A 144179-nucleotide genomic window follows, 5' to 3' on the forward strand; every position below is an offset into this window, starting at 1 on the left:
TAAAGTAATTTACTTTTTGGCATATTTGGAACTGAAAAAATATGTATGGGAACGGGTGATGGCATTGATACAACTGGTGGCCTACAATAAATTAATAGTTAAGGATCTATAAAGGACCTAACATTATAGATCGTATTGTGACAACAAATAGTAGGCTAAGTGAATTATGAGAGATTCTAGTTTCTAGTATCCTCCCCATCAGAACAAAACTGTGAAATTCAAATGAAATTTCATCATTCGTCTCTCACCATAGAAATTATTGGTTTGAGATACGTTTTACACAGTCTATTTAGCGCCTTTAAGAAACCGTTAAAAGGAACAGCGGAGTTCTCCTTTGATGGGATTTGGTGCGAGTGAAAGCGAGGTATTTTGAACGTAACTGTCAATCACCGCGGTTAAGAACCGCCCATTACTGGATAGGGGTATATTTAGAGCTGGTGAGGGTGCACATTACTGTCATTCAAGCTCTGATAGTCAGGGGGTAAGGATGCCTGCGTCACAAACAGGCAACTTCTTTGAGAGAAATATCAACATGCCCCCTGGATATCAGATACCGTATTTGGGAGGTCCAGCTGGGGTACAACAGCAACAAGCCCCTTATCTTGCTGCGATGGCTGGGGTACCTTTGACATATTCCGGACTACAGGGATACAACTTCATCCCCTATTCACACCACAGATACATTGCGAACATGGTAAGTTATTTGTTATATGTTTTCTCTATTGTATACCTAATCAATAACATTTCCAGTTAATAGTCTAAATGTATTCATAATTTATCAATGTCGGAAAAAGAAAGCATTCTACTGACCTTTTTAATACCAATTAAATATAATGCGTAATTACACACTTAACAAATCAATGTGGTCAGTTATGCACGAATTTAAACATATAATCTAATCACGTTCTCTTATGTTTTCAGAACAACTCTTTCGACCTGAAAGCTGTCTCTCCATATCATCAAGCGCTTCTCGGCCGAGGAGGTCCATTCTACCCGCAATACCGACCAGGCGCAACCGATGACCTGATCAGGGTCGCCAAGGTGGCTACCCGGGAAAGCACCAGCGCGCTCAAGGCCTGGTTGAACGAGCATCTTAAGAACCCGTATCCCACGAAGGGTGAGAAGATCATGCTTGCTATTGTAACCAAGATGAGCCTCACGCAGGTTTCCACTTGGTTTGCCAACGCCAGGCGACGACTGAAGAAGGATAATAGGGTAAACTGGGCGTCCAAGGGGAAATCTGACGAGGAGGGCGAGAGCGACGAAGAGGAGGGCGAGGGCTCTCTGCAGAAACCCCGTTTGGACGAAGAAGATGAGATAGATCCTCCAACCGAAGATGACAATGAGGATATTGGACATAGAGTATCCAACTCAACGACAGAGCCGGTGGATGAGCGCCTTGTGAAACAGTCAAACGACGACAATAGAGCTGGTAGGCTCGCGGCGCACGCGGAAAATGTGGTAAAGAATGACACAGAACCCAAATCATTTCCAGCTAATCTGGAAAGTAAAGATAACGTTGAGTGTCAAAAACCCAAAATATGGTCTTTGGCAGAAACCGCGACATCGGAAACGGGGAAAAAGCCCCAGTACAGTGCTTGTCATCCTGGCACACAAGTTGGCAAATTCTGGGCAGAATGGGCATCAAGGAACGGACTGTACATTCCCGTATACCCTGCTCACGATATTCTATAACAGAGCATTTATTATTTAAAACAGTCGAGGACAAATTTTTACATCTTATGCACTTTAAACTACCAAATTCCATGGCGTGGGTCTACTTTTTGACGTTTAAACGTGGACTAATTTGCTATGAAAATGCTGGGTATATGTTTGTTAGGCTACTTGTAAGACCAACAACTCTTACAGAACATGTTATGTGTACATATGTGTATATATATTTTCGATGAACAATCTGTAAATTCTTATTTCATTTGTCTTATCACAAAAAAATATTTTGGTAAAATAAAATCGCTCAAAATATAAAATACAATTTTCGTGTGTGTTCCACTATTTTCAAGGATCAGTTCTTACAGCAGGCTATTTGGGTTGGGAAAGGTCTGGTAAAGCCACAGTCTGATTTTGAATGAAATGTTACATTATTTTACATTCTCGTGTAGCTTATTATAGTTTCAGACGCATGTATCCATGCAGATTGCCAATATATCTAATGTTAGGAAGTTTAAGCAAGCTGACTGTTGTTGAATAACAACCATCTACAAAAAAATGGGTTATAATTTCATTGATAAAACATTATAGAATTTACATATCAAACCTAGATCTGTTAAAATTCATGTATTAGGTTAACTCATTGTTGGTCCATGCAGGATGATAATGGCCTCCACAAATGGCCTACCTTAGGCAACTGACCACATCTGGCCAAAAAAGAAACTGCATGCCTGTTCAATATAATATAGCAGAACTTTAAATGAGTATAAAATATTCACAATGTAATACAAATCTATATTATCTTTATGGGAAGTATAAATGGAAATGGGTTAAGTGTTCTGCATCTCCAAACCTCCACAGGTAGAGAGAGATTTTGTGTGTGGTGTGTTTATTTGTAGGAGAGGAACTAACATACACATACAACAGGAGAGCATACAGTATCTACAGAGTTGGAGGTGAAAGACTGGATAATCCTGTCCCTTGCTAATCACATAGAATCTCCCAGTTTTCCATGTCAAGTCAAAGGGTTGTATCTCCACTAATCCAGTGATAATGAGAAAACCCCTGAGAGGAAAGAAGCCCCTTCACACCACCCCGAGACACACACATCCAGACACACACAGAGGGTTGCGTCGTGCCCTTTTCACAGGTGGCCACAGGTGGCAAATGAGGTGTAATCCCAGACAGAACAGGACCCAATCTGCCACAAACTAGTGAACATATTTAATTTGATCTCATTACATTAATCCAAGCATACTCTATCCAAGCACACTCTTTAAAATCATTGGACATTTTCATTTCTAGTTTTAATTGTGACATGAATATACTTTTTACAGCATCTACAAGGTCAAGCTAATGTCTATGAGTAGCCTAGCCTTATGACCTCCCAAGATCATGACATTCTCACAAAAGTATGACAGAGGCTGAAGTCCACCGCCTGACTGATGCTGAAACCTCAAGGTTCTAGTCAGAGCCATTTATAGGGCTCTGTTCTAGTGAAGTACTACCTCCTCCTTGTGGAAAATCGGAGTATATGCCTCTGACACCAAAACAAAACAGGCAGTTTGCATTTGGGTCCCGAGTGGCGCAAGCGGTCTAAGGCACTGCATCTCAGTGCTAGAGGTACCTACAGACCCTGGTTCAATCCCGTGCAGTATCACAACCGGCTGTGATCGGGAGTCCCATAGGGCAGTGCACAATTGGCCCAGCATGGTCCGGGTTAGCGGAGGGTTTGGCTGGGGGAGGCCGTCATTGTAAATAAGAGTTTGTTCTTAACTGACTTGCCTAGTTAAATAAATAAAATAAATGTCAATTTCCATTGTCTTTAAAGGGTGACTACACTTTCTGATTTGGCCTCACTTTAGATTTGGTTCATTAAGAAATGCTAGCAGCCATGACTGAATTCAAACCTGAGTTGGTTTTGTGGTGTGGTTTGATGTGAGTGTCTCTTGTGTGTGTGTTTGCAGATGGGAAGAGTTAGCCAAATTATTTAGCCAATTACCTTCAGCTGACTGGTGTTCCGCCTTGACAAAATTGGTTTGACTTTGGATAGCCTATCTCTGGGGCTTGTGAGGGACTGTCAATAAATTACACAATGGAACTGAGACAATATTTTCATGTTGCACACTTTTTAGATCTCAATAAATGCTTTCAATATTTGTACATGAACTTCAAAATATATAGTTGGACTGAGGTTTTTAATTCATTGAAATTTGGAGCTATTAGAATTTGTACATATTGTCCCAATGTACAGTGCCTTGTAAAAGTATTCACCCCCCTTGGCGTTTTTCCTATTTCATTGCCTCACAACCTGCAATTTAAACAGATTTTTATTTGGATTTCATGTAATGGACATACACAAAATAGTCCAAATTGGTGAAGTGAAATTAAAAAAATAACTTGCTTAAAAAAATTATTCAAAATAAAAAACTGAAAAGTTGTATGCACATGAATATGTATTCACCCCCTTTGCTATGAAGTCCCTAAATAAGATCTAGTGCAACCAATTACCTGCATAAGTCACAATTAGTTAAATAAAGTCTACCTGTGTGCAATTTAAGTGTCACATGATCTGTCACATGATCTCAGTATATATACACCTGTTCTGAAAGGCCCCAGAGTCTGCAACACCACTAGGCAAGGGGCACCACCAAGCAAGCGGCACCATGAAAACGAAGGAGCTCTCGAAACAGGTCAGGGACAAAGTTGTGGAGAAGTACAGATCAAGGTTGGGTTATAAAAAAATATCAGAAATGTTGAACATCCCACTGAGCACCATTCAATCCATTATTAAAACATTGAAAGAATATGGGAGCCATAGGAGACCTGCCAAGAGAGGGCTGCCCACCAAAACTCATGGACCAGGCAAGGGGGGCATTCAACAGAAAGGCAACAAAGAGACCAAAGATAACCCTGAAGGAGTTGCAAAGCTCCACAGTGGAGATTGGATTATCTGACCATAGGACCACTTTAAAACCTCTCTAGGGGGTGTGGGACGGTAGTGTCCAACCTGGCCAACATCCAGTGAAATTGTAGAGCACCAAATTCAAAAACAGAAATACTCAATATAAAAATTAATAAAACATACAAGTGTTATACATCGGTTTAAAGATGAACTTCTTGTTAATTCAAGCAAGACTGTAGATTTCAAAAAGGCTTTACGGCGAAGGCATACCATGCGATTATCTGAGAACAGCAGACAAATCATTACAAACAGTTACCAGCGATAAAATTAATTACTTACCTTTGATGATCTTCATATGGTTGCACTCACAAGACTCCTATTTACTCAATAAATGTTTGTTTTGTTCGATAAAGTCCATCTTTATATCCAAAAACCTCAGTTTCCCCCCCGCGTTTTGTTCAGTAATCCACAGGCTCAAGGGCAGTCACAAAAGGCAAACGAAAAATCCGAAAAGTATCATTAAAGTTCGTAGAAACATGTCAAATTATGTTTATAATCAATCCTCAGGTTGTTTTTAGTCATAATAATCAATAATATTTCAACCGGACAAACGCTTCATCAATATAAAACGAAAACAAGAAAGGTGCACTCTCGGTCGCGCACATGAAAAACCTCTGGGACACTGCAGTGTACACTCATTCAGAGTGGTCTTACTCCCTCATTTTTCAGAATGCAAGCCTGAAACAGTTTCTAAAGACTTTTGACATCTAGTGGAAGCCATAGGAAGTGCAATTTGAGTCCTAAGTCAATGGACTCTGTATAGGCAGTCAATGGAAAACTACAAACATTTAAAAAATCTACCTTCCTGGATGGATTTTTCTCAGATTTTCGCCTGCCATTTCAGTTCTGTTATACTCACAGACATTATTGTTAACAGGTTCAGAAACGTTGGAGTGTTTTCTATCCAAATCTACTAATTATATGCATATCCTAGCTTCTGGGCCTGAGTAGCAGGCAGTTTACTTTGGGCACGCTTTTCATCCGGAGGTGAAAATAGTGCCCCCTACCCTAGTGAGGTTTAAGCCGTACACTCCACAGAGCTGGGATTTACGGAAGAGAAAAAAGGCATTGCTTAAGAAAAAATTAAGCAAACACATTTGGTGTTTGCCAAAAGGCATGTTGGAGACTCCCCAAACATATGGAAGAAGGTACCCTGGTCAGATGAGACAAAAATTGAGCTTTTTGGCCATCAAGGAAACGCTATGTCTGGCACAAACCCAACACCTCTCATCACCCCGAGAACACCATCCATCCACGTTTTTCATTGGCAGGGACTGGGAAACTGGTCAGAATTGAAGGAATGATGGATGGCGCAAAATACATGGAAATTATTGAGGGAAACCTGTTTCAGTCTTCCAGAGATCTGAGACTGGGAGAGGTTCACCTTCCAGCAGGACAGTGACCCGAAGCATACTGCTAAAGCATCACTCGAGTGGTATAAGGGGAAACATTTAAATGTCTTGGCGAAGTCAAAGCCCAAACCCCAATCCAATTGAGAATCTGTGGTACAAGAAAGATTTCTGTATTAAAGATTGCTGTACACCTGCGAAACCCATCCAACTGTAATTGCTGTAAAAGTTGTCTCTGCAAAGTATTGACTCTTTTTTTAGGGGGGGGGGGGGGGGGGGTGGAATAGTTATGCACACTCAAGTTTTCTATTTTTTTGTCTTATTTCTTGTTTGTTCACAAGAAAAACTATTTTGCATCTTCAAAGTGGTAGGCATATTGTGTAAATCAAATGATACAAACCACACAAAAATATTCCTGGTTGTAAAGGCAACAAAATAGGAAAAATGCCAAGGGGGGTGAATACTTTCGCAAGCCACTGTACATACCAAATGTAAACAGCGCATTTCCCCAAACCATAGCCCTATCCTTAACCACTCATAATTAATACCTAAGCTTAACCCTTTGAGTTGTTTCTGTTTAAATCCTGTAACCATGTGGAATTAATGGGTCAAAATTAGACATTCATCCACATTACGTTAAATCCAGACTTGAAAGCATGAGATCAGGTTGGATATAGAGTTGAAATGTATTCAATTTTGAGTTGCATCCCAATATTACACTTTATATACATCACAGAAGACTGAAATATAACAAAACCATTTAACATAGAAACACCAGATTTTCGTCAGCATTTTTTACATTTTATTAATTATGAAACATATTAATAACATTCCACCCATGAGGCCACTAGAGGGCGATTTGGTCATTTCACCAACACACCCACTGGGCACAGACATCAATTCCACGTCTATTGTTGGTTCAATGTAACTTCATTGAAATGATGTGGAAACAACGTTGATTTAACCAGTGTGCGCCCAGTGGGCAGTGAAATGTATTTTCGATAGTTTAGTGCAAAGGAGAGTAATTACAACAGAAAACACAATACAGGTATACTCTAGTATGCTTATGAAAATGTTCTATAACATAATACAGTAACAACCAATACTTTTTAAAACAGTTTACAATGTACAGAATATTCAGCAATATTTAATGAATATTTCATGGTAATGCACAATCTGACCATTGTATATTGTGTTCGGCACTGGGTAAAGCCGAGTGGTTATGTGATACCATTTGTGGATCAGACAAATAAGTATTGTGTTGTTTACCCTGCTCCTGCGCCACCACATGTCCATTTTCTGTCATCTCTTCAGTTTTGGCAGAAGACTCGGCTTGAGAGTCGTTGACATCATTCTCCACTGGTGTTTGAGTACCTGGTGATGGTGGTGATAGTGGCTTTCCATTTTGGATCATAGGTTTGAGTTGTTCCCTTTCCTCATCAGGTCCTTCTGAGTTTCTCCCTTCATTGTTTCTGTCTTCTGTAGGTCTCCTCTCCCACCCTAGACACTCCACACAGGGTTCCTATGGCGAAAGACATATGTCAGCCATATGTGCATTAGTTTGTCAAAATACTAAATTATAGCTGTATTACTGTCATGGCTGATCGAAATGTCAGAAAAATAACATACCTTTCCTTTCTTGTAGGCCTCTCCATGTTTACCTAGTACACAATAAAATATGATTATTTAAAAAATCCTATGTAAAGTTTTCACTCAAATAACATCATAAAAGGAGTGTTATATACCTTTATATTTCCACAGGATAATGCCCACAACACTCGTGACCAATGCAACAACCACAAGGGAACATCCTGCTATTCTTCCAGAGAATGTGGGTACTAACACTGTAAAATAAATCAAAAGAACATCACAAACAATAAAACCAACTATTGTCAATCAACAATATGCCTACGGCCTATGTGTTACTGACACTAGTTTTGACAGATGTATATAGGACAGGCTACTACAGTAAACTGCCCTACTATAGAATACTGTAATACTGAGAAGATTCCTCCACACAGCCCCACCACATGTTTTGGTTTCAGTGATGTGAATTAAACAGTCCCGTACAACCATGTTGCACAGTTCAGGAGAATGAGTTACTGTGAAGAAGTGATGGTCAACTGACAATAATGGAATACATTCTATTGTTCAACAATTTATTATGGTTAAAGGAAAATGTTGTAATGTTTGGGTAAATTGTGTTGCGTTCATCGTGTGGACCCTGTACTTACCACAGACAATGTCAGAGGTGGATGTCCCATTGGCTTCAGTTTTGGATCCTTTGTCACAACTAAACATTTTTAGGGGAATGTTTTTGAGTATACAGTGCAGTTTATGAACAACATTGGTCAAATATGTGGAAAAATAATCAAGCAATAAATCAAGCAATTCCTAAGTTGTTCAACCAACTAATCAAATATAATTACATTGACTGTGACTAACAGTTACAACTGCAGTATGATAAAATACGTTACATAAACTCAGCAAAGAAAGAAACGTCCTCTCACTGCCAACTATGTTTATTTTCAGCAAAATTAACATGTTTAAATATTTGTATGAACATAAGATTCAACAACTGAGAAATAAACTGAACAAGTTTCACAGACATGTGATTAACATAAATGGAATAATGTGTCCCTGAACAAAGGGGGGGTCAAAATCAAAAGTAACAGTCAGTATCTGGTGTGGCCACCAGGTGCATTATGTACTGCAGTGCATCTTCTCCTCATGGATTGCACCAGATTTGCCAGTTCTTGCTTTGAGATGTTACCCCACTCTTCCACCAAGGCACCTGAAAGTTCCTGGACATTTTTGGGGGGAATGGCCCTAGCCCTCACCCTCCGATCCAACAGGTCCCAGACGTGCTCAATGGGATTGAGATCCGGGCTCTTCGCTGGCCATGGCAGAACACTGACATTCCTGTCTTGCAGGAAATCACGCACAGAACAAGCAGTATGGCTGGTGGCATTGTCATGCTGGAGGGTCTTAGTCAGGATGAGCCTGCAGGAAGGGTACCACATAAGGGAGGAGGATCTTCCCTGTAACGCACAGTGCTGAGATTGTCTGAAATGACATCTAGCTCAGTCCGATGATGCTGTGACACACCGCCCCAGACCATGACGGACCCTCCACCTCAAAATCAATCCCGCTCATTACAGGCCTCGGTGTAGAGCTCATTCCTTCGACGATAAACGGAAATCCAACCATCACCCTTGGTGAGACAAAACAGCAACTCGTCAGTGAAGAGCACTTTTTGCCAGTTCTGTCTGGTCCAGCGATGGTGGGTTTGTGCCCATAGGCGACGTAGTTGCTGGTAATGTCTGGTGAGGACCTGCCTTACCACAGGCCTACAAGCCCTCAGTTCAGCCTCTCTCAGCCTATTACAAACAGTCTGAGCACTGATGGAAGGATTGTGCGTTCCTGGTGTAACTTGAGCAGTTGTTGTTGCCATTCTGTACCTGTCCCGCAGGTGTGATGTTCGGATGTACCAAACCTGTTTAGGTGTTGTTACATGTGGTCTGCCACTGCGAGGACAAACAGCTGTCCATCCTGTCTCCCTGTAGCGCTGTCTTAGGTGTCTCACAGTACGGACATTGCAATTTATTTCCCTGGTCACATCTGCAGTCCTCATGCCTCCTTGCAGCATGCCTAAGGCATGTTCATGCAGATGAGCAGGGACCCTGGGCATCTTTCTTTTGGTGCTTTTCATAGTCAGTAGAAAGGCCTCTTTAATGTCCTAAGTTTTTATAACTGTGACCTTAATTGCCTGTGAACTGTTATTGTCTTAACGACCGTCCCACATGTGCATGTTCATTCATTGTTTATGGTTCATTGAACAAGCATGGGAAACAGTGTTTAAACCCTTTCACAATGAAGATCTGTGAAGTTATTTAGATTTTTACGAATTATCTTTGAAAAGACAGGGTCCTGAAAAAGGGATGTTTCTTTTTTTTTTGCTGAGTTTACATGTTATATACAGTACCAGTCAAAAGTTTGGACATAAACCCTTGAATGAGTAGGTTTCTTTATTTGTACTATTTTCTACATTGTAGAATAATAGTGAAGACATCAAAACTTTGAAATAACACATATGGAATCACGTAGCAACCAAAAAAAGTGTTAAACAAATCAAAATATTTTTTATACGGGTGATTCTTCAAAGTTGCCACCCTTTGCCTTGATGACAGCTTTGCACATTAGGCATTCTCTCAACCAGTTTCATGAAGAATGCTTTTCCAACAGTCTTAAAGGAGTTTCCACATATTCTGAGCACTTATTGGCTGCTTTTCCTTCACTCTGCGGTCCAAACATCTCATTTGGGTTGAAGTCGGGTGATTGTGGAGGCCAGGTCATCTGATGGAGCACTCCATCCACTCTACTTCTTGGTCAAATAGCCCTTCCACAGCCTGAAGGTGTGTTTTGGGTCATTGTCCTGTTGAAAAACAAATGATAGTCCCACTAAGCACAAACCAGATGGGATGGCGTATCGCTGCAGAATGCTGTGGTAGCCATGCTGGTTAAGTGTGCCTTGAATTCTAAATATATCACACCAGAAAAGCACCCCCACAGCATCACACCTCCTCCTCCATGCTTCACGGTGGGAACCACACATGAGGAGATCATCCGTTCACCTACTCTGTGTCTCACAATGACACAGCGGTTGGAACCAAAAGTCTCAAATTTGGATTCATCAGACCAAAGGACAGATTTCCACCGGTCTAATGTCCATTGCTCGTGTTTCTTGGCCCAAGCAAGTCTCTTCTTCTTATTGGTGTCCTTTAGTAGTGGTTTCTTTGCAGCAATTCGACCATTCTGTAATATCCTCATGAGAGCCAGTTTCATCATAGCGCTTGATGGTTTTTGTGACTGCACTTGAAGACAACTTTCAAAGTTCTTGAAATGTTCCGGATTGACTGACTTTCATGTCTTAAAGTAATGATGGACTGTTGTTTCTCTTTGCTTATTTGAGCAGTTTTTGCCATAATTTGGACTTGGTCTTTTACCAAATAGGGCTTTCTTCGGTATACCAACCCTACCTTGTCACAACACAACTGATTGGCTCAAATGCATTAAAATGGAAAGAAATTCCACAAATGAACTTCAACAAGGCACACCTGTTAATTGAAATGCATTCCAGGTGACTACCTCATGAAGAATGCCAAGAGTGTGCAAAGCTGTCATCAAGGCAAAAGGTGGCTACTTTGAAGAATCTCCATAATAAAATATTTGGATTTGTTTATCACTTTTTTGGTTATTACATGATTCCATATGTGTTATTCCATAGTTTTGATGTCTTTGCTATTATTCTACAATGTAGAAAATAGTAGAAATCAAGAAAAACCCTTGAATGAGTAGGTGTGTTAAAACTTTTGACTGGTACTGTATTACTAACAGATCTATTGTTATTATTTAACACATCACAGTTATTAGTAAAAAGATTGAACTCAGTACTTACACTGTCCATTGCTTGCACTTGCTCTCTGCTGAGCTGTCGCTGGAGAAGGTGTTTGCAGGACAGGCCTGACACACCGTGTCCCGGATGTGGTCACCTGAGAAAATATACAGCATACGGCTATAGTGACCACATACTCACAAATGACATCATTCAGGTAGCCTAACTCTAGCAGCTCAAACCACGTAATAAAATAGAATAGAAACAGAAAAGGAACGATAAAGTCCATGTGTGAATACATAGCAGGCTCACTAGTCTAGAATTCAATCGTTGCTGATAGTGTTATAAAGGCGTGTTTTCTACCGGTGTAAAGTGTCTCTTGTCCTGGTCCACATTTAGTGTGTGGTACACATGTCAGGCACTCTTTACTGGAACAGTGGTGTCCTGCCTTACATATGCATTGGCTGAGGCTTGTTTTGCTCCTATTGGTACTGCCCTCAAAGTTTTTATCTGTGGCAGGAAGGAGATACAAGTGTAGTGTTATTACAAGCAGATGAGGCAGATCAACAGTAATGTCCTTGAATATGTAAACATTATAACAATTCTCACTTTGGTCACAGTATGGTTGCACTTCGCAGATGATCTTCTCTGTGAATGCTTCCTGGTATTCATTCTCTTGGCAGGGCATACAATGTGGATCAAAACAACCACTATGGTCGGATGACATCCTTGTGCCTATTAAAATAATGTATTTTTATCATAATAAATACTGTACTCTTATAGCCTAATTAAGTGTACATCCTACAAGGGTTCAGACTCTGTTTGACTCAACAACAAAAAAATGTAAGGTAGTGAATGGGAGTATATATAAGCTATAATGAATGTTCTCTTCCTTACCTGGCCCACACTTATTACAACACTCCCCATTATTATCATACTGTGTTGCTGGATCACAGGAGTAAACTGCGGGGAAAACCTGTAAACAAAATGTATATTAAAAAAATCCCTATTATGATGTCTTAGAAACCTCAGGTCAACTGTCGCAAGTCACAACCGAACAACTGCCTCAACCACAGTAGCGGTGGAAAGTACCTAGATTCACGCTCTAGAGTCTGGACTAGACTAGACCACCATTCACTTTACTTTTCTAGTACTGAGCATAGCAGCATGAACGTTTCAAATGAGATGCGAGCTAGTAAAATAACATGAAAGGTATTACAGCTTTAACTACGACAATGGTGTTCTTAATCGAAAGTAAAAGTGTGTTGAATGAGCTTTCTGTGCATTTAGCAATCTTGTTTCGAAACGCATCAAAATGTACACATTTAGTCAATCACTGTGTTACAAAAGAAACCTAACACTCATCCTCAATATAGGGTCATTGAATACATTTAAAGTGTAGCCTATTGTATGCGTACAGAAAATGGGTGGGAGCTATTGCTCCCGGGAATGCAGAAGGCATGTCTTCATTTACACATAATAGACTAAAACCTACTTACCGCCAGCATAAATAAAAGCGTAACAATTTCGATCCTTTTCGTCTTGAAACAACCCAACATATTTGCAACTTCTCAGATTCTAGGTATTCACTCCGCAGCTACTGTACAAGCAAGTCAGTCGATAACAGCTGAGCGGTGGGCTGGGCTCTGAGCATAAATAACTGAGAGAGGGAAATTCCCAAAACACGCGTGACCATTTCCTAAAAATGACAAAAAATGTTGGAACTCAAGATTATGTGGAATGCACGATTATTCCCAAACCATCAAGTAGGCCTACGAAGATTTTTGTGAACAATGCCATCATTATCTTGGATTACTTATCATAGCGGTCTACAGACAATTTATATGTAGGTTTAGTAAGCAGCGGCCTCTTTATTTGAGTGTCGTTTGTGCTTGCATTTAGAACACACATTTGGAAGTGTCATTCGCTCCCCACATTTGCTACACTTGTGTCAGCAGTGGGATGCAGGTGACGGTGAGGCCAGGCCATCGTAGGTGCTGTTAGGACACCACCGCCCAGTTGAGTTGATTTAACATTTCGTGGAATCTGGATTATTGGTGATTTCCAACATTGAACTCTTCTATAATGGTCAGGAGGTAGCCTACCATTGCTGACTGCCAGAGGTGCGAGTTCGTGCGTGTCCCCCCTTGTGCAGGAAATCCCCCGCCAGTGAGTCGGAGTGAGGGAGCCGCTTTCCATGGAGGTTTCAGTGAGTAGCAGACAATATTGTAGCTGTACAATCCCCAGGAATCCGGATGAGAAGTTTACTTGAGAGTAGTTGACAAACTGTAAAGCAAAACAACAAACAGGATGATAACTAAGAACGCAAACACAGCTCTCAAAATAATCAGGCTTCAATCAAATTGAGTTAAACTCAACTCCATCTCAATGGTGATGAGAGTTGTGATGAGTGTGGGCATACTGCGCCTCCCTATGAGTCAATAGTTGTGAACATTTCAGTTCTTAAACTCTTCACTTGTACCTATGTAATTGCTTGCCTTTATTTGTTTGCTTAAAACCTCTTAAGTATTGGCCCCCTTTTTTCTTCAATTTTCACCAAAAATGACATGCCTGCCTGTAGCTCAGGCCCTGAAACAAGTATATGCCTTTTCTTGGTACCATTTGAAAGGAAACACTTTGAAGTTTGTGGAAATGTGAAAGGTATTTATGAGAATATAACACATTAGATCTGGTAAAGGATAATACAACGTTTTTTTTTTTTTTTTTTTTTGTACCATCTTTGAAATACAAGAGAAAGGCTATAATTTATTATTCCAGCCCAGGTGCAATTTGGATATTGGTCACTAGATGATCCAATGAACCATTGCATTTCTGTTCAAAATGTTGTATCAAGACTGCCCAAATGTGCCAAATTCGTTCATTAATAACTTTTCATATTCAAACTGTGCACTCTCCTCAAACAATAGCATGGTATTCTTTCACTGTAATAGTTACTGTAAATTGGACAGTGCAGTTAGATTAACAAGAATTTAAGCTTTCAGCCAATATTTGATATGTCTATGTCCTGGGAAATGTTCTTGTTTCTTACAACCTCATGTTAATCACTTTAGCTCAACTGTCCCACAGGGGACCCACCAATCCTGAAGAAGTTTTAAATCTGTAGGTTTTGCTAAGGGATGGTTCAACATTTACAGAATGGGGATCTGGAGGAAAGTGGGGGAAGCTCATGCTTTTTCAATTTCAGTTAGGGGGAGGTTATTTTTTTTAAACTAGTCCAGGGGAATGCTATGTAATTTGTAGTTGACATTTCAATATTAGTTTGGGGATAGGGTGGGGCTGCCAAGAGTATGTTTGGGATAGGTTGGTGGGGAGGGTGTGTTTGTTAAAAAAAGGGGGGAAAGTATGTTTTTTGATGATTGTATTGCTATTGTAACCCTATAAAAACAACTGTTCACTCTCCCCCCAAAAAGTTGCTTATTAGGCTATATATTGATGTGTGCCAGATGCCGCCACTCATCTCTGATTCTCCGTTGGGCGTGCACTATCAACTGCACCTGTAGGCTATTTAGTGTCGTCTCAATCAAATCAATAGCCTATAGGCTATATATAGGCTATACAAAGTGCATGCTCGGAGAAGCACAGAGCAATGTTATAATTCTAAGAAAATGTACTTCCTTCCCGAGTCTTTTGTTCAAAAATATAAACGCAACATACAACAACTTCAAAGATTTTACTTATAGTTTATATACAGTTACAGTTCATATAAGGAAATCAGTCAATTGAAATTGTCACACCCTGATCTGTTTCACCTGTCTTGTGCTTGTCTCCACCCCCCACCAGGTGTCTCCCATTTGTTCCATTAACCCCTGTGTATATATACAAGTCGTTTCTATTTGTCTGTTGCCAGTTCGTCTTGTCTCATCAAGCCTACCAGCGTGTTTTTCTAGTCCCTGTTTTCTAGTCCTAAACAAATCTAAATACATTTTAGATTCTTCAAAGCAGCCAACCTTTTCCTTGATGACAGCTTTGCACACTCTTGGCTTTATCTCAACCAGCTTCATGAAGTAGTCACCTGGAATGCATTTCAATTAACAGGTGTGCCTTGTTAAAAGTACATTTTTGGAATTTCTTTCCTTCTTAATGCATACGAGCCAATCAGTTGTGTTGTGACAATTTAGGTTGTCATGCCCTGATCTGTTTCACCTGTCCTAGTGCTTGTCTCCACCCTCTCCAGGTGTCGCCCATCTTCCCCACTTATCCTCTGGGTATTTATACCTGTGTTTAATGTCTGTCTTTGCTAGTTTGTCAGGATTACCAGTGTTTGTCCTGTCAGCTACTGTCTTTTCCCAGCCTCGCTTATTCTCTTCCTCCTGGTTTTTGACCCCTATCTGTCCTGACCCCGTACCCGCCCGCCTGACCACGTCTGAGCCTGCCTGCCGTCCTGTACTTTTGCTCCTACTCTGGATTATCAACCCCTGCTCGTGACCTGTTGTTTGCCTGCCTCTGTTAGAATAAACCTTGTTACTTCACACAGTCTGCACTTGGGTCTTACCTTGATACCTGACATAGGGCTGGTATACAGAAGATAGTGCTATCTAATATAAACGCAGCATGTAAAGTGTTGGTCCCATATTTCATGAAATTAAAGATCCCAGAAATGTTCCGTATACACAAAAAGCTTATTTTTCTCAAATTTTGTGCACAAATGTTCAACATCCCTGTTAGCGAGCATTTCTTCTTTGTCGAAAATCAATCCACCCGACAGGTGTGGCATATCAAGAAGATGATTAAACAGCATGATCATTACACAGGTGCACCTTGTGCTGGGGACAATAAAATGTGCTGTTTTGTCCCACAACACAATGCCACACATGTCTCAAGTTTTGAGGGAGTGTGCAATTGGCATGCTGACTGCAGGAATGTCCACCAGAGCTGTTGCCAGAGAATTTTATCTTAATTTCTCTACCGTAAGCCACCTCCAATGTCGTTTTGGAGAACATGGCAGTACATCCAACCAGCCTCACAACCGCAAACCACGTGTAACCATGCCAGTCCAGGACCTCCACATCCAGCTTCTTCACCTACAGGATCGTCTGAGACCAGCCACCCGGACATCGGATGAAACTGAGGAGTATTTCTGTCTGTAATAATTCCCTTTTGTGAAAAAAAACTCATTCTGATTGGCTGCGCTCCTGCCCAGTCATGTGAAATCCATAGATTTGGGCCTAATGAATTTATTTAAATTGCCTGATTTCCTTATATAAACTGCAAGTCAGTAAAATCATTATAAATTGTTGCATGTTGCATTTATATTTTTGTTCAGTATATATACTGTATATATATATACTGAACAAAAATATAAACACAATATGCAACAATTTATACATATTTATCTCCTTAATAGGCCTAGTCTTTTAGACAAAACCACAACATCATGAAATAAAGACTACTGGGCAAAAACTAATTGCAGGAGCAAGTCACAACATGAACTGACTCAAGAACTGACACACCATTTGTTGAGCGTTGTAGAAACTATAGAGACCAGAGAGGTGCGAAATCTGATAGGTGGGTGGGGTAATAGAGACCGGTAAATCCCTTTTCTTCTCCTTTCCTCTTAGATGGATTTTAAAGGAAGTGTTACTGTAAATTAGGTGAAAAACTCCATGCATTCTAGACAGGAAAGTTTTGCTGAGATTTTCTTTTGAAACCCCGTACATTATGTTGCCACAGGCAGGGCCCAGGAACCAAAACCCCACTTTGATGGACAGAAAAGGTTCAGTAGCCGTGCCACAGGTAAGATTATGACATTTCAGCCTCCGTAACTGAACAACATCCTCATTCCAAGCAATGACATTATGATTAATGCTGTTCGTTTCAATGAAAAGGCAAATTTTCTGGTATTCCATTCTCTCTCTTGAACTGTTAATGACATGTTGACTGTCATGATTTGTAGAACTGTATATCTGTTTAATGCCATTTAGCACACCCTTTTATCCCAAGCGACTTAGTCTTGCGTGCATACATTTTATATGTTGGGGTGGTTGGGTCAATCAAACCCACTATCCTGGTGTTACAAGTGCCATGCTCTAACAACTGAGCTACAGAGGACCATAGACATGGACCGTAGAAATAGTTGTTATTCAATAGGCATCTGTATGACTGTAATAGCATAGTCAGTAAGCTTCTATACTAACACTGAAACAAGCTGTGAGGAAGTTGTGTGGGTACTTTCCTTTGGGGATTCTACTTCCTTAATTCCAGACATGCAGATCTTCTATTCTGTCACTAAAGAGGAACTAAGATTCTCACAAATCTAAATATAAAATGTTTGATACAAAGACAAATCAAGATGTTTTTTTCCTGTTGTGACACATTTGTTTGACAGGTGCTTGTGTTAGTTGTTAGTTGTTCTCAGTTGCGTAGCTCAGTTTTGCGGTTAACATGTCTTAGGGGTATGATATTTGTGCGTCTGTAACTTTCTCACTAATCATTATTCACATTGAAAGAAATGAGGGCCCCCAAAGCTTGTGGCCCTCCTACCTTGTGGGGGCTGTGAGGTGTGTTCTACGCCAGTGGTTGTTCTATGCAAAGTGAAGCGTTCTGTGCATTCAGAACACTAGATATCATTTATGTGCCTTCGGAACACTAGCTATCATTTATGTGCCTTCGGAACACAAGCTATAATTTATGTGCCTTCGGATCACTAGCTATCATTTATGTGCCTTCGGAACACTAGCTATCATTTATGTGCCTTCGGAACACAAGCTATAATTTATGTGCCTTCGGATCACTAGCTATCATTTATGTGCCTTCGGAACACTAGCTATCATTTATGTGCCTTCGGAACACTAGCTATCATTTATGTGCCTTCGGAACACTAGCTATAATTTATGTGCCTTCAGAACACTAGCTATCATTTATGTGCCTTCGGAACACTAGCTATCATTTATGTGCCTTTGGAACACAAGCTATAATTTATGTGCCTTCAGATCACTAGCTATCATTTATGTGCCTTTGGAACACAAGCTATCATTTATGTGCCTTCGGAACACTAGCTATCATTTATGTGCCTTCAGAACACTAGCTATCATTTATGTGCCTTTGGAACACAAGCTATAATTTATGTGCCTTCAGATCATTAGCTATCATTTCGGTGCATTCGGAACACTAGCTATAATTTATATGCATTGCTTATCTGTGATCATTGTCCTCCTGGTCCAGCTGAGCAACGAGATGCAGCTGAGCATCATGATGAAAGTGAAGAGTGGGGAGCTGACCATCGATGACGCCCTGAACCAGGCCAGGAGGAGCAATCAGGAGCAGCTAAAGCAAAGCCTGGCCACAGAGGTACTGTTATGTAGCCTGGCCCCAGATCGATTTGTGTTATTTTGCCAAGGCCCAGTATTACAATACCTCCACAACAATGTGTTTTTGTCGTCTTGCCAACTCCTATGGTCATTGTCACGCATTGGCCTCAAGAGTTGGCAAGACAGCACAAAGAGATCCGGGACCAGGCTATAGGTATTTTACTACTGGGCCTTAAATTCAGCACGGGAAACCATGGCAACAACAAGGCCTGACAGTTACCTTGGACGGTCTGTGCACACGCATAATGGACTTTATCTACGCATGACACAGTACTTGTCATGCATGTTATTCTGTCATTCACTATACATTTTTAAGTTATGCGGTTCCACTGTCCTGTCCACCAACGTAGAACTGGATGTTTCTGATCACTCTTTGATGTGTTCATAACGTTTTGTCCTGCATCATTCTCATTGGTGTATTGATCTTCATTGCAGGAACAGCAAGCCTCCCAGTACAACTTCAGTGTTTACAAGTACAACCGCTACAGGTGGCAGAAGCGCATTCTTCAGGCGAGTCAGATATGGGTACCCTTTTGACATTGGGTTAGTTGTTATCACAACTCGCATTTACAGTTTTTCCCAAATGATAACACATGTTTGCTGAAACTACATCTCAGGTACTCAAAACTCTAAACACAAAACACAAAACAGTTAGCCAATTTCCCCGAACCCCACTGACATCTTGCAAAATGAAACACAGAAATCAAAATCATGTTCTCCCTGCTCAAAATGAAACTGCATACAAATGAGACAAACACACATCAAATGAATCTAACTTAGTGACAAATGAGATCATTCTAATGTGACATATTCAAAACACTACTTTCAGAACCTATTTCAGTCTAAAGACTAAGATTTTGTTAAATTGTTTGTGTGTACTCAAACAAGAAAGGAACACAAATGCAAGATGCGGGCTATGGTTGATAAGCTCACTCTGATGTTGTAGAAGATGACAGGGTTTTCAATAATCTGTTGGATTTCCCGCAGTCTTCACCCTCCACCTCCCTCTGCTATAGCTTGTTGAACAGTATTGCTTTTCATTTGCACACAAGGGATTTTAGCTGTGAAGGTTGTGCCAAAGGTAGAGAATTGCCAAATGTTTGTTATAGAATTGCAATCTGAGTGTAAAGCAAAACATGTGCTAGTTGTATTGCAGATTTGGTGTTGCTTCTGGTAAATTAGTTACAGGTTTGGGTCATTGTGCCTAATAGACCAGTTTTAGTGTGTAAACAATTGGGAAAAACTGTAAACAGGTATTACAACTTCCATTACTGTAAGTAAACAGCAACTCCTGAGTTGTGATAACAATACTGTACAATGCAAGCCTGTAGTGTGCTGGTACATACTGTCCATGTCATGCATCATTGAGTAAAAGCAGTGATCATCTCAGAATAATGTGTATCTCTATACTCTATGTTTAGATTGACTTCAACACTAAAATGGTGTGCAGCATAGAGAAAGGCATCGTAAAGCGGCAGCTGCCGTTCCTGTGTGTTAAGAGCTGTGATGACGGAGTTGGGACCAAGTTCTCTATATCTTTCAGAGGAAGACATGACTATGAGCTGGAGGCCACCTCACTGGAGGACAAACACCAGGTAAGAGAGTCGTCCCTGCCCCTGCCCCTGCCCCTAACCCTATGAGCTGGAGGACACCTCACTGGAGGACAAACGTAAGGTAAGAGAGTCGTCCCTAACCCTAACCCTATGAGCTGGAGGCCACCTCACTGGAGGACAAACGCAAGGTAATAGAGTTATCCCTAACCTGTAATAGAGGTGGACAGCAGCCTGGTTTGTGTATAGGCATAAGAGATGTGAGAGGTTTCAATCACTTCCCCTAATTGGTTAACAGCGGGACATTAATTCTTTAAATAAAGTTTGAAGACATTTTGAGGACTTTATATTTTCAATTGACACGATTTTGATTGAGACTTTTTCACACTGATGTTGTGTTTTGTTGTGTAGATAATGCAACTTGTAAACAAGATAATCTACAGAAACATCTACAGACATCCAGTGGAGGGCAGTGAAGACACGTGTGTGCATCCCCTGCTTCTAGCACCAAAGAGCCTCAGGGAGGGCCTGCTGTTCCTGCAGAGAGGTGGATTGGCATCGTTTAAATGGGTGAAGTATGTTTGTGTTCTATACTAGACTACTACTACTTCTACAACTACTACTACTACTACTACTACTACTACTACTACTACTATTACTACAACAACAAGAACATTAATTACTACTACCACTACTACTATTACTACTACTACAACAACAACTACAACTACTACTACTACTATTACAATTACTATTACAATTACTACTACTATTACAATTACTACTACTATTACAACAACTACTACTACTACTACTGCACAGTGTTTTTACAAAGTTTGGAAGAGTCCTGCATTGACTATAAGTTGTTTACTATCTACATCATGATGTGATCTACGCTTTTGTTGTTAGGTACGAGGCTCACCTTCACCCTGGCAAGCTGACCCTGCTCCCCATCAGCCGGCGGGGGGTAGGTGCAGATGGGGACATGGTCACCTCGTCATCCTTGCCAGTTGTCATTCATTTCTCAGACGGGGAAGCGAGTGTAGAGAAACCACGCAGCTGTGACACCTTCACTCTTTTGACCCACAAGAATGAGTACCAGTGAGTGACCATGTAAAACCCATTCTGAGACTAGGCCGGTAGGTGTTTAGGATGAGAGAAGCGAGCATAAGGAATTTAGGTTATGTGTTCTTGTAGTAATTTGTTTTGTCAATGAAACATTTTAAAATGTTAGTTAAAAATACATATCTAAATACAGCAACAATGTTGTAACTTTTTAACAGAATCATGCTTCAGAATAATGTATATCTGAACAGTTGAGGATTGCTGCTACCAACACACCATTCTCATCACTGTATGTATTATATAAACACACCATAAGCACTTCTATTTGACAGCATCTAATACCATACATTTAGATTTCAATTGTTTGCCCAGTGATTGCCATTGTTTGTTTAATGCCAATAGAGGATGTTAAGGTGAGTTATGTTGTTGTATTGCAGGTTTCAGGTACCTGTGACAGAACTTTCCAAAAGCACAGAAGCCATCCAGAAGGAGAGGGATGCTTGGGTCCAGGCCATAGATGAGCTATGCCTGAACTGGAAACGCACGTCTCAGACTGAGCACTTCTATGAGGAAACCAAGGCTTTAAGAATCTATGACAATGTCAAACACATTCTGGAGGAGAACAAGTCCACTGACGGACAAGGCCTCCGAGGAACAGATCTTGTCTCCAGTGCAGATAATCTATCGGCTGGAGAAAAGATTGAGAGTAAACCTCCAACCTCGCCTCTCCCAAAACCCTGCAGCCCTGTGAAGTTACTAGTGAATGTCCCCTTCCCTGGTCCTGTCCTTTCCCCTGCACCTGCCCCTGATTCTGTGCCTGGTCTTGCACTTGTTCCTGGTTTTGTCCTTGATCCTGTCCCTGTCCCCGCCACTGTCCCTGTACCCATTCCCTCAATGGTGCCAGCTCCCCCCTTCATTCCTATGCCTCCTCCATTGCCCTTTAAGCCCAGTAGAAAACCCTTAACAGTGCGGACCAGGGCCTTCCACTGGGATGAGGTTGGTTCTGATAAGGTACTACAATGGTTTTATTTATCCCTCTTTATTACATTTGTAACCATGTAATATAGTTGCGCACATTGTCAATTATGTTATATTATGGTATATCGCCTTATATGACGCTACACTTGAGTCCAATTCGTGAGAAGGTTTTGTCTGATAGTTTGCAATGATAAGGAATTACCTAAATTCCACTTCCTAATTTCCTTGAGGACTGTAGGGAATTATTCTCTACAGTGTCTCTGTAGCTTCCTGGATCATTGCATTTCATAGAGAATCCAGTTTGTCTTTGTGGTGATTGTGATTGGTCTCTCGGCAGATAGAGAAATCATGCTGGACACGGGGAAACGCTGGGAACATTGAAATTGACACTTCACGCTTGTATGAGCAATTTGCAGTTCAAGATTTGGGAACATTTGGCGGGATCACCGAGCCCAGCATTAACCTTCACATCATGCTCAATACGAAGGTTGCTCACAACTTTAGTAAGTAGCTTTACAATGACTTGTATGGAAGTTTGAGGTGATAGGCCTATATGCTTTCACAACTATATGCTCTATTTTCTGGCCATTTTTCCCCTGGTTGTGCACAACTTATTTATCAAGTTTCAAGTTTTATTGTCATGTGCAGTGAAATGCCTTTCTTGCGAGCTCTTTCCCAAAAATGCAGCAATCAATATCAGTAATACTATAAAATAAAGTAAAGTAGAACAAAAACACATGAGAAATGGAAATGAGAAAAACACGAGAACGTAAGTAAGCTATATCAGTCAGTCAGTCAGTTCCAGGGTCAGTTCCAATACCATATTTACAATGTGCAGGGATATTGGAGTGGAGTGGCGGGGGTAAATATGTATAGGGGTAAGGTGACTAGGCATCAGGATATACTGTACGATAAACAGAGTAGCTGCAGCGTATATGATGATTGATTGTGAGTGTGTGTGCGTGTATGTAGAGTCAGTATGAATGTGTGTTTGTGTATTATGTGTGTGTGAACAAATTAAGGGTGTGTGTGTTGGAGTGTCAGTGTGAATGTGTAGAATCCTGTGAGTGTGCATAGAGACAGTGCAAAAATACAAATAAAATATAAGGGTCAATGCTGATAGGCATTTTGTTAGCTATTTAGCAGTCTTATTTATGGCTTGGGGATTGAAGCTGTTTAGGAGCCAGTTGGTGTCAGACTTGTTGCTCCGGTACCGCTTTCCAAACAGAAGCAGAGAAAACAGTGTGGCTCGGTTGGGCGGGGTCTTTTCACACCGCCTGATATAGAGGTCTTGGATGGCAGGGAGCTCGGCCCCAGCATTGTACTGGGCTGTCCCTCTGTAGGGTTATGCGTTCGAGGGTGGTGCAGTTTCCATACCAAGCAGTGATGCAGCCAGTCAAGATGCTCTCAATGGTGCAGCTGTCAAACTTTTAGAGATCTTTTCAATCTCATGAGGCAGAAGAGGTGCTGTCATGCCTTATTCACGACTGTGTGTGTGGGTGTGGAACATTTGAATTATTTTGTGATTTGGACACCAAGTAACTTGAAGGTTGCGACCCGCTCCCCTACAGCCCTGTCGATGTGGATGGTGCGTACTTGACCCACCGTTTCCTGTAGTTCATGATCAGCTCCTTGGTCTTAATGACGTTGAGGGAGAGGTTGTTTTCCTGGCACCACACTGCCAGGTCACTGACCTCTCATCGTGCCTGTGATCAAGCCTACCACCGTCATGTCATCAGCACACTGGATGATGGTGTTGGAGTCATGCGTGGTCACGCAGCCGTGGGTGAATAGTGAGTACAGGACAGGACTATGCACACACTCCTGTGGGGCCCCCCGTGTTGCGTGTCTGCATGGTTGAGGTGATGTTACCTATCCTCACCACCTGGGGTCGGCCCGTCAGGAAGTCCAGAATCCACTTGCAGAGGCAGGTGTTCAGTCCCAGGGTCCCAAGCTTGATGCTGAGCTTGGAGGGGACTACGGGTTTGAACGCTGAGCTGTAGTCTATGAACAGAATTCTCACATGGGTATTCCTCTTATCAGACCCATCAACATTATTTTCTCGCTGATAACAGATTTGTTTGAAACTACACTCAGTGCTTGATTACTGTAGTTGAGTTGTAATATATCACCTTTTTGCAACCACCAGATGGTAGTACTTAATAAGGAAACTCTATGAGCTTTACATCGGTGTATTGACTCATTCTCCATCTAATCTCCATACCACATGTATTTGCTTGAGAAAAGATGCAAAAAATGTTGTACAGTAGCTACATAACAAGACGCAAGAAATAACCAGCATTGAAGGATTAGGTTGAACATTGAAGCATTGGAATAGAATTAATGCTTTGAGACATTTTGAGACATGCTTTGAGACATTATTTTTTTTTGCATTTTATTAATTTAGCAGAAGCTCTTATCTAGAGCGATTTACAGTAGTGAGTGCATACATTTGCTAGTTTCAGTGTAGATACCTGATATGGGTTGTTCTCCCCTGTGAACTGCACAGTATGTCTACAGGGGGCAGTCTGAGTCTATCAGAACCTTGGTAAAGCCATAGAAATAGAATGAATAGAATGAGCTTGGACCCGCTAATCCTGGCAATTAAATGGGGACATACATTCTATTTCTATGGGTAAAGCTTCCATCTTTTTTCTTCTTCACTTAATGGCTTTGACTGCTGTTCTGTGGAGCATCATTTAAAAAATGATAATATAACCTTTATTTAACTAGGCAAGTCAATTAAGAACAAATTCTTATTTACGATGACGGCCTACCCCGGCCAAACCCTAACCCGGAAAACTCTGGGCTAATTGTGCGCCGCCCTATGGGACTCCCAATCACTGCCAGTTGTGATACAGCCTGGAATCGATCCAGGTTCTGTAATGACACCTCTAGCACTGAGATGCAGTGTCTCGCTGTACCACTCGGGACCAAGTCTATGACTTGGCGTAGCTCAAGGCAACCTAAGACCAATAGATAAAGTGTGTGCATGTGGCGTGTGAGAATGAGGAAAAAATATTTTAGAGAGTTCTCTTCTCGCAGGTCTTCAAAGTGGCACAGAAAGAGTGAAGTGATACACGTGTGGGGCAGCAGAGAGGGTTGTTAAATGGCATCAGTACAAGTGTGCAGGCTGGCAACACAATTAGAGTATGCATGGCCATGAATTATGGATGGAGTCCTGTGCGACAGTTTCTATGAGCGTCTGTCATAGGATAGAACAGGATAGGATACACTCCAAGTGTGCTCCTCTCCTTTCTGTGCCCTGGAAAGTTGTGCTCTGACTAGGCAGCCCCATGTGTTTCAGTTGGTAGAGCATGGTGCGTGCCATGCCAGGGCTGTGGGTTTGATGTCCATTGGAGAGCAGTACGAGAATGTATGCATTAAGTACTGTAAGTCGTTCTCTGGATAAGAATGTCTGCTAAAATGGTGTAAATGTAAGGCACTGTGCTTGGTGACTACCGCCTGTGGGCAACTCCAGGTGATGCATCTCTCTGCCCCCAGCATGAGAGAGGGAAAAGGGTGCTACGCACGCACACACACACACACACACACACACACACACACACACACACACACACACACACACACACACACACACACACACACACACACACACACACAAAGATTATGCTTGCTTTAGATGAGCTCTGCATGCTCATCAGCAGGATCTCTGCTAACTAGCTGTTATCTATTATTTTCCTGTTGTGCATGGACAGTGACAGTATTTTCTCTATTTATCCAAGGAGCTATAGCTAATATTGTTGCTAGATACATACAGTATGACTTCTATTAGTGTATTGTAAATTACAATACATAATTTAGATAAATAATGAATGGTTATTATACGTAGTTATTACAGTATAACGGTTATGTTCTGCGTTTGCAATCATAACACTCTTATCCTTAATGACAAAGTGCTATGCATATAGCTTACAGTTTTACATTCAAACAGATGGATATGAACTATCTATATCCAGGTGGCTGTATTATGATGAGATTAAGAGCATTTTCCCTTCTAGCAGTGAGCTTATATGTGGTCTCTGTGGGCTATAGCCTGTCTCTATGCCGCAGGCAGGCTGCATGACAACACGTAGATAAGTGCAGGGGAGCAGGGGAGGCATGCAGGATGGTCATGGACAGGTGGTTATATGGCGTTGTGTTTGTCTTCATTCCTTCAAGAAAATATCTGAACCCTGAAAGGAGATAAACAGAACAGAATGACTTATCGTGGGTCTTATACTATGTAGTCAATAACCACTGTTCAGGTCATGACTCACTCTTTTTCCAGGTATTACCGACGAAACAGATTGTGATGGACTAAATGGATTAGAAAAATATTGAATATCAAAGAGTGAAGCACATTCCATATAGCTAGTTACAAATGTAGGATCTTAATTTGATCACCCTGTTGCAGGAGAACTTTCCTGAAATGCAGGACATTTTAAACTTTAGTGTATTTCCGTTTTAAAAAGGCTTCTGGAGTTTGTAATTTCCACTTTGAAATTTCAGACTTGATTTTTCCTTATGAAAATGTTCAATTTATTATAATATACATAATAAATCACATGTCATGTTGCTGCAGGATTATGTTCCTGCTGTAGCAAACTGGCTCAAATTAAGATCCTACATCTGCAGCAGAAGAAGATTACGCCAGTTGGATTTTCTCAATCCTTTTATCTGTTTGATAGCTTAGAAGACTGCAATGATCAGTTTTCTAAGACAAGCAAAAAAGACTAGTTAACCTCATAGTATTAATACATTAGATGTTTCACACAGAGAGGAAAACATCACCAAGGTCACACATTCAAATACCCCACTCAGTTTTAAGAGGAAATATTTTATTGTGCACTGTGTAGTACCATCCCAGAGCTTGCCCTTCTTGTACTTTTAAACATGTGCTTAATTAATATGGTGATTGATTCGACACGAGAGCTCCCTAGTATGCTCTTATATTAGCATGTCTAATCAAGGTTGTGTTGAGAGCATTATCCAGTGTCTCATTGAGGACTGAGGGTGTTCCCCAAATGGCATCTTATTCCCAACAGCCCTATGAACCCTGGTCAAAAGCAATGCACTATGTAGGGAATAGGGTGCCATTTGGGATGCACAGTCAGAAATGACTGGATTAGCAATTAAAAGTACACCTGTGGTTCACTCTGTTTCTATAACTTTCTGCCAAAGCTAAGGCAGCAGCATAGCAACATCAGGTAATTACTTGAACACTTAATCTTTAGTAGAACATCACAGCTCTTAAAGGCTTAGTGCAGTCAAAAATGTGATTTTATTGTTAAAAATAAATATATATATTTCTACACTATGAAGTTGCAATAATACTGTGAAATTGTGAAAATTATGATAATGCCCTTAGTTTAAGAACCGTTTGAAAAGACTGTTTTGGCCTGCTTGGTGACATCAAAAATGGCTATTTTCTAAGGAACTATATATTATTTATAATGAGTGATACCTGGAGAACATTGGACCTCTCTGAAATGAAAATAAATGGCCCTCCAGTAAAATATATATTTTTACCTGACCCTCCCTGAACGTAAACAAGTGACCCTCTCCTGAACCCAAAATAATCATGAAAACATCAAGTGCATAGCAGAGATCATGCCTACCGTTTACCCTCACTCCTAGAACAGACCAGTGCCTTAGATATGCAGTTTTAGAAACTGTTCTTGGTTTTGTAAGCATTACATGGCAAAGTAGCCAGAATGGTTGTAGAGCCGCAGAACACTGCAGACAAGGGTAGGGGTGAAAATATCTCTATTTTAACAAAAGCGCTGCATTAATCTATAATCTTATTTGCGGTTCAAGAAGAAAAATGCCTTTTATAAACGCATTTTATGCAATTCTACATAATTTTACCTGACTGGAGACAACTACAATATTTTGTAATACCACAGTAGGGCATGACAACAAATGAGTGCATGCAGCAGCACCGAAGTGGTTTTGATTTCTATACAGGGTATAGGTAAAAAAAGAGGATAGTCTAAGTTTAGAACAGTGCCAAAGTTGTTTATCAATTGTAAAAATAAAGTGCAACAGAACCAGTTCCAACCGAAGTATCTGATCATCAATGATCAACTTCTTTTCATTTGGGAAACATTCATTTATCTTTTGTCTCTTCTGTGTTCCATAATTTTCCTTCAATTCACAGGAGGCTGAATGTATCTCACTGGAGAAAGCATCTGAGCAAGTTAAACAGCACCCTTCTGTCTGTATGTGTAGGCCATCTATCTCATGCTGTCTGGTCCGAAAGAGTATGACATTGTTGCCGCCCATAGTATTGAATGCAAGGAAGCCAGTGAGCATTTGGCCTCTCTTGATAAAAAAGTACAAAATAATAGCCAATCAGCATTGAGCTAAACTGAGTGAGCTCAACTGTGACTGGTCCTGGTCGCACCAAGAAAAAGTGTCAAGGGAAGCCAGTTTGGATTTGGCGTCACTTCTATGAAAATCGTATTGAGAGCATACGTCATTGACAGAAACAACTTGAATTGCTGCATCTTATTGTGTTGTTGTCTTCTGGTGGCTAGCTAGCTAAAATTGGCCTTTTCCTAACTTAGCCATGGATGGAGATAGTTTTTGGTCTTGTGGTTTTACTTAATTATTCGTACTGGCCAATGATTGTATCTGCGATACTGATCCAACCATTAATTCATACATTGTGCCCCTGGCCTGAGACGATGGAAGTTCAATATGTGTCTAGATGTAGAAGGCTAACGTTAACTAGCTAAAGTTGCCCATGAAAGGAAGTTGAGCTAGCGAACAACTATTTAGCCAGCGAGGACAACAAAAAATAAAAGTGTGTACTGTCAGACAAAGTGATAGACCGTTTTGTCAACATGAAAGAGAGGAGGATGGCATTGGTGTTTCTCTACAAGTAGGGTAAGTCAACATGTTTTTTTCTACTTGCACAAACACGCACGCAAACACACCATCATATTTAGCTTATGTTGATTGGACTAAATCGTTTTTGGCATCTTTTAGTTGTCACTGTATTAGACTAAGCATCGGTGATTTGATTATGTTTAAATGTTGAAGTTTAAATGGTGCTGGAATAGTGGAGGTAGCTCTTGTTTTCTTTGCGACTTGCGGGAACTCTCCGTGGTTCTATATCAGTAGTTGTTTAGTGGTCCGAAAATGTCGGAAACATTACCTTACTTGACCATTATGTAGGTTAACTGTTTGTTACATGCAATATACTTTGTGGACATCACCTGACAGAGGTTGCTCTCTGGTTTAATTTATTCTGCTACTGTGTCTTCTTATTGTCTCGGCCTTTAGGCCTTTATATCCTGGTCGCAAGGCATATGGACTAACAGGTTATAGAGCAAACAACGCAATTATCATAACACATAGGTTGTAATATGGCTTTTTTTAAACCCATGCAACACTACTGTTTGATTCCATGATATTGTTGTTAAAAAATAGATTTTTGTTGACTGTAATTGTTATGCATTTCATTTTTTATTTAACCTTTATTTAACTAGGCAAGTCAGTTAAGAACAAATTCTTATTTACAATGACGTCCTATCCCGGCCAAATTGTGCGCCGCCCTATGGGACTCCCAATCACGGCCGGATGTGATACAGCCTGGATTAGGGCATGGGAGAACAAGAGCATCTGCTAGGCTAAATTGACAAACTAGGCACTAACTGAAAGTCGCTCTGGATAAGACCGTCTGCTAAATGACTCAAATGTCAAATGTAAAAATGTAGGCATGCATAGCTCACCGCATGATCCTCAAACCAAAGACTGGCCAAACTCGGGTTTCTAAAAGTGAATTCAAAGGCAGTGTAGAATGACTGTATAGCCTAATATGGCATTTTTCATTTAATTATTACATAATTCTAAGTGATTATTTTTGAAAATGTCATTATATACAGCCTAAATGCGAAATTTATGGGCATATTGTTGAAGTGATGTTGTTGATGTGTGTTGAAATCCTGAGCACTCCAGCCAGCCAGTAATGTGTCACAAATGCTTCACAATTTATTTCTTAAATGGCAAGCTATAGCCTTGAAATAATAATAATATAGCCTAAATAATACATTTGTGTTCCTTAGCTAGCTTGCTCCTGACTGATTTAGTGTTAGTATGTTTTTTAATAGTCTGTTGAAATGAACATCAATTGATAGTGACAGAATCACACATTACTTCCCAAGCAAAGTACATTTTTGTCTCCTTGGCTATAGAGGGTTGTAGCGCAGCCTCTGAATGTCATGTAGAGAAACCAAAGATATCCCATATGCATCAGAGTCACGTCTTTCCCCTGCATTTAACAGCTTGTTTCTAGTATAAAGCATTGCGGACTAAAGCTTCGTTATAGATCACTTTATATAATCAGTTCCATAATTTTTATGGTAACAAGAGGTAGGCCTATGCTTTTAGCCATTTTCTTTAACAAAAGTCACAATTCCCTCACATATGCTCTCAATTTGAGCCCTGGTTTTAACACACAAAGCCCTTCACTGACAGAGATATTTAAGTAGTGTATGGTGACTGACATAGTATATGGATAGTACACCTTCATTTCATCTGCCAAACAGGTAGGCTTACCTCTTATTTTATGAATAGGAAAAAATAGGCTCCAACGCAAAGCCCTCTTGTTGTTAGTAGCCTAAAGTCAAATTAAAATGAAGACTGTTTACATGAATTAGCCTACTTTCAGCACCCATGCCCTGTCTATCTCCGTGTCTGCCGCTTCATAGTAATGTAAGTTATGTAAATTACTTGAATATGGAGTATTGTGAGTTTACATACACCTTAGCCAAATACAGTTGAAGTCGGAAGTTTACATACACTTAGGTTGGAGACATTAAAACTCGTTTTTCAACCACTCCACAAATTTCTTGTTAACAAACTATAGTTTTGGCAAGTCGATTAGGACATCTACTTTGTGCATGACACAAGTAATTTATCCAAAAATTGTTTACAGACAAATTACTTCACTTATAATTCACTGCATCACAATTCCAGTGGTTCAAAAGTTTACATACACTAGGTTTGACTGTACCTTTAAACAGCTTGTAAAATTCCAGAAAATTATGTCATGGCTTTAGAAGCTTCTGATAGGCTAATTGACATAATTTGAGTCAATTGGAGGTGTACCTGTGGATGTATTTCAAGGCCTACCTTCAAACTCAGTGCCTCTTGGGAAAATCATAATAAATCAGCCAAGACCTCAGAAAAAAATTGTAGACCTCCACAAGTCTGGTTCATCCTTGGAAGCAATTTCCAAACAACTAAAGGTACCACGTTCATCTGTACAAACAATAGTACGCAAGTATAAACACCATGGGACCACGCAGCCGTTATACCGCACAGGAAGGAGACGTGTTATGTCTCCTAGAGATGAACGTACTTTGGTGCGAAAAGTGCAAATCAATCCCAGAACAACAGCAAAGGACCTTGTGAAGATGTATCTATATCCACAGTAAAACTCCTATATTGACATAACCTGATAGCCTGCTCAGCAAGGAAGAAGCCACTGCTCCAAAACTGCCGTAAAAAAAAATAGACTACAGTTTGTACATGCACAAAGGGAACAAAGATTATACTTTTTGGAGAAATGTCCTCTGGTCTGATGAAACAAAAATAGAACAGTTTGGCCATAATGACCATCATTATGTTTGGAGGAAAAAGGGGGATGTTTGCAAGCCGAAGAACACCATCCAAACCATGAAGCCCGAGGGTGGCAGCATCATGTTGTGGGGGTGCTTTGCTGCAGGAGAGACTGGTGCACTTCACAAAATAGATGGCTTCATGAGGTAGGAAAATTATGTGGATTTTTTGAAGCAACATCTCAAGACATCAGTCAGGAAGTTAAAGCTTTGTCGCAAATGTGTCTTCCAAATAGACAATGACCCCAAGCATACTTCCAAAATTGTGGTGGCAAAATGGCTTAAGGACAACAAAGTCAAGGTATTGGAGTGGCCGTCACAAAACCCTGACCTCAATCCTATAGAATATTTGTCGGCAGAACTGAAAAAGCATTTTCATACTATTTTTTCGTACTGGTCCCCCATGGGACATTTCCCCTGTTGCCCTGTCATCACTGGATGTCGTATATCAGGATGATTTTGACACATTTTGTCATGTTAATTGTTACACAGACACTGATATTTGAATAGAAAATAACTTTAGTCTTGATGTGGCAAGATTAGAAAAATCAGTCTTGTCACATTACATCCAAGGTAAATAAAAACATCAAGGGTCGTGACTGACTACCCACTATACCTGTATTTCTCAACACTCACTCAACACAAATGTTATATAATATATCATTTATGCTATTTAGCAGACTCAAAGTGTCTTACAGTCATGCGTGCATAACTTTTTAAGGTATAGGTGGTCCTGGGAATTTAACCCACTATCCTGCTTTTGTAAGCACCATGCTCTACCAGCTGAGCTACAGAGGACCACCATTTTCTTATTTAACATAATATAAGAAAATGGTGGTCCAAGGTAACATAATTAACATGGAGGAAAGGAAAGTAAAAAGGACGGAAGGGAATGGAATATATTTGTTGCGTGGTGTTTAAAATGACCTTGTAATGTAGGAAATACTTAAACATTATTTCTCCTTCTAGATGAGACCTCTTGCTTTGGCCCAGAGCAGAGCGGAATGATCAATACATAAAGAAGCAGAGGGCAGTGAGCACCCCGCGCACCCCTGTCAGATTGGGGCTTTTTAATTAACTGACGGTCGACCTATTAAATTAAGACGAGGAGAATAGCATAGAATCTAGCTGCATACTACTTCTAAAACCTTAACCTTGAACTGGGTGTTACTCAATCAGTGCATGAATCCATCCCTGACTGCATATCACAATAATTCCTTACCATATTTCATTTGAAAGTGTTTTAGTGTGATAGTGTACTACTTTTCCCAGCTCCTGCAGTATACACAGAGGTTGTTAGGTAAAACAAAAATTCCCATCAGTTTGTATTTGATAGAATACAAATGAGTGCACCCCAAAGGCACTCGAGAGAGATAATTAATCCAAGCACCTTTTGTCTTCAGTTATTTCATTTCAAGTTGCAGGTACAGGAAAAAGAGTATCTCCCTGTCAAGAGTAAAACCATTCATGTGTCGTTTTTGAGTGAGTGTGTTGATCTTGTTTTCCTGATTTTCCCCCCAGATATTTTCCTCAAAAGTTTCCATGTGCAGCCAGGAGAACTAAAGGACAAACTGTTCTTGGTTAATGAGGGTGAGGGAGGCTTCTCTGACGAACAGATCACTTCCCTGAGGAGGTAAGAAGGGATTACATGTTGCATTCATGTTGCAGATTAATCTCGAATTTGGATACAACTGCAGTTGCCTGCATTGAGAAGGAAACAAATGCAGACTTGATGCAGGATTGAATCAAGTCCGATGCAGGGCAGCAGTATAACTTGTAAGATTTGACATGGTACATACACAAGACCAGTAAGGGGGCAGGTTGGTAAAACATTAGGTTGTGTAAGAACAAGTGTTACGAGTGCAGGGTACATACAGGGATCATACATACAGGAATAAACCCAATGAAGCCTATGAGACATGACAAGGCACAAGCAGTAGTCTCTATAGCATTTGCTCTAATACTAAAGAGCAGATGCCAGAACCTTTTACCAGAGCAGACTACTAATAAAACTTTCATTGGTGAGGTATTTGAGGAGATAGACACTATTGAGTTACTCTCAGGGGTATAACACTGAAAGCCGGGTAAAATGCTTACCTCCTTCTCTACAGTTTACTCAGTGCTTTCTTTCGGTGAGGTGCTGACCTGATCAAAGAACTGTGATCTAATGTATCTCATAGAGGATTATATTTATTCTATGAAAACGTAATATATATTTTAATGTGGCATCGCGTGGGCATCAGGAATACAATCTCTGATAGAAACCACTCCCCACAGGGCCTGCAATATTAATGACATAGCTCTATAGCTCTAATCCAGCGCCACATCCCAGGGCTCATGAAAAAGTGAATGTCTGGTTTGGAGTTGAAATACACTCAGATGACAGAGGATAGGAGAAAAAGAGATTCCATTTGGGTTCAAACTCAGTGCAAGTGAATGACTGGATGGTCGTGGTTGGCATCAACGGTCCTGCTGCTTCATAGGAGCTGACGGAAGCCATCAGAGCTACTTGGCTTTTAATCACTCCCCTTTCTCCGGGTCACTGGAAATCAGCCTAGCATTATGGCTCTCTCAGAGAAAGAGAGAGAAAGGGGGCATGGCATTGCATGATCCTAAATGGGACATTGACATTTTCCTTTATAGAGCACTACATGGCTACCACTACTTGGTGCCATTTTGGATGAAGCCCAGATTGTGTGTCTTGTGAAAAAGTGTTTGTTGTATTTCACTTCATTTATGCATTGTAACTGAAAATGGTGACTCCTTTTATTCAATTACCAAAGCCTCAGTGCCATTCAGACTATGTAGACAACTGATCTATAGTCAGACTATACTGACTGACTGAGGGAGGCATTATATTTAGCCTGACTTATTATTAGACATTGAGGAGGAATGAAATGTCACACCGTATCGATAAGATGTCAACTACTGTTTGGATCTGCAGCAAAGCAGAGCAGATCCACTCAACCCTAACATTGCTTATTGACTCTTATGACACAATCAAGAGGGAACTCTCTTATGACATGAAAAATGAGAAACTGGGATTTATGTTGTGATTTATGTTTAACAAAGACAAAAAAAGAACATAACAAAGACATACATTTAAATATGTTAAATATGTTTCCTTTATAGATTTGTACCTACCTCAGACGATGTGGAAATGTATAAATCTTACAAGGGGTCTGTGTCAGAGCTGCATGTTGTGGACCAGTACATGATGGAGGTAAGTATCTTAGCATGCCATGCTTTCCAAGACTACGGTAATGCCTTACCGTACCTACTTATCACAGATGTCCTAGATAAACCTTAATGTTTGCCAATTTTGATTTTGTTTACATAAATTAGAAGAAGCTCTTACCGTCCATGTGCTGTGCATGCTTCATGAATGGATGACCAATTAAAGTAATTAAAAACACCATGTGAATTTTAATGAGGGGATGTGATGGATCTACAAAATAAACCACAATTCCTGAAAAGGGTTAGTTCACCCAAATTACATAATGACACATTGATTGACTTACCCTGTAAGCAGTCTATGGACAATGTATTACAGCAATCCATGCTTTGGTCTAGTTACCCTGACACTGTTTCCACATGCTAATGTTTTAGCATTTGTTGCACAAATCCCATTCATGTCATGGGACTGATATTAGTATTTTTCATGCATCACGTTCAAATCATCCAAAAGTATATTCAATTTATTGTGAAACTAAGTCACTTAGAGATGATTTGAACATGATGTGCGAAAAATGCTAATATCGGTCCCATGACTGGAATGGGAATTGTGCCACAAATGCTAAAACATTAGTAAGGAAACCAATATGTAATTTTGTTGAGCTATATATTTTTAAAAAAATCCAGGAGGCTGATGTTATGTAATTTCTGCATCAATGATTTGCATGGTAATAATATGCATTTCTTCCTCTATGATTCCTCTTCTCCTTATGGAGTCCTGCTGTATCCTTAGTCACCTTTATCCCCCTTCACACATACTGGATGATGAGGCTTCCCACCTCCAGATACACTGTAAAAGTACCCCATGTGGTTGATGATGGGCAGAAGGGATGGCAGATGCCTCAAGAAGCAAGATCAGCCGGCCATGTTCTTCACACTATGATCTGACACCATGCATAGGGATATGTTGGGAGACATTGTGGCAGTAACACCTCTCATGGTGGAAGGGCTTAGCATCACAGTTTGTGTCCTCAGTTCACATGCATCCTGTAGTGTTTCCAAGGTTCTCTGGGTAAGAGGGGTTTTAGTGAGTCCCATATTCAACCTTTGAGATAAACTAAAAGGGGATGTCCCTTGTAACAATTTTCAAAGTAATGTTTTTATTTAGGTAGGTCATATGTATCAGTATGTTAATAAGCGGGTCTTGAAAAATGTATATTACAAAAGATTCAGCTACACGCTGTCTGTAGTAGCTGATTAATTACTAGGATCAAGAAATAACCCCAAACCTAACATCTTTCACTAATCCCGATCAGACCAAGGCCCTTAGGCTTCTGGGGCCTAATGCACCTGTGCATGAACGACAGTGTCTGGGGCCTGATGCACCTGTGCATGAACGAGACACTGTTGCGTGACAACCCAGAGTGATTCATTAGAGGTTAGCAACCAACCCAAAGGTCGACTAGGCAGCTCAGCCAATCTTTTCAAGATGTCAAGCCTTCAGCTTCTCTGCTAAATCAAACTGAAGACAAGACAGCCCACAACATACCCACCAGGGAATCTTAGCTCTTAGATGTAGCTGCTCCTGTTAGAGAGGAAGGGTTGAGGAGAGTCTTTAGGAAGAAGTAATTAGTAGCCACCCCAAAGTGTCTCTTAAGCGGATCCCAATAGACGGAGAGTTTTTTAAATCAATTTGAAAAATCACATATAAATAGAATGTGTGATATTGTGTGTGTTTGTGTGCGTGTGTGTTTGTGTGTGGTGTGCATGTGGTATGTGTGTGTGTGTTCTGTGTCTACATTCTGTGACTGTGTATTACTCATGTAACTGCCTCCCCATTACAGATGTGCAACATTCCTTACCTGAACTCCAGACTGGACCTGCTGCTGACTCTAAGAGAGCTGCCCATAAGCATGGAGGATCTGCAGCCGGTGAGTTCACTTTGGCCTGATATGAATATTAGCTTAATATCAACACTAGCATACTACAGCTGGAGGATCTTAATTTGAGCCAGTGTTCTACAGCAGCAAAATCATGTTTGAAATTTCGAAGTGGAAATTACACACTTCAGAAGCCTTTTTAAACTTCAAATACACTACAAATGTAAAATGTCCTGCATTGCAGGAAAGTTCCCCTGTAACAGGGTAATCAAATTAAGATCATATGTCTGAACTTAGTATGAAGCAATGCTTTGGACATGCATTCTGAGTGGTAGGACATATGGAATGTTATTGGTTTATTCTGATCCTCATTAGCTTTTTCTGAAGCAGCAGCTACTTTTCCTAACACTGATACACTGATAGACAAGGACAGTTACACAAATGTAAAATAAAACAATAAACAAACAATGCAAAAAAATATACAAACAATACAAAGAAAATGTGTGTTAGAATGTGTCTGTGTGTCCCCTTTTTAAAGGTCATTTTGCTGTTTTCTTGGGAGTTTCATGTGATTATGGCTCTGTATAATACTGTGCGTTGCCGTGAATTCATTTTGAACTTGGAGACTTTGAAGAGACCCCTTGTGGCATGTCTTGTGGGGTATGTATGGGTGTCTGAGCTGAATGTTATTCGATTATGCAGACTATCTGGAATTTTCATTACAGTAATCCTTCTCATAAAAACTAGAAGAGAGGTACTTAATCTCTCCTCAACCCTCAACCAGGAAAGACTGGCAGGCATGTTGTTGATGTTAGTTCTCTATTTTGCAGTTAAGGACTTCATGGTGTGCTGCTCTGTTTTGAGCCAGCTGCAGCTTTGCTAAGTCTTTCTTTGCTGCACTTGACCATATTACCGGACAGTAATCAAGATGGGACAAGAACAGAGCCTGAACAACTAGTACAGTTGATGTTTGTGTCAAAGTCATTCTAGCCTTGTGTAAATCTGCCCTGAGGGACACCACACAGTAAATATCTAGTGTTATAGAAGCTTCCATTGAAGAACACTCTGGATTCTATTGGATAAATAACTATCCAACCATGTGATGGCAGGTGATGTAAAGCCATAGCAAGTGAGTTTCTTCAATAACAACTTCTGATCTATATCATCAAAGGCTACACTGAAATGTAACCATACACCTCCAACTATCATCTTATTATCTATTTAGTTTAACCAATCATCTGTCTTCTGAGTCAGTGCAGTACAAGTTGAGTGCTGCTGAAAGTCAGTTGTTAACTTGTTCTCTAAAAAATAGCATTGTATTTGGTCAAACAATTCTCTCCATCAGTTTACTAAGAACAGGCAGAAAATTGATTGAGTGGTTGTTAGAGCCAGCAAAGGGAGCTTTACTATTTTTAGGTAGTGGAATTGGTTAACTCTTTTGGGATAGGGGGCAGCATTTTCACTTTTGGATGAATAGCATGCCCAGAGTGAACTGCCTCCTACTCTGTCCCAGATGCTAATATATGCATATTAGTATTGGATAGAAAACACTGAAGTTTCTAAAACTGTTTGAATGATGTCTGTGAGTATAACAGAACTCATATGGCAGGCAAAAACCTGAGAAAAATCCAACCAGGAAGTGGGACATCTGAGGTTTGTAGTTTTTCAAAGCTTGGCCTACCGAATACACATTAAGATATTGATAAAGTTGCAATTCCTACGGCTTCCACTAGATGTCAACCGTCTTTAGAAACTTGAATGAGGATTCTACTATAAAGGAGGGGCTCATGAGACCTCTTTGAATCAGTGGCAGAGTGCCTTGGTCTCATGACGCACGCTCCCGACAGAGTTAGCTCTCGTTCCAGTGCTTTTCTTCAGACAAAGGAATTCTCCGGTTGGAACATTGATTCTCCGGTTGGAACATTGATGTTTTATGTAAAAACATGCTAACGAATGATTCCATACATCGTTTGACATGTTTCTAAAGGACTGTAATGGAACGTTTTGAGTTTTTGTCTGGACGAAGTGCCTGCGCCTCATGAAGATGGATTACTGGGCTGAACACGCTAACAACAAGTGGCTATTTGGACCTAAATGATGGACTTTATGGAACAAATCAGTCATTTATTGTCGAACTGGGATTCCTGGGAGTGCCTTTTGATGAAGATCATCAAAGGTAAGTTAATATTTAAGGTGTAATTTCTAACTTCTGTTGACTCCAAAATGGCGGATATTCCTCTGGCTGTTTTGGGTTCTGAGTGCCGTTCTCAGATAATGCTTTTTCCGTAATGTTTTTTAGAAATCTGACACAGCGGTTGCATTAAGGAGAAGTCTATCTTTAATTCTGTGAATAACAGTTGTATCTTTTATCAATGTTAATTAGGAGTATTTCTGCAAAATCACCGGATGTTTTGGAATCAAAACATTACTGCACGTAACGCGCCAATGTAAATTGAGATTTTTGGATATAAATATGCACATTATCGACCAAAACATACATGTATTGTGTAACATGATGTCCTATGAGTGTCATCTGATGAAGATCATCAAAGGTTAGTGATTAATTTATCTATATTTCTGCTTTTTGTGACTCCTCTCTTTGACTGGAAAAATGGCTGTGTGTTTTTTTGACTTGGCTATGACCTAACATAATCATATGTTGTGCTTTCGCTGTAAAGCATTTTTTGAAATCGGACACGATGGGTAGATTAACAAGACGTTTGTCTTTCATTTGCTGTATTGGACTTGTTAATGTGTGAAAGTTACATATTTCCAAAAAATATTTTGGAATTTCACGCACTGCCTTTTCAGTGGAATGTTGTGGAGGGGTTCTGCTAGCGGAACGACTGCCCTAGAAAGGTTAAGGATATCAAAAATAGGGGTGGCAATGCAGTCTGCTACCATTTTCAATAGTTTTCCATCAAGATAGTCTATACCTGGTGGCTTATCATTATTGATGGATAATACTCGTTTTTCCACCTCCCCCACATGAATTTGACCAAATTCAAAATAGCAATCCTTCTCTTTCGTTATTATTATCAGAGCAACATAAATATTTTATATCTTCAACAAAAGAGTCATGAGAAATATTTTTGTATGATCTCTTATAACTTTCTTTAGGCCTAACCTTTGGCACTTTGGCTTTCCTTGTTATTGCCACAATGTTACGATCACTACAGCCAATGGGTACTGATATTGCTTTGGAGCAGAGCTCTGCAGCATTAGTGAAGATATGATCAATACAAGTGAATGTCACAGATCCAACACTATTGGTATGACCTGAGTCATATTACAGGCATAAGTCACATTTAGAAGATTCCTCTTAAGAGGACAGCTAGTTGCTAATCAGTTCAGGTCACCCAGAAAATAGACCTCTCTGTTAACATCACAAACACTATCAACTTCTTCACACACATAATCTAAATATTGACTGTTAGCACTTGGTGGCCGATAGCAACACCCTAAACCAATAGGCATGCGATGAGGCAGGTGAAACTGCAAAAACAACACTTAAATAACACTTGACATGAGATCTTCTCTAAGCATTACAGGGATATGGCTCTAAAAATATACAACACCTCCCCCATAGGCATTCCTGTCTCTTCTGTAGATGTTACATCCTTGTATTGCTACTGCTGCATCATCAAAGGAATGATCTAAGTGAGTCTCAAAGATGGTTAATATATGAACATTAACTGATGCTATCAAGTTATTGGTTTCATTAACCTAATTTTTAAGGCTACATATCATACTATGGGCTATTTTAGCCCTTTCCTGTGTAGCTGTTCAGATAGATAAAATATGGAAAAGAACAAACAAGAGAAAAAAACAACAGCATAATTCAGAAGTCCATCAACCAGTTGATATGTGTAAGTGGCTTGGCTCTCTCATCCTGTCCAAGCTTTTGGGAGGGAGGGTAGACAATGAGCCTGCCATAGCGGATGTAAGCAATGTCCCCATGTGCTCTGGCAGCTTTCATGGCTGGGATAAGTCTTTTCCTCTTCTGGCGCACAGCTTAAGGATAGTCCTTGTTGAGGAAGATGTACGTTCCTCTAAAGTTCTTGGCTCTTTCCAGAACAGCCACCCTTGTCCTTGAACCTCAGGAACTTGACCACGATCAGCCTGGGTGTCACGTTCTGTCCTTAGTTCTGTTGTTATGTTTTTGTTTTAGTATGGTCAGGGCGTGAGTTGGGTAGGTTGTCTATGTTCCTTTTTCTATGATTTGGGATTTCTGTGTTTGGCCTGGTATGGTTCTCAATCAGAGGCAGCTGTCATTCGTTGTCCCTGATTGAGAACCATACTTAGGTAGCCTGGTTTCAATTTTGAGTGGTGGGTGATTATTTTACGTGTCAGTGTTTGTTTCCACACGGGACTGTTTCGTTTGTTTCGGTTATTCATGTTGTTATTTTGTAGTTTAGTGTTCATGTAAATAAAGTATCGTTATGGACACTTACCACGCCGCACATTGGTCCGATCTCTCCTACTCCTCCACAGAGGAGGAAGAAGAAAATCGTTACACTGGGCCTGTCACCTGGGCCAGTGGTGAATTTTCCAGTACTGTGGGCTCGTTCCATCTCAATCTTCCTGTGGTCCGTCTTCAGTTTCTCAGTGATCATTTCGTTCACATTGTCCTCCCCTTCTGACATTTTCTGATTCTACAAGAAGTTGGGGAAACAACCACATAAAAATAAAAGCCGTACATTTAGAGAATTATTCTGAATTAGGTGTGATCTCGTTAAGATTCTGCAATTCCGTCAACAACGATGTTGTTCCGCCTTGATAGTCCCTTGAGGTAATCTGATTTCTCTGTTGTTATCATGAATCCACATACTGAACTGATGTCCTCTCTCAATGACTTACCGATTGCTGTCATCTTTCTGTTGTCCTGTTTAAACTCACATAGACACTTTTAACCTCTGTAGAATTCAGCATCCAGAAACACCTGTTGTGTTCTGCTTAGACTCATATTCTCTCCACTCTACATTAACAACTCACTGTGACCATTAGCTATCTGCTGTAGATGCAGATAGCTAGTGCATTCAACTGGTAGACAAAAAACGTTGTATTGTCACATACACAGGATAGACTAGACCTGAGCATAAGCGAAAAACCTAATAACAATTGAATGGGTGCACAAGATATTAACATTACAATGTATTGCATGGAATATATTATGTTTACCTTTCAAAGACGGTATCCTCACCAATAATTGTCTTTGTTAATGGGTTTCATCAAGAAGTTGCAATTTGTTCCTGCAATGTAGGCTGATAATGGTTAGCATTTCAATCTAACAAAAATATAAAAAAGAAGAACATAAGTCAATTCTCTAATGCAAAATGTCATCGTAATTCATCATGGTTTATAACATAAATAAAATTGACTTCTGAAAAAGTAAGTAAGAAACACAAAGGCTTTCTCCTCTTTAAAAGTACCTAAGCTCTTAGAGTTAAAGTGCGAAACTGAAGTATTTTTGTTCCATTCATTTGTCGCTGGATAGTTAAATTCCACTCATGAAAGAATGGCTGAGATGCACTTTTACATAACCTTCTACGTTTGTGAAATGCAAATAATTTTCTATCGCCTTAATTCAACAAATAAATGTTCCACCTCACACCTTAATATATTAAATAGCAATTTGTAAAATCCAAATGTTGTTTACACATATTGTATGAAAACCCTTTTCACCCCTCTACCATCTAAAAATACTTTCCAAAATGTAGTTGCAATTCATAGACAGTAGCACAGTGTTGATTATGGATTATTACATGATTATGGAATGGTGTGTGTACTGCATTCTGTGTGTGTACTGTATATTGCAGGATTATCCTAAATATAATTATGTGAGATAGTAACACCTGCCTGTGCCTTGCATTTATTTGTTGTTGGAGTTTTGGTTGGTCACACAGTCGGTTTGACTTCTATTACTATGGTACATGGTCTGTACCTCTAAATCCAAATAGGATATTTGTATCTGATAAGATCTTACTCCGATCTTCTGCTATGCAAGAAACTATTATTCTCAATTTTGCAGCATAGGGTGACAATTAATATTCTTGTTGCTGTCATGAGCCCAGCAGTTTGTATTTGTATGTCAGACCTATTCTTTGCACAATCAATTCAATTGGACAGTGCAGTTAGATTAACAAGAATTTAAGCTTTCTGCCAATATCAGATATGTCTATGCCCTGAGAAAATTTTCTTGTTACTTTTCTTGTAATCGCATTAGCTCAACCGTCCCATTGGGGACCCACCGATCCTGTAGAGGTTTTATGTAACCGTCTGTCGTTTGTAACCATACCATATGTAACATATCATACTAATTAGAGTTCCCAGATTTACATTTACTATGTTATGTCTAGTCTATGAGACCAGGCTGCAATGAGAGGTTGCCCCCTTCAAAACCTGATTTGCATTCTTTGTATTTGCATTCTGCTCTGTTAAGGCTTGAGGAGGTCACACTAGTGTGCTATGGGAAGTTACTTTGTAAACTTGAGCATATGGTTGGATGTTGTATCAGACACACACCTTTGCTAAGTGGATTTGTTTTTCCAGAGGGCTGCTCTGTCTCCCCACTACATCCCATCCTCACCTTCCTCCTTACTTTACTAGCAGACCTGGAAATTCTGTGTTGTTGAGAGAGATTGCAAACAAAATCTAATACCTGTCCCATTTTTTTATACATTCTATGAATATCGTGCAGTGTGCACCATGTTTCTTAGATATATAAGACACAATTGCTTGTGATAGGATGGTTAAAAACTGTGTAGTATGAATGATAACAAGTAATATAATCTGAAAACCACAATGAAATGCATATGATGAAAATATAATTACTTTTGCAATGTAGAACAAGTCAATCTACTTGTTTACCTCAAAATACAAGCCTATCTTCCAAAATAAATGTGTGCTATTGAAATGTTGTCACGTCTCTAGTCTGACTGCAAATTTATTTGAAAACCAAAAAGGATTTCGCCTGGGTTTACTCAACTCTCATAAGCTCATGAATCAGACAAAATAAAAGAGTCTGATTCAGAAAAAAAGAGTGAGTATGAAGTTGGATTAGTGAAATGACTTCTCCTGAACCACTATCTTTGTCTTTCAGCTGATTAACCAGAAGATCAGGATGTGCACGCAGTTGTACAGCTCCAGGTCGTTTGTCTCCGTGCTGGAGTACCTGCTGGCCATCGGCAATTACCTCAATGAGAACGCAGGGAAGGGAAAGGCCAAGGGATTCCGCCTCTCCTCCTTAACTAAAGTAGGTGCTCCTCTCCTCTGCTGTCACCTGACCTTTGGTGGAGTGTCCAGCACTAGGCTAATAAAACTTCTCATTGATATACACAGACGGATCTCCCTCCTCCTTCTCGCTCCTTTCAGTTTCTTCTCCTATCCATCCTCTGCCTGGTCAGCTGAGTCCAACTCAGGTTGGGTCATTACCCCTAGTGTGTCTAACTCTGACACGCAGGTAATTGTATCACCGCCTGGCTTCACAAATCAAATGGAACCTCTTGTCATGGTGCAGATGCTGGGCTGGTGGACATTGGACAAGTCTACTGTGAGGTACCCTACAATTCACAGTGGGCAATGGCAGCCGCAACTTCTTTCACCTTACTGGTTCTTTTCTTTAAATCTCAATATTGGTAGTCTTAGATTAGCCTTGTTTTGGATTAGACTCCTTGTTTATTAGATACATGCTTTTTTTATACATTTATCTGGGATCATTTTAGATCTCTCTGAACTATTAGAATAGGTCTTTCAGCATAGTAGACGACTCCTTGGCAGTTTCTATAGATTGCCGCCTAAGCCGCTGCTGTGCTGTACTGGTCCCCTGATGGGAAGATTTAATGGCACTTTGCCCCAGATTTAAAATGCTTCCTCTCTATCTAATAAGACTGGAGTCTCTTACTCCCAAAGCCTCACATAGAAGGTTTGATGGTGAAACAGAGAGGGCTAAATTGTTTGCACTGTGAGGGGACTCTGTGTTTGAAATAAATGGCTGGACCTGGAAGTTGATACAGTAACTGTAAGGTAAGAGAAAGCCATAGAGGTTGTTGTTGTTAATCTTCAAGTTGATGATGCGTGCATCTCTTCTAGACTGGTCCTCGGGGAAGTGCCCTGGACCTCAAATTGGTAAACAACGTAACCTAAAAAAGACTATGGAATAAATCCCATCACAGGATTAGAGAGAGAGAGATGTCCCCTTTGCATTTCAATTAAGACAGAAGGCATAAGCCACTGTGATGCAGCAAGGCTTGAATTTTAGAAAGATCATTAACATTTTATATAAAAATGTTGAATATGGATGCATTTTTATTGATTTATTATATTCATTTTCAGGAAACTTAACACTCCTCAAGTATTTTTTTATTCACAGAAAAAGCTCCCCACTGTCTAAGTAAGGACACAACGTATTACGGCTCTAGTAAAGGTGATAATGACTCTGCATGTACAGTGCCTTGCGAAAGTATTCGGCCCCCTTGAACTTTGCGACCTTTTGCCACATTTCAGGCTTCAAACATAAAGATATAAAACTGTATTTTTTTGTGACGAATCAACAACAAGTGGGACACAATCATGAAGTGGAACGACATTTATTGGATATTTCAAACTTTTTTAACAAATCAAAAACTGAAAAATTGGGCGTGCAAAATTATTCAGCCCCTTTACTTTCAGTGCAGCAAACTCTCTCCAGAAGTTCAGTGAGGATCTCTGAATGATCCAATGTTGACCTAAATGACTAATGATGATAAATACAATCCACCTGTGTGTAATCAAGTCTCCGTATACATGCCCCTGCACTGTGATAGTCTCAGAGGTCCGTCAAAAGCGCAGAGAGCATCATGAAGAACAAGGAACACACCAGGCAGGTCCGAGATACTGTTGTGAAGAAGTTTAAAGCCGGATTTGGATACAAAAAGATTTTCCAAGCTTTAAACATCCCAAGGAGCACTGTGCAAGCGATAATATTGAAATGGAAGGAGTATCAGACCACTGCAAATCTACCAAGACCTGGCCGTCCCTCTAAACTTTCAGCTCATACAAGGAGAAGACTGATCAGAGATGCAGCCAAGAGGCCCATGATCACTCTGGATGAACTGCAGAGATCTACAGCTGAGGTGGGAGACTCTGTCCATAGGACAACAATCAGTCGTATATTGCACAAATCTGGCCTTTATGGAAGAGTGGCAAGAAGAAAGCCATTTCTTAAAGATATCCATAAAAAGTGTCGTTTAAAGTTTGCCACAAGCCACCTGGGAGACACACCAAACATGTGGAAGAAGGTGCTCTGGTCAGATGAAACCAAAATTGAACTTTTTGGCAACAATGCAAAACGTTATGTTTGGCGTAAAAGCAACACAGCTCATCACCCTGAACACACCATCCCCACTGTCAAACATGGTGGTGGCAGCATCATGGTTTGGGCCTGCTTTTCTTCAGCAGGGACAGGGAAGATGGTTAAAATTGATGGGAAGATGGATGGAGCCAAATACAGGACCATTCTGGAAGAAAACCTGATGGAATCTGCAAAAGACCTGAGACTGGGACGGAGATTTGTCTTCCAACAAGACAATGATCCAAAACATAAAGCAAAATCTACAATGGAATGGTTCAATAATAAACATATCCAGGTGTTAGAATGGCCAAGTCAAAGTCCAGACCTGAATCCAATCAAGAATCTGTGGAAAGAACTGAAAACTGCTGTTCACAAATGCTCTCCATCCAACCTCACTGAGCTCGAGCTGTTTTGCAAGGAGGAATGGGAAAAAATTTCAGTCTCTCGATGTGCAAAACTGATAGAGACATACCCCAAGCGACTTACAGCTGTAATCGCAGCAAAAGGTGGCGCTACAAAGTATTAACTTAAGGGGGCTGAATAATTTTGCACGCCCAATTTTTCAGTTTTTGATTTGTTAAAAAAGTTTGAAATATCCAATAAATGTCGTTCCACTTCATGATTGTGTCCCACTTGTTTTTGATTCTTCACAAAAAATACAGTTTTATATCTTTATGTTTGAAGCCTGAAATGTGGCAAAAGGTCGCAAAGTTCAAGGGGGCCGAATACTTTCGCAAAGGCACTGTAATATGGAGGCTTTTATGATGTAATGTTTTTGTTATGATGTGATGATTTTTGTTTTGATTTGTTTTCAAATCACATTGATAAGAAACACACAGCCATATCTGAGTAACAAAAGCATTAGCAATACCTTGAACAATCAGTTGACCTCATCAAGTTAATGCAAAAATGGAAGAGTCAAGGAAAACCTTGTGGATTGTTGATACATGCATCCAATAATACAAAGCAACATGCCTCAATATTAACACAGAGAGAAATTAAATGTTTAGTGTTTAGGTTAACAGAAACTGTACATTGAGATCCTATGGTTTGAGTAGCCTTGGGGCAAGGCACTTGCGTTTGTACACGCAGCGCACAAAAATGTGTGCATTCTTTTGCTCTGCTGTGCATCTCAAGGCCTGGTAGGAACAGTAGTTATGTGGCTCAGCCAGGACTCTGTGGCATAGGACTGCTGCAGGTGAACCAGCATGGCTGATCTCTCCTATTTCTTTTTCTGGTGAAGATCTCTGTGTAGACCGAAACAGCACAGTATGACTTGGTAGCAAGATGGTGCCGACAGACAGGGTTGCCTCGCTTCTAGTCCTTAGAAAACTATTCAGTATTTTGTTTTTGTATGTATTATTTCTTACATTGTTGGCCCAGAAAATCTTAAGTGTTATTACATACAGCTGGGAAGAACTATTGGAAATCAGAGCGTCGTCAACTTACCAACATTACGACCAGGAATATGACTTTCCTGAAGCGGATCATTTGTTTGATCTGATTCCAGAGGCCGACCCAAAACAACCTCGCCACAGAAGACCTTCTGACCTTCTGGTCAGACTTCAGAGTCGTGCACACCACCCACCGCTTCTGAGTATATTACTCGCCAATGTCCAGTCTCTAGATAACAAGGTTGATGAAATTAGGGAAAAGGTTGCTTTCCAGAGAGACATCAGAGATTGTAATATACTCTGTTTCACAGAAACATGGCTCTCTCGGGATATGTTGTCGGAGTCGGTACAGTCACCGGGATTCCTTATGCGTCACGCCGACAGAAATAAACATCACTCTAGGAAGAAGAAGGGCGGGGGGTGTATGCTTCATGATTAACGACTCATGGTGTAATCATAACAACATACAGGAACTCAAGTCCTTTTGTTCACCTGACCTAGAATTCCTCACAATCAAATGCCGACCATATTATCTCCCAAGAGAATTATCGTCGGTTAATGTCACAGCCGTATATATCCCCACTCTTGCCGATACCATGATGGTCCTCAAGGAACTTCACTGGACTCTCTACTCTCCTTGTTCCAAGATGGCGTAGCAGTCAGATGTCCTCGTCTTGTCCCCGTGTATGTATATTTTATATCTTTTTATATTTTTCTTCGCATATCTTTTTATATATTTTTTCTAAAAACTCAACTTCAAACACTCTCCTGCAACCAGCCTCACCAAATGTGGTGCGGATCAGTTTTTTTTCCAAAAGTATTATTCACCTCGTATCCGAAATCCACAAAATAAGTTAGCCAGCTCACTAGCTAAGGTTAGTATTCAGCTAACCACGGCTAGTGGTCATCAGCTATCCTTTAGCTCGGAAAGCTATCGCAAGTTTTGTACAACGCGACTCAGACCAGAGCATACCGGACCTATTTTCTCTCCATATCCCCGGATTTATACCGCAAGCTTTGGACATTTACACCTGGATCTTGCAGCTAACTAGCTGCTATCCGAGTGACTATTGGCTAACGTCGATTCCGGAGCAAACACCAATTATCCCGGAGCTAGCCAGCTGAAGAGTTCCGTCAGCCACTCCTGGGCTACAATCACCTATCCGGACCCGTTTTACTGCCGATGCGGAGCCCCATCAGGCCTTCACGACTGGAATACCAACGTTATCTGCCCGAGGGAGTTATTCAACTGGCCCCTCCATCGCGACGTAACCCGAAAGCCCATCTGCTAACTGCGGCCCGCTAATCGTTAGCTGTCTTGAGCATATCGGCTGCTATCTGAACAGGTCTGTCGAACAATCTTCTTGGGCCACTATAACTATTTTGACAATTGGATTTGGTCCCCTCTACCACACGGAACCCCACTAATCTACAGACGGAAATGCACGGGGTGGCTAAAAACAGACCTCCATCTTCTGCTAGCTTGCTACCCATGGCTCGGCTAGCTGTCTGAATCGCCGTGACCCCAACCAACCTCACTACTCACTGGACACTTATGATCACTCGGCTGAGCATGCCTCTCCTTAATGTCAATATGCCTTGTCCATTGCTGTTCTGATTAGTGTTTTTGGGCTTATTTCACTGTAGAGCCTCTAGCCCTGCTCATTATACCTTATTTATACCTTCAGTTCCACCACCCACACATGCGATGACATCACCTGGTTTCAATTATGTTTCTAGAGACAATATCTCTTTCATCATCACTCAATGCCTAGGTTTACCTCCACTGTATTCACATCCTATCATACCTTTGTCTGTACACTATACCTTGAATCTATTTTATCGCCCCCAGAAAACTGCTCCTTTTACTCTCTGTTCCAGACGTCCTAGACGTCCAATTCGCATAGCTTTTAGCCATACTCTTATCCTACTCCTCCTCTGTTCCTCTGGCGATGTAGAGGTGAATCCAGGCCCTGCAGTGCCTAGCTCCACTCCTATTCCCCAGGCGCTCTCTTTTGATGACTTCTGTAACCGTAAAAGCCTTGGTTTCATGCATGTTAACATTAGAAGCCTCATCCCTAAGTTTGTTTTATTCACTGCTTTAGCACACTCTGCCAACCCGGATGTCTTAGCCGTGTCTGAATCCTGGCTTAGGAAGACCACCAATAACTCTGAAATCTCCATCTCTAACTACAACATTTTCAGACAAGATAGAATGGCAAAAGGGGGCGGTGTTGCAATCAACTGCAGAGATAGCCTGCAGAGTTCTGTCCTACTATCCAGGTCTGTACCCAAACAATTAGAACTTCTACTTTTAAAAATCCACCTCTCTAAAAACAAGTCTCTCAGCGTTGCCGCCTGCTATAGACCACCCTCTGCCCCTGCTGTGCTCTGGATACCATATGTGAACTGATTGCCCCCCATCTATCTTCAGAGCTCGTGCTGCTAGGTGACTTAAACTGTGACATGCTTAACACCCCGGTCATCCTACAATCTAAAGCTTGATGCCCTCAATCTTACACAAATTATCAATGAACATACCAGGTACAACCCCAAAGCCGTAAACACGGGCAACCTCATAGATATCATCCTAACCAACTTGCCCTCTAAATACACCTCTGCTGTTTTCGACCAAGATCTCAGCGATCACTGCTTATTGCCTGCATCCGTAATGGGTCAGTGGTCAAACGACCTCCACTCATCACTGTCAAACGCTGACTGAAACACTTCAGCGAGCAGGCCTTTTCTAATCAACCTGGCCCGGGTATCCTGGAAGGATATTGACCTCATCCCGTCAGTAGAGGATGCCTGGTTATTCTTTAAAAATGCCTTCCTCAACATCTTAAATAAGCATGCCCCATTCAAGAAATGTAGAACCAGGAACAGATATAGCCCTTGGTTCTCTCCAGACCTGACTGCCCTTAACCAACACAAAAACATCCTGTGGCGTTCTACATTAGCATCCCGTGAAATGCAACTTTTCAGGGAAGTTAGAAACCAATATACACAAGCAGTTAGAAAAGCCAAGACTAGCTTTTTCCAGCAGAGATTTGTTTCCTGCAACACAAACTCAAAAAAGTTATTTGACATTGTAAAGTCCATGGAAAACAAGAGCAACTCCTCAAAGCTGCCCACTGTCACCACCGATAAATCCACTATAATTGACAATTTCAATAATCCGTTTTCTACGGCTGACCATGCTTTCCATCTGGCTACCCCTACCCCGGTCAACAGCACTGCACCCCCACAGCAACTCGCCCAAGCCTTCCCCATTTCCCTTTCTCACAAATCCAGTCGTCTGATGTTCTGAAAGAGCTGAAAAATCTGGACCCTTTCTTTCTAAAATGATCTGCCGAATTGGTTGCAACCCCTATTACTAGCCTGTTCAACCTCTCTTTCGTATCGTCTGAGATTCCCAAAGATTGGAAAGCAGCTGCGGTCATCCCCCTCTTCAAAGGGGTGGACACTCTTGACCCAAACTGCTACAGACCGATATCTATCCTACCCTGTCTTTCTAAGGTCTTCGAAAGCCAAGTTAACAAACAGATCACCGACCATTTCGAATCCCACCGTATCTCCTCCGCTATGCAATCTGGTTTCAGAGCTGGTCATGGGTGCACCTCAATTTTTTTTTAAAATAACTATGCAAGTCAGTTAACAACAAATTCTTATTTTCAATGACATCCTAGGGTGGGTTAATTGCCTGTTCAGGGGCAGATTGACAGATTTGTACCTTGTCAGCTCGGGGATGTGAACTTGCAACCTTTTGGTTACTAGTCCAACTCGCTAACCACTAGGCTACCCAGGATATCGTCCTAAACGATATCTTAACCGCCATCAATAAGAAACAATACTGTGCAGCCATATTCATTTACCTGGCCAAGGCTTTTGACTCTGTCAATCACCACATCCTCATTGGCAGACTCAACAGCCTTGGTTTCTCAAATGATTGCCTCGCCTGGTTCACCAACTACTTCTCAGACAAGAGTTCAGTGTGTCAAATAAGAGGGCCTGTTGTCCGGGCCTCTGGCAGTCTCCATGGGGGTGCCACAGGGTTCAATTCTTGGGCCGAGTCTCTTCTCTGTATACATCAATAATGTCGCTCTTGCTGCTGGTGAGTCTCTGATCCACCTCTACGCAGACGACACCATTCTGTATACTTCTGGCCATTCTTTGGACACTGTGTTAACAACACTCCAGACGAGCTTCAATGCCATACAACTCTCCTTCCGTGGCCTCTAACTGCTCTTAAATACAAGTAAAACTAAATGCATGCTCTTCAACCGATCGCTGCCCGCACCTGCCCGCCCTTCCATCATCACTACTCTGGACAGCTCTGACTTAGAATATGTGGACAACTACAAATACCTAGGTGTCTGGTTAAACTGTAAACTCTCCTTCCAGACTCACATAAAATATCTCCAATCCAAAGTTATATCTAGAATTGGCTTCCTATTTCACAACAAGGCATCCTTCACTCATGCTGCCAAACATAACCTCGTAAAACTGACCATCTTACCGATCCTCAACTTTGGCAATGTAATTTACAAAATAGCCTCCAACACCCTACTCAACAAATTGGATGCAGTCTATCACAGTGCCATCCGTTTTGTCACCAAAGCCCCATATACTACCCACCACTGCGACCTGTATGCTCTCGTTGTCTGGCCCTCGCTTCATACTCCTCGCCAAACCCACTGGCTCCAGGTCATCTACAAGACCCTGCTAGGTAAAGTCCCGCCTTATCTCTGCTCGCTAGTCACCAGAGCAGCACCCACCCGTAACACGCATTCCAGCAGGTACATCTCACATGTCACCCCCAAAGCCAATTCCTCCTTTGGCCGCCTCTCCTTCCAGTTCTCTGCTGCCAATGACTGGAACAAACTACAAAAATCTCTGAAACTGGAAACACTTATCTCCCTCACTAGCTTTAAGCACCAACTGTCAGAGCAGCTCACAGATCACTGCACCTGTACATAACCCATCTATAAATAGCCCAAACAACTACCTCTTCCCCTACTGTATTTATTTATTTATTTTTCTCCTTTGCACCCCAGTATTTCTACTTTGCACAATCATCTACTGTCAAATCTACCATTCCAGTTTTTTAATTGCTATATTGTATTTACTTCGCCACCATGGCCTATTTATTACCTCCCTTATCTCACCTCATTTGCTCACATTGTATATAGACTTATTTTTCTACTGTATTATTGACTGTATGTTTGTTTTACTCCATGTGTAATTCTGTGTTGTTATATGTGTCGAACTGTTTTGCTTTATCTTGGCCAGGTCGCAGTGGTAAATGAGATCTTGTTCTCAACTTGCCAACCTGGTTGAATAAAGGTGGAAAAAAATAAATAAGACATTTACAAACTGGAAACCACATGTCCTGAGGCTGCATTTTTTGTAACTGGGAATTTTAACAAAGCAATTGTAAGAACAAGGCTACCTAAATTCTATCAGCATATTGATTTTAGCACTCGTGCAGGCAATACACTGGATCACTGCTACTCTAACTTCCGCAATGCATATAAGGCCCTCCCCCACCCTCCTTTCAGCAAATCTGACTACGACTCCATTTTGCTCCTCCCGTCCTATAGGCAGAAACTCAAACAGGATGTACCTGTGACAATAACTATTTAACGCTGGTCTGACCAATCGGAATCCACGCTTCAAGATTGTTTTGATCACACGTACTGGGACATGTTCCGGGTAGCTTCAAAGAATAATATCAATTTATACTCTGAATCGGTGAGTGAGTTTATAAGGAAGTGCATTGGAGATGTTGTACACACTGTGACTATTAAAACCTACTCTAACCAGGAACTGTGGATAGAAAGCGCGAACAACCGCATTTAACCATGGAAAGATGCCTGGGAATATGGCTGAATACAAACAGTGTAGTTATTCCCTCTGAAAGGCAATCAAACAAGCGAAATGTCGGTAAAGGGACCAAGTGAAGTCTCAATTCAATGGCTCAGACATAAGACGTACGTGGCAGGGTCTACAGGCAATCACAGACTACAAAATGAAAGCCAGCCACGTCATGGACACCGATGTCTTACTTCCAAGACAAACTAAAAACCTTCTTTGCCCGCTTTGAGAATAATACAGTGTCACCGATGAGGCTCACTACCAAGGACTGTGAGCTCTACTTCTCCATGGCCGACGTGAGTAAGACATTTAAACGTGTCGCAATGCTCGCAATGCTGCCGGCCTAGCCATCCCTAGCCGCGTCCTCAGAGCACACGCAGACCAGCTGGCTGGTGTGTTTACGGACATATTCAATCTCTCTCTATCCCAGTCTGCTGTCCCCACATACTTCAAGATGACCACCATTGTACCTGTACCTAAGAAGGCAAAGGTAACTGAACTAAATGACTATCGCCCCATAGCACACATTCTGTCAGCATGAAGTTTTTTGAGAGACTAGTCAAGGATCATATCACCCCCACCTTACCTGCCACCCTAGAGCCACTTCAATTTGAATACCGTCCCAATAGGTCCACAGACAATGCAATCGCCTTCACACTGCATACTCGCCTATCCCATCTGGACTAGAGAAATACCTATGCAGAAATGCTGTTCATTGACTACAGCTCAGCATTCAACACCATAGTACTCTCCAAGCTCACCATTAAGCTTGAGGCGCTGGGTCTCAACCCCGCCCTGTGCAATTGGGTCCTGGACTTCCTGACGGGCCGCCCCCCAGGTGGTGAAGTTAGGAAACAACATCTCCACTTCACTGATCCTCAAAACTGGGGCCCGACAAGGGTGCATGCTCAGCCCCCTCCTGTACTCCCTGTTCACCCATGACTGCATGGACATGCATGCCTCCAACTCAATCACCCAAGTTTCCAGACGACACAACAGTAGTAGGCTTGATCACCAACAATGGCAAGACAGCCTATATGGAGGAGGTGATGGTCTCTTGGAATGTGGTGTCAGGAAAACAACCTCTCACTCAAAGTGAACAAAACAAAGGAGATGATCGTGAACTTCAGGAAATAGCAGTGCGAGTACTCCCTATCCATATCGACAAGACAGCAGTGAAGAATGTGAACAGTTTTAAGTTCCTCGGCATACACATCACGGACAAACTGAAAACGTCCACCCACACAGACAGTGTGGTGAAGAAGGCACAACAACACCTCTTCAACCTCAAGAGGCTGAAAAAATGTGTCTTGTCACCTAAAACCCTCACAAACTTTTACAGATGCACAATTGAGAGCATCCTATCAGGCTGTATCACCTCCTTGTATGGCAACTGCACCACCCACAACCGCAAGGCTCTCCAGAAGGTGGTGCGGTCTGCACAACGCATCACTGGGGGCAAACTACCTGCCCTCCAGGACACCTACAGCACCTGATGTCACAGGAAGGCCAAAAAGATCATCAAGGACAACAACCACCTGAGCCACTGTCTGATCCCCCCGCTACCATGCAGAAGGCGAGGTCAGTACAGGTGCATCAAAACTGGGACCGAGAGACTGAAAACAGCTTCTATTTCAAGGCCATCAGACTGTTAACTTCTTTGGGATAGGGGGCAGCATTTTCACTTTTGGATGAATAGCGTGCCCAGAGTAAACTGCCTCCTACTCAGTCCCAGATGCTAATATATGCATATTATTAGTAGTACTTGATAGAAAACACTCTGAAGTTTATAAAACTGTTTGAATGATGTCTGTAAGTATAACAGAACTCATATGGCAGGCAAAAACCTGAGAAAAAAAACAGGAAGTGGGAAATCTGAGTTTTGTAGTTTTTGAACTCAGCCCCTATCGAATACACAGTGGGATATGGGTCATTTTGCACTTCCTAAGGCTTCCACTAGATGTCAACCATCTTTAGAACGTTGTTTCAGGCTTCCACTGTGACGGGGGAGCGAATGAGAGCTGTTTGACTAAGGGGTCTGGCAGCAGCCTTGTTCTCAGTCACGCGCATTTCACATGAGAGGTAGCTCTCGTTCCATTGCTTTTCCACAGAAAATTGAATTCTCCGGTTGGAACATTATTGAAAATTTATGATAAAAACATCCTTAAGATTAATTCTATACTTAGTTTGGCAAGTTTCTACGACCTGTAATATAACTTTTCGTCCGACACGTTCGGCTGGACCTGAACACGTGTTTGGATTTGTTTACATAAAGCGCTAACCAAAGAAGCTATTTGGACATAAATGATGGACATTATCTTACAAAACAAATATTTATTGTGGAACTGCGATTCCTGGGAGTGTATTCTGATGAAGATCATCAAAGGTAAGTGAATATTTATAATGCTATTTCTGACTAATATTGACTGCGCAACATGGCGGATATTTATTTTGGCTGGTTTGGGCTCTGAGCGCCATACTCAGATTATTTTCCGTTAAGTTTTTTTGAAAACTGACACAGCGGTTGCATTAATTAAGGAGAAGTGTATCTAAAGTTCCATGCATAACACTTCAATTTTCATCAACATTTATAATGAGTATTTCTGTGAATTAATGTGGCTCACTGCAAAATCACAACATGTTTTTTAACTACTGAACATAACACACCAATGTAACATTTGATTTTTGGATATAAATATGCACTTTATCGATCAAATCATACATGTATTGTGTAACATGAAGTCCTATGAGTGTCATCTGATGAAGATCATCAAAGGTTAGTGATTAATTATTTGATCTCTATTTGTGCTTTTTGTGACTCCTCTCTTTGGCTGGAAAAATGGCTGGGTTTTTCTGTGACTTGGTGGTGACCTAACATAATCGTTTGTGGAGCTTTCGCTGTAAAGCACTTTTGAAATCAGACAGTCTGGCTGGATTAACGATAATTTTATCTTTAAAATGGTGCCTAATACTTGTATGTTTGAGAAATTTGATTAATGAGATTTCTATTGATTTGTATTTGGTGCCCTGCAATTTCATTGGCTGTTGGCGAGGGGTTCCGCTAGTGGAAACAACTGTCACTAACACAGAGAGGCTGCTGCCTACATACAGGCTTGAATTCATTGGCCACTTTAATAAATGGATCACTAGTCACTTTAATAATGCCTCTTTAATAATGTTTACATATCTTTCATTACTCATCCCATATGTGTATATACTGTATTTTTATACCATCTATTGCATCTTGCCTATTGCCGCTCGGTCATCACTCATCCATATATTTATATGTATATATTCTTATTCAATCCCTTTACTTAGATGTGTGTGTATTAGGAAGTTGTTAGATTACTTGTTAGATATTACTGCACTGTCAGAACCTGAAGCACAAGCATTTCACTACACTCACAAAAACATCTGCATGTGACCAATAAAATTAATATTTGATTTATCGTTAACTGTTTTTATAATGGAGAGCGTGTTGCACGCCACCTTCGAATGTCCCTCATGAACCCCACAGATCTCCCAGCTCCGTGGGATAGACAGGAAGTTCACCTTGCTGCATGCCCTTGTGGAGCAGATCATGTTGCACGAACCCGGCTTGGCCACTTTTCCACAAGAGTTGACGGAATTCGAAACTGTCCCTGGGGGTAAGTAATCAAGATTTTGGTCAAAGCCCCGAAAACCTGTACTTTATGTTTCAATTGGAGCAGTTTAGGTAAAACAGTTAGGTATTTCTCTCTGTGTTTCTGATCAGCTTCCATTAAAGGCCTTACTGCTGAAGTGGACGGTGAGTCTACCACGTTTCCAATTCTGTCCAATAATGTCTCTGTAAAAAACAGGTGTTGCTCTTTACAGTGCTGAGATCTAATTATAGTGACTGTATTTTTTATATACCTATGAATAATATTATCTAAGATAGGATGATGTAGCTAGTTCAAAGAGATGACCGGTTTGATGGCGCAATTAAATGTAAAGTGTGAAGACATGTAGGCCTAATATCAGCTTCATGTATAGACATTTATGATTACTTTTTGGCTGAAGAATTGTGTTGAATAGTTGACATGAGTGCAGATCATCCACTTGGCTTGATCCAGCAGCAGAAAGGAGAAAATAGTGATTTCAAGTAGAGAGTATTTGCTTCAGTGATCAGGTATGATGGATGATGGACATGATGTGTCATCCCCTCCAGTTCTCAAGAATGAGTTACAGAAGACCATTCAGTACAAGAAAACGTACAAGAGAAGAAACCAAGGCGATCAACACCCAAAGTTTTTCAAAGACCTGAAGGTAAGTTATTCTGATAGCCCTGTTCTTTCTTTTCAGTTCATATTCAGACAAACAGATATAAGATTAAGAGAAACACAAGAAAAACTTTGACACGCTGAATTAGCATCAGTCAGTTGCATTTCACCATCACACTATATCGTTAATTCACAGTTCTTATCTCAGGATGAGCACATCATAGGGAAGTTCATTTCTATTTGCCCGATATACTGAGTGTTGCTTCATACAGTGCCTTGCGAAAGTATTCGGCCCCCTTGAACTTTGCGACCTTTTGCCACATTTCAGGCTTCAAACATAAATATATAAAACTGTATTTTTTTGTGAAGAATCAAAAACAAGTGGGACACAATCATGAAGTGGAACGACATTTATTGGATATTTCAAACTTTTTTAACAAATCAAAAACTGAAAAATTGGGCGTGCAAAATTATTCAGCCCCTTAAGTTAATACTTTGTAGAGCCACCTTTTGCTGCGATTACAGCTGTAAGTCGCTTGGGGTATGTCTCTATCAGTTTTGCACATCGAGAGACTGACATTTTTTCACATTCCTCCTTGCAAAACAGCTCGAGCTCAGTGAGGTTGGATGGAGAGTATTTGTGAACAGCAGTTTTCAGTTCTTTCCACAGATTCTCGATTGGATTCAGGTCTGGACTTTGACTTGGCCATTCTAACACCTGGATATGTTTATTTTTGAACCATTCCAGTGTAGATTTTGCTTTATGTTTTGGATCATTGTCTTGTTGGAAGACAAATCTCCGTCCCAGTCTCAGGTCTTTTGCAGACTCCATCAGGTTTTCTTCCAGAATGGTCCTGTATTTGGCTCCATCTATCTTCCCATCAATTTTAACCATCTTCCCTGTCCCTGCTGAAGAAAAGCAGGCCCAAACCATGATGCTGCCACCACCATGTTTGACAGTGGGGATGGTGTGTTCAGAGTGATGAGCTGTGTTGCTTTTACGCCAAACATAACGTTTTGCATTGTTGCCAAAAAGTTCAATTTTGGTTTCATCTGACCAGAGCACCTTCTTCCACATGTTTGGTGTGTCTCCCAGGTGGCTTGTGGCAAACTTTAAACAACACTTTTTATGGATATCTTTAAGAAATGGCTTTCTTCTTGCCACTCTTCCATAAAGGCCAGATTTGTGCAATATACGACTGATTGTTGTCCTATGGACAGAGTCTCCCACCTCAGCTGTAGATCTCTGCAGTTCATCCAGAGTGATCATGGGCCTCTTGGCTGCATCTCTGATCAGTCTTCTCCTTGTATGAGCTGAAAGTTTAGAGGGACGGCCAGGTCTTGGTAGATTTGCAGTGGTCTGATACTCCTTCCATTTCAATATTATCGCTTGCACAGTGCTCCTTGGGATGTTTAAAGCTTGGGAAATCTTTTTGTATCCAAATCCGGCTTTAAACTTCTTCACAACAGTATCTCGGACCTGCCTGGTGTGTTCCTTGTTCTTCATGATGCTCTCTGCGCTTTTAACGGACCTCTGAGACTATCACAGTGCAGGTGCATTTATACGGAGACTTGATTACACACAGGTGGATTGTATTTATCATCATTAGTCATTTAGGTCAACATTGGATCATTCAGAGATCCTCACTGAACTTCTGGAGAGAGTTTGCTGCACTGAAAGTAAAGGGGCTGAATAATTTTGCACGCCCAATTTTTCAGTTTTTGATTTGTTAAAAAAGTTTGAAATATCCAATAAATGTCGTTCCACTTCATGATTGTGTCCCACTTGTTGTTGATTCGTCACAAAAAAATACAGTTTTATATCTTTATGTTTGAAGCCTGAAATGTGGCAAAAGGTCGCAAAGTTCAAGGGGGCCGAATACTTTCGCAAGGCACTGTATTGCATTATTTTTCTCTTATGGTGTCTGCTGTCAGTTTGCAGTGGTAGTTTTGTGATGCAACAAAAAAACAGAAGGTATTCTGATATTATACATCAAATAATGTTCTACTTTCTCCCTCTCACCCAAGATGGCGATTGAGAAGTACAAAACCGATCTCTCCCTGCTGACAAAGAGGTCTGAGGAGATGAAGAAACTCTACACTGACATATTGGTAATCCCTGAGTTATTATTTTAATATGTCTGTTGTGTTGCCCCTCCGGAGATAAATGGTTCCTCTAGTCCTGAAATGTCGAGATGACCCTTTTCCATTGTTTCAGCTTATCTATCTTTCCACTATGGAGGGTGGAATGGGGATTGAAGAGGATATACACTACCGTTCAAAAGTTTGCAGTCACTTAGAAATGTCCTTGTTTTTGAAAGAAAAGCAAAGAAAGGTCCCAGTGCACAATTGAGCAAGAGGACAAGTACATTAGTGTCTAGTTTGAGAAACAGACGCCTCACAAGTTGTCAACTGGCAGCTTCATTAAATAGTACCGGCAAAGCACCAGTCTCAAGGTCAACAGTGAAGAGGCGACTCCGGGATGCTGGCCTTCTAGGCAGAGTTGCAAACATAAAGCCATTTCTCAGACTGGCCAATAAAAATAAAATATTAAGATGGGAAAAAGAACACAGACACTGGACAGAGGAACTCTACCTAGAAGGCCAGCATCCCGGAGTCGCCTCTTCACTGTTGACGTCGAGACTGGTGCTTTGCCGGTACTTTTTAATGAAGCTGCATTTTGAGGACTTGTGAGGCATCGGTTTCTCAAACTAGACACTCTAATGTACTTGTTCTCTTGCTTAGTAGACATACGCTGTATTTCTGATCAAGTTGATGTTATTTTAATGGACAAAAACAAGGACATTTCTAACTGACCCCAAACTTTTAAACGGTAGTGTATATCTTCTTATGTCTAGGGGTTCCACTAGCGGACAACATTTTGCTGAAAAGGCAGCACACGGAATTCAAAAATATTTTGGGGAAATATGTAACTTTTATACATTCACAAGTGCAATACACCAAATTAAAGCTTAACTTCTTGTTAATCTACCCATCCTGTCCGATTTCAAAAAGGCTTTACAGCAAAAGCACAACACATGATTATGTTAGGTCAGAGCCTAGTCACAAAAACACATACATCCATTTTCCAGCCAAAGAGAGGAGTCCCAAAAAGCAGTAATAGAGATAAAATTAATCACTAACCTTTGATCTTCCTCAGATGGCACTCATAGGACTTGTTACACAATACATGTATGTTTTGTTTGATAAAGTTCATATTTATATAAAAAAAATCTCAATTTACATTGGCGCGTTATTGTTCAGTAATGTTTTGCTTCCAAAACATCCAGTGATTTTGCAGAGAGCCACATCAATTTACAGAAATAGTCATCATAAACTTTAATATAAAATACAAGTGTTATGCACATAATTAGAGATATACTTCTCCTTAATGCAACCGCTGTGTCAGATTTCAAAAAACTTTACTGAAAAAGAAAACCATGCAATAATCTGAGTACAGCGCTCAGACAACATAACAAGCCATACAGATATCCGCAATGTTGAGGAGTCAACAGAAGTCAGAAATAACGGTATAAATATTCACTTACCTTTGATGATCTTCATCAGAATGCACTCCCAGGAATCCCAGTTCCACAATAAATGTGTGATTTGTTCAATAAAATCCATAATTTATGTCCAAGTACCTCCTTTTGTTAGCGTGTTCAGTCCAAACTCATGACGCGTGGGCAAGTCCAGGCGAAAGTTCAGAAGAAAAGTCATACTACAGTTCATAGAAACATGTCAAACGAAGTATAGAATCAATCTTTAGGATGTTTTTAACATAAATCTTCAATAATGTTCCAACCCGGAGAATTCCTTTGTCTGTAGAATTGCAATGGAACGCAAGCTAACTCTCACATGAGCAAGCTTGATCAGCTCATGCCACTCTGGCAGACCTCTGACTCATTCAGCTCCCATTCCCCCCTCCTTCACAGTAGAAGCATCAAACAAGGTTCTAAAGACTGTTGACATCTAGTGGAAGCCATAGGAAGTGCAATTTGACCCCATAGACACTGTATATTGGATAGGCAATGAGTTGAAAAAGTACAAACCTCAGATTTCCCACTTCCTGGTTGGATTTTTCTCAGGTTTTCGCCTGCCATATGAGTTCATCATTCAAACAGTTTTAGAAACTTCAGAGTGTTTTCTATCCAAATCTACTAATAATATGCATATATTAGCAACTGGGCCTAAGTAGCAGGCAGTTTACTCTGGACACGCTTTTCATCCAAACGTGAAAATGCTGCCCCCTATCCCAAACAGGATATATCTTTTTTTAAAATGTATCTTCAAGGTTACTTCTGCAGCAGATGCTTAAACTTGATATACAATAGTTAGCATAGACCACAGACTGTCCCTATTAATACTGTAATACACAGGAGGGTATTGGAGTCGGTCCCTATTTTACATTTTAGCCATTTAGCAGACAATCTTATCCAGAGCGACTTACAGGAGCGATTAGTGTTAAGTGATTTGCTCAAGGGCACATCAGTAGGTTTCACCTAGTCAGCTCGGAGATTCAAACCAGCAACCTTTCGGTTACTGGCCCAACCTCTTAACCACTAAGCTACTACGAAGCCCTATTAATACTGTAATACACAGGAGGGTTTTATAGTCTGTCCCTATTAATACTATAATACGCAGGAGGATATTAGAGTCTGTCCCTATTAATACTATAATAAGCAGGAGGATATTAGAGTCTATCCCTAGTAATAGTGTAATACACAGGAGGATATTAGAGTCTGTCCCTATTAATACTATAATAAGCAGGAGGGTATTAGAGTCTGTCCCTATTAATACTATAATACGCAGGAGGATATTAGAGTCTGTCCCTATTAATACTATAATAAGCAGGAGGATATTAGAGTCTATCCCTAGTAATAGTGTAATACACAGGAGGATATTAGAGTCTGTCCCTATTAATACTATAATAAGCAGGAGGGTATTAGAGTCTGTCCCTATTAATAATATATACACAGGAGGGTATTAGAAGCTATCCCCATTAATAGTATAATACACTGGATGTTATTAGGTATCTAACGGAAGTGGTTTGTCTCTCAGATTCAGTCATAGACAAGATGACGGAGTGTTACTTTTTGATACACATAAGAAGATGCTTAGGGATATTTACCAACTTAGTACACCTTTATTTTAGTGTAGTTTGGCATCAGCCTAGGGGCTGTTTCTGCCCAGTCAGAACAAAGTAAAACTCTTACAGAACAATGTATTTTTAAAGAAAGTAACAGCCATTTTCCAACCTCCCCTATTTCCAGAAGGACAATCCATCATCACAAAGAGTCCATCTGACTCTGCTGTGTTCTGGGTTTGAGTTGTGAGCCTTGACAGAGTGACGGGTGAGCCTTGACAGGGTGAGGGGTGAGCCTTGCCAGGAAATTGTGATATAGTAGGTTCCACAATTAAATTCCTGTGCACTCCAAACTTTATCCTTCCCACCCTCTCGCACACACACGGACGCACGTACGCACACCAATAATGATGTGCTACAGCCTGAGCCAGCAGCAGCATAGAGAGGAGAGAGACAGAGAGAGAGAGAGAAGACTGACCCTGACACAGCTTATATCTGTGACATTATCAGAACCTTCTCTCTGCTCCCCAGGGGAACAAAATTGCTGCAGTCAGACACGGAACCAATGGTAGTAGACTATACTGCATGCTTAAATTGCTCTCCCAGTGTTACTGTAACTTGGGCATGTTAATTTAGGGTGAAATGCATCAAAATACTTTAAAGTTAATAGGTTAAATTCAGAGTTCCATATGTGCTGCAGTGTTGTTGGCGTAGCTTTTCTGATTAGTGGTGTGGTCAAATACTGTAGCAGTTGAGCCGTGTTTGACTGATATTAGATGTTATTCTTGAGCCACTGTTTTAATGACACACCCTTTGTATTAGCTAACCCTGTAGTGAGTTAAGTGTGGCCATGGATTCATGCCATGGCCACCCGTCTGTCTCATTGAAGATATTTAAGTCCAATAATTGCTTCCATGCTCACACAGTTTATCAGCTCATTATTATAAATGGAGTTTGCAGTGAACTGGATTTACGTTATGCTTCCCAATCAAACCAGGGACATCGGTTAACCCCAGGAATTAGACAAATGTATTATAACCTCTGAAAGAATGAAAGCAACTGAAGTGCTTTGGACTTGAGATGTCAAAAATAATACCTTGGGTCATTTGTCTTTTTTCTTGAAGGTTAAATTCGGAGAGCCGATGGATCAAGATTCTCCGGAGCTGTTTGGCTTGGTGTGCCAGTTTGTCAACGACTTCAAGGGGACACATGCTGAAATCAGATAACAATTTGCTGTCCTTGTGTGACTATCTATAAATCTTCAGCCAATCCAAACACAATTCAGTGCTGCATACTTTGTAATTATGCACATACAAATACACGTTTATTTACTTCAAATTGTACAGAGGCCGAGACTTCTTAGAAATTGCACTGATCAGTGACATATAACATTAATGGCAACCTTGAAACCTTTAAGCGTCTTTGGGTCTTTGAAAAGCGCTATATAAATCACATTATTATTAATATTATTATTGTTATTTGTGTGCACTAAGATGCCACACAAGCTGTGGTTTAATACTATGTTCAGGCAGCTAGACTTGGGGATTGCAATTTCAGTGGGAAAATATTAGAGTGTATAATGCTTTGCTGTAATTAAAAGGAATCTATATGGGATATATAACAGGTACTGTATATTGTTTGAAGACAGTAGACTGATAGTTGGTCGGAATTCATTGTGACAAATTGTCTGAAATCGATTGAAAAAATGTATTGAATTGAAGTTATGAGACAGGGGGAATGCCTACTGGTTTGAATGGTGTCAGCAATGTTGAGCGTGTATTATTTTGAACTTAAAAACATGAATTGGGATATTTATTGTACTATATACTGTAGGCAGAGAACATTTAACAGAACAAGGCTATGTCGATAACTTAATTTGGACAAAAATTCTGACAGAAACTTATAGTCCCAAGCTCTCTACTTTCTGTCCACAGCTGTCTGTCTGATGACAAGTGAACCGAATCACAAAGAACACACACACAGTGGCCTCGCCAGCTGAAAATGGTCCATCTGATTACCCATTTTTCTCTGAACGTGCAGACATTCTTGCCTTGGTCGGGGCCACACAGATTTTCTATTCCAGTACTCCAGTCAGGGATCCAGGACCCTTGCTTTTTGCCATCTGAAATTGATATTTTTTCCCATTGTCCTTCCCTCACTTGCAATTGGTAACGCAGCAGCAAAATGGGTGCTGTTAGCAATTGCTTGAAAATACTTTATATTGATTTGATGAGAGAGAGAGAGTGATTTGATTAATTGAAAATGTACAGAAAATATTTGATTAAATGTGGCTTTCATTCAGAAGATGACTTACTTTTATGATATTACATATTTACCAAGACTGGGTTATTTTTTTTCTCATTTCTGAAACAAATTTGATCTGATTTGATTATAATACTTAGCCATGTCAAGTGTGAAACTTCAAAGCAGGTTGTTTTTATGTAAACCCCCGTTTATACCTGGTGCTAACATGTGTCCTTTGTCCTGATCTTGTCGATATTCTGATTTAAGCCCACATTTCCAGAAATGTGTCTACACATGGTATTAAAATGTGTCTGTTATCTGTCCACTGTGTCCACATTATGGCCATATTTCCTGGTCCCTTCCTTTATGCAAATTATTTCACAGCTATTCTTTCAAAATAATGTTTATTCATTGTAAGACACTTATATTGATGTAATAAGCCAATGGTGCCACCTGTCAATGATTTTAGAGGGCAAAATGTTTATGATTTAGATGATTTCTCGGTCTAGATCTTGTAAGATATACAGACACAATGCGTGCCTGAATACCTCCGGAGGTGGTCAGGAAAATCTGATCACAATCAGATCACAATGTGTCTTTTAATCATCTACACTTGATCAGGACAATGGATGCAAGTTATAACCAGGTATAAACAGGGTTTCTGATAGAATATGTATATGACACCTTGACTCCCACAACCACTCCATGTTATAAACGGCTATAGTAGGTGATGTGTTTAACCTACAGTTGAAGTCAGAAGTTTACATCCACCTTAGCTAAATACATTTAAACTCAGATTTTCACAATTCCTGACATTTTAATCCTAGTAAAAATTCCCCGTCTTAGGTTAGTTAGGATCACCACTTTATTTTAAGAAGGTGAAATGTTAGAATAATAGTATAGAGAATGATATTTTAGCTTTTGTTTCTTTCACCACATTCCCAGTGGGTCAGAAGTTTACATACACTCAATTAGTATTTGGTAGCATTGCCTTTAAATAGTTTAACTTGGGTCAAATGTTTCGGGTAGCCTTCCACAAGCTTCACACTATAAGTTGGGTGAAATTTGGCCCATTCCTCCTGACAGAGCTGGTGTAACTGAGTCAGGTTTGTATGCCTACTTGCTCGCACACGCTTTTTCAGTTCTGCCGACAAATTTTCTATGGGATTGAGGTCAGGGTTTTGTGATGGCCACTCCAATACCTTGACTTTGTTGTCCTTAAGCCATTTTGCCACCACAACTTTGGAAGTATGCTTGGAGTCATTGTCTATTTGGAAGACCCATTTGCAATCAAGCTAAAACTTCCTGACTGTTGTCTTGAGATGTTGCTTCAATATATCCACATCATTTTCCTACCTCATGCCATTTATTTTGTAAAGTGCACCAGTCCCTCCTGCAGCAAAGCACCGCCACATCATGATGCTGCCACCATGTGCTTCACGGTTGGGATGGTGTTCTTCGGCTTGCAAACATCCCCCGTTTTTCTCCAAACATAACGATGGTCATTATGGCCAAACAGTTGTATTTTTGTTTCATCAGACCAGAGGACAATATTCGTCCCCATGTGCAGTTGCAAACCATTGTCTGGCTTTTTTTATGCCGGTTTCGGAGCAGTGGCTTCTTCCTTGCTAAACGGCCTTTCAGGTTATGTTGATATAGGACTCGTTTTACTGTGAATATAGATACTTTTGTACCTGTTTCCTCCAGCATCTTCACAATGTCCTTTGCTGTTGTTCTGGGGTTGATTTGGACTTTTCGCACCAAAGTACGCTCATCATTTTCTGAAATTCTCCAAACTGTTTAAATGCACAGTCAACAAGTGTATTTAAACTTCTGACCCAATGGAATTGTGATACAGTGAATTATAAGTGAAAAAATCTGTCTGTAAACAATTGTTGGAGAAATAACTTTTGTCATGCATAAAGCAGATCTCCTTACCGACAAACTATAGTTTGTTAATAAGAAATTTGTTGGGTGGTTGAAAAACCTAAGTGTATGTCATTTTCCGACTTCAACTGTATATGTTAGATTTGAGTGTATCTGGCAAACAACTCTAGTGCTCTGATTTAACTACCAAGTCCACTGTCTGTTAACAATCACTCTATTCAGATAAATATGTGAAAGTAATATAACTTTTATTTAGACAAGGAAATTATACTCTTTAGTATTCCAGACTAGTCTGGTTCCACTCCTGTGGGCAACAGCCAATCAATAGTATTTCCGTTTCCTATGGAAACTATGAATCCTTTTAATTAGGACAATAATAACTTTTGATTATTACAGATACTCCCCTCCATATGTATTTGGACAGTGAAGCTTAACAAAAAAATTTGTCTCTATGCTCCAGAACTTTAGATTTGAGCATTAAGATGGGCAAAACATAACACGAAATACAACCAAAACAAACTGAAAATTCCTCCAATGAGTTTGTAGAGTCACAAGTTTGAGGTAGTCATTGCGTGCAAGGGATATGGAACCAAATACTAACCTTTGGACTACTTGATGCATTTGGAAAGTATTCAGACCCCTTGACCTTTTCCACATTTTGTTACACTACAGCCTTATTCTAAAATTGATTACAAAAATTAAATTCCCTCATCAATCTACACACAATACCCCATAGTGTCAAAGCAAAAACAGTTATTTATAATTTTTTGCAAATTTGTAAAACATAAAAAAAGTAATATTACTTTTACATAAGTATTTAGACCCTTTACTTAGTACTTTGTTGAAGCAACTTTGGCAGCGATTACAGCCTCTAGTCTTTTTGGGTATGGCGCTACAAGCTTGGCACACCTGTATTGGGTAGTTTCTCCCATTCCTCTTTGCAGATCCTGTCAAGCTCTGTCAGGTTGGATGAGGAGCGTCGCTGCACAGCTATTTTCAAGTCTGGGCTCTGGCTGGGTCATTCAGAAACTTTTCCCGAAGCCACACCTTTGTTGTCTTGGCTGTGTACTTAGGGTCGTCCTGTTGGAAGGTGAACCTTCGCCCCAGTCAGAGGTCCTGAGTGCTCTGGAGCTGAGAGTCTTTAGGTGCCTTTTGGCAAACTCCAAGCGGGCTGTCATGTCCCTTTTACTGAGCAGTGGCTTCCGCCTAGCCACTCTACCACAAAGGCCTGATTGGTGGAGTGCTGGAGAGATGATTGTCCTTCTGGAAGGTTCTCCCATCTACACAGAGGAACTCAAGAGCTCTGTCAGAGTGACCATCGGTTTCTTGGTCACCTCCCTGACCAAGGCCCTTCTCCCCCGATTGCTCAGTTTGGCCAGACGGCCAGCTCTAGAAGGAGTCTTAGTGGTTTCTAACTTCTTCCATTTAAGAATGATGGAGGCCATTGTGTTCTTCGGGAACCTTCAATGCTGCAGAAATGTTATGGTACCCTTCCCGAGCTCTGTGCCTCGACATAAGCCTGTCTTGGAGCTCTACGGACAATTCCTTCGACCTCATGGCTTGAATTTTGCTCTGACATGCACTGTCAACTGTGGTAACTTAGACAAGTGTGTGCATTTCCAAATCATGTCCAATCAATTGAATTTACCGTAGGTGGACTCCAATCAGGTTGTAGAAACATCTCAAGGATGATGAATGGAAACAGGACGCACCTGAGCTCAATTTCGAGTCTTATCGCAAAGGGTTTGAATACTTTTGTAAATAACTAATTTCTACAAACCTATTTTTGCTTTGTCAATTTGGGGTATTGTGTGTAGATTGCTGATGAAAAAAACATATTTCATCCATTTTAGAATAAGGCTGTAACGCAACAAAATGTGGAAAAAAGTTCAGGGGTCTGAATAATATCCGAAGACGCTGTAAGTGAATTTGTCCAAATACTTATGACTTGTTCACATAGTGAGGACTAAAACCATAAAGTGTTTATATTTATAAACGGTAAAACAGATATGTATAAAAACAACCTTAAATTAAAGGTAACATTCAATACCATTGCCTCATATAAAACATTTTTATCTCAAATCCAAAATGCTGGAGTATAGAGACAAATGTAAGATTTTGGCTTCACTGTCCAAATCAAATCAAAGTTGATTTGTCACGTGCGCCGAATACAACAGGTGTAGACCTTACAGTGAAATGCTTACTTACAGGCTCTAACAAACAGTGCGAAAAAAAGGCGTGTGTGTGTGTGTGTGTGTGTGTGTGTGTGTGTGTGTAAGTAAAGAAATAAAACAACAGTAAAAATACATTTGAAAATAACAGTAGCAAGGCTATATACAGACACTGGTTAGTCAGGCTTATTGAGGTAGTATGTACATGTAGGTATGGTTAAAGTGACTTTACATATATGATGAACAGAGAGTAGAAGTAGCGTAAAAAGAGGGGTAGGCAGGTGATGGGACACAATGCAGATAGCCCGGTTAGCCAATGTGCAGGGCACTGGTTGGTCGGACCAATTGAGGCAATATGTACATGAATGTATAGTTAAAGAGACTATGCATATATGATAAAACAGAGAGTAGCAGCAGTGTAAAAGAGGGGTTGGGGAAGGGGGGGGGGGGGGGGGGGGGCTTATGTCAAATTTAAGTGTTTTTTTAATTTTTTTACATTGTATAAAAGTATGGACTCAGCTTAATGGTATATCATACACTACAGTTGGAGAAATATATAGGAAAGCAATGCTGCATTAAAAGTGTATATTCTTGTATTCCCAATTTTGAGAAAAAGCCTTTCAAAGTTTTAACTTCTTTGTCTACACACATTCAATATTAAGGATTCACATGGATTCACATGGGGGCACCTGTCTGTCTTTGGCCTTGTGCTAAACTGAGTGAGAGTGAATGTGGTGACAGTAGTAGCCCACATACAATAAGGAATAACTCCAGGTTAAAATAAATCTTATCTAATCTTTGGCCTATATCTTAACCTGACTTTGGTGCAAGGCATGTTGGTCTTCACATTATTGTCTCTGGTAAACACACACTATATCAAACCAAATCAAAGGGAAGCTTATTTGTCACTTGCAAAGGATACAGCAGGTGTAAACAGTACAGTGGAATGCTTACATGCAGCTTATGTAGCCTGTCTGTCTACTTTTCTGCGTTGTGTTCTGGTATATTGCTAACGAACAGGACTCTGGGCACTCATTGCTGGTTTCTGGTATTTCATTTATCTGGATTGGATGAAATAAATGCAATACAATACAATGAATGGTGAATTTCTCAGATACGGTACATTCAAGGTATCCACATATTTCTGTGAAATAATACAAAATTACTCCAAAGTAATTACTTATTTATCTGTTATTATACCAGGTCAGTTGACTGAGAACACATTCTCATTTGCAGCAACGACCTGGGGAATAGTTACAGGGGAGAGGAGGGGGACGAATTAGGCAATTGTAAACGGGGGATTATTAGGTGACTGTGATGGTTTGATGGCCAGATTAGGAATTTAGCCAGGACACTGGGGTTAACACCCCTACTCTTACAATAAGTGCCATGGGATCTTTAATGACCGCAAAGAGACAGGACACCCGTTTAACGTCCCAGCCGAAAGACGGCACCCTACACAGGGCAATGTCCCCAATCACTGGCCTGGGGCATTGGTATATTTAGGAAAGAGTGCCTCCTACTGGCCCTCCAACACCACTTCCAGCAGCATCTGGTCTCCCAACCAGGGACTGACCAGTACCAGCCCTGCTTAGCTTCAGAAGCAAGCCAGCAGTGGTATGCAGGGTGGTATGCTGCTGGCTATTAACTTCTAGATGCTATAAAAGCTCTGAATTATAAAAATTATGTTGAACAATTCACATTACAAAAGACCACCGGGCTATACTATAAACAGTGATAAACTAGCCACATATGTATGCAATAGATATAGCCATACAACTGTAGACCTACATACCTGGATTGGATGAAATAAATGTAATACAATGAATGGTGAGATTCTCAATGCTGCACACAGTGCACACCTAACATGAGGAAAGGTAAAGTGAGCAAGTGCCAGCACGAGGGAAGCTGCGTTGCAGACAGCCTGCTAGCATGTACTGTAGCTAGCTAGCCTAACATTGCACCACTCGGTAGAAAACGATTTTAGCACAATAATATTTCATCACAAAAGGTTTGCTAGCAACAAAACAAGTTTCACTTGTTCTAAATGTTTATACTACACGCACAGGGTAAACTCCTGTATAGCAAAGCTACAACAGAACACTAAAAAATACATTAATAATAATAATGGCGACAAACGCTGCCCACAAACTGTTAGGGCCTACATAAAGATGTCCCATAAAGCTGTCTTTTCAACACCATAGAGTTAATCCTTACCACCGCTACACCTGCCTATCAGCAGAGTCTTGTCTGACAGCGAAACATTTCATTCAGCCTCATTTACTGCCTTTTTAAAAAACATTGTTGACGTGGCTGACTTGCTTACACAAAATTCTACTGACAATTGAAATGTACAAACTATGGCATAAGGGGACGACGAGCGGATCCGTAATTTTGACTAAGACATTAATGAGCGCACTAGGATGGACGTAGTGAATATAACTATTGGGCTGTTCTTACAGTATTCTCCCTGTACACCAAGTCAGAACCGTAGGATAAATAAAGGAGGTATACAGTATAAGCAGACAATGAAAGCTCTTACAATATTCAATCATTACATTTCTCTAAAACAGGCTATAGGATACATGTGCACCCCCAAGTCAGAACAGTAGGCCAAGGACCAAATTATCAGGGTGAGGCACATGGGCTACTAACAGCTTACTACACAACATACACTTAGGATTACTTTCTTAACTACAGTATACATATCTCCCTGCATATTACATAATTTATGCAGCAGCATACAATGCATTTCTGGACTGTGCTGTGCTCACTTGAACAGGAAGGTGGCATGGTGGTCCTTCTTGTGGGCAAATTTTGTCATCAAACTTTGTCATCAACGTCTTGCATTCTCAAGATTTATAGAAAAAAACAAGGTTGAATCATGACATCAGTGAGCTTCAGGTCGGAGCTTGGAATTACGAGTTGGATGACCGTTCAAAAAATATTTTCCCAATCTGAGCAATTTTTTTCTGAGTTCCCAGTTGTCTTGAACTCACTGAAGTCTTAGATTTCCCAGTTCCGAGTTTCTAGTTGTTTTGAACGAGGCTGAAGTCATGCTGGCTTGACAGCATGGCCAATTTATTCAACCTTTTCTGGCCCATGGTGTTGCATGTGAATGTTTATCCTTTCAAGCTTGGAAAATAGACCCTTAAACGCAGACTTGGACCACACACCCACTCCCCTTAATAGCAGGCTAGTGATGGCTTTGCAACGCTTGCAGTTAGCCACTGATTCCTTCCAAAACACAAATTGTTGAATTTGTGATTTCCAACTTGTTGTGTAATGTTTATGTCCAATGGCTGATGAGTACCGATACGTTTTATGTATAATTTCTCCTCATATGACAAGGATTGAAAAGGATTTGCCAGTAGATTGTCGACTTGATTCATCATGATGACTGCTAGCTTGCTAGCTAAGATTTTGAATGTATGATACTGACATGATCAGTCCAATCAAAGTTATGGTAGATATAATGTGATTTGACGTAATTTTATCCGTGGCCATTTGACCTTATCTGTGGCCTTCTTGGATGGGCACTTCTAACGTAAATCTATGGCAGCACCCAAGGGGCTTGAATTTTTGAGATCTCCCCATAGATTTTGCGATGACATAGTGTCCCCAAGAGTGACAGAACACTGAGCCAATCATGGTGCAGCTAGAGAACATTACCAACCCCTAAGCTCCATATTTTCCGCTGGCTGCCCCACTCCCACAGAAAGTAGCTGTATTTTGGAGCTGCCTTACTCAAGGAAACAAGAAAGAGACCATGTTTGTATGCGGCGTTATTAACTAAAATATATATATTTTTACATTGTTTGCAAACTGATATGTGACACGTATTAATGCCAAAATAACATGCAAAAAATATATACTTGTTTAATTGTATTTTTTATTTAAACAGGTGGGGCTCGAAACAGATCGGGCTCTGCCCTGAATGACAGGTTACCACTGAGCAGGGGTAAAGTAGCTGAGCAGCAGGATGAATATAATAAATAGTAGCAGCAATACGGTGTGTCTGTGTGTGTGCACGTGCGTGTGTGTGAGAGAGAGAGTGTTAGAAGAGTCATGTGAGTGTGCATTATCAGTGCAGATAGTCCGAGGGTGAAGGTAGACAGTCGTTGATTAGCTGTTCAGCAGTCTTACTGTAGTGATGGACTAGGTCGTCTGCATCATGCATCAACAAGGGGATCTATATTCTGAGAGCCTGTTTCTGTCATGCCCCCGACTTTGGTGCAGGGCATGTGATGTCCATGGCCTCTTCATAGCAAAACTCCCTGATCTTCACAAAAAATATATGTTTGTCGAGCTGTGTCCAGTCCAGGTGGTATTTGTATGTATCAGAAATATTAGAACCAGCAATGTCAGTGTCCGGAATATATAGAGAGTGTCTTCAGAAAGTATTCATATCCCTTGACTTATTCCACATTTTATTGTTGTCACGACTCCTACCGAAGGTGGCTCCCCTTCCCGTTTGGGTGGCGCTCGGCGGTCGTCGTCACCGGCCTACTAGCTGCCACTGATCTTTTCCTCCCCCTCCTTGTCTGTTCATTAGTTACACCTGTTGTTAATTCGGTTTTATTAGTTGGGCTTTATTAGCCAGCCGGCCTACCTGCTGGGTGTGCGGGATTGTTTTATGTGTACTCTTTGTACACGCATGTATGTCACGGTTGTTCGTGTATGTTTTTTGGGACTGTTTAGTTCCCCTGTGTTTTGAGGCATTTGTTTTGAGTGGCGCCTGAGTGGCGTCTGTTTTCACCTGGTCGGTGTATAAGTTTTCTCTGAACTCTCTGTCTCCTCCTTCCTCCACTACACCCCGGGCATTAAAATTGTGTTACAGCCTGAATTCAAAATGGATTAAATAAAAAATGTCTCACCCATTTACACACAATACCGTATAATGTCTAAGTGAAAAGATGTTTTTAGACATTTTAGGAAGTTAATTGAAAATTAAATACAGAAATATCTCATTTACATAAGTATTCACAACTCTGAGTCAATACATGTTAAAATCACCTTTTTTTCTGTCAAATTGGTGGTTGATCATTGCTAGACAGCCATTTTCAGGTCTTGCCATAGATTTTCAAGCCAATTTATGTCCAAACTGTAACTAGGCCACTCAGGAACATTCAATGTCGTCTTGGTAAGCAACTATTGTCCTGCTGACAGGTTCATTTGTCTCTCAGTGTCTGTTGGAAATCAGACTGAACCAGGTTTTCCTCTAGGATTTTGCCTGTGCGTAGCTCTTTTACATTTATTTTTATGCTAAAAAACTCCCTAGTCCTTGCCAATGACAAGCATACCCATAACCAATGTTCCCTCAAAATCTTTTTGTCACTGATCAAATTTCACGTCTGCTGAGTGCAAACTTGAATGTTGTGAAAATCCTTCCAGCATGTGTTTATTGTGAACTGAGACTGTACCCATTTTAAGTTCCATATATGTTTGTTGTTGTTGTACTTTTACCCCTTTTTCTCCCCAATTGGTATTTACAGTCTTGTCCCATTTTCTTTATTTTATAAATGTGTAAACATTTCTGTAATGTAACAAAATTAGAAAAAAATCAAGGGGTCTGAATACTTTCCAAATGCACTGTAGTAATACGCTCTAAACCGCTCTGGTGACAAACTTTGCTGCCATCTTTCCAATCATCCATATGGCTGTGAGAACCTATTCAAGTAAGTAAGTACATTTCGAAAATGTAAAAAAAAACAATGATGTATTATTAGCTAACTAGCTACCGTGCAGGCTAACTCAAATGAGCTGCTAACATAGCTAACTAGCTACCGAGCCAACTTTACATAATGTATAGCTAGCTAGCCAAGTGAATTAAATATCACCAGCTACCCAACTTCATATAAGCTAGCTATCTTGATCTATTTATCATTTTTTTTAAAGTTCATTTGTAGGTAGCTAGCTAACAGCCATGGAGGAGGGTGAAAGGATAGCAGCCCCAACTGTCAAAGTGAGAGAGTAGGATATTCTGGATAGGGCAGGTACTTTTGTATTGTTCCAGGCCCTAGAAGTGAGGACAGAGATAATAGTAACATAATATTCAGTGTTGTCTAATTTGAGTATAATGAATTCTGTTTCTTGTGATGTTTTCTGTCCTCAGATACAGAGAGCTGTGAAAGCCTGTCTGCAGATGAATAGGTCCCAATGAATAGCAGTGGTTCTCAGTCCTGGTCCTGAGGACTCAAATGGGTGCACATTTTTGTTTTTGCCTTGGCACTGCACAGCTGATTCAAATGATCAACTCATCATCAAGCTTCAAGTAGTGTTTATGTATTCATTTGTGATGCTAACCCTTGATATGATCCTGCTGTTCTCACATGCTACACATGCACATACTGTATTTTTGCACATGCATCTATCTATCCAATTTTACACGGAACCCAAACAGGCTGTGCGCTTGTGCCATCGTGTGCTATCATGCATACATTTATTTTGTCTCCCTACACCAAACGTGATCACGACACGCAGGTTAAAATATCAAAACAAACTCTGAACCAATTACATTAATTTGGGGACAGGTCGAAAAGCATTAAACATGTATAGCAATTTAGCTAGTTATCTTGCACTTGCTAGCTAATTTGTCCTATTTAGCTAGCTTGCTGTTGCTAGCTAATTTGTCCTGGGATATAAACATTGAGTTGTAATTTTACCTGAAATGCACAAGGTCCTCTACTCCGAAAATTAATCTACACATAAAACGGTCAACCGAATCATTTCTAGTCATCTCTCCTTCCAGGCTTTTTCATCTTTGAACTTATATGGTGATCGGCATCTAAACTTTCATAGTATTACCACGATGACAGGCAAAACAGTTCGTCTTTCAATCACCCACGTGGGTATAACCAATGAGGAGATGGCACGTGGGTACCTGCTTCTATAAAGCAATGAGGAGATGGGAGAGGCAAGACTTGCAGCAAAAATAGAAAGGAGTTCTATTTAGCCCTTGGCATTGCAGACGCTCGTTGGCGCGCTCGAGCAGTGTGGGTGCAATAATTGAATAACATGGACTTCTAAATGTATTTTGCGACACTCGCACACGCGACGTGTCTGGTCTGGTCAGCATGTTATCATGATTTGTTATGAGATATTATATTTTAGTAATCCACAATGACCTGGTGATGTAAAAGACTAATAATAACATTAACTTCCATATTCCTACAGATACCTTGCAATTGGAGATTCCTTTAAAATTATTGCATACAGTTACCGTGTAGGGCACTGCAAGGTTGGGTTACCAGGGCCATCTGGGACTGCCTCCTGTGGGAATTCAGGCATGTGAAGGGTACCTGTGTTCTGCATAACTTCCTGAGGATGGACACGAGGACCAGGAGGGGTTCTGCAGCTTGCCGCCGTGTGCCAGAGGAGAGGTCTACTGCTCTGCAGGATGTTTCAAGGATGGAGGTTAGGAGGCAATCCTTGTGCGGGAGATCTTCACCTCCTACTTCTTCGAAAGAGAGTGCTGTTCCCTGGCAACACCATAGACTACCCTATGCACAACCAAAGGCTCTTTTAAGAGCAATCCATATTGCAATAAGATTATTACTTCATTTATTTAGCTATGTGAACTGCAGATATTCAATTCCCAGTTTCTCTCCTTTTGATTTTTACTTCTCAGGTGACGGTGCTGTTTAGGTAAGGGTGATGTCTGTACAAGACATTTTTTAAGAGTCACCCATATAGATTTTTTTTTAAACAATTAGACATCGTATTACCCACACCTACACACTCGTGTATCAATCTGATTGATGGATTGTGTTGTGCAGTAAGCAGGCTCAGGTGTATACTGGCTCCTTCCACCTTCAAAGACTAGGCAAGAGGACCAACCATGGAGAATAGTAAGACACTTCCTTTTTTCTATTTATATAACTACGCTATATTGTTTGTCCTTGTGTGTCTGTGCATGTTTTTCATTATAAAGTAATCTGCAGCCACTTTGGTCACCAGGTGAGGCCACACACAGATTCCTGTTAAACGCTGTCTCTTTAACGACCAAGTTTTCTTAATAACAGTCTCTCTCCTTCACTTCATCCCCCTCCCCCTTCTCCCTAAATCCTCTAGGTTATATCAGCTGTGTTGTTCAACCCCTCTCACATCTGAACTGGCTACATAGAGCGAACATCATGATCAGAGGTGGGAGGTCACTTGGTCGAGTCAATATGAAATATTATAAACAAGATTCTTTACATTGAAATACAGATAGAGATGTAGTAGTCCCAGAGTTAATGATCCAAGGTCAGTTTTGCATTTCACCTGCTGATGATTATGATGACTGACAGTGTTAAAATAAAATAAAACACAAGGCTTAATCATGCTCTCTCTCTCTCTCTCTGTCTGTCTCTTGTCTGCTGGTATACTTTGATGTAAGAGAGGATGCCAACCCCCAGTCCCATCATCGCCACCTCACCCGCTCTTAAGATAACCTTCGGGCCAACTGGGGGCCCAAGGCTGGTTAGGAGACACCGCTAGAGACACTATTATGTATTCGTGATGAACTGAGAGAATATTAAGTTTAGTAACACTGTAATTCATTAATCATATGCTGTCTTCCCTGCTTCTCTGTTCTTACCCCTTTCCCCTTTGTCTTTTACACTCTCGCACCTCTCTCCCCATCTCCTTTCTTCCTCTGTTTTTATAAAGCACACCAGATGTGCATTGAAGTACAGATTGAACTGTATTTGCAATATAATATTACAATTATAATATGTATAATGCATGTATTAATACTACACCTATCCTGTGTCCTCAGGTCAGTGCAGATGAAGGGAATTAGATATTGAGATTAACCAGTTTTAGAGTATTTACATGATGCATAGGAAGTGTAGTGTACAGTTTTTTTTAAATGCTGTTTTTGTATATATGAATTACAAATCAGTATACAGTGGGGCAAAAAAGTATTTATTCAGCCACCAATTGTGCAAGTTCTCCCACTTAAAAAGATGAGAGAGGCCTGTCATTTTCATCATAGGTACACTTCAACTATGACAGACAAAATGAGGGAAAACAATCCAGAAAATTACATTGTAGGATTTTTAATGAATTTATTTGCAAATTATGGTGGAAAATAAGTATTTGGTCACCTACAAACAAGCAAGGTTTCTGGCTCTCATAGACCTGTAACTTCGTTACCTGTATTAATGGCACCTGTTTGAACTTATCAGTATAAAATACACCTGTCCACAACCTCAAACAGTCACACTCCAAACTCCACTATGGCCAAGACCAAAGGACACCAGAAACAATATTGTAGACCTGCACCAGGCTGGGAAGACTGAATCTGCAATAGGTAAGCAGCTTGGTTTGAAGAAATCAACTGTGGGAGCAATTATTAGGAAATGGAAGACATACAAGACCAGTGATAATCTCCCTCGTTCTGGGGCTCCACGCAAGATCTCACCCCGTGGGGTCAAAATGATCGCAAGAACAGTGAGCAAAAATCCCAGAACCACATGGGGGTTCACCTAGTGAATGACCTGCAGAGAGCTGGGACCAAAGTAAAAAAGCCTACCATCAGTAACACACTACGCCGCCAGGGACTCAAATCCTGCAGTGCCAGATGTGCCCCCTGTTTAAGCCTACTGTAAAGCATGGGGGTGGAAACATCATGCTTTGGGGCTGTTTTTCTGCAAAGGGACAAGGACGACTGATCCGTGTAAATGAAAGAATGAATGGGGCCATGTATCGTGAGATTTTGAGTGAAAACCTCCTTCCATCAGCACGGGCATTGAAGATGAAACGTGGCTGGGTCTTTCAGCATGACAATGATCACAAACACACCGCCCGGGAAACGAAAGAGTGGCTTTGTAAGAAGCATTTCAAGGTCCTGGAATGGCCTAACCAGTCTCCAGATCTCAACCCCATAGAAAATATTTGGAGGGAGATTGGTGAGGGTAGGTAACAACATCTCCACCCCGCTGATCCTCAACACTGGGGCCCCACAAGGGTGCGTTCTGAGCCCTCTCCTGTACTCCCTGTTCACCCACGACTGCGTGGCCACGCACGCCTCCAACTCAATCATCAAGTTTGCGGACGACACAACAGTGGTAGGCTTGATTACCAACAACGACGAGACGGCCTACAGGGAGGAAGTGAGGGTCCTCGGAGTGTGGTGTCAGGAAAATAACCTCACACTCAACGTCAACAAAACTAAGGAGATGATTGTGGACTTCAGGAACCAGCAGAGGGAACACCCCCCTATCCACATCGATGGGACAGTAGTGGAGAGGGTAGTAAGTTTTAAGTTCCTCGGCGTACACATCACAGACAAACTGAATTGGTCCACCCACACAGACAGCATCGTGAAGAAGGCGCAGCAGCGCCTCTTCAACCTCAGGAGGCTGAAGAAATTTGGCTTGTCACCAAAAGCACTCACAAACTTCTACAGATGCACAATCGAAAGCATCCTGTCGGGCTGTATCACCGCCTGGTACGGCAACTGCTCTGCCCACAACCGTAAGGCTCTCCAGAGGGTAGTGAGGTCTGCACAACGCATCACCGGGGGCAAACTACCTGCCCTCCAGGACACCTACACCACCCGATGTCACAGGAAGGCCATAAAGATCATCAAGGACAACAACCCCCCGAGCCACTGCCTGTTCACCCCGCTATCATCCAGAAGGCGGGGTCAGTACAGGTGCATCAAAGCTGGGACCGAGAGACTGAAAAACAGCTTCTATCTCAAGGCAATCAGACTGTTAAACAGCCACCACTAACATTGAGTGGCTGCTGCCAACACACTGACTCAACTCCAGCCACTTTAAAAATGGGAATTAATGGGAATTGATGTAAAATCTGCAAAATTGTAATTATTCGCCTACCTCCTCGTGCCTTTTGCACACAATGTATATAGACTCTCCTTTTTTCTACTGTATTATTGACATGTTAATTGTTTACTCCATGTGTAACTCTGTGTTGTCTGTTCACACTGCTATGCTTTATCTTGGCCAGGTCGCAGTTGCAAATGAGAACTTGTTCTCAACTAGCCTACCTGGTTAAATAAAGGTGAAATAAAAAAATTAAATAAAAATATATCACTAGCCACTTTAAACAATGCTACTTAATATCATGTTTACATACCCTACATTATTAATCTCATATCTATACGTATATACTGTGCTCTATATCATCTACTACATCTTTATGTAATACATGTATCACTAGCCACTTTAAACTATGCCACTTTGTTTACATACTCATCTCATATATACTGTACCCGATACCATCTACTGCATCTTGCCTATGCCGCTCTGTACCATCACTCATTCATATATCTTTATGTACATATTCTTTATCCCTTTACAATTGTGTGTATAAGGTAGTAGTTTTGGAATTGTTAGTTAGATTACTCGTTGGTTATTACTGCATTGTCGGAACTAGAAGCACAAGCATTTTGCTACACTCGCATTAACATCTGCTAACCATGTGTATGTGACAAATACATTTGATTTGAAGTCCGTGTTGCCCAGCAACAGCCCCAAAACATCACTGCTCTAGAGGGGATCTGCATGGAGGAATGGGCCAAAAAAAACAGCAACAGTGTGTGAAAACCTTGTGAAGACTTAGAGAAAACGTTTGACCTCTGTCATTGCCAACAAAGGGTATATAACAAAGTATTGAGATAAACTTTTGTTATTGACCAAATACTTATTTTCCACCATAATTTGCAAATAAATTAATAAAAAATCCTACAATGTGATTTTCTGGATTTTTTTTCTCATTTTGTCTGTCATAGTTGAAGTGTACCTATGATGAAAATTACAGGCCTCTCTCATCTTTTTAAGTGGGATAACTTGCATAATTGGTGGCTGACTATATACTATTTTGCCTCACTGTATATACGACTTCCATCCTTGTCACAATAAAGTTATATTATATTCTACTCAATCCATAGGCTTCATTAATGCCATTCAGACTATTTTGAAGTCGATACAACTGGCTATGATAGCTGAAGTTCATAGCTAGGTTCTGAACTAATATTTATACTAAACGTTTTAGGGTCCATAAAAAGATTGGCTACATAGCTAGCTACACATCCATAGGCATACAGGTATTTTATCCTCCACTACACAATAAGCCAGGAAATAATTAGTTAGCTACATTACTTCAGCTGCATTGCATGTCAAATATCAAATCAAATTGTATTTGTCACATTCACAGAATACAACAGGTGAAATGCTTACCATAGCATTAAATGCTTACTTATAAGCCCTTAACCAACAATGCAGCAAGGAAGCTTACTAAATTGTACATTCAATTGGCAGTAAATGCTTTAGTTAGCTAGATTCTTTACATCCACTGTTTCACAGACGACAGCCTGGTTTGCTGGTTTTCTCAGGAGTCCCTAAAACATTAGGCAACACGAATTACAATGTCATACTCATGTCACAACACCCATAAAGCTAGCTATCCAGTGCAGCGAGACCCTCTTTGTCATCCATAAGTGGGACCACCTGGTGCAGCAAGACCCTGTACAACATCTACGTCATCCACAAGCATGACCACGAGATCAATGGCATGTTTTTTTTTTATCCACACCACAGGTAGTGTCATAAGTATTGCGGCAGTGAAGTAAAGTGGGTCATTTTTGCAATATACTCATGTGGGCTAATTGGCATTTAAATCAATAGATGAATATGAGTCAATGTATAGTTGTTTTTTCTGGGTTAGAAAAAAGGCTGAAACACCAGTTTGCTGTCTAAATATTTGCCTGTCATCTTATGATCTGAAATACATATGATCTGAGTACACAGCAAGAATGAACAACTTTGCCACACTATTCCAATGTATGGCACTAACTACACTATACAAGCAGTATTTAGTTAACATAAATTTCACCTTCTATGATGTTATATTATGTAATGCTTGTATGAGTTGTTTTTCTCTTCCCTTCCAGAGGCAAATTAACCGACCACAGGAAGGACAGGAAGAGGAGAGGAGTTTTGACCTCCCTCATTGTAACTTTCCTTTCACACACGTGTCAATTCTGTTTAAATTCAGTCAATTTATAAAGTAAATTGTTACTCAATTCTAAGGATAGCATTCAGTATTAGTGTTACATAGATTTCTGAATTGACTGAATTGAAACTCACACACCAGAGAATTCACAGATGCTCTTGTTGGTCTCTTACAAGACGTAAGGTGATTCAATTTTTTTTTCATTTAAAACCACCTGAAAACCAGTGTGTTGGAACTTTCTGTGAAGTTATGTTCCATGGAATGGTCCATGATGTCCGGGGGCCATTTTCTTGTTTAGCTGGTTATGGCTACACATTTTTTTTCAGAGAGAGATACACATACACTCTGCTCTTCTTCTCATGGATCCTCATATTTCCAGTGCCCTGCCCTTTTATAGGCCATCATTGTAAATAAGAATGTGTTAACTGACTTGCCTAGTTAAATGGTGGTGGCTAACATATGGATTTTTTTATTTAACTAGGCAAGTCAGTTAAGAACAAATTCAAATGTTCAATGACGGCCTAGGAACAGTGGGATAACAACATATTTGTTCCTTGTCAGCTCAGGGATTTGAACTTGGAACCTTCCGGTTACTAGTCCATCGCTCTAACCACTAGGCTACCCTGCCGACCCATAAAATGGATGGATGGAGCAGAGGCAGATAGAGGGGAGAAGGTAGGCAGACTGTTGAGGGGGTGGGTTGACTATCTGTATTATTCTCTCATGGGAGAATCTAAACTGTATTATCTTGACTCCTCACGTCCTCTCTCCTCGCCTCCTTCTCAAAGCCCATCGACAACACGGAAACAGTAGTTGGCATCTACACCAGGCAAGAGTACAACTGAATATGTACACTTGTAGTTGTAGAATTGCGAACCCGAGCTCAGTAGAGCCTGAATTACTACATGTTTCCCGTCAATGGAGCCAATACAGTTGGGGAAATCCCTCCTCTCCAGGAACTCAGCAGCGACGGCCCTCCAGTAATCCTCCTTGGGGACAGGCATGTATTCGCCGATCAGACAGTCCCACTCCTAGAAAATAAGGTGATATCTAGGACCTAAAAGAGTTCTCCAGCTTACCCCATAGGAGAACCCTTTGAAGAACTATTTTTGATTCTAGGAAGTACCCCATTGGCTTCCATTTAGAACCTATTCCCCAAAGGAATAGGAACCCAACTGTCACGTTCTGACCTTTATTTCCTTTGTTTTGTATTTATTTAGTATGGTCAGGGCGTGAGTTGGGTGGGCAGTCTATGTTTGTTTTTCTAGGTTTTTGGGTATTTCTATGTTTCGGCCTAGTATGGTTCTCAATCAGAGGCAGGTGTCATTAGTTGTCTCTGATTGAGAATCATACTTAGGTAGCCTAGGTTTCACTGTGTGTTTGTGGGTGATTGTTCCTGTCTCTGTGTTTGCACCAGATAGGACTGTTTAGATTTTCACTTTTCTTGTTTTGTTTAGTCTGTTCATGTTCATCTTTATTAAAAACATGAATAACCACCACGCTGCATTTTGGTCCGCCTCTCCTTCACCACAGGAAAACCCTTACACCAACAGAGTTCTACATGGAACCCAACAGAGTTCTACCTGGAACCAAAAAGGGTTATCCTATGGGGATTTGGTGAAAGTTAATCATTTTAAAAGGATTTTAAACTTTGGGAAAAGTAATAGGCCTAATAAACATTCTTTAAAAGGACATCTGCTGTCACATAGGGGCTATTAACTAGAAAGCCCTTTAGCTAGGTCAGTTTGACATAAAATATATTTCATATCAATCAATTATGGTATCAAAGGATTTAAAAACTTACTTGAATTTAGCTTCCCGAAGACAAATCACCAGATGTTCAACTGGGCTGATGGACTCCCGGTAGTTAGGAATCCATCCTGGTGATCCTGGCTCCAACCATCTGGAGCAGGTGATCGAACTGGCTTCGGTCCAGATGAAAGTAGCTTTGTAATTCTCTCCAAACAGTAAAAGCTCTTGAATGAGAAGGTGGAACTCCCCTGCCTGCTTTCGTAACTTCAACCATCCCTGGACCCACACAGACCTGCGATTTCGGTGGAGCTGGTCCCGGTCCAAAAGTGTAATCAAAACCACCTTCCTCAACATTGGTCTCATTGTTGGAAGAGCCTACTCTCTACTATTATGACTATTTATTATTGCAATTCCCTCCAAAACTATTGGAAATAATTTTTATATTTAAACTCAGTTTTTCACAATTCCTGACATTTAATCCTAGTAGAAATACCCTGTTTTAGGTAATTTAGGATCACCACTTTATTTTAAGAATGTGAAATGTCAGAATAATAGTAGCGAGAATGATTAATTTCAGCTTTTATGTCTTTCATCACATTCCCAGTGGGTCAGAAGTTAACATACACTCAATTAGTATTTGGTAGCTTTGCTTTTAAATTGTTTAACTTGGGTCAAGCGTTTCAGGTAGCCTTCCACAAGCTTCCCACAAGTAGTTGGATGAATATTGGCCCATTCCTCCTGACAGAGCTGGTGTAACTGAGTCAGGTTTGTAGGCCTCCTTGCTTTTTGAGTTCTGCACACACATCTTCAATAGGATTGAGTTCAGGGCTTTGTGATGGCCGCTCCAATACTTTGACTTTGTTGTCTTTAAGCCATTTTGCCACCACACTTTGGAAGTATGCTTGGGATCATTGTCTATTTGGAAGACCCATTTGCAGCCAAGCTAAAAATTTCCTGACTTCTTGAGATTTTGCTTCAATATATCCACATCATTTTCCTTCCTCATGATGCACCAGTCCCTCCTGCAGCAATGCACCGCCACGACATGATGCTGCCACCCCGTGCTTCACGGTTGGGATGGTGTTCTTCGGCTTGCAAGCCTCCCCCTTTTTCCTCCGAACATAACGATGGTCATTATGGCCAAAAAGTTATATTTTTGTTTCATCAGACCAGAGGACATTTCTACAAAAAGTACGATCTTTGTCCCCATATGCAGTTGCAAACCATAGTCTGGCTTTTATATGGCGGTTTTGGAGCAGTGTCTTCTTCCTTGCTGAGCCGCCTTTCAGGTTATGTCGCTATTGGACTTGTTTTACTGTGGATATAGATACTTGTGTACCTGTTTCCTCCAGCATCTTCACAAGGTCCTTTGCTGTTGTTCTGGGATTGATTTGCACTTTTCACACCAAAGTACATTCATCTCTAGGAGACAGAATGCGTCTCCTTCCTGAGCGGTATGACGGCTGTGTGGTCCCATGGTGTTTATACTTGCGTACTATTGTTTGTACAGATGAACGTGGTACCTTCAGGTGTTTGGAAATTTCTTCCAAGGTTGAACCAGACTTGTGGAGGTCTACAATTTTTTTTCTGAGGTCTTGGCTGATTTCTTTTGATTTCCCCATTATGTCAAGCAAAAAGGCACTGCGTTTGAAGGTAGGCCTTGAAATACATCCACAGGAACACCTCCAATTGACTCAAATTCTGCCAATTAGCCTATCAGAAGCTTCTAAAGCCATGACATAATATTCTGGAATATTCCAAGCTGTTTAAAGGCACAGTCAACTTAGTTGACTGAACCCCTGGAATTGTGATATAGTGAATTATAAGTGAAATAATCTGTCTGTAAACAATTGTTGGAATAATTACTTGTGTCATGCACAAGTAGATGTCCTAACTGACTTGTCAAAACTATAGTTTGTTAACAAGAAATTTGTGGAGTGGTTGAAATACAAGTTTTAAATGACTCCAACCTAATTGTATGTAAACTTCTGACTTCAACTGTACATTTGTCACCAAATAAATAATATTGATTCATGCTACTAAATACAAATAAATGAATTCAAATTTTAAGAAATTCTGCAATAAAACGTTTTTTTATTATGCAATCTCACTATTTATTTAACTGGATATGTGTGCAACAAAAGTTAAACATTTACATTTTGCTACTTTCTGTCAAGTCTACACATACAATTTCATGCATATGTTCGATAAATCCAACATATGCACCACACAGAACATACTGCAACTGCTTCTGAAACAAAACGCAGCGTTCCTTTGGAAATGAATGTACTTCTGTTGTACCATAATGTATTGGTGCTGTCAGTGTGATCGAGGCGTTAGAGGGAACATTGCCCATAACATGAGGCAGCCACCACTATGCTTGAAAATATGAAGAGTGGACCTCAGTGATGTGTTGGATTTTCCCCAAACATAACACTTTGTATTCAGGACATAAAGTTTCTTTGCCACATTTTTTTTTTTACAGTTTTAGTTTAGTACCTTGCAAACAGGATGCATGATTTGGAATATTTTTGGGAATATTCTCCTATCACAGCCATTAAACTAACTGTTTTAATGTCACCATAGGCCTCAGTGAAAACCCTGACCAGTTTCCTTACTCCCCGACAACTGAGTTAGAAAGGACGCCTGTATCTTTGTAGTGACTGGGTGTAATGATACACCATCCAAATAACTTCACCACGCTCAAAGTGATATTTAATGCATCCTCCCACCCCCCATCTACCAATAGATGCCCTTCTTTGCGAGGCATTAAAAAACATCCATGGTCTTTGTGATTGGATCTCTGTTTAAAATTCACTTGCAGGTAATTGTATGTGTGGGGTACAGAAATTAGGTAGTCACTGTTGCACACAGAGTTAGTCCATGCAACTTATGTGACTTATTAAGCACATTTTTACTCCTGAACTTATGACACAAGACATTTCAGCTGATAATGTTTTATTAATTTTAAAAAGAGAGCCAGATGAGGCACGGGAACCTAACGAGCCAGCTGAGGCGTGGGAACCTAACGAGCCAGCTGAGGCGCGGGAACCTAACGAGCCAGCTGAGGCGCGGGAACCCGATGAGCCAGCTGAGGCATGGAATCCCTGCGAGCCAGCTGAGGCATGGAATCCCTGCGAGCCAGCTGAGGCATGGAATCCCTGCGAGCCAGCTGAGGCATGGAATCCCTGCGAGCCAGCTGAGGCATGGAATCCCTGATAGCCAGCTGAGGCATGGAATCCCTACGAGCCAGCTGTGGTGCAGGAACCCGACGAGCCAGCTGAGGCGCTGGGAACCCTACGAGCCAGCTGAGGCATGGAATCCCTGCGAGCCAGCTGAGGCATGGAATCCCTGCGAGCCAGCTGAGGCATGGAATCCCTGATAGCCAGCTGAGGCATGGAATCCCTACGAGCCAGCTGTGGTGCAGGAACCCGACGAGCCAGCTGAGGCGCTGGGAACCCTACGAGCCAGCTGAGGCATGGAATCCCTATGAGCCAGCTGAGACATGGAAGCCTGACGAGCCAGCTGAGGCATCCTCGGTTGCATCGGCAGCCGCCTTTGGACCCAATGACACCAGTAAAAAATAAAAATCCCTGTTGCTTCCTTTTGGTGAGGCGTTATTTTCTAACGTGTATGCTGGGAATCAGGAAGCAAGTACAGGGAGTGAATTGAATAAATAAACGAACATGGAACAAAACAAGAAACACAAGTAGTGAACAGACAGTATCTAAGGTGTAGGGTAGAGTACTGGGTGGTAGCAGGCTAGTACCAGTGACTAAGTTCAGGGCAGGGTACTGGGTCGAGGCCGGCTAGTGGTGACTATTTAACAGTCTGATGGCCTGGAGATAGAAAGATAGCTTTGAAGCACCTGTACTGTCTGCGCCTTCTAGATGGTAGCTGGGTGAACAGGCCGTGGCTCGGGTCGCAGAGGTCCTTTATCATCTTCTTGATCTTTCTGTGACACAGGGTGCTGTAGATGTTCTGGAGGGCAGACAGTGTGCCACCCTCTGGAGAGCCCTGCGGTTGTGGGCGGTGCAATTGCCATACTAGGTGGTGATACACTCCAACAGGGTGCTCTTAATGGCGCATCTGTATAAGTTTATGAGAGACTTAGGGGCCAGGGTGAATTTCTTCAGCATCCTGAGGTTGAAAGGTGCTGTTGCGCCTTCTCCTCCAAACTTTCTGTGTGGATGAACCATTTCAGGTTGCCAGTGATGTGTACACAGAGGAGCTTGAAGCTTTTCACTCTCTCCTCTGCAGCCCCGTCGATGTGGATTGGGGCGTGCTCTCTGCTGTCTCCTGAAGTCCACGATCAGCTCCTTTGTTTTGTTGACTTTGAGCGAGAGGTTATTTTCCTGGCACCACTCCGCCAGGCGCCTCACCTCCTCCCTGTGGGCTGTCTCATCGTTGTTGGTAATCAGTCCTATGACTATTGTGTCGTTAGTAAACTTGATGATTGAGTTAACTCTTAATGATCTCTACAGATCGGTGTCCCACCCTCGGGACGGTTGAGGTAACATGCGCTAATGTGATTAGTAACAAGAACATTTCCCAAAACATAGACATATCTTATATGGGCAGAAAGATTAAATTATTGTTAATCTAACTGCACCGTCCAATTTACAGTAGCTATTACAGTGAAAACATACCATCCTATTGTTTGAGGAGAGTGTACAGTTATGTACTTGAAAATGTATATATTGACCAATTAGGCACATTTGGGCAGACTTGCTAGAACATTTTGAACAGAAATGCAATGGTTCATTGGATCAGTCTAAAACGCCTAGAGTCCTAAATCAGATAATGCATTTCAAAGATGATGGAACAAGAAAATACAAACACGTTTTTTTCTTTGTATTATGTTTTACCAGATCTAATGTGTTATATTCTCCTACATTAATTTCACATTTCCACAAACTTCAAAGTGTTTCCTTTCAAATGGTATCAATAATATGCATATCCTTGCTTCAGGTCCTGAGCTACAGGCAGATAGATTTGGGTATGTCATTTTAGGAAAGAATTGAAGAAAGGGGTCTGATCCTTAACCTCTAGCGTCGAGCAATCCCGTATCCGGGAGCATAATCATAGCCTCAAGCTCATTACCATAACGCAACGTTTCCTATTCATGAACATCGCAAATTAAATGAAATAAATATATTCAAACACAAGCTTAGCCTTTTGTTAACAACACTGTCATCTCAGATTTTCAAAATATGCTTTTCAACCAAAGCTACACAAGCATTTGTGTAAGAATATTGATAGCCTAGCATAGCATTAAGCCTAGCATTCAGCAGGCAACATTTTCACAAAAACAAGAAAAGCATTCAAATAAAATAATTTACCTTTGAAGAACTTTGGATGTTTTCAATGACGAGACTCTTAGTTAGATAGCAAATGTTCATTTTTTTCCAAAAATATTATTTGTGTAGACGAAATAGCTCCGTTTTGTTCATCACGTTTGGCTAAGAAAAACACCGGAAAATGCAGTCACTTGCAACGCCAAACTTTTTTCCAAATTAGCTCCATAATATCGACAGAAACATGGCAAACGTTGTTTAGAATCAATCCTCAAGGTGTTTTTCACATATCTACCCCTATATCCAAGAAGTTAAGAGATATTAACTAGCCTCAAAGCACTTCATGAGACAAGGACACCCCTACCGACCAAGCCCTCCCTAACCCGGGCGACGCTAGGCCAATTGTGCGTCGCCCCACGGACCTCCCGGTCGCAGCCGGTTACGACAGAGCCTGGGCGCGAACCCAGGACTCTGATGGCACAGCTGGCGCTGCAGTACAGCACCCTTAACCACTGCGCCACCCGGGAGGCCAATTATTTAACTTATTAATGCACTGTATCACAATTCCAGTGAGTCAGAAGTTTACGTACATACACTAAGTTGACTGTGCCTTTAAACAGCTTGTAAAATTCCAGAAAATGATGTCATGGCTTTAGAAGCTTCTGATAGGCTATTTGAGAGAATTTGAGTAAATTGGACGTGTACTTGTGGATGTATTTCAAGGCCTCCCTTCAAACTCAGTGCCTCTTTGCTTGACATCATGGGGAAATCAAAAGAAATCAGCCAAGACCTCAGCAAAAAAAATTTTTTTTTAGACCTCCACAAGTCTGGTTCATCCTTGGGAGCAATTTCTAAACGCCTGAAGGTACCATGTTCATCTGTACAAACAATAGTACGCAAGTATAAACACCATGGCACCATTCAGCCATCATAGAGCTCAGGAAGGAGATGCGTTCTGTCTCCTAGAGATGAATTTATACTTTGGTGCGAAAAGTGCAAATCAATCCCAAAACAACAGCAAAGGACCTTGTGTAGATGCTGGAGGAAACAGGTACCAAAGTATCTATATCCACAGTAAAACGAGTCCTATATCGACATAACCTGAAAGGCCGCTCAGCAAGGGAAAAAAACACTGCTCCAAACCCCCCATAAAAAAGCCAGACTGCAGTTTGCAACTGCACATTGGGACAAAGATCATACTTTTTGTAGAAATGTCCTCTGGTCTGATGAAACAAAAATATAACTGTTTGACCATAATGACCATCGTTGTGTTTGGAGGAAACATGGGGAGGCTTGCAACCTGAAGAACACCATCTCAACCGTGAAGCACGGGGTGGCAGCATCATGTTGTGGCGATGCTTTTCTGCAGGAGGGATTGGTGCACTTTACAAAATAGATTGCATCATCAGGACGGAAAATCATGTGGATATATTGAAGCAACATCTCATGAAGCTCTCATCAGTCAGGAAGTTAAAGCTTGGTCGCAAATGGGTGTTCCCCATTGGGTGTGGGTGTTCCCTGAGTTTAAATGTATTTGGCTAAGCTGTATGTAAACTTCCGAATTCAACTATATATACTATATTTTATTCTACTGTATTTTAGTCTATGCTTCTCTGACATTGCTCATCTTAATATTTATATATTCCTTAACTCCAATGTTTTACTTTTAGGTTGTATGTATTGTGTGTGTTGTTGTGAAATGTTAGATATTAATGCACTGTTGGAGTTAGAAACACAACCATTTCGTTACACCTGCAATAAAATCTGCTAAACATGTGTATGTCACAAATAAAATTAGATTTTGATTTGATTTATGCACTTCCTGATGAACTCAGTCACCGAGTCAGTCTATACATCAATACTATTCTCAGAGGCAACCAAGAACATTTCCCAGTCCTTGTGCAATTAGATTTTTGCTTTTGATCCAACCCCTCCGAAAGACACACACACACACACACACACACACACACAAACACACACTGGTTTTGGGGTGATGCCTCTGGCTGCTGGCTCACCTCTCTAACCGCTAGGCTACCTGCCACTAGCCTACCTGCCGCTAGCCTATTTCTTTACCTCAGACAGTTCAGGGTATTGCAATGTCAGGAAGTACCTTGTACAGACAGACAATCACAAGAGAAAAACCCACAACCATTCACAGTGCCTCTATGACCAATAAGTATTTTTATCCCTAGATTGTTAGCCTCTTGAAGTGTCCAATGCTGACCATGTTGTGATGGCCCAAGTTTGAACAATCTCCAATGGCTTACATGTCTCCCTCCCACTGATCATACAACTGTCTGAGGTGAATGCAGTCAGTATTATGTCATAACTGATGGTTCTTTGACCCAATAGTTTTACTCTAAATTCAGTGGTTACCATTAACCAGATGTTGTTAGGACCATTGTTACAGTGACTAATGTACAGTATGCACGGCCTATAATGGGGCTAAGCAGCATTGTCATTGTTTAAAATCTCTATATCCTATCATTTATTTTGAATAGGCAATAATTGCCAGCGAGATTTCTATTTTTAATAAAGCCCCAGAGTCTGTCATTCCAATGACAAAACAGTTTTGTTCCCCTCTCTATAGATTGCATTTGTTTTAAAATGAATTAATTGCTGGGGGGCTGCTGTTGGAATATTAATTCAATTTGTGCTCTGTTCCAAAGTAAAAAGCTGAGCAATTTTATAGAGGCCTCTCTTCACACACCAGCCACTGAGCACACACTGGTTGAATCAACGTTGTTTCCATGTCCTTTCAATAAAACAATGTTGAACCAACGTGGAACAGATTTGCTTTGTATAACAGCTTTGTATAATACAACAGAGCATCATACTCTTGACAGTCTTTTTAGCTAACATTCCACTCCTTGCCACTCCTGTCATGACATGTAATAGCTGAACAGAGGGTGCAACCAGTCTACATGCAGAAGTGTGTGTAAAACTTTGTAATTCCATTAAGTGGATTCCATACCATTTAATGGATCCATTCAGGTTAGTTTGGTGTCATTAAGGGACTCTTTTTTAATAATATTTATTATTGGGTTAATTGTTTAAAGACCGCTTATTATAAGTTTGTGGTTAATAAATACCAAATATCCACTGTTCTAAACAAAAAGCTTTGTTTGATCTCCAAACAATTATGTTTATGACCAAAGATCGAATTGATTACCAGTCTAGTCCATACCTTGGCTTGCATCCACTATGTATCCAATCTCATTGTTGTAACTTTCTTGAACGAGGTCAGGTATAGGCTACAGAAATACTGATGTGAGGAATATGTCAAGATATAAACCTGGCGATAAAGATGCATAATAGAAGAAAAACTAACTGTGTGAAAAATATTTGCATACATACGTTGGTAAATGAATGCGTCTTGGCCGTGCGTAGGCATATCACCACGGGGACTAGCAGTCATACCGCGTAATTTGGAGTCGCAGAGCATCAACCAGTCATTGCGCTTCTTCTCCTCAGATTGAAGCCCTCATGCAGCCACCTATTTCGGATTATTATTTTAGTCACAAACATCATGTAAAAGAAAATGAGACAAAGAGAAAATAAACTGGATCTTTATTTCAATCAACTGTCAACATTTGAAGATCTGGATGTTGTTAAAAATATGTCTTTCACCAATATAGCATACGGCTGGATCCAATAAGAATTTTAACTCGTCAGAAACGTGTGCGACGGGGGGACCAGAGAGGAGGACTCGGAACTTCAGACGGAGTCTTTTTTTTAAAATGGGGCTGTTACGGTTGTTGTACAAGGTGATGGTAAACTCTCTTGTTCTAATGTTCAGTTTGGCGTTGATCTCTGAGTTTGTGGGAGCTCAGAATGACACGGAGCCTGTAGTCCTGGAGGGCAAATGTCTTGTGGTTTGCGACTCTAATCCGACTACGGATTGGAAGGGCTCGTCCTCTCCTCTTGGTATTTCGGTACGTGCTGCAAACTCCAAAATCGCTTTTTCTGCGGTCCGGAGCAACAATCACGAACCGTCGGAGATGAGCAATAAAACAAGAATCATATACTTTGACCAAGTAAGACGGTTTTGTATGTTTTTGAGATAGTAGATTATGTTTCATTTTACTTCAACTTTATAACATCAAAGTTGCCGTGATAAAACTGCGCTGCAATGCTGTGTAGAATCCACGTTTTAGGCTACATAGGTAATTGAGGATTTAGTGGCAGGTTTTTCCCCCAGCAAAACTAAATTGAAATAATAAAACAAAACAAAAATATTTGGAGGGGTCTAACAGTTGGTTTAGAGAGCAACCTACATGTATCAATAATAGTTCATTATTGATTGACTGATTGGTTTATTTTAATTTTAATGATTGATCAACAATAATGGGTATAGCTCACATGTGATCAAACACAATAAAGGGCTATAAATGACCAGCAGGCAGAAGCAATGGTAGGGGTTCATCTGAGAATAGGACATAGCACACTCCCTGTCACAATCACACATGCACCTGAATTTACCCTTCATTCTTTACACACGTGTATGTGACAATGTGTATGTGACAAATGAAATTTGATTTTGATTTAATTTATGCACTTCCTGATGAACTCAGTCACCGAGTCAGTATATACATCAATACTGTTCTCAGAGGCAACCAAGAACATTTCCCAGTCCTTGTGCAATAGATTTTTGCTTTTGATCCAACCCCCTCGAAAGACAGACACACACACACACACACACACACACACACACACACACACACACACACACACACACACACACACACACACACACACACACACACACACACAGTCTTGTACAGCTAACATTGTGGGGACACACAATTCAGTCCCATTGAAAATATTTTTTTCCATAACCCCAAACCCTAAACCTGACCTTAACCCAAAAACCTAACCTTAACCTAACCTAAAACTAACCCTAGCTCCTAACCCTAAACCTAATTCTAAACCTAACACTAATTCTAACCTTACACTAATTCTAACCTTAACCCTAAACCCCCTAGAAATATCCTTTGACCTTGTGGGGACCAACAAAATGTCCCCAGTTGGTAAAATGTTTGTTTGCTTATTATTCTTGTGGGGACTTCTGGTCCCCACAAGAATAGTTAAACACGTCCACACACACATACACACACACACACACATGATTGAGATGCTTGGTTTGGCTTCATCAATTTGATTGGGTGGTACCAGGGCCATTTCTAGCATTTTGGGGGCCCTAAGCAAGATTTGGTTGGGGGGCACAACCACCTCACAGGCAACATATTTTATCCTAAAATCACTGTGATAGTACAACTCCTGGTGGCACCTCAACTAGAAGGACCTTACATACATCACCTCTTCATCGCCAAAGCCTTACATAAATCACCTCTTCATCGCCAAAACCTTACATAAATCACCTCAACATAGCCAAGACTTTACATAAATCATTGGCTGAATCTGCCTAATTGGAAGCCTATTGGGCAAGATTACAGCTGGGGTTTTTAGTCATCGCTGTTGTTAAAGAATCATTGACTCAATATCTGGCAGTTGGTCCTAGAGGTTTGTGGCGATGTGCTTGATTGAAGTCACACTCGCAAATCTCTTTGTGTCTTGTAGGTTGAGTCACAGGCTGCATGGAATGTCACATCACATGATTAAAACTGTCAGTAAATTTTTTCTCTAAGGAGTTGAGGGGTCTACGACTGCTGAAATATCAGATTTAACACTACAGTCTTGTCACCCTAATTTGAGTGTCACCAGATGAACAGCTGGTGGTTGAGCCATAATTATTTGAATAGTTAGTTGAACCATTGAGGATAATATTTATTCACCTTCTAAAATGCCTTATTCTTCTTTCTCTAGGTTCTTGTGAATATAGGCAACTATTTCACATTGGAGTCAGTGTTTTTGTCACCCAGAAAAGGGATCTACAGTTTTAATTTTCACGTTATAAAAGTGTACCAGAGCCAGACTATACAGGTAAGCAATTTGTTTTGGCCTAATTGATTCAGCAATTTAGCTCCAGACATAATTTGATATACATTTGCTATGGCTACATTCTTTGAAAGGGCCTTGTAATGGAGTTATTAACAGTGTATTTGGACATATCGGATTTGCATTGAAAGAATGGTGCACTGCAGGTTATGAGAGGAAGCTGAAACAAATCTCTGACAACTACATGTACTCTTTTTTTAACTAGGCAAGTCAGTTTAAGAACACATTCTTATTTTCAATGGCGGCCTAGGAACAGTGGGTTAACTGCCTGTTCAGGGGCAGAACGACAGATTTGTACCTCGTCAGCTCGGGGGTTTGAACTTGCAACCTTCCGGTTACTAGTCCAACACTCTAGGCTACCCTGCCGCCCGCTATAAAACATTCATGGGAAATCACAGCCACTGCATGGCTAATCTTCTAATTTGGTTATGTATGTTTGCACAATTGTAGCCTCGTTTTCCAGTAGTTTCATTGCGAATTTCCAAATCCTGGTGAATTCTGAGCTCTCTAACGGTGTGAAAAGTGGGAGGAGACTACATTAGTTTATTAAACATACCATCTTATTATTCAGGCTATTTAAGAGAGTGACAAAACTAAGCTAAAAATGATGTTGTTTTTTCAAAGTACGTTGTCAAGGGGAGGGCTTCTGCTTACTGTTCATATTTGAACCAAGATCAGAAGTGAATAGCAAATAGCTACAGTAGGTAGCTGTGGATGATTACAATGTTTGACTATGGGCATGCAGTAATATCATGGGGACATTAACTGTAGGAACATTAGCTGTATTTCTCCCCTGTCTCATTTATTTTTTCTCATTGCTGTCTCTTTGGGTCATCTAGGTGAACTTAATGTTGAATGGGAAACCTGTCATCTCAGCTTTTGCGGGTGACAAAGACGTAACTCGAGAGGCAGCCACCAATGGAGTTCTGCTCTTTTTGGATAAAGAGGACAAGGTCTACCTTAAACTGGAAAAGGGGAATCTAGTTGGCGGATGGCAATACTCTACGTTCTCTGGTTTCCTTGTTTTCTCTCTGTAAAAAGATAGAAAACCTCACAATTCAAATGACTTTATCAACAATGTGTTGTTACTGTATAATTAAAACATTTCTACATCAGTTGGATCTAGCTAAAGGATGAATGATATTATGTTCCGTGGTCAAGGATTGCTACAGAGAGAAGAAAAGCGACCTTGGAAAGAGTTAATGTTTGATAGAAATGGGAATCCCTCTACAAATGCAATACTGCTCCAGAAAATGCCATAGTACAGCTCATTGCTATGCTCATGTTACTTGACAACTTCAACAGAGGATCAACACTTCACAACAATTCTTCCCTCACAAACTTAACAGTCCCAGAATATGTTTAGCATCTTTTTAAAAAGTTTACATGACAGGCCTTTCTAAGTCACCATGCCTCTTTTTAGGATGTCTTTCCTATAGGGGAAATGGATTTGTTTTTCTTGGCAAGTGTGGCATGTGTGATATTACAATGCCGAATTCAGAGCAAAGTCTATCTTCCAACTATAAAATGACCCCCTTCTTGCGTGTACAGTCACACACGCTCTCTGTAGAAGTGATAACTAGTGTCACACTTGTCTTCATTTGGAGGGTGTCATTCTAACACCAGGATTAACTTGTGATATGAGTCTGACAATGCAGGTGTTAAATTAATAATTGAATGCACCTTTAAATAAGACCAGGTAGATTTTAATCAGATAAATTGAACAGTCAAGGATAAAACGCTCTGGGAAAGTAGACATAACCAGAAAGTTAGAAAATGTTTGAGTACACCAGTCTGATGAAACAAAACATTTGTGATTGCATAGGACTGCATCAGAGAAGCAGGTCATTGCAAAGATCCACAGCACAAGTTTATTTTGTCTGGCCATTCTCATAACAAGAAGAGATCTGGCTATTAAACAACTTTATGTCTAAACAGATGTTGTAGATGCAATATTGTCATTGAACTGAGAAGTAGTGGAGGCTCAAGTTCATGCTCAAGATTTGGACACTGCAGTAGGTCTGGCCTTTTGACGTCACCATTGACCACCCTGTCATGTGTTGGTTAGCCTCAGTGGAGGCATATGTGATACTTTGTTGAAGAGATCACAATTGTATACTGTATGTTAACATTTGATTTTATGCACAATCATTTCTTTATTCATTTAATATTTTCGCATTGGTTTATTCATAATAGTTTGTTTGATTTAAATGCTTATTTGAATTAACCGATTTGGCATTTACAGCCAATGATTTCAATTTGCTATGTCGTCAATGGCTGCCACATAGCCTGTAGCATCTGCAACCCATGTGAAATTCCTTCTTACCAGTTGTTTACAGTGCATTTTTGCAATATTCGTTTTTTTAAACGATTGGGAGATAAATAATTGGGAGATTTGAAAGATAATTATTCGATCCAATCTATCAACAGATGAAATGTAAAGAAAGGGTGTGTGAAATGTGAATAATGTAGATAGTTCCATAAGACTAGACATTTTCCACACAAACTTAATCTCACCCACCTTCTCTAACCTTTCCCCCTGAAATACACGTGGGGAAAGTGTCCTGTTGGCCATCTTGCATTGATAGAGTAGCTGTTGTGTTCACTCTTCAACTTATGTAATTGTATGGTCAACAAAAACCTTTCCTGAGTAAATATAATGGCACTACACTATTTATTGATTTATATTATCTAAACTCTGAATGGTTTGATTTTCTCATAACATATTCCTGAGTTGACAATTGCTTTCTGTGCATATACTGTAACTATCATGGTTGTGAGAATATATGTTTCGTCTTTGAATGTTATGCCTCTGTGGATCTCAAAAGTGTGTCATTAGAGAAATGAATGGTTTGCCTATTTCAGAATTCCTCGGCTGGCAACTCAAGCCACTTTAATGTTGGTGCGTATACTGTAGGCCTACTGTGCGATCGTTTTAGGCACAGCTCTCAAATTAACATGCTTTACTACTGGATTCCTTTCTTTCAAGACATGATTGATGTCTCCAACTCCCACCAAGAAACCACCCTTGGAGGGTAGCTAAACAGTAAAAGTGTATTACATTAACCAGATATGCGACATCTCATTTGTGAAATAAAAATGTTATAATGGACTGAATACTTTAACTTGGCCTCATTATGGACGCTGGAGAAGAATACAACTCAGTATTGTATTTCAAATTAATGAATGCACAGAATGATATATATATATATATATATATGTTTACAATTGTCTGTTGTGGGTTCTATAATGTGATAAGTATTGAGTGATTCAAATGAAGTATGACGGATTTTAATTGAAAGTATTCTTGATTTGCAATATATGATCTATCCCTTACAATTGAGAATCTAACTCCCCTTCACTTGATTGAGAGACAATTTACCCTAACAATGTATACTTATGTCAACAGATGGGCACGAAACCCAAACTAGCAAAATAAATGATATTCTATAATAGCAGCCTGGTTATTAGGCATGCATCAATCCAATATGATGCTTTTTTTTCAACAAAGATCTTCCATTTCCCGATGGTAGATGCACTGTGGTTGTATGAACAACCCCGAATAGATTTTGTTTATGGATACAAGAAGAATTCAACATACCACATGAAGCTATGTAATCAATGTAACAAACCATTGGTACAGATATGTGTTAAAAAACATGGATGGATTATTGTTGAGATTTCCAAGAGCCTTATCATGCAGGCATATTGTATTACTTTCAAATTAAATATGTGTTGAATTGTGGTCTTTATTGGTATACAATAATGTCAGAAGAAAATAATTAGATTTATCAGCAACATAACTTCATAACCATATTTGGGCCACGTTCATGTTCTCTGTGTTTTAGAGTGTGGGTCTGAATCCATTCTGTCTGTCTTACAACTATCTTGATTTGAATTGGTGTAATACTATGAATAAATGATGTACATTCAGAACCAGCTATTCTCTCAGAGAGATGGGTTTATGATCAAATAATTAATCACTGCACAATGCCAACTATTTGGAATTTGGCAAGGTGCTTGTTGATTATGAAGTGAGAAGTTTTATATTCATCTCTATTGTAGAACGGAGAGAGACTTTGCTCTTGAGGTACTGTTTCCTGTGCCAAATAATGTAACAGGGTTGATTGTAACAGGGTTGACTGTAACAGGGTTGACGACAGGGTTGATGAAATAAAACTTGTTGTGTACAGCAGGGAGTGGCAAATGAATGCAAGCTTCACAAAAAAAATAATGAAATTGTAAAAAACATTCTACCCTGTGTCTGTCTATGGTAACAGGGTTGACGTGTTATGCTCACTGCTGGCCCGCTCATTAGGCAGGATTAGGCAGCCGCCTATGGCGGCAGATTGACGAGGGCGGCATATTCTGAGCTAAACTGACCAAGACGCACCTCCAACAACAACAAAATTACCATTTCTCTCAACCAGCGGCATATGGGCTTTTTAGGTGAGCGCTGATGCCGCCCTTTGATAATGCAGGGGCGCCCAATATTTTTGCTTGTCCATTCCTGGCGCGCCTCTCCAGGGTGCTATTGGAGAGATGCATCTCTGCAGCGCAAAACAATGATCTTACATAAATAATGTAGCAGATATAGGACATGGTAGAAAGAGTATGTGACCTTTTCTCTAGCCTACTGGCTACTGGCTGTAGATAAAATGTATGACTATGTAATGAGACGGACACTTTTTACATCATGCAGGTTTCTCCCATCAAATAGCCTAAACTAAATGGCACTCAATCACATAATCAAATGGACAATCACAACTGCTTTCCAGGTGTTTCACCCCATTGTCATGATCAGTGGTTTCAAGTTTGTATCCGTACAATTTTGACAAGCTGATCACAGCGATAAAATGAAATACTTGTGTAAACACTGCGGGATAGTGGGTTAACTGCCTTGTTCAGAGGCACAACAACAGATTTTTACCTTGTCAGCTCAGGTAACTAATATTCAGAGCTTAAATAGCCAAATTGATTAGTCACAGGAATCAAGACTAATAAAGCCAGTGCAATAGCCTGTTTTATAAACAGTTGGCCTTCCGAGTGGATCGGGATTCATACAATTCTATTGCTGTCTGACATGGTAGGCTACACCCCAGTAAGCACGAGCCAACATCTTTTGGACGTCTTTTTTGGTCCTGTCTGGATGTCATTTTTTGGGGTGTTTTACAAACAGTAGGCTTACCACATAGATGGGCATTCATAAAATTAAATTTCAGGCAACATTGTAGGCTACACCTCAGTAAGCATGGACCGACGCCAATGCCTTTTGGACATCTTTTTTTGTTGCAGTTCCGGACCGGTCTTGATTTCCACATCCACGGACATTGGTTTTTGGTTCAGTCCGGACCAAATCCGAACCAATCATAGACGTCTATGTTTGGTCCAGATTTTGTCCGGTCTGGACCAGCCTTGATTTGGCCCAAACATAGATGTCTATAAAATACTTATTTTCAACTTTCATTCAAAACCAAAAAGTTCCCTGATTTCAACATCTGGAAAATACATGTTTTCAACATCTGTAAAATACATAATTTCAGCATCAGGAAAATAAGTATTTTCAGCTTTCATTCAGAACCGAAAATTTACCTGATTTCAGCGTCTGGAAAATACGTATTTTTCAATGTCTGGAAAAGATGCCTTTTCAATGTCTGGAAAAGATGCCTTTTCAATGTCCTGGAAAATATGTATTTTAAACATACGGAAAATACCTTTTCACCTTTCATTCAGAACCTAAATTGAACCCAACTTCTACGTATTTTTAATGTCATTTTGCTTACTGGGACTATTCTAATTTTGGAGGGGGGGGGGGGGGGGGGGGTCTTGCCTATGGCGGCAGAATGGCAAGGACAGGCCCTGGTTATGCTCGACCCACTCAGTTTTTCAACACAAAACTCCAGAAACTTGCCAAAAAGATTAGAACCAGCTCACCAGCTGACTATTAGATGTTCAATAAATAAAAAAGGAATAGTTTCACCGTATTAAAATGAGAGTTCAGTGTTGGGGTTGACGTTCAAATGAGGGACAGACGTAAATTAATGAATAACTAAATACATTAAATAAATAATAATCTTCAGAAATGACCCATACATCTGACACAACCCGATGACCAGCCCTCTGACCTGAGACCTGTCTGCTGTTGTGTTTGAGGTTTGTTTTGATCATTGGGTGGGAACATTCAGTATTTTTTTAATTATCAAAGATATAGAAGGTATTACTCAAGGTCTGATACAACTCTGATTAATTTCTCAATCCTCAGATTCTAGGGGCTACAATTCAATATTGGTCCACACTTTCTATATATCAAAGGGACGCAAAAGGCACTCTTTTTGTGGAACAACGTTTTTGTATTATAAAATATATAGAAGGTATTGCTCATTTACAGTGCCTTGAGAAAGTATTCGGCCCCCTTGAACTTTGCGACCTTTTGCCACATTTCAGGCTTCAAACATAAAGATATAAAACTGTATTTTTTTGTGAAGAATCAACAACAAGTAGGACACAATCATGAAGTGGAACGACATTTATTGGATATTTCAAACTTTTTTAACAAATCAAAAACTGAAAAATTGGGCGTGCAAAATTATTCAGCCCCTTTATTTTCAGTGCAGCAAACTCTCTCCAGAAGTTCAGTGAGGATCTCTGAATGATCCAATGTTGACCTAAATGACTAATGATGATAAATACAATCCACCTGTGTGTAATCAAGTCTCCGTATAAATGCACCTGCACTGTGATAGTCTCAGAGGTCCGTTAAAAGCGCAGAGAGCATCATGAAGAACAAGGAACACACCAGGCAGGTCCGAGATACTGTTGTGAAGAAGTTTAAAGCCGGATTTGGATACAAAAAGATTTCCCAAGCTTTAAACATCCCAAGGAGCACTGTGCAAGCGATAATATTGAAATGGAAGGAGTATCAGACCACTGCAAATCTACCAAGACCTGGCCGTCCCTCTAAACTTTCAGCTCATACAAGGAGAAGACTGATCAGAGATGCAGCCAAGAGGCCTATGATCACTGCAGAGATCTACAGCTGAGGTGGGAGACTCTGTCCATAGGACAACAATCAGTTGTATATTGCACAAATCTGGCCTTTATGGAAGAGTGGCAAGAAGAAAGCCATTTCTTAAAGATATCCATAAAAAGTGTTGTTTAAAGTTTGCCACAAGCCACCTGGGAGACACACCAAACATGTGGAAGAAGGTGCTCTGGTCAGATGAAACCAAAATGTAACTTTTTGGCAACAATGCAAAACGTTATGTTTGGCGTAAAAGCAACACAGCTGAACACACCATCCCCACTGTCAAACATGGTGGTGGCAGCATCATGGTTTGGGCCTGCTTTTCTTCAGCAGGGACAGGGAAGATGGTTAAAATTGATGGGAAGATGGATGGAGCCAAATACAGGACCATTCTGGAAGAAAACCTGATGGAGTCTGCAAAAGACCTGAGACTGGGACAGAGATTTGTCTTCCAACAAGACAATGATCCAAAACATAAAGCAAAATCTACAATGGAATGGTTCAAAAATAAACATATCCAGGTGTTAGAATGGCCAAGTCAAAGTCCAGACCTGAATCCAATCGAGAATCTGTGGAAAGAACTGAAAACTGCTGTTCACAAATGCTCTCCATCCAACCTCACTGAGCTCGAGCTGTTTTGCAAGGAGGAATGGGAAAAAAATTCAGTCTCTCGATGTGCAAAACTGATAGAGACATACCCCAAGCGACTTACAGCTGTAATCGCAGCAAAAGGTGGCGCTACAAAGTATTAACTTAAGGGGGCTGAATAATTTTGCACGCCCAATTGTTCAGTTTTTGATTTGTTAAAAAAGTTTGAAATATCCAATAAATGTCGTTCCACTTCATGATTGTGTCCCACTTGTTGTTGATTCTTCACAAAAAAATACAGTTTTATATCTTTATGTTTGAAGCCTGAAATGTGGCAAAAGGTCACAAAGTTCAAGGGGGCCGAATACTTTCGCAAGGCACTGTATCATGGTCTGATAGAACTCTGATTCAACTCTAGTCCTCAGATTCTGGGGGATATATTGTTGTGATATTTGTCAGCCTATGCAACTTGGCCTTTCAAATGACTCCTCCACTGAAGCCCTATAACACAACATTTAGGCTATAATCGAATGAGATGTACACACATACTGCAGGAGGGATTTCCTTGGTGTGGGACACGCAGTATGTCAGTGTGTTGTGATTGCATCCGGTGGGACATGTGACCCCTTAACTGAATAATACATCTTAGATAACTCTAACAAACAAGCAAAGAAGAAATGAAATAGGGGACATATTCTATTTGGAAATTCCAATCAATGCTCTTGAGGATGTTAAAGTTCAGATATAAGGGAAAGGAAAGGGAAAGGGGGATACCTAGTCAGTTGTCCTACTGAAATGTGTTTTCCATATTTAACCCAACCCCTCTGAATCAGAGATGTGCGGGGGGCTGCCTTAACCGACATCCTACCTGGGTTGAGTTTATTCAACTCCACAATATACACTACAGGTCAAAAGTTTTAAAACACCTACTCACTCAAGGGTTTTTCTTTACTTTAACTATTTTCTACATTGTAGAATAATAGTGAATACATAGTGATAATAGTGAATACATAGTGAATACATCAAAACAATGAAATAACACATATGGAATCATGTAGTAACCAAAAAATTGTTAAACAAATCAAAGTATATTTTATATTTGAAGTTCTTCAAATAGCCACCCTTTGCCTTGATGACGGCTTTGCACATTCTTGGCATTCTCCCGACCAGCTTCATGAGGCAGTCACCTGGAATGCATTTCAATTAACAGGTGTGCCTTGTTGAAAGTTCATTTGTGGAATTTCTTTCCTTCTTAAAGCGTTTGAGCCAATCAGTTGTGCTGTGACAAGGTGGGGTGGGATATATGGAAGAAAGCACTATTTGGTAAAAGACCAAGTTGTTTTCGACCGCCGTGTCTTTGTGAGACGCAGTGTGGGTGAACGGATGATCTCTGCATGTGTATTTCCCACTGTAATGCATGGATGAGGAGGTGTTATGGTGTGGAGGTGCTTTGCGAGTGTGCAAAGCTGTCATCAAGGCAAAGGGTGGCTATTTGAATCTTAAATATAAAATATATTTTGATTTGTTTCACACTTTTTTGGTTATTACATGATTCCATGTGTTATTTCATAGTTTTTATGTCTTCACTATTATTCTACAATGTAGAAAATAGTAAAAAATAAAGAAAAACCCTTGAATGAGTAGGTGTTCTAAGACTTTTGACCGGTAGTGTACATACCATTAAAGTTGAGTTGTGACGAGTGTAGGTGGACTTTACCTCCGACCACATCGAGTCGCTGTCAGTCAATACTTGTAGAAATGTCCATTATTTAATGCTTTCCTTATACCTATGTTTGTCCTGTGTACATGAACGCTTTTCTTTGGGTGCTGAAATCTGTAGTTTCTGAAAAAAGTAGCATTTTACTGGACCTCTGCCAAGGGGGCAGTTGTTTGTTAATGGAGAATGAGCAGCTTGTCATTGCACGGCCAATTTTTTTGTTTATGCAGGTGACACTTAGAATGCTTTTATTTTTAATCAATTCCAAATCCAACTGACAACTCTATAACAATCAGGACAAGCACAGGTACACAGTAAGCGATAAAAAAATATATTTATAAAAGTATCGAGTTTGAAGTTTTAACTTCCCACTCCTTTGGAAAACAGTGGATTACAGGGAGCAGTTTGACAGACATCACGTAAAATGCATTTGATCAAAAACTAAAGATTTCAGCACCCAAAGAAAAGCGTGCATTTACACAAGACAAACATAGGTACAAGGAAAGCATTAAAGAATGGACATTTTTACAATAGTGACTCGATGTAGTGGTGGCATACTCTTCTGGGATTAACGCACTAGAACCCTGAATCCAATATTACAGGAATCTAAACTACAGCTTGTATAAGGCAAGGTATCCAAGAGGAATCCACACAGTACCAAGTATTTTATTAGTTGTGTTCATGTTGTCACATTGGTTTGTTAACCATTGTATTTTTGAATTTATCTTATTTTGACATATTTAATAAGGTTTCTACACTCTTAGAAAAAAGGTGCTATCTAGAACCTAAAAGGGTTCTTCGCCTGTCCCCATAGGAGAACCCATTGAATAACCTTTTTTGGTTCCAGGGAGAAATCTTTTAGTTTCAGGTAAAACTTTTTTGTGTTGATATAGAACCCTTTCCACAGATGTTCTACATGGAAACCAAAAGGGTTGTACCTGGAACCAAAAAAGGTGCTCCTATGGGGACAGCCGAAGAACCCTTTTGGAACCGTTTGCTCTCATTTATAGGTTCACATTAGCATAGTGCTGAACATGAGAATCTCCTCTTGACAGAATAATTTTTTCCTAATGTGTTGTGTACAGTTGACTGTGTTTTCCTTTCTTCAGAGACCAACAGCTACTGTAGTAATAAACAGCCCCTTCATGCACTGCAGTCTTTTAAGCTCATCTCATGTACAGTATCTAATGACTGCTCACCGACACAATTTAATTTCAGCGTTATTTATCCCTCTTATTGGGACGGTAGTTTTCAGTGCAGTGGGTGCATGACAATTCTATGCTTGATAGAAGTTAAGCCTCTAGATCAAGAGAGAAGGATTTAATTTCTCTGTGTCACATTATTCATTCGAATTGTAAGAACAGAAAGCACAAAATGATAATATTTTTTAATATTTTAATAATGTTTATTCATTATAATCCTTTGGCTACATTGGTGAGCATGTGATTCAGGGATAAACATGCAGGGATGAACATGTGAAGATGGTACAACCATAAAGCAAGGGTTATATGACTATCCATATAAAATGCTACTGTATATTCTACCTAATCCATTATATATGATTATACCAGCTTTATATGGCGATATACAAGAAAGATGACAGCAGTGAATAAGAATGGTCGAGTGACATTTCATTGTGCTGGAACTCTGAAAAGAAGAACCATAGACTAGATTAATTCCTCTGTATTAACTCCATCTGAACGACAGTCCAGCAGTGTTTACCAAGTTGAGAATGTGCCAGGGCCCTCGTGGCCAGCAAGGCTCTCTTTGCTCATTTTACTGATCACTGAAGGGCAACACTGACAGACCTACGGTACACAGCTGTTGTCACGGTACTGGTCTGTATATGAGTCACTGGTGGATGGTGGCATTTTAAATTGGGAGGACGGGCTCATAGTAATTGCTGGAACAGAATAAATGGAATGGTCTGAAACACCTGGTTTCCATGTATTTGATACCATTCCATTCACTCCATTCCATTATTATGAGCCGTCCTCCCCTCACCAGCCTCCTCTGAATTTGGAGTAGTAGTGTGCACTGGGCTTTAATACCGTGTTTATAGTGTTCTTAGTGATGACATAAGAGATAGGCTATGTTTTGTTGTGAGATGTTAGATGTTCTACTTCTCTCGTCAATTCAGTCTGCACATGAGTCTTTAATTTGATATTTTTATTAAATATTTTGAGTTTTTTCCCCCAACGCTTTAAGTAGTTCAACTAGAACAGTGGCTTTTATAGTCCTGTAGCCCTTCAAACATTCAACCTCCAGCTGCATACCCCCTCTAGCACCATAATTGTAAGCCTCCCACACACACACTATACGATACATTTATTAAACATAAGAATGAGTGTTTTTGTCACAACCCTGCTCGTGGGAAGTGACAAAGAGCTCTTATAGGACCAGGGCACAAATATTAATATAATATTAATCAATCATTTTGCTCTTTATTTAACCATCTTACATATAAAACCTTATTTGTTCATCGGAAATTGTGAATAATTCACCACAGGTTAATGAGAAGGGTGTGCTTGAAAGGATGCACATAACTGCAATGTTGGGTGGTATTGGAGAGAGTCTCAGTCTTAAATCATTTTCCACACACAGTCTGTGCCTGTATTTAGTTTTCATGCTAGTGAGGGCCAAGAATCCACTCTCACATAGGTATTAACAGCGCAATTTGCAGGATACTCTGAGCGCAGCCCAAACCAGAAATCTGGCAGTGGCTTCTGATTAAATTCAATTTTCACAGATCCGCTTGTTGCAATTTTGATGAGGCTCTCTTGCTCAGATATCGGTTAGTGGACTGGAGGCAGAGCATGAAAGGGATAACGAATCCAGTTGTTTGTATCATCCTTTTCGGGAAAGTACCAACGTAATTGCGCACCCAACTCACTCAGGTGCTTCGCTATATCACGTTTGACATTGTCCGTAAGCTTGAGTTCATTTACATACAAAAAATCATACAATTCTGGAAGACCTGTGTGTTGTCCTTGTTAATGCAGACAGAGAAGAGCTCCAACTTCTTAATCATAGCCTCAATTTTGTCCCGCAGATTGAATATAGTTGCGGAAAGTCCCTCTCAGCCTGAAGTATTTATGCTGCAGTAGTTTATGTGTCGGAGGCTAGGGTCAGTCTGTTATATCTGGAGTATTTCTCCTGTCTTATTTTTTTTTTTTACATTTTTATTTCACCTTTATAAAACCAGGTAAGCTAGTTGAGAACAAGTTCTCATTTACAACTGCGACATGGCCAAGATAAAGCAAAGCAGTTCGACACATATAACAACACAGAGTTACACATGGAGTAAAACAAACATACAGTCAATAATACAGTAGAAGAATAATGTGAGCAAATGAGGTGAGATAAGGGAGGTAAAGGCAATAAAAAGGCCATGGTGGCGAAGTAAATACAATATAGCAATTAAAACACTGGAATGGTAGATTTGACAGTAGATGAGTGTGCAAAGTAGAAATACGGGGGTGCAAAGGAGCAAAATAAATAAATAAATACAGTAGGGGAAGAGGTAGTTGTTTGGGCTATTTATAGATGGGTTATGTACAGGTGCAGTGATCTGTGAGCTGCTCTGACAGCTGGTGCTTAAAGCTAGTGAGGGAGACAAGTGTTTCCAGTTTCAGTGATTTTTGTAGTTCGTTCCAGTCATTGACAGCAGAGAACTGTAAGGAGAGGCGGCCAAAGGAGGAATTTGCTTTGGGGGTGACAAGTGAGCTATACCTGCTGGAACGCGTGCTACGGGTGGGTGCAGCTATGGTGACCAGCGAGCAGAGATAAGGCAGGACTTTACCTAGCAGGGTCTTGTAGATGACCTGGAGCCAGTGGGTATGGCAACGAGTATGAAGCGAGGGCCAGCCAACGAGAGCATACAGGTCGCAGTGGTGGGTAGTATATGGGGCTTTGGTGACAAAACGGATGGCACTGTGATAGACTGCATCCAATTTGTTGAGTAGGGTGTTGGAGGCTATTTTGTAAATTACATCGCCAAAGTCGAGGATCGGTAAGATGGTCAGTTTTACGAGGGTATGTTTGGCAGCATGAATAAAGGATACTTTGTTGCGAAATAGGAAGCCAATTCTAGATTTAACTTTGGATTGGAGATGTTTTATGTGAGCCTGGAAGGAGAGTTTACAGTCTAACCAGACACCTAGGTATTTGTAGTTGTCCACATATTCTAAGTCAGAACAATCCAGAGTAGTGATGCTGGATGGGCGGGCAGGTGCAGACAGTGATCGGTTGAAAAGCATGCATTTAGTTTTACTTGAATTTAAGAGCAGTTGGAGGCCACGGAAAGAGAGTTGTATGGCATTGAAGCTCGTCTGAAGGGTTGTTAATTAACACAGTGTCCAAAGAAAGGCCAGAAGTATACAGAATAGTGTCGTCTGCGTAGAGTTGGATCAGAGTCTCAACAGCAGCAAGAGCAACATCATTGATATATACAGAGAAGAGAGTCGGCCCAAGAATTGAACCCTGTGGCACCCCATTATCCGGTGTCCTGTGTGAATTTAAGTATGCTCTCTAATTCTCTTTCTCTCTTTCTTTCTTTCTCTCTCTCGGAGGACCTGAGCCCTAGGACCATGCCTCAGGACTATCTGGCATGATGACTCCTTGTTGTCCCCAGTCCACCTGGCCGTGCTGCTGCTCCAGTTTCAACTGTTCTGCCTGCGGCTATGGAACCCTGACCTGTTCACTGTGATTACTATTATTTGACCATGCTGGTCATTTATGAACATTTGAACATCTTGGCCATGTTCTGTTATAATCTCCACCTGGCACAGCCAGAAGAGGACTGGCCACCCCTCATAGCCTGGTTCCTCTCTAGGTTTCTTCCTAGGTTTTGGCCTTTCTAGGGAGTTTTTCATAGCCACCGTGCTTCTACACCTGCATTGCTTGCTGTTTGGGGTTTTAGGCTGAGTTTCTGTACAGCACTTTGATATAAATACATTTGATGATGATTTGATTTGATTTGATCTGTAATCCTAGGTTCAGATCATTCAGGCGAGAAAAAACATCACCCAGATAGGCCAGTTGTGTGAGAAACTCATCATCATGCAAGCGGTCAGACAAGGGAAAATTATGGTCCGTAAAGAAAATTGTAAGCTCGTCTCTCAATTAAAAAAAAAAACGTGACAATACCTAGCCCCTTGATAACCAGCTCATTTCTGTATGTTATAAAAGCATTACATGGTCACTGCCTTGCATAGGGCAGCAATAGCCTCTCGGTGGATGCTGCAGTGGATGCTGCAGTGTACCCAAGTGGCGTTGGGAGCAACTGCTTGCACACGCGTTACCACTCCACTATGTCTCCGTGTCATGGCTTTTGCAGATGCCAACTGCAGTACAGATACCAACATGAGCAGCAGCAACGTTTGGCTACCTACTGACCGTTACTGGAATACCCGCGAGAGAGTAATAGTAAATGTGATTGGATGTTAATTATTTGACTAGGCTACCTGTATTTTAAATTGTTTTGTTATTTCGCTGAACACTAGATGGTTTAATTGTATTTTTGGCAGTGAAATGAGGCTACTCAGGTGAGAAAAAAACTAATATATAGCCTCGTTGGAAAATATAAATGGACTGTTTGAATACCCCCGTGGACCCCACCTGAACTGGTGGATTTAACCAGTGGATGGCTTATTTTGATACAACCCTCATGTCCACTGTCATCAGACCTCTGTTTAATCTGGTTTACTTCTACAGACACCAACTCTCATTTGTTCATCAACGCGTGCTCTTTAATTAATGCTGGTGCATTATGCATTCTTATTTAAGTCAGCTCGACCATCTTACACAGCTTCCTCATGAAATAATTACGTTTTTCCTTCATAAGAATCAAACAAAATATGCATTAAGAAAACTTAAAAGTGCATGTCTAACATTAAACGTAAATTATCCTATTGTGTTAAAAACTATTTCCAGAAATGGCTGTAAAATACCTCCTATTTGCACAGAAGACACTGCCAAATGCATAGCTAAGTATGCAAATGACAACATGGCTGGTTGTCATTAGGCTTGGCGAACTTGAACCCAAGTTTGCATCCAGTGCAATCTCTCAGCTGAACACCGTTTGACTGGGGCTGACTGCAACATGACAAGTGCTGATTTCCTGAATGGCAAATGAAAAGCTCATTTGGTAGCTTAGTGTTTGGCATGCCGTGGGTATCTGAAGCTCTCCGTTTATGATCAGACTCTCAGCTCATTTCTCACACTGGCAGGTCAGTGCTTCCAGGCATGATGCTTTGTGTCCACAGGGATATTGCTGCTGGGCTGGACCGGGTTGGCTAGCTGGTTTTGGTAAAGCTTCAGTGTTTTGAGGTGGAGTCAATTAATAAAGAAGGGATGAGCTTCTGTAGATGATCCTGGTCATCCTGGACTTGCCTAGTTAAATAAAGGTTGCATGTCCTGCCTGCACAGTGTCCTCAAAAGTTTGGTGTTTATCTCACAATTGTTTATTTCAGTGTTTTTCACATGGTAACTAAGTCTGTCTGTGTGAAATTATGTAAATGTGGCAAACACAAAAGGTGCACACTAGATTTAGTTTAATCTTTAAGTCTACTGTAAGCACTGACGTGACACTGTAAAAGTGGTTTTCCCACAGTGATATTAATCTGTATTACCTACCTAGTACCCTTCTGTTAGAACTACTATTGATTACACTAATGGTAATTAATATTAGCCTGATGTCTTTCCAATCAGTTTTTCACCACTGGGATATATGCTTCATGATTAAGATCAGTGCACTTGCTATAGCTAACCCAAGCTATTATTCATTACCATTCAATAATTTAGCCAAGCTTCTTCTTCATATCACCTGTTCCAAATAACAGGTGCACCACTCCATGCCTAACAGTGATTAGTCTCAGTTAGTCCATACACTCCATACAAAAACAGCAGTCACCGACATCTGTTAGCGAAAGCTAACTCTTGGACAGCAACATGCAGAGTAGGCATATGGTGTGGTGTTCAGAGTAGATGATAGTTGTGAGGAAGGTGGGTTGCCTGTTGTTTTTTAAAAACAATGAATATTCTATGTTGATATATTGCCTTGTAGTGAACCACAGAAATGCATATGGGTAAATACTAATATATTCTAATTACTCAGAAGAGACTAATTGGTGAATCAATTAAGTGAACAATGCACAAGTACAGGTTATCGCTTTCTTTATGCTTTTTTCAACATCATGATTATGTGACAGTTAATTTTTTTTTTAAATACCAGCTCCAAGTGATTTTAATTTGGGAAATCTGTTCCCAAATATTCCCACGCATAATAGAGACATGATAATATACAAATGTAAGCAAGGTTTGAAATGATTATGTTTTAGTCAAATAATATATCTGTTTGTTCTTCTTGAGGTTAATTTGCAGTCGACAAATGATTTGTAATTATGTTCCGACCCCCCGACCATCCGCTCAAGAATAAAATCAGCCCGCAGCTGAATGTAGCTGATGATCCCTGCCTTACACCATGCAGAAAATGATGTTACAATATTTAACATTCAAGGGCATAGAACATTTCCATATTAGGATAGCGAGAGGATATCATTATTTTCAATGATCACATGAATTCATCTTCAGTACAAAGCCTCTGTTTGAAGATATTAACTACAAATGACACCTGAAGCTCTTAAGATACTCCATATTGAAGCATTCCTTAGCATACATTTGGGAGTGAGGACTCTTGCATTATTATCCAATGGAAATGGGCTCTGTGATAATGGATGATGAGGAAGAAGATAATCCACATTCGTTCCCACATTCGTTCCCTTTTATCCACATTGTCTCTTTTGTAGAGACCACCTTGTCTAAATCACTGGAGTAGAAGGGTAGACATGTAGAGACCACCTTGTCTAAATCACTAGAGCAGATGGGTAGACAGGTAGATACAACCTTCTCTCAATCACTAGAGCAGAAGGGTAGACGGGTAGAGACGACCTTCTCTCAATCACTAGAGCAGAAGGGTAGAGGGGTAGAGACCACCTTGTCTTAATCACTAGAGTAGAAGAGCAGACGGGTAGAAACTACATTGTCTCAATTACTACAGCTGAAGGGTACAGGTAGAAACTACCTTTGGGCATCCTGGCAGGCTCAATTAAAATCCAGTTAAAATATGCGTTTGTGAGAGCTGATGGAAAGTAAGCATGTAACCTGTGGAGGGTATGAATATATAAATTATCTGTCAGTCAGAATAGACAGGACAATATACAGCAGTCTGAGGATGCAGCCATCTGCAGTAACACACCCACTCACCTTTCAAACTGTCTCCAGGCAAAAGGGGTTGTAGCTGAGTGGATATGAACCTATCTGACCCTAAATGGCCCATGATCCAGCTTGCACATCAATGTTGGACAGGCTCTATTGTGTAAACAGCTATTTTTAACTGTTTGCTCACATCAGGAATTGCTCTAAATATGATTTATTTGTTTGCTAACAAAAATAGGGATAATCTAACCTTAGGTTATGCCCGGTTCTCCACAGTTAGAAGTAAACTTCCTGAATTGCAGAGGTGTTGTTTCTATTTAGTTTTAAAAAATGATACTTTTTGCAACTATTGAGCTGAGACTCCCGTCATCAGTGTCTGCCTATGCAAGGGGCCCTTGACATTAAGCCAAGCTGTGTTGGAATGGAGCACTGCACAACTTAATGGCTCATTCAGTGTACTTGTGCAACTTCAGTTGATTAACAGTAATTCAATCAGAAATCAGAAATAACTATTTAATTTAACTCTCTTCAGATGATGATGTCTTCCTGTTCTTAGTCCATGAGGGAGCATTGCATTAAATGGATTATGAATCACTACTGTAATATCAACAGGAGGCTTAAAGACTGAAAGAAAGATGCACTCAGATGCACTCAGATTTACTGTTAGATCTGTAATATACATAAGTATGTAAAGATTACAGCACATACACTGGTAGTAGAACTAACACTGTCTTACAAATGTAATGACTTCAACTACTTTTACACAACATCCTCTTCATAAAGTAGTTCAGGTATGCTCAGTCCTCTTATCCAATCACTTTGCAAAGGAAATAATAGGCCTGCCAATTAACTATGTGCTTTGCAATTACAGTTTGTCCTCTTTTCTTAGTGGTTGATTGATGGAAAAAGACCATTCACAACAGTCACTCAGCAGGTTGCATCGACTTCAAGTGTCTTCATTAACTGTATGACTGTACTACCAAAGTGCTTGTAAATCAATCGTAAGAATTATATTCTACAGGACAAAGGCTGATTACGTTGATGTGCCAAAAGCAGAATCATGCAGAAGATGAATAAGTTGGGATTTTGCTGATAATACATAACATAATTAAAGGTGGTTCATAGAAAAAGCTATTAAAGTTATATACAGCATAGTTTGAGTTCATACAGTTCATCCTTGTGTGAGAGAAACATTCCTCTTACTCCCTCTTTTGTTTTTATTTTTTATTGTCAGAGGAAGCCTCATGGCCTCAAGGGGAAACGTCCTGGCATGACAGAAGATCAACCCAAAAGGCCACTGAACCAGTGTCCTATTTCAACAGCATCACACTCTTTGTTGTACAGTACCAGTGACCTTTCAAATACCACTACGGGTCACTTTGGGATTGGCAGAGATACAATACAGTATGGTGTAAAGGTTTAAAATATAGAATAGGTCATCTTCTGATCTTTTTGAATGTTTTTATAGTAATAATTGATTGCATTTCCATATCACTTCTAACTAGGTCTCTAGATCCTTGACATTATTTGGGGTAACTCAACCTACACTACATGACCAAAAGTATGTGGACACCTGCTCTCATTTCAAAATCCTGGGCATTAATATGGAGTTGCTCTCCCCTTTGCTATAAGAACCTCCACTCTTCTGGGCAGGCTTTCCACAAGATGTTGGAATATTGCTGTGGGGACTCAGCCACGAGAGCATTAGTGAGGTCGGGCACTGATGTTGGGCGATTAGGTCTGGCTCGCAGTCGGAATTCCATTTCATCCCAAAGGTATTCGATGGGTTGAGGTCAGGGCTCTGTGTAGGCCACTCAAGTTCTTCCACACCGATCTTGACAAACCATTTATGTATGGACCTCGCTTTGTGAATGGGGGCATTGTCATGCTGAAACAGGAAAGGACTTTCACCAAACTGTTGCCACAAAGTTGGAAGCACAGAATAATTTACAATGTCATTATATCCTGTAGCGTTAAGATTTCCCTGCACTGAAACTAAGGGGCCTAGCCCAAACCATGAAAAACAACCCCAGACCATTATTCTTCCTCCACCAAACTTTACAGTTGGCACTATGCATTGGAGCAGGTAGCGTTCTCCTGGCATCCGCCAAACCCAGATTCGTCCGTCGGACAGCCAGATGGTGAAGCATGATTCATCACTCCAGAGAACGCGTTTCCACTGCTCCAGAATCCAATGGTGGCAAGCTTTACACCACTCCAGCCGATACTTTGCTTTGCGCGTGGTAATGTTAGGCTTGTGTGCGGCTGCTCGGCCATGGAAATCCATTTCATGAAACTCCCAACAAACAGTTATTTTGCTCACGTTGCTTCCAGAAGCTGTTTGGAACTTGGTTGCAACCAAGGACAGACAATATTTACTCGCTACGAGCTTCAGCTCTCGACGGTGCCGTTCTGTGATCTTGTGTGGCCTACCACTTTGCGAATGAGCCGTTGTTTCACCTATACGTTTCTACTTCACAATAACAGCACTTATAGTTGACCAGGTCACCACTAGCAGGTCAGAAATTTGACTAACTGACTTGTTAGAAAGGTGTCATCCTATGAATATGCCACATTGACAGTCACTGAGCTTTTCAGTAAGGCCATTCTACTGCCAATGTTTGTCTATGGAGATTGCATGGCTGTGTGCTCAATTATATACAGTATACCTGTCAGCAACGGGTGAGGCTGAAATAGCCGAATCCACTAATTTCAAGGGGTGTCCACATACTTTTGTATATATATAGTATATGTCTCCAGGCTTGCTCTTCCCCTTCCTCATAAAAAGACATACAATTATTAAGATAGTTATTATACAGTGTTACCAATTAGGTTAATGTACCTCAGTAGTTTTTAACAGCTAACATTTCATGCTGAAAGCACAGCTGAAAAATCCCTTGATATTGCAATGAAATGCATAATTATGGAGTGACAGACTGGCCCAAGAGGATTTTGATGTAGCACTTGAAAATCATTTGATGACAGTGGTAATAATTAGAGTCGGAGCATGCTGTAAGACCTGATATAACAGACTAATTATGACCCTCTCAGTCTGTCACTGAACTTTAAGTCAAGTGTAGTATAGTCTGAGTCTATTTAGGATGAAATCCTTACTTGAGAAAATGCACATAGAACTCTCACTCTCAACTTTCTCATGAATCATGCATGATGTCAACGAGAGATTTGCCATTTCAGTTAGGATTCAGCCCACAGTGAGGACATTCTGTTAGTATTTTTGTTCATAGTTCTTCACAGAGATACAGAATGACACATATGACTAAAGTATGAACGTTACAGATTAATGAGATCAAGTATACAGGTGTGGTTTAATATAATGATAACTATGTCTAAAGTGAACGAACAGCTGTGATAGCCATCCATTAACAATTCAGACCTCATATATGGCCTGGGTCCACTGTGAGTTACAGATGACCTCCCACATTGTCTTCTGAGAGCATAGTGGGATGGCTTCCAAAGTGCAGGATGACTGTTGAATTGGAATAAAGCACACATTCAGCTCAGATAATGTGATTATTATACTGCAGGTAGCAACATTGTAGCCTAAGTATTACAATGTTTTTGACAGCTAAATGGTTGATTCTTCTCACATCCTTGACTCTTACAGTATAAGCAGAAAACTGCATTATTTCTCAAGGAATATGCATTCAATTAATATTTTGTATGCATGTCCTGCAACTTGCTCTTACCTCCTCAAAATAATTGAAATACAGAATTACACTCACTACCCTCCTTGTCAGAACTATACAAACCAATAGTAGGATTGGGACCCAGAAACCAGTCTTTGCTAGAAGGCATGTCACAAATGAATAACAAATCTCCGCATGGTGCCCACGGCTTCTACTCATCAATATTTCCCTCCGTTCTTGAGCGCATCAACATCTAAAAGTCCTTGGGAGTACCCTCAGTGGCATTGCATTAATGGTCCACATAATAAACGTTATGATGATACATTCATGATTAGGGGAAATAGGCTTACTGAGCTCAAGATAGGATGTGATAGGATGTGTTGAGAAGAATACACACTTCTTCTGAAGTTGTATTGTCTTGTGAGGATGTTGTCTTGATACTATAGCCAAGTTCATAATCTCAACAGCAGTCATTTTCCGATGTGATTGATTGTGTTGAATGTCATGGACCACATGGCAATTAATCTCTCATTGATAATAACTCAACTCTACTTATAGCCCCAAAGCAGCCGTTTTATCTCAATATCAAATCATTTCTTGGTAACAATGAAGTACCTTACTGTTATTTTTTGTATTATTTTTATTAAAATGGTCAACAATAATTTTACTAGGACTGTCTGGGAGGGGCCTAGTTGGACAAGCCTAATGGGAGGGATATACAGTATAACCTGAAAATTAGCTGGGTTTGGCAAGAGAGGTCTGAAACTCTCTTTGTTATTAGTCTATTAACATACCCCCTGGGGTTGTCGCAAGGCAGGCCAAAATGCCATCCCATCAAAACAGGCTGAAATTTCAGTCTTTTCAAACAGCTCTTACACTAAATCGTTTTCACAATTTCACAGTATTACTCCAACTTCATAGTGTGGAAATACAGTTGAAGTTGGAAGTTTAAATACACCTGAGCCAAATACATTTAAATTCAGTTTTTCACAATTTCTGACATTTAATCCTAGTAACAATCCCCACTTTATTTTAAGAATGTGAAATGTCAGAATAATAGTAGAGAGAATTATTTATTTCAGCTTTTATTTCTTTCATCACATTCCCAGTGGATCAGAAGTTTACATACACTCAATTAGTATTTGGTAGCATTGCCTTTAAATAGTTTAACTTGGGTTAAATGTTTTGGGTAGCCTTCCACAAGCTTCCCACAAGTAGTTGGGTGAATTTTGGCCCATTCCTCCTGACAGAGCTTGTGTAACTGAGTCAGGTTTGTAGGCCTCCTTGTTTTTTCAGTTCTGCCCACAAATTTTCAATAGGATTGAGGTCAGGGCTTTGTGATGGCCACTCCAATACCTTGACTTTGTTGTCCTTAAGCCATTTTGCCACCACAACTTTGGAAGTATGCTTCAGGTCATTGTCCATTTGGAAGACCCCTTTGCGACCAAGCTTTAACTTCCTGACTGATGTCTTGAGATGTTGCTTCAATATATCCACATCATTTTCCGTCCTCATGATAAGATCTATTATGTGAAGTGCACCAGTCCGCCCTGCAGCAAAGCACTGCCACAGCATGATGCTGCCACCCCGTGCTTCACGGTTGGGATGGTGTTCTTCGGCTTGCAAGCCTCCCTCTTTTTCCTTCAAACATAATTATGGTCATTATGGCCAAACAGTTGTATTTTTGTTTCATCAGACCAGAGGACATTTCTCCAAAAAATACGATCTTTGTCCCCATGTTCAGTTGCAAACCGTAGTCTGGCTTTTTTTATGGCAGGTTTGGAGCAGTGGCTTCTTCCTTGCTGAGTGGCCATTCAGGTTATGTCGATATAGGACTCGTTTTAATGTGGATATAAATACTTTTGTGCCTGTTTCCTCCAGCATCTTCACAAAGTCCTTTGCTGTTGTTCTGGGATTGATTTGCACTTTTCACACCAAAGTACATTCAGGAGACAGAATGCATCTCCTTCCTGAGCGGTATGGCAGCTACGTGGTCCCGTGGTGTTTATACTTGCATACTATTGTTTGTACAGATGAACATGGTACCTTCAGGCATTTGGAGATTGCTACCAAGGATGAACCAGACTTGAGGAGGTCTTGGCTGATTTCTTTTGATTTTCCCATGATGTCAAGCAAAGAGGCACCGAGTTTGAAGGTAGGCATTCAATACATCCACAAATACACCTCCAATTGACTCAAATTATGTAAATTAGCCTATCAGAAGCTTCTAAAGCCATGACATAATTTTCTGAAATATTCCAAGCTGTTTAAAGCACAGTCTAAACTTCTGACCCACTGGAATTGTGATACAGTGAATTATAAGCAAAATAATCTGTCTGTAAACAATTGTTGAAAAAATGACTTGTGTCATGCCGAACTGACTTGCCAAAACTATAGTTTGTAAACAAGAAATTTGTGGAGAAGATGAACAGCAGAGGGGCTAAGGAGATGGGGAAAGGAGATGGGGAAAGGGCCGATTAAAAGGGGGAAAGTTTACGGGACTCCACGCAGAGGGGCAGATCTTGAGTGAACAGCCATACACTCTGCCCGAGATGAAAGCAGGGAGTATGGATCCAGTGGCGGTCCACCTGTCGCCGATACCTGGAGGTGGTCTTGATAAGAGCGGACCGGGCTCTCTTCCAGGTACGGCGACAGCGGCAGATGAACATCTGGGTCGAGGGTATGCTGACCTCTTCCTCTTGCTCAGGGAAGAGCGGGGGCTGATATCCCATGGAACACTTGAAAGGGGAGAGACCAGTGGCCGAGCAGGGTGTAGTGGGCATATTCCACCCACACAAATTGCTGGCTCCAGGTGGTGGGGTTGGGGAAAATGAGGCAATGAAGAGTTGTCTCCAGGTCCTGATTGGCTCGCTCCGAACGGCCGTTGAACTTAGGGTGAAAACCGGAGAACAGGCTGGCCGACGAGCCAATGAGGGTGCAGAATGCTTTTCAGAACTGGGGCAAGATCTGAGGACTGTGATCGGAAACCATGTCCACCAGAAGTCCATGGATCCGGAAGACGTGCTTTACCATGAGCTGGTCCGTCTCCTGGCTGAGGGTAACTTGGGAAGGGGAATGAAATAGGCAGCTTTAGAAAATCTATCCACCACCGTAAGGGTAGTGGTGTTGCCATCGGATGAAGGGAGACCAGTGACAAAGTCCAGGAATATATGGGACCAGGGGAGGTGAGGAACAGGGAGTGGTTGAAGGAGGCCAGCCGGGGCTTGCCGTGGGGTGTTATTCTGAGCACACAAAGTGCAGGCGGCAACAAACACAGAGACATCAGGAACCATGGTGGGCCACCAAAAACGTTGTCGTACAAAGTCCAGGGTCCGATAGGAGCCAGGATGGCAAGAAAGTCTGGAGGAATGAGCCCATTCCATGACTGGGGAAAGGCATTGTCCGGGACAAAAATCCAGTTAGCCCCCTCTAACCAGTGCCTGCACTCCTCCAACACTATCTTCACCGCGAGTAGTTCTCGATTTCCCACGTCATAATTCCTCTCAGTGGTGTTAAGACGATGGGAAAGGAAAGCGTGGGTATGCAACTTTTGGTCCTGGACAGAACGTTGGGACAGGACAGCACCCACTCTGACGTCCAAGACGTCGACCTCCACCATGAACTGACAGGATGGATCTGGATGGATTAAGATGGGAGCTATAGTGAACCAATCCTTGAGGTTCGAGAACGCCCGGTCAGAAACTGGAGACCACATGAGCGGTACCTTGGGAAAGGTGAGTGCTGAAAGGGAGAAAGCCAGAGTGTTGTAACTCCGGATTAAATGGAGGTAGAAAGCGTTGCAGCTGCACTCTAGATGTGGGTTGAGGCCAATCCACCACCGCTCTCACTTTGCCTGGATCCATCTGCATATTTCCTGCAGTGATGAAGTATCCTAGGAAGGAGATGATGTAGCGATGGAATGTGCATTTCTCAGCTTTAACAAAAAGCTGGTTCTCCAGGAGACGCTGTAGGATCTGTTGGACATAGAGGACATGTTCTTGAGCTGAGTGGGAAAAAACAAGGATGTCATAGAGGTAGACGAACACAAATCTGTTCAACATGTCACGGAGAACATCGTTATCCAGGGCCTAGAATGCTGCAGGAGCATTGGTCTGACTTTTCCCAAACCCGCAGGAAGAAGTCCAACAGTCCAGTCTATAAGGGGATTGTTCCTCTGGAGCCATGAAAACCCAAAAACCTTGGGAACCTGAGGAGATTTGATGAGCAGAAATCGCATGGACTTACTGTGGTTACTTGACACTTACAGGTTGATAGGAACCATATTGTGGGTGACTCTGCTAATAGAGCGCCCACCCAGCACTCTGACGTTCATGGGAATGGAGAGGGGTTGAGGGGGGATTCCCAGCTCTGACACCAGGGTAGTGTCCATAAAACTCTCGTTGGCCGCGGAGTCAATGAGTACCCGGAAAGATTTTGACCAGTCACCCCACAGTAGGATGACATTGAGAGGGGTACAAGTACTAAGAGATTGGAAATTCTCCGTACGGCCCACCAGCAAACTCTTAGCTACTGATGAGCCGGCTCTTTTAATGGACAGGTAGAAATGAAATGACCGATAGAACCACAATACAGACAGCTCTTGGTGTTCAGTCTGCATGAACGTTCGGCAGGAGACAATCTAGCTCTGTCAAGTTGCATAGGCTCCGGAGGAGGCGAATCAAATCAAATCAAATCAAATATTGTTTACATGCACAGTCGGTAGACCTCTGTGATTCCTGGGGGACTCGGGTAACCTCAGATTCTCTCTGTAATATAGACGCCGGGGACTTCCGGGATTCCTTGGAGGCGAGGTGGGATCCTTGGATGAGCGAGTGTGACTGAGAACAGACCTCCCTCTTAGATTCCCATAGCCGCCCATCAATCCATATGGTCAAGGCGATGAGAGAGTCGAGATCCATGGGCAGCTCCTGGGCTCGAGCTCGTCTTTAACCTCCTCTGATAATCCATGAAGGAATGTGTTGAACAGGGATTCCGGGTTCCAGGCAGAAGCACACAGTGGATTGTTGCTCCCACACCGCCGTAGCCCAGGCGAGAGCTGTCCTGGACATCAGCGTTATAAGGTACGCTATCTTTGAGCGTTCCGAGGGAAAAGAAGAGAGCTGCAGCTCGAAGATGAGGGAGCACTGGGAGAGAAACGCCCGACAGGTTCCTGAATCTCCAGGTCAGCGCTCCGGAGGAGGTAAGTGGGGTTCTCGGGAAGCTGGGGTGGGCTGGAGAGACTCGTTGCTGACACTGTGGTTACTGAGAGGCTGGTAGGTTACTGTTGTGGCTGGCTGCCTAATAGACATTCCGCGGAATTGCTCCAGCAATGTATTGAAAGTGCGGTCATGGCGTTCCGCCAAGATCTGGAATCCTTTCCATAAGATTTTGAAGTACCTCCTCGTGACTTCCAATGGTGTCTCCTTTAGGAGGAGACAGCGTATGGGAGCTGGTCCAAGTCTGCTGGCTCAGTCAAGGCCAGTTCGTACTAACACGACTCTGGATGAGACCCAGAAGGCAGACGGTTCGATTCTCATCGATGTTTTTTACAAAACAGGGGGCAGGCAAACGGCAGGTCCAGGGCATGCAGAGGTCGGTAATCCAAGGCAGTGTCAAACAGGGACAGAACGGCAGGCAGAATGGTCAGATCTGGGAGGACTAGAAAACAGAGATACTAGAGATCCTGGAAAATGGGAGAACATACTGGTAAGACAAGACAAGACGAACTGGTAACAGACCAACAGAGAATGCAGGTATAAGTACAAAGGGGATAACGGGGGAAAATGGGAGACACCTGGGGGTGGGCGGAGACAAGCACAAGACAGGTGAAACAGATCAGGGTGTGAAAGAATCCCAATAAAACTGAAAGCCTAATTATTATCTATATATCTCTTTGAAATGTGGTGATTATAAAGTTGTCATTCCAGTATTGAGTTAACATAGAACTAAGTCACATTTACAGTAGAATATAATTATAATATATAAGTGAAGTAATGTGTTTCGTGTCCTGATAAAAAAACCTAACAGAACAGACATCAAATAAGAGATAAAAAGCAAAAACAAGATGTTCATCTTTCGTCCATTCTGAGGAAGGACAAAAAATAAAAGTACTGAAGCACTAGTTTAGTTTGCCATTCAAATTGAATTGTTATTTACAGTGGCTACATTTGAGAGCCCAGTATTTTCTAGCATCTCTCTACCAGGATATCTATGAAGCTAGAGGAGGTTGTGTTTGTTTCAAATAGCACCAATATTTTTATTGCAGTATATCTGTTCTGTTCTCATTACAATTCTAAAATACTGAAGAGCTTTCAAGCAACGTTAACTCATGACTATCATCATGTTGAACAAGCCATATTGACCTGTCCAAATGATTTCCTCCACCCTAGTAGAGGTGTTAATCAGGCTATTTTCTTGGAACTCCTGAAAACACACGTAGTGTGTAAGTAATGATTATAGACAAAAGGTAGCCTTTTAGCTTCTTACTGTAAGTAGACCCGTACATATAACTAATATAAGTGATATCACCTCCTAAAATAAAATACTATTCATAAATCCCATGTCTAGATTAGGTTAAACTACTATGGAACATTTAGCTCAGGAGCAATAGGACCACACCTCTTTATGAACTGTAAACCAGAATTATTCTGTAAACCAGTATTCTTCTGTAAACCACGATTATTCTGTAAACTAGCAATATTCTGTAAACCAGGATTATTCTGTAAACCAGCATTATTATCAACATAAACAATGGTTGTGGCAGATTGTTACTGCGCGCTTGTTTGCGTTGTTAGTCCAATTGGAAGCTGTTTGATAGATAATGCTTTAGCCACACAGACCATGTTTTTAGCTCTCAGCATCTTTTCCATAGTCATAATGCATCTGTTGATACGGGGGGATAACAATAGCAAAGCAAGAAAAGCTGCTGTGTGAGGTAATAAAAAAAGCCAGGGCACGAGGATGCTGTCCCTGTATGGTGACTTGGCAGGAAACCCAATAACTCTCCACCAACAATGAAGTCCCCTGAGAGAAACATGCCCTTATCCTGAAGGACACTACTGCCAAACACTCTGAGATGGCCCTCCAACAGAAACAGCAAACTGCTGTGGATTATGTGCAACGTAACAGATTAGTTCATATTTGTGTGAGTGGGTGTGTGTGTGTGCCTGTGTTGGTGCCTACTTACAGTATGTGCGTGTGTGTCCATGGCCCCTTCTGTGTCTGTCTGTGTCCCCTCTGAGCTCCTGTCCAAGACAGCTGTGCAGTGTTTTTTTCTTGGGCGTAATAATGATGCATTTTCACTGAGAGGTCCCAGTGGATTCAGCTCCAAGGTCCATCGTGGTGGTCTGTGGTCTGTAGGATTGGTTTGATGGGTTTGGAGCGAGAGATTGATATACCATCAGCAAATATGGGATGAAGGTTAGTTTTAAGAGTAGTGTTTCATTATGATGGAGGAACTAGTGTTAAAGCTATGATAAGGTAATGAAAAATAACTTATTGTAATCATCTTGGGTCAGTTAATTAAAACACATATCAATATCATGGTTAATCTTCATCCTCATCATCACCGTCATTATTTTATCATTATGGAATCTAAATTGATACGATGCTTACCATTTTGCCACCAACATCATAGCGAAATAATAGAGTAATTCAAATCATTTTTTTTTTTTAATTAAGTCATAAATTGCCATGAGGAAATGAAACAAATTGTTTATGCTGAGCTCATGGGCTCGTTGTTTTATTGATTTACAAGAGTTTTTATTTCCTCCGTCCTTACCCTTACCGGAGCTAGTAATCTCCAAAGAGTTGAATATGGAACAGTCTGTCATCTATCAACCACACAGGCTTCTCTCTAGATCCGCCACTGTCTAGTTTTGTTCTTCAATTTGGTGGTATGCAAGAAGAAGAAAAACAAATTTAGAATCAGAGACAGATAATTAAAAAGCCAGCTGAATCCATTCCCACAGGAGGATGGTATATCTCTGTTGAGACTGAGACTTTACTGCATTGTCTGCCAGATGCAAATCTTTAGGCAGAACGAATACATTTTAAATGCATAAACCTTGTGACTGTCTGGATGGACTCTGTCATTCAGACACTGTGACCTCATTACTTTGGCTTTGTGGGATTTTTTGTATAATGTAGTTTACACGGTAGTGGTGAACTGACAAGGATACTGAAATTAGGGTCAGGGGAAGATTAGTTGTCATAACGATCATTCATTATCATCGTCATTATCAATGTCGTTATGATTCTCCTTTTTCTCCTTAAACTGAGCAAACATTTCTTAGATTTTGCTTTACAGCATTGATGTTGTTTACTCTTCCGTGATAGAACCGACCCTGTCTACCCTAGAATGATTCTCTTTGGCTGTTGAACTCCAATGGTACAATAGATTGTTTATAAATATCATTATGACCCTGTCACAATGTTAATACATTTGACAAATAGTGTCATGAAAAATGTAAGTTGTTGCCTTGTCAGGAACCATTAAAGGCCTAATCCAGCTTCCAAAGCCAGTCAATATCCTGCTTCTTCCTGTCTGCTCCATTCAAATCACTTTAGGAATCTTGTTTCACCTTGACAAATTCTCTAGTCATGTGTCTTCTGGGCTGCCTGAGTGCAGCTAGTGCTAGCCACAAACCTACTGGGGGAACTGGGATGCACGCACACAAGCACTCACATATGTACATATGCACACACGCACTCGTGCAGGCACACACACAAAAGCACGCACACACACACACGCACGCACATGCACACGCACACACACACACACACACACACACACACACACACACACACACACACACACACACACACACACACACACACACACACACACACACACACACACACACACACACACACACACAACAAGTCCTATGGAAGAAAGCTTGATGGAGATGTTTCCTATACTGTCTGAAGCTGTCTCATCTATCAGGAGCCATAGATATTATTCAACCTTCATTCAAATGCTGCGACACGTTTGGTGATGACTCATTGTGTCTCGGGTGGTGTTGATACCTTAGACTGTTCAAGTTCTAAAGTTTTTTGTCTTTTCTACTTTTTTGACCTGGAGGCCAATGCAACCATAATGAAGGATTTTAATGGTTGCTGCAGGCTAGGATAATAATGTTTTTATTCAATCACTTTTAACCTCTAGAGTTAAGAATGAAACTTTTGAGAGGGGACACCAAGGTAATATGAAATGTCTTAATTGGTGAGTATCGTACTGTCTCAAATACTTCCGTAAAACAATAATGACCAAGTAGTCTCCAGTTGCCAGACACGCAGAATGACTGGAGGCATGGCTAGTGGCCTAGAGACCACAGCAATGTTCTGATTCTAAATGTTGAACTTGACAATTGAGCAGTAAGGTAATGGAGCTGTCTAGCTCTTCATTACAGTGGAACACTTCGTTACAGTGGAACACTTAATTACAGTGGAACACTTCGTTACAGTGGAACACTTTGTTACAGTGGAACACTTCATTACAGTGGAACACTTCATTACAGTGGAACACTTCATTATAGTGGAACACTTCGTTAGAGCGGAACACTTTGTTACAGTGGAACACTTCATTACAGTGGAACACTTTGTTAGAGCGGAACACTTTGTTACAGTGGAACACTTCATTACAGTGGAACACTTTGTTACAGTGGAACACTTCATTACAGTGCAACACTTCATTACAGTGGAACACTTCGTTAGGGCGGAACACTTTGTTACAGTGGAACACTTCATTACAGTGGAACACTTCGTTAGAGCGGAACACTTTGTTACAGTGGAACACTTCATTACAGTGGAACACTTCGTTAGAGCGGAACACTTTGTTACAGTGGAACACTTTGTTACAGTGGAACACTTTGTTAAAGTGGAACACTAGATGTTCATGTTCAGTTTTCTCTGTCTTCAACATTTGATAATGTGCTACAGTAGAAGCAGGGTTGCAAAGGGAGGGTGTAATAATGGAAACTATCAAAGTTTACCAGTAAACTTTCATAATTTTGGTATCTTTCATGGATTTTCTGAAATCTATCACAATACATCTAGTGGCCGTTTTGGTTACTGCAGATTATCACAGGTGTTTGTAATGATGTTTGGCCATCTGTGTGGATTTATCACATGTTAAATATATGAAATAATTGAAGAAGATTATTTGAAAAAAATAGAATGACAAAGCTGTAAAACATTAACTTAGTGAATGCCATGGGTGTTAAGCATGTGGGTTTTACATTTTTCTTTTTTTACAAACTTGCATTTATTTTACAATGTCAATATATATTTTCACTCAATGTTTCCCCATCAAACTGGTGGCAATTGTCAATAGTTTTTTCTTGAGCCATATGGTCTATCTATTTATACTAGAAACTCTTGGACAATATGGACACAGATATTATAAATGAATACCATATATAGTGCTCAGACCCCTTCCCCTTTTCCACATTTTGTAACGCTACAGCCTTATTCTAAAATGAATAACTTTTTACAAAAATCAATCTATACACAATACTCTATAATGACAAAGAAAAAACAGGTTTTTTTACATTTTTAGTATTCAGACCCTTTCCTATGAGACTCAAAGAGATTCATGAGACTCAGGGCTCATTTGTTTCCCATTGATCAACCTTGAGATGTTTCTTCAACTTGATTGGAGTCCACCCTTGGTAAATTCAATTGATTGGAAATGATTTGAAAAGGCGCACACCTGTCTATATAAGGTCCCAGAGCTGACAATGCAAGTTAGAAAAAAAAACAAGCCATGAGTTTGAAGGAATTGTCTGTAGAGCTCCGAGACAGGATTGTGTCGAGGCACAGATCTGGGGAAGGGTACCAAAAAATGTCTGCAGCATTGAAGGTCCCCAAGAACAAAGTGGCCTCCATCATTCTTAAATGGAAGAAGTTTGGAACCACCAAGACTCTTCCTAGAACTGTCCGCCCGGTCAAACGGAGCAATCAGTGGAGAAGGGCCTTGGTCAGGGAGGTGACCAAGAACCTGATTGTCACTCTGACAAAGCTCAAGGACAACAGAAGGACAACCATCTCTGCAGCATTTCACCAATCAGGTCTTTGTGGTAGAGTGGCCAGACAGAAGCCACTTGTATGTAAAAGGCATATGGCAGCTCACTTGGAGTTTGCCAAAAGGCACCAAAAGACTCTCGGACCATGAGAAACAAGATTTTCTTGTCTGATGAAACCAAGATTGAACTATTTTGCCTGAATCCCAAGCATCACGTCTGGAGGAAACCAGGCACCATCTCTACGGTGAAGCATGGAGGTGGCAGCATCATGTTGTGGGGATGTTTTTCAGCGATAGGGACTGGGAGACTAGTCAGGATCGAGTGAAAGATGAACGGAGCAAAGTACAGAGAATCTTGATGAAAACCTGCTCCAGAGCACTCAGGACCTCAGACTGGGGTGAAGGTTGACCTTCCAACAGGACAACAACCCTAAGCACACAGCCAAGACAATGCAAGAGTGGCTTCGGGACAAGTCTCTGAATGTCCTTGAGTGGCCCAGCCAGTGCCCGGACTTGAACCCGATCGAACATCTCTGGAGAGACCAGAAAATAACTGTGCAACGACGCTCCCCATCCAACCTGACAGAGCTTGAGAGGATCTGCTGAGAAGAATAGAAGAAACTCCCCATACACAGGTGTGCCAAGCTTGTAGAGCCATACCCAAGAAGACTTGAGGCTGTAATCACTGCCAAAGGTGCTTCAACAAAGTACTGAGTAAAGGGTCTAAATGCTAATGTAAATGTGATATTTCAGTTTTAAACAACAACCGGTTTTTGCTTTGTCATTATGGGGTGTTGTCGGTAGATTGATGAGGAAAAAAACAAATGAATACATCTGTCACGCCCTGACCTTAGTATTCTTTGCTTTCTTTATTGTTTTGGTTAGGATAGGGTGTGACATGGGTGATGTATGTGTTTTTTTTTGCTGTCTAGGGGTTTTGTAGGTTTATGGGGTTGTTTACCATCTAGGTGTTTATGTATGTCTATTGTTGGCTCGATTGGTTCTCAATTAGAGGCAGCTGTTTATCGTTGTCTCTGATTGGGAACCATATTTAGGCAGCCATCTTCTTTGGGTATTTTGTGGGTAATTGTCTGTCTATGTCTAGTTGCATGTGTATGCACATTTATATTATAGCTTCACGTTATTTTGTATAGTTTGTTTAGTGTCCATCTTTATTAAAAGTAACATGTATTCATATCACGCTGCACCTTGGTCTCCTCCATTCAACGAACGTGACAACATCAGGCAGTAATGTAACAAAAAAAAACGTCAAGAATACTTTCCGAATGCACTGTTTTAATGCCTTTTAATTGTTACAGTTATTTGACTATAAATTACCAAAGTTCCGATAGATTGCCATAGATATTTTGTTCATTACCATAATTACTTCAGTAAATTACCGGTAGCTTAGCAACCCTAACTAGTAGTACAATTGATAATGTATTGGAAGTACAGATTACTTTGACTGTCATGCTATATGCTATTATTATCGCAATACCACTCTGGTGGTATTTTAGGATCATATATGTACACAACAACCAAGCACAACTTGAAAACAAATAGTTTTAACTATTTCTCACTGTGATAGTTTTTTTGACCAAATGACTTCTCATACCTGGGACCCACTTTGGGCTGGGACTGTACCAGAAAATGAGACTGCAGCAGCTGGTAACAGTCATCCACAACCAACATATTCCAACAACCAACATATTCCAGCAACCAACACTTTCCAACATCTAAAATATTCCAGCAACCAACATATTCCAACAACCAACATATTCCAGCAACCAACATATTCTAACAACTAACATATTCCAATACAATGTTTATTTTGACATGATTAAAGAAATGACTCATATAGAAATGATTAATAAATTAATAGTTATCATAGATTATATATATTATATCTAGCAATGTTTCTTTGCAGCTATATTGAATAAAGACGAGACCTACAACTTTTCTTCACTATAATATAGTTTCACTGCATGAGGCACAGTAACAGTGTTTCTCTGTTCTAGACTATATGTTAAATAATTAATGAAAATATAAACAACGTGATCAACTCCACCTTATATAAACTTAAATTGGGTGCTGGATCCTCGTATATAATCCAAAGAACATAAATAGGACAGAACTCCGATAAATAAATGTAAATTTACATTTGTATTGCCGCACAAACATTTCGGATATGAGCCCTTCTTCAGTGTGCAAGGCAATGGAAATCAATGTCACAACAACAAGACCACACAGGTGGGAATAATTATAAATGCACAGTCAGTATTCGCCCAATCAAGAAAACCCAGCATTCTTTGCATTAATAATTCATGCACAGAATCCAGTTAGGGGGATATCCCTTGTTTAATATATTTTAACTGTTTAGGTCTGTTTAGCTCTCTCTCTCCACAGTTTGTTCTGGTTTCTAATGTTTTTCTGTTAGAGAAAAACATATATATCATTCTTGAACCATGCCAATGGCCAAATTGTCAAATTATTCAGAAAAAGAAAGTGCAAATCCTGCATAACGTCAGCTCCTTAAAATGTGCAGAATTGGCTATTGCTGGATGAGCTATCCATTTACTTTGGTACTTGGCATGCTTTTATTACTCAGGGGCGATGTGGTATTTAGAGTAATTGGCCAGGTGCTATCCTCACTAGTCAAGTTTAACTGCAGAAGCCAATATTAACTTTCAGAGGTGCAGAGAAGAACTGGGAAGTGATTATGTGAGAGTCGTGGTAATCGGATGAAGATGATGTATGATCTAACAAATAAGACTTCCTAGTTCCAAAACAACTGCAAACACAGCCTCCTACAAACATGATCAATTAGTCTCTATCATCTCCTACTGCTCAATATACATAAAATACACACAAACAGTGGAAAAGAGATTATGAAGAACCAGGAATGTGTTTGAATGTTGTTTATATTTGCTTTTCAGATTACTATGAAAATAACAATATTTTCAAAGGCATCCAAGTGAGTTCGGAATCATTTTTGGTTTGAAACCTGGATTATACCTTGATTATATAAGGAAAATTGTGCAGATACATTTACACATGGGAGAACAGATCAGATCCAACCCACAAAACTGCCTCGAATTCCAAATGGGGTTTTCAGCTCGTTCTTTAGTGAAAGTCTTACTTTGTCATTGATTTCATACTTTCAGATGGAGTGAAATTCTGTGTGAGTTTTGGTGAGAACAAATGTATGGATTAATCCTATATGGGATAATATATACCAAGAACTCATGGGGCATGTGTTTTAAAGTAGTGTTTAACCTAATTCATTGTAAAAACAGAAAGACTCAAAACGCTGTGACTGTGTAATGAAACCAAGAAAAAACAGTGCACCTAACCTAAGATCTGGTGTTTGGAAGGTGTTTAAATGTAAACCCAATGTTAGTGTTATGATACACAGAAAGGGTCTTTAAACACTGAAACACCCAATGTGGATTTTCAATCTGAATACTGGTGTTTTTAAGAGAGTGCCGTGAAAACACTTTGAGGTTTCAGTGCATGTACTGTATGTTACGTTCTGACCATAGTTCTTGTGTGTTTTCCTTGTTTTAGTGTTGGTCAGGACGTGAGCTGGGTGGGCATTCTATGTTGTGTGTCTGGTTTGTCTATTTCTATGTTTGGCCTGATATGGTTCTCAATCAGAGGCAGGTGTTAGTCATTGTCTCTGATTGGGAACAATATTTAGGTAGCCTGTTTTGTGTTGGGTTGTCTCCTGTGTCAGTTTGTACCACACAAGACTGTTTCGGGTTTTCATGTTTCTTGTTTTGTAGTCTATATCATAGTTTAGTTATTAAAAGAACCATGAATTATAACCACGCTGCGTCTTGGTCCGATCCCTGCTACACCTCTTCTTCAGAGGAAGAGGAAGAAGAAAACCGTTACACTGTACAAGCAGCATCAAAACATAAAAATGTTTTTCAGACTGTGTCTCTCATACGATCAAGAAAGGCAAATTATTTATAACCTATTGATAGATGATAAGGGCCTATGGATAACATTTTTGTGGAATTCCACCTTCATTATTTCAATGCTTTATTTAAACAGATTAGAAACAGAAGGAGAGAGAGGAGTGAAAGTGGGACAGTCGGAAGCGGGAATCTTCTGGGGCAGTAAGACGATACATTTCAACAACATATACTTAATAAAAATGAATGCAAGTTGTTTCAATGATTTGTTCAATTCATTTTTACATTTAAGAATTGATCCAACCTAATATGTTGCTCAAAATGTGCATTTTATTTGCAAAAACAAAGTAAAAAGAAAATGTAGTGATTATGTCGCACCCTGATCTGTTTCACCTGTCTTTGTGATTGTCTCCACCCCCTCCAGGTGTCGCCCATCTTCCCCATTATCCCCTGTGTATTTATACCTGTGTTCTCTCTTTGTCTGTTGCCAGTTCATCTTGTTTGTCAAGTCAACCAGCGGTTTTAGTCTCAGCTCCTACTTCTCCCCAGTCTCTCTTTTTCCCGCCCTGCTGGTTTTGAACCTTGCCTGTCCTGTCTCTGAGCCCACCTGCCTGACCACTCTGCCTGCCCCTGAGCCTACCAGCCATCCTGTACCTTTGCCCCACCTCTGGATTACCGACCTCTGTCTGACCTTTCCCTCACTACTCTGGTTATCAACCCTGCCTGCCTTGACCTGTCGTTTGCCTGCCCTGTTGCTGTAATAAACATCGTAACTCCGACACAGTCTGCATCTGGGTTTTACCTTCAAATCTGATAGATTAAACTAATTGGAAGTCTGGTTTTAATCTTGCACTTCCTACTGCATCTTGCCACATGGCTCTGTCTTTAGAGGATTATGGGTAAAATGTTTTGTTGACTTTATGATTATTCTACACAATGTTTTGTGCACATAAAAAATATATATATCTATAATAGTATTAAGCAGCTTTCCATTAGGTGTAATGGATCACGATTAACAGATATCAAAACCCTTAGGTAAAATGACATTCAGTGATGAGACAAGCCATTTCCAACTTTTAATTTTAGAGGCAAAAACACTATCCTCCAATGATTTCTGTAAAAACTATAGTTGCCATGCTCAACAATTGGTTAAAATGGAAAATTGGTTAAAATGGTAAATGATCAGATCAATGTTTTAAACATAAAAATACTGCTGAAGAAGGAATCTAATTCTGCACTAGACAGGATGTGAAACACCATAATAGTGTTTAGAAGCTTTAGAGAGAAGAAACAGCACCAAAAAGGGAAGGATCCAATGTGCACAAAACCGACCTCGGAACACCAGTATAGTGTTTTCAACATTTTCCGGTAGTGTTCCCAGTCCCTGGCAAGGTGTTGCACAACACTTAATTAATGGTGTTACAAGACACCATGTAGTATTTCAAAACATCTCAGGATGGTGTGTTTCAATACCCCAGCAAAGTTAAGGTTTCGTCTCCTCCGTGTTGGTGGCAGCTTAGTTGCCACTAGTTTTGGTGTTACAAAACACTTCACTTGAAGTGTTCCTTCAGGTGGTGGAAATAGTAGTAGTATGACAATGACCCTACTCTAACATATTTACTCCTCCTAGAAATTACATTTGACAAATTGTAGTAATTTAACAGACACTCTGACCCAGAGCAACCTACAATTAGTGCATTCATCTTAAGATAGCTAGGTGAGACTACCACATATCACTGTTGTAGTAAGAGTATTTTTCCTCAAAGAAATTATCAGCAAAGTCAGTGCCAGTAGAAAAAAACACGTTTTTGGGCCATGAAATATCAACTTCCAATAATATACATTTAACAATCTTAGGAGCTATTGATAATAAATCAAGTCTTCTTGTTTCTCAAACCTTACTGCTGTGTATTTCCATTCATGATATGTCATTAAACTTTTCAGCTACAACTGAATAAAAACACACAGTGAGTTTTGCTTTCATTGTTTTTACCTTTATGGACTGCACAAGCTGTTACTTTACTTACTGGCTTCCACACAGCAGGTTTTAAAGCTATAATATCCAATTGATTTGTCAGTGAATGTTTGTGCATGAGAAGCATTGCAATCAAGCCAAATCATTACCCGAGGCTAACTGTAATAGTGAATGGATGACAACAGACTTGGCTGTATTAAGGCTCAGCTTCCTCTGGCTACAACAACACCTGCCAGCTGGCCAGAAGCCTAATCCTCTCTGACAACCATGGGACAACGAGTGATTGATGTCCACAATGCAACTGATAGTGTGTGTGTGTGTGCACCTCAGTGCCAAGCTGCACCTTACATATACTTTAAAAAAACTGATTTAAGCCACACCTAGACATCTCACCCGGTGATGTTCAAAGTTATTTCCAACAAAGGGTTGCACTGTCAAAGTGAAAAAGATAGTGCTTTCAACCTAACGTTAATAAACACTCAGTTATAAATTGATTTTGTTGGCTATTATAATCACTCAAGTTGAAAATGATTGAATGACCTTCATGATAAGCCTATGCCGCCTATTGTCCTGTATGTGTGGTAATGTCTATAATCTCAGTGTGCATTGTATACAATAACCTTACATGGCATGTAAGTAACTGAACACTGCACTCTTTATCCTGTCTTGTGCCTCTCACATCCAGCTGTTTTCTGGCTTGAATTGTAAACCTCCCAACATTCCCATACTAGAATTAAGTCGTTCATTGGTATTTAAGCAACGAGTTTTGAGGTCTTAGAAGTCAGCTGGCAGTAATTCCTCGCAAGAAAAGGAATTCAACTTTTCCTTGGATGGAAAGAAGCTTAAAAGTAACTAAGTTTTGTATTTCCAAGTGATTAAGTAGGATGTATCGTTGTGTAGGCTTGTTATTTCTCAGTGGACAAGAGAACAATCCATATTCTAACTTGGATATATATTTCTTGTTCGGGGGTGTCGCCGGTCTACTAGCTGCCACCGATCCTTTGTTCTGTGTTCGTTTGGTTTTGTCTAATTGGTTTCACCTGTTCCTTGTTTGGTTGTTAGGGTGGGGTTATTTAAGTTTGTTTAGCCCGCTTCTGTTTGTGCGGGCTTGTTCATCTGTATTTGTGAGAGTGGTTAGTGTTTTGTTGGGTTTTCTCGCTGTCCTAGTATTTCACAATAGGGTACTATTTTGTTTTATAGTTACACCTGTGTTGGGTATACTATTTTGTTCCTGTGATTTTTTTGGACATTAAAGCGTGTTTTTTCCCGCATTCTTTGCTCTCTGCGCCTGACTCCACACCCATTCACTCATTGAGCGTTACAATACTTTAATGTTCTATGTAAACATCAGCAAACTTCTTTATAAATGATGTTTCTTCAAACAGGTGTGAAAGTATAATTGCCTTACTGGTCTCAGAACCTTCAGTTAAACATAACAGACAATGCATACATTAAGACAACTGAAAAGTAGTAGGCTAAGGAGGTAAAAATATTAATTCTAATCAAATTGTGAGATTACATTATAACATATGAACTCAGCTAAAAAATAAACGTCCTCTCACAGTCAACTGCATTCATTTTCAGCAAACTTAACATGTGTAAATATTTGTATGAACATAAGATTCAACAACTGAGATATAAACTGAACAAGTTCCACAGACATGTGACTACCATAAATGGAATAATGTGTCCCTGAACAAAGGGGGGTCCAAATCAAAAGTAACAGTCTATCTGGTGTGGCCACCAGCTGCATTAAGTACTGCAGTGCATCTCCTCCTCATGGACTGCACCAGATTTGCCAGTTCTTGCTGTGAGATGTTACTCCACTCTTCCACCAAGGCACCTGCAAGTTCCCCGAACATTTCTGGGGGGAATGGCCCAGCACTCACCCTCCAATCCAACAGGTCCCAGATGTGCTCAATGCGATTGAGATCCGGGCTCTTCGCTGGCCATGGCAGAACACTGACATTCCTGTCTTGCAGGAAATCACGCACAGAAGGAGCAGTATAGCTGGTGGCATTGTCATGCTGGAAGGTCATGTCAGGATGAGCCTGCAGGAATGATACCACATGAGGGAGGAGGATGCCATCCCTGTAATACACAGAAGCCAACACGAAAGAAGTCACAGTCCTTGCAGAACTCCATAACCTTCTGAGCCAGTTGGGTGCCATGGCCTGTTTTGCGGCACTCAAACGATACAATCAATTGGGGTACCTCGCCGTAACTCTCTCTTGTCTTGGCCTATCTCGTCGACTTCTTCAAATGGCCCTCCGTTCCAGCCATCTCCCCTTTCGTCCCCTCTCCTCTTTCCCACCACCACCACCACCCCAGCCACCTTGGACTTGCCGTTTACCTCTGCCTCCGCCACCCAGAAGCTGTTGTCTGAGTTGTCCAGGAAGCTGGCCTGGATGCCGGCCATGTTTGTGGTCAACCTTCTCAGCCTGTAGCTCTCATATATTTCACAGCAGCAGTAGTAGATAAGACCAGACCCTGCTCCTCCAAAGAGCAATGGCATGAAATAGGAGCTTCCGCCCAGCACATAGCCTGCCATGGAAATGCTTAGAGTCATACCGATTTGATCCGGGCGGCTCATGGCCTTGAAGAAAGCTGGGTAGACATGTTCCAGAATCCCATTGTGAAAGAGTAAGATGACGGCGTCTTTATCCTTGGCATGGTACTCCCGGATCGAACCCTGAACTGTGAGAAAGAGAAGGGGGAGGGTTCAACTCAATGTGACTTATCTGCCTGTTTTTGCAATGAGAAAATACAGCTGGATTTTTTTCACAATGGGATCACATAACAGTGGGTGAAATAAAGCAGTTTTATAGAAAAAGTCACTTTCAACTTAGATTGATACAATAGAAACCAGGGAATTAAATAATATACAAAGTGGCATATGAAATGTATATTGCCAAAAGTGACATTATGAATCATACTTTATATATAATCATGACGATAAGAAACAACAATGAGATGCTACAAACATTGACAAATTAAAACAATACAAACTATCACTTTGGTCAATGTAGATAATTTTTCGAGACAACAGATCCTGCTGAGAAAACATTCAGTACCAGTCAAAAGTTTGGACACAACTACTCATTCAAGGTTTTTTCTTTATTTATACTATTGTTGACATTGTAGAATAAAAGTGAAGACATAAAACTATGAAATAACACATGGAATCATGTAATAAGCAAAAAAGTGTTAAACAAATTCAAATATAATTTATATTTTATATTAAAAAAATAGACACCCTATGCCTTGATGACAGCTTTGCACACTCTTGGCATTCTCTCAACCAGCTTCACCTGGAATGCTTTTCCAACAGTCTTGAAGGAGTTCCCACATATGCTGAGCACTTGTTGGCTGCTTTTCCTTCACTTTGCGGTCCAACTCATCCAAAACCATCTCAATTGTGTTGAGGTCAGGTGATTGTGGAGGCCAGGTCATCTGATGGAGTGCTTACACAGCCTGGTGGAGTTTTGGGTCATTTTCCTGTTGAAAAACAAATGATAGTCCCACTAAGCACCAACCAGATGGGATGGCGTATCGCTGAAGAATGCTGTGGTAGCCATGCTCATTAAGTGTGCCTTGAAAGGACAGATTTCCACCAGTCTAATGTCCATTGCTCGTGTTTCATGGCCCAAGCAAGTCTCTTCTTATTATTGGTGTCCTGAAGTAGTGGTTTCTTTACAGCAATTAAACCATGATGGCCTGATTCACGCAGTCTTCGCTGAACAGTTGATGTTGAGATGTGTCTGTTACTTGAACTCTGTGAAGCATTTATTTGGCCTCTAACTTATCCTCTGCAGCAGAGGTAACGCTGGGTCTTTCTTTGCTGTGTGCCACGTCTGCCACGTCTGGGAATCATCATTACGCACTCCTCGCACTCATCATTACACGCACCTGTGAATCATTATAATTCTCATATGGACTCCATTACCTTCATAATTTCTTATATGTCACTCTCCCAGGTTCATTCACCAGTTGGTATTGTTCTTGTGTATCGGCGTTCAGCCTTATGTTAGTGTCGTGTTCTTGTTTTTTTTGTTTTATTAACTTCTTTGGGGTAGGGGGCAGTATTTTCACGTCCAGATGAAAAGCAAGGCCAGAGTAAACTGCCTGATCCTAGGATATACATATTATTAGTAGATATGGATAGAAAACACTCTTACGTTTCTAAAACTGTTTGAATGATGTCTGTGAGTATAACAGAACTAATATGGCAGGGAAAAACCTGAGAAAAAAATCCAACCAGGAGGTGGGAAATCTGAGGTTTGTAGGTTTTCAATTCTTTGCTTATCCAAGATACAGTGGAAATGGGGTCATGTTGCACGTCCTGAGGCTTCCACTAGATTTCAACAGTCTTTAGAACTTTGTTTGATGCTTCTACTGTGAGGTGGGAGAGAATGAGAGGGGAATAAGTCAGAGGTCTGCCAGAGAGCCACGAGCTGGTCACACGCATTCACATTGCTTTTTTACAGACAAAGGAATTCTCCGGTTGGAAGATTATTGAAGATTTATGTTAAAAACATCCTAAAGATGTATTCTATACATCGTTTGACATGTTTCTACGGACTGTAATGGAACCTTTTGGACTTTTCGTCCGTACTTTCCGCTGGACTTGCACGCGCGTCGTGAGTTTAGATTGTGTACTGAACGCGTGAACAACAAGGAGGAGTTTGGACATAAATGATGGACATTATCGAACAAAACAAACATTTATTGCTGAACTGGGATTCCTGGGAGTGCATTCTGATGAAGATCATCAAAGGTAAGTGAATATTTATAATGCTATTTCTGACTTCTGTTGACTCCAACATGGCGGATATCTCTTTGGGTTGATTTGTCGTCTAAGCGCAGTACTCAGATTATTGCATGGTTTGCTTTAAAAAACTAATCTGACACAGCAGTTGAATTAAGGAGAAGTTTGTCTAAAGTTCCATGTATAACACTTGGATTTTCAACAACATTTATGATGCCTATTTCTGGAAATTGATTTGGCTCTCTGCAAAATCACCGGATGTTTTGGAACTACTGAAGGTAACGCGCCAATGTATACTGAGATATTTTTTATAAATATGAACTTTACCGAACAAAACAAACATGTATTGTGTAACATGAAGTCCTATGAGTGTCATCTGATGAAGATCATCAAAGGTTAGTGATTCATTTTATTGATATTTCTGCTTTTTGTGACTCCTCTCCTTGGCTGGAAAAATGGCTGTGTTTTTCTGTGACTTGGCTCTGAACTAACATAATCGTTTGGTTTGCTTTCATCGTAAAGCATTTTTGAAATCAGACACTGTGGCTGGATTTACAACAAGTGTATCTTTAAAATGGTGTAAAATACATGTATGCTTGAGGAATTTTAATTATGGGATTTCTGTTGTTTTGAATTTGGGGCCCTGCAGTTTCACTGGCTGTTGACGAGTTGAGACGCTACCGTCCCACATACCATAGAGAGTTTAAAACGTTGCACCTGCTTCCGACTTACTGCCCTATCATTGCAGAATACCAACTCAAAATATGGAAGCAGCAGGACAACCGGACATCTCCCAGATGATCTTTGTACAAGGTGACCTCCTTCTTCAACACCATGATCAGTTGGCTCAACTGTGGACGGCCATGGAAGAGGTTCTCCGCAGACTACAATGTCTCAACAGTAGAGGATATTCTAGAGCCAGTCTACCCAGCGAATCAGCACACCAGCCCACTCAGCGATCCTCTCAAGTCAGTGATGCTCGTCTGACCCTCCCAGAGAAATATGACGGGACACCATCCAAATGCTGTGGCTTCCTCCTTCAGTGCTCCCTCTATTTCACATCAGATGTGACCTCCCACCACTGAGAGGTCTAAGGTTGCCACCGTTATTTCTCTGCTGACTGGGCAGGCATTGGAATGGGCTACGGCCATCTGGCAGAGGGGAGAGGAGGAGTTTGTGTCTTATGAGGGGTTCATGGCTCTGTTTAACCTCTCTAGGGTAGGGGGCAGCATTCAGAATTTTGGATGAAAAGCATGCCCAAATTAAACGGCCTGCTACTCAGGCCCAGAAGATATGATGTGCATATAACTGATAGATTTGGATAGAAAACACTCTAAAGTTTCCAAAACTGTTAAAATAGTGCATGTGAGTATAACAGAACTGATTTAGCAGGCGAAAACCTGAGAAAAATCCATTCAGGAAGTTTTTTTCTTTTTTTTTCTATTCAATGCCATTACAGTATCCATTGACTTAGGACTCAATTTGCAGTTCCCATGCCTTCCACTAGATGTCAACAGTCTTTAGAAATTGTTTCAGGTTTGTATTCTTATAAATGAGGGAGTAAGACCAGTCTGAATGAGTGGACCCTACCGTGACCCAGAGCTTTTTCATGCGCAATGCCGAGAAAGTGCATTTCTTGTTTACATTTTATATTGACGATGTTATTGTCCGGTTGAAATATTAGAGATAATTTAGGCTAAAAACAACCTGAGGATTGAATATAAACATCGTTTGACATGTTTCTATGAACTTTACGGATACAATTTGGATTTTTTGTCTGCCTGTTTTGACTGTGTTTGAGCCTGTGGATTACTGAAGAAAACGAGCTAACAGTCATATTCATATTCAGTCATATTCACACACACACACAGATTCACGCATCCCTGCACTTTACGTACACCTACATACACCTTACATTATGATACTTTCACACCTCATTCCTTTTCTTTGTTTAAAGTTAATAGTTTTGGTTTATAATAAAGAACCTTTTTGATTGGCCTATATCTGTTGTTCGTGTCCCCTCATTTTTGCCATAGGCTATGAGCCAGCCTGTGACACTATGAACTTTACGGATACAATTTAGATTTTTTTTCTGCCTGTTTTGACTGCATTTGAGCCTGAGGTTTTTGGATATAAAGAGACTTTATCGAACAAAATTAACATTTATTGAGTAAATGAATGTCTTCTGAGTGCCACCATATGAAGATCATCAAAGGTAAGGGATTAATTTTATCTCTATTTCTGAGTTTTGTAACGCTTCTGCTTGGCTGGTTACGGTTTGTAATGATTTGTCTGCTGGGATATGTTCTGGGCTAGTTATGTTCTGGGCTAGGTATGCTTTCGCCGAAAAGCATTTTATAAATCTGACACTGTGGTTGGATTAACAAGAAGTTGATCTTTAAACCTATGTAAAATATGTTTTGTTTTCAAAATTTTTATAATGAGCATTTCTGTTGAGTGTCTGTTTCAGCTCCAACAGGGGAATCAGACAGCTGCTGAGTATGCGCTTACCTTCCGGACAGTAGAAGCCTCCAGTGGATGAAATAAGCCAGCGCTCAGTACGTTATTTAGAAGAGGTCTGCACGAGGAGGTCCAGATGGAACTGGCCTGCTGAGATGACATCCTCACCCTGGATGCACTCTTTGCGATGGCCATCTGTCTGGATAACCTAGTCTTGGAGCCTCGACATCTACATCGCTTCTCTCCCTCCTTCGGCGAGTGTTTGGGATCAGAGCCTTATCCCATGGAGGCAGAGGTCACTTCCCGCGGCGGAACGATGCAGACGGATGCAGCTGGGTCTCTGTCTGTACTGTGGCCAGGCAGGTCACAAGTGCCAGCGGTGTCCGTTACTTCAGAATCCGGGATCCACTAGAGCAGAGGGACAGTCACGTGATGGTACATCCCCTGGACCAGGAGTGAGTATTCCATCTACTGCTGTTCCTGTTAGACTCTTTTCAGAACCCATCACTCTGGCTGACTGTCCCTTATACCCTGTGTCCACAGCTTTAGTGAATTCAGTCGCCATGGGGAACTTTATGGATCAGACTCTTGCCTCCTCTCTCAACATTACTACCTACCCGCTCTCCTCTCCTTTTCCAGTTCAAGGTCTGGACTGTCGGCCTCTAGGATCCGGAACCATCACACACATCACCCAACCACTCAACCTCACCATGGAGCCCAATCACCAGGAAAATCACCAGGAAAACATCCCCTTCTTCATCACCAGTGCACAAGATCATCCTCGGCCTACCTACCTATCGCCATAACCCTACCATCTCTTGGTTGAGGATGAGAATCACCGATTGGTCACCCGAATGCCGGAAGACCTGCTATCCTGTCCCCTGTGGTTCCACGTTGGTTGAGAGTCCTGTGGTTGCCCTCCAGCTCAACATCCCAGAGGAATATCAGGATCTAAGTGAGGTATTCTCCAAGACCTGTCTGCCTCCTCATCGCACCTGGGACTGTGCCATTGACCTGTTTTCCAGTACTACACCTCCGCACAGATGCATCTACCCTCTGTTAGTGGCTGAGACCCAAGCCAATGAGGACTACATTCAAGGGGCACTCCAACAGGGTTTCATCCGCAGGTCCACTTCCCCTGCGTCGGCTGGTTTCTTCTTTGTGGCCAAGAAGGAGGGAGGTTTATGCCCTTGTATCGATTATCGTGGACTCAATGACATCACCACAAAGTATAGGCACTGTCAGCCATCGAGCAGCACCGTGGCCCCGGTTCTTCACCAAACTGGACCTGCATAGTGCCTACAGTCTCATTCGCATCCTGGAGGGGGATGAGTGGAAGATGGCGTTCAGCACACTGTCTGGTCACGTCAAGTACTTGAATACCCTTTGGCTTAGCTAATGCTCCGTCAGTGTTCCAGGCATTCATCAACGAGGTGTTCAGGGACATGCTCGGATGTCAGATGATTGTGTAGATGATTGTGATCTTCTCAACCAACCTGGAGGATCACATCACTCATGTTTGAGCAGTCCTGGAACTCCTCTTGGCTAACCACCTGTTCATAAAGGCAGATAAGTGCCAATTCCACCAGAGGGCTGTTTCCTTCTTGGGCTACCAAATCAGCCCCCAGGGAAGGAAGATGGAGGACAAGAATGTAGATGTGGTAAGGTCATAGCCAGTCCCAAACACCATCAAAGGGTTACAATGGTTTTGGGGGTTTGCCGACTTTTACCTCCGCTTCATCAGGAACTTCAGTGCCATCGCTGCCCCTCTCACCTCCCTCATCAAGGGTGGGCCTCGTAGGTTGGTTTGGTCTCCAGCAGCCGACCAGGCCTTTTGTCTCCTCAAGGTGTGTTTTACCTCCGCCCCCTTGCTAAAACACCCAGATCCCAAGCTACCTTTTGTGGTTGAGGTAGACGCATCAGAGGTGGGTGTGGGGGCAGTTTTGTCACAAAGACAGGGGGACCCACTAAAATTGTATCCTTGTGCTGTCTTCTCCAAGGAACTGTCCCCCGCGGAGAGGATTTACGCCGTCGGTGATCGGGAGCTCTTGGCAGTGAAGTTGGCATTAGAGGAGTGGAGACACTGGCTGGAGGGTGCCAAGTGTAATATTTGTGTTGTGGAGAAATGACCAGGCAGGAGACGGGAGTACCGTTAGTTTTCGTTTAGTCAAAAAAAACCTTGTGCTCTACAGTTCGCGGCATTCCAGTGCGCATGTGCATTTCCTATTAGGTGTAGTAACGTAACACTGCCGTAATGCATTACTGCTTAGTAACAGCACAGTAACTAATATATTCTAACTAATATAAACAGATGAAGATCCCAGATACTACACTCCTCCCCCATAGTGTTTAACTCCCAGAGAACAAGGTAAATATGTTAGGTAACTACTAATGCAATATCTGAACAATGCATTCTTAAACATTTTTCAACTACTGGGTTGAAGCAGACTTTTCAGAGCCCAGCACAAATCCAGGGGATTATTCTGCCCCGAAGATGGAGTTTGTGTCCTAATAACTAACCCAGGTAATGTCCTTTTTCTTTCCTTTTATCTAGGACATGTTAAAGTGTTTGTTTTATTGTCCGTTACCTCCTTAACCAGCTCAACTCACAGGTCAAGCTTTTGAGGTGCCCTTCGCTGCCGAATAGGATATCTCCGCTCCTCCTGGGCTTCCTGTGGTGGGCCAGGTTCGAGTGGAAGGTCAGGCTCTGTCTCTCCCGTACGTCCACAGTCAGGAGAATAGTCCTGGGGGTCGTTATTGTTCTTGTTCTCTCGGCATGTCTCTGCTGGGGCGTTGGACCGTAGCAGATGATCCACATGAACGTTGACCTGGCGATGACCAATTTGGACTTGGTAAGTCAAAGGTCCTCTGCGTTGCAAGATCACACCTGAGTTCCACAGGCGCTTGGGGTGACTGAAATCACGTACCATCACCCTCTCTTCCTCTTTGAATTCTCTGACAGTCTTTGAGTGTCTGTCATGAGCTTTCTTCTGCTGTAGCTGGTGCTTTGCCACAGTGCTTGACAAGTCTGGTTTCAACAATGTCAGGTTTCAACAATGTCTCCGCTGCTCCGTTTGATGCCGGATGGTAAGGTGGTGACAGGATGTGCCTTACTCCGTTGTTCTTGAGAAACATTTCAAAATCGTTTGACGTGAACGGAGGGCCATTGTCCGATACGAGCTCCTTGACTAGTCCAAAGGATGCAAACAGGTGTCTGAGAAGATTGATGGTCTTCTCAGCTGTGGTCAGTTGAGTAGGGAACACTTCCATCCACTTGGAATGGACATCAACGACAACAAGGAAATGTTGCTTGTCAATTTCGGCGTAATCCACATGGATGCGTTCCCAAGGTGTAGCAGCCCAGGACCATGGATGAAGAGGCGCAGTAGCAGGCTTGTTGCGAACAGCTTCACAAGGTGAGCAGTGGCCTACATGCTGTTGAATGTCCTGATCCAGTCCAGGCCACCACAGATAACTGCGAGCGAGTGCTTTCATTCAAGTGATCCCTGGATGTCAGACCGTGGCCCCCATTTCACATCCCAAGTACGGAGGACCTTCTTGGAGAAGCTCGGTCATGGTTAGCCTCACATCCGGGTATTGGCTTCAGTCTAACGGGCAGGTGGAGAGAATGAATCAGTTGCTGGGGAGG

The 144179-nt window shown here is 40.9% G+C and overlaps 4 protein-coding genes and 1 pseudogene across 4 annotated transcripts; 3 read left to right on the forward strand and 2 right to left on the reverse strand.

Moving 5' to 3' along the window:
• Positions 1-461: 461 nt before the first annotated feature.
• Positions 462-1953, forward strand: LOC139417363 (iroquois-class homeodomain protein IRX-3-like). The gene is made up of 2 exons (XM_071166632.1): positions 462-694; positions 922-1953. Exons 1-2 carry the CDS (start codon positions 488-490, stop codon positions 1693-1695), a joined length of 981 nt encoding a protein of 326 aa, XP_071022733.1. The 5' UTR covers positions 462-487; the 3' UTR covers positions 1696-1953.
• Positions 1954-6646: 4693 nt separating this feature from the next.
• LOC139416749 (tumor necrosis factor receptor superfamily member 5-like) lies at positions 6647-13025 on the reverse strand. The gene is made up of 9 exons (XM_071165787.1): positions 12877-13025; positions 12275-12353; positions 11987-12112; positions 11741-11887; positions 11441-11534; positions 8217-8275; positions 7728-7826; positions 7612-7643; positions 6647-7504 (listed from the first exon to the last, which is right to left on the reverse strand). Exons 1-9 carry the CDS (start codon positions 12934-12936, stop codon positions 7142-7144), a joined length of 1059 nt encoding a protein of 352 aa, XP_071021888.1. The 5' UTR covers positions 12937-13025; the 3' UTR covers positions 6647-7141.
• Positions 13026-17056: 4031 nt separating this feature from the next.
• LOC139416750 (protein diaphanous homolog 1) lies at positions 17057-65017 on the forward strand. Its single transcript, XM_071165788.1, has 17 exons — positions 17057-17131; positions 18560-18685; positions 19141-19215; positions 20127-20300; positions 20667-20830; positions 21165-21356; positions 21758-22331; positions 22636-22801; positions 33452-33563; positions 35063-35153; positions 36949-37035; positions 44087-44239; positions 57104-57233; positions 57341-57373; positions 57776-57873; positions 59856-59939; positions 64038-65017. The coding sequence occupies exons 1-17, from the start codon at positions 17057-17059 to the stop codon at positions 64137-64139; spliced, it is 2436 nt and encodes an 811-aa protein (XP_071021889.1). The 3' UTR covers positions 64140-65017.
• A 27953-nt stretch (positions 65018-92970) lies between these two features.
• Positions 92971-96225, forward strand: LOC139417364 (cerebellin-4-like). The gene is made up of 3 exons (XM_071166633.1): positions 92971-93267; positions 95057-95173; positions 96028-96225. The coding sequence occupies exons 1-3, from the start codon at positions 92971-92973 to the stop codon at positions 96223-96225; spliced, it is 612 nt and encodes a 203-aa protein (XP_071022734.1).
• Positions 96226-135342: 39117 nt separating this feature from the next.
• LOC139417598 (probable N-acetyltransferase family 8 member 5) lies at positions 135343-141309 on the reverse strand (annotated as a pseudogene).
• Positions 141310-144179: the final 2870 nt, after the last annotated feature.

Source organism: Oncorhynchus clarkii, chromosome 9, assembly GCF_045791955.1.
Source record: "Oncorhynchus clarkii lewisi isolate Uvic-CL-2024 chromosome 9, UVic_Ocla_1.0, whole genome shotgun sequence".
Taxonomy (NCBI): Eukaryota; Metazoa; Chordata; class Actinopteri; order Salmoniformes; family Salmonidae; genus Oncorhynchus; species Oncorhynchus clarkii.

Bases quoted from the DNA above. Each gene is read 5' to 3' on its own strand.
- LOC139416750 (XM_071165788.1), top strand. From the start codon at position 17,057: ATGTTGCCACAGGCAGGGCCCAGGAACCAAAACCCCACTTTGATGGAC. The intron at 20,831-21,164 runs GTATGTTTGTGT...TTTTGTTGTTAG, and splicing joins GCATCGTTTAAATGGGTGAA to GTACGAGGCTCACCTTCACC. The intron at 21,357-21,757 runs GTGAGTGACCAT...GTTGTATTGCAG, and splicing joins ACCCACAAGAATGAGTACCA to GTTTCAGGTACCTGTGACAG.
- LOC139417364 (XM_071166633.1), top strand. From the start codon at position 92,971: ATGGGGCTGTTACGGTTGTTGTACAAGGTGATGGTAAACTCTCTTGTT. The intron at 93,268-95,056 runs GTAAGACGGTTT...TTCTTTCTCTAG, and splicing joins GAATCATATACTTTGACCAA to GTTCTTGTGAATATAGGCAA. The intron at 95,174-96,027 runs GTAAGCAATTTG...TGGGTCATCTAG, and splicing joins ACCAGAGCCAGACTATACAG to GTGAACTTAATGTTGAATGG.
- LOC139417363 (XM_071166632.1), top strand. From the start codon at position 488: ATGCCTGCGTCACAAACAGGCAACTTCTTTGAGAGAAATATCAACATG. The intron at 695-921 runs GTAAGTTATTTG...TTATGTTTTCAG, and splicing joins ACAGATACATTGCGAACATG to AACAACTCTTTCGACCTGAA.
- LOC139416749 (XM_071165787.1), bottom strand. From the start codon at position 12,936: ATGTTGGGTTGTTTCAAGACGAAAAGGATCGAAATTGTTACGCTTTTA. The intron at 12,354-12,876 runs GTAAGTAGGTTT...TTTTGTTTACAG, and splicing joins CGCTTTTATTTATGCTGGCG to GTTTTCCCCGCAGTTTACTC. The intron at 7,505-7,611 runs GTATGTTATTTT...CTTTCGCCATAG, and splicing joins AGGCCTACAAGAAAGGAAAG to GAACCCTGTGTGGAGTGTCT.